The following is a 144,179-nucleotide window of genomic DNA, read 5'->3' on the forward strand; positions in this document are numbered from 1 at the left end:
CCAGCAAAAGCCAAAGGACCCAGGTTCAATTCCCCAGTACTTACATAAAGCCAGATACACAAAGTGGCTGAAAGCCCTGGCGTGTCTATTCTTCCTCCCTCCCTCCCTCCCTCTCCCTCTCTCTCTCTCTTCCTCTCCCTCTCTCAAATAATTTTTTTTGTAATCTGTCAAGTGTGTGTGTGACAGAGACAGGTTAGGATGTCTGTCTGATCAACCCCCATCCAGGACCTAAAAAAGGCTCTAAGTGGGCTTCACCCAGTTCCTCCCTGCTCATGGGCAGAAGCCCTCTGCACTGTCCTCCTTCCTTCTCTAGATGGGCTTCTCAACCCTCTCTTACCTCCTTGGGCAGGAGCCTGCATTTCTTCAAGTTCTGGGCTTCCCGTATGTAGGTATCCAGCTCAGGGCCCCTCTTGGGTGTAAGTTCTGTCTTCCTTCCCTTAAACTCTATGTATAAACTGATAAAAACCTGTAAACTTTACTCTCTGATCTGTCAGTTCTTTGAATTTAAGAGACAAGAATCCAGGGACACACCAAAATTCTCATCATATTGGTGCACTGACAGAGAATCCCAATTCCTTTATCATATTGTGCATTAGCAAGGAACCCTAATTCTGAAGGAGGCAGGAGAAAGCTAGCTTCTTTCAGGCACTTTACTCCTGGGCAGGAGCCCAAAGAGAGAACCAGAAGATGTTACCTGTTGGCTTTCCCAGAGCTGGAATTCAGCAGTTGAGCCAATCCATCCACAATGGCTGCAGTGCTACCTGCTGCTTCCCCAGTCTTGCACACCACCTAGGCAGTTTAGCCTTTGGGTTAGTCCCCTGAATCCACAGGCCATCCAGGTTTTCCCCTGCACACCTGAGTTTGAAGAAAGAAATCCATCCTAGTTAACTCTAAAGGCTTGTCCAAGCTAACTTCCTCTCTTCCCAGTGACTTTGCCTGCCTGAACACACATGCAGGTGGGTCTCTCGCCTTCCCTGCCAGGCTAAGGAGAGCACTGTTCTGGGCCTGGTATTTTCCTGTTTGCCTTCTAGCTGCGTCTCACTTTGGGGTGGCTTCTTACTTTGATCACAGGTATGATTTTTCTTTGATCTCTGAGTCCTTTGCTAGTTCTTATTCCTCTCTGATCTTTCATTTGAAGGGAAACGGGGTAATTGTGGTCTCTCTTTCCTCTCTTCCACCTGGGCTTTCATCTAAATACTGAGTAAGAGTCTCTCCCTTCTAGCCTGCTAGGGGAGGGCTGCTGTTACTTGTCTGAGAACTCTTCTGTTCGTTGCACACATGTATTCTGTTTCCAGATATCTTTTTTCATTTTGTTATGCTATTCCTCTAAACTCTGGCCCTACCACATGTGTAATTCCTCTAAATTTTGGGCCCACCACGTGTGGAATAACTCCTCTGACTTTCTTTACTACTCATTTTTCCAGTGTCTGAATTTCCTGATCTCTGTTTTGGTACTTTCCTTCTGTTATGTTCCTTAAGCTTTGAACCCATCACTATTTAATCTCTTAATTTTCTCCTGTGTGGAGCGACAGGGCTGATGCTTTTATGCTTTGCTCCCATGCCAGTGTGTGTTACTAGGTCCTGGTAACACACTACTCAAACCTTTTCCTAGATACAAATTCCTCTAAATAGGCCTCACAATTCATGATTTCTCACTAATTAAACTTAGAAATTCATAACTTACTCTTCTCAAGTATGTTTTTATCAATTCTTTGTTAAAATGGGACAAGGCCCCAAAATTGGGGTTCACAAGTGAGGGCTCACCCAAACTTCAAAATCCTGCATCAATTTCTGTGTCACACCCATGAGCACACCTGAAAATAAATAAAGGTTTTTTTTAAATAACACATAAGGTGTTTGGATATTTTTTCATGGTCCTTGTATGAAATTTTAAAATAATAAACCAGGCATGGTGGCACACATCTTTAATTCCAGCACCCTGGAGGCAGATGTAAGGAGGATTGCTGTGAGTTCAAGCAAGCCTGGGACTACAGGTCAGCCAGGGCTAGACTGAGACCCTACCTCAAAAAAAAAAAAAAGGGGGTAAAAGAAAAACCAAGCTGAGCATGTTGGCACACACCTTTAATCCCAGCACTTGGGAGGCAGAGTAGGAGGATCACCCCGAGTTCGAGTGCACCCCGACACTACCTAGTGAATTTCAGGCCAGCCTGATCTAGAGTGAGACCCTACCTTGGAAAAAAAAAAAAAAAAACTTGGGGAGAGGGAGGGCATTACCATGGGGTATTGTTTATAATCATGGAAGTTCTTAAAAAAAAAAAAAAAACTTTAAAAAAATCAAAAAAAAAAGAAGAAGAAGAAGAAAAAGAAAAAAGCGGGGCATGGTGGCACACGCCTTTAATCCCAGCACTCGGGAGGCAGAGGAAGGTGGATCGCCATGAGTTCGAGGCCACCCTGAGACTACCCAGTGAGTTCCAGGTCAGCCTGTACTAGAGTGAGACCCTACCTCGAAAAACCAAAAAAGAAAGAAAAAAAGGAAAACCTACCTAGCTAGCAATGATATTCAAAAACTAAGAATCGGCTGGGCGTGGTGGAACATGCATCTGGAGTTCTTGTGCAGTGGTTAGAGGCCCTGCGCATATCTGAGCTCTCTCTCTCTAAGCAAAAATATTTTAAAATAAAGGGGGTATATTAAAAAGAGGGGTTATAGGAAGGGTGCAGGTCAGGTAAATGGGGGCCCACTAGGAGTGAGTAGCTTGATGGGTACTCCCATGGCTGCCTAGGGAGGCCCCTGATGGCCAGCCGGAGGTGGGCCGGTGCCTCCACAGACATGTATGATGTGGTGGTGTTGGGTGGAGGCCTGGTGGGCGCCGCCATGGCTTGTGCCTTGGTTAAGCGCATCCCCAGAGGCCGTGCAGGTGGGGACCTGGACTGGGGACCCCGTGTGCTTGATCTAGCGAAGGTTCATTCATTACCCAACTAGAGGAGTCCCAAGGATGCACTTGTGCTTCTGTCCCTACCTTCAAAAGTCAAAAGGGGGTCGGGGGCTGGAGCCGGCTGTGGTAGTGCACACCTCTGATCCCACCACTCAGGAGGCAGAGGTAGGAGGATCACTGTCAGTTCGATGCCACCCTGAGACAACACAGTGAATTCCAGGTCAGCTTGGGCTAGAGCGAGACCTTACCTCGAAAAACAAAAAATCAAAAGTGGGGGACACTCAGGGTTTTTTAGTACACTCACATTTGGAAGGCACCAGGCGGTGTAGTATCTAGAGTTCAGCACTCAGGAAGGAAATGTAGGACTACCATGAGTTTGAGGCTAGCCTGAGACTACAGAGTGAGTTCCAGGTCAGCATGGGCTGGAATGAAACCTTACATCGAAAAACCAAAACAAAAGAGAGAGAGAATGGATAGAAGTAGCTTGTGGACATGGGCAATGGTGCACGTAGAAGCCACAGATTATTAGAAAAACTTCAGTGAGCTAGGCACGGGGCTACACACCTTTAATCCCAGCACTTGGGAGGCAGAGGTAGGAGGATTACTGTGAGTTCAAGATCAGATAGAAACTGCACAGTGAATTCCAGGTCAGCCTGAGCTAGAGTGAGACCATACCTTAAAAAAAAAAAAAAATACAGACTATGAGCTGGAGAGATGGGTTAGTGGTTAGGCGCTTCCCTATGAAGCCTAAGGACCCTGGTTTGAGGCTCCATTTCTCAGGACCCACGTTAGCCACATGCACAAGGGGGAACATGTGTCTGGAGTTCATTTGCAGTGGCTGGAAACCCTGGCGTGCCCATTCTCTCTCTCTCTCTCTGCCTTTTTCTCTCTCTCTGTTGCTGTCAAATAAATAAATAAAAATGAATAAAATTTTTTTAAAAGTCTATGGCTGAGGAGATCATAAGCCTTAGGTCTGTTGTTGTCTGGCTAAATGCATATCTTACATTTAAGTGCATGATGCATTTTGCATTCATTCACATATTCAACCTTTTGATATTATGACATGACATTGTAATCTAAGGTCACACATGAGAAACAAAAACAGCTTTAAAGTTTGCAGTTTTGTATTAAGCCTGGGGTTAGATGCACCTGTACATGTTCTTTTTATTACTTGGATCTATGGATATCCAATCACTACAGCTTTTTTTTTAAAAAAATATTTTTTTATTCATTTTTATTTATTTATTTGAGAGTGACAGACAGAGAGAGAAAAAGGCAGAGAGAGAGAGAGAGACAGGGAGAGAATGGGCACGCCAGGGCCTCCAGCCACTGCAAACGAACTCCAGACGCGTGCGCCCCCTTGTGCATCTGGCTAACGTGGGTCCTGGGGAATCGAGCCTCGAACCGGGGTCCTTAGGCTTCACAGGCAAGCGCTTAACTGCTAAGCCATCTCTCCAGCCCAATCAATCACTACAGCTTTGTTGAAACAAGTATCATTTCTCTATAGAATTGTATGACGTTCTACACTTGTGTGAGCATTATTATTTTTAAATTTTTTTTGAGGTGGGGTCTCACTCTAGCCCAGAGTGACCTGGACTATGTAGTTTCAGGGTGGCCTTGCACTCACTGTCACCCTCCTACTTCTGCCGCCCAAGTGCTGAGATTAAAGGTGTGTGCCACTATGCCCAGATTAAGCATTATTTTGTTTAGTTCACTTGTGTGTCTTTCTGTGAATTCCAATTTTTATTGCTGGTACCATTTAATAAATTTTGAAATATGATAAATTTCTTCCACTTTCTTCTTTCTCAATGTCATTTAAGCTATTTTTTTTTTTTTTGCCTTGCCATATAAATTTTAGAAGCATCAATGTTTAACATTGTCACTGGAGTTCTAATAGGAATTGCAGCAAATTAACATGTTACATGCTACATTGAGTTTTCTTAACCCATTTTCTGATATAGTAAAATAAAATTGAGGAAAAGGTTTTAAGGAAATTTGGCTTATGGTTGTAGAACTTGCAGGATTAGGGGTTGCATCTTGTGGTGGGTTTCTTGCTTGCAATTCTGAGGTGCTATAGGACTTCTTATAAAACCACCAAGATTCAGTTATGGTGTTGCACCCCAATTACCATGTTCAATCCTGACTACCTCCAAACATAGATCATTTGAATTCTCTTAACACCAAACAATTGGGTTTAAATTTTAACATGTGAACCTTGAGGGATTTATTCAAACCATATTCAATTCAAACAATGACTTCTGGATACCATTAATCATTGTTCATGGAACTTTGTAGTTTTACCTCCAAACCCTATAGATGTTTTAAGTTTATTCATTTTTAAGCAACTATAAATGTTATTTTATTTCCATTCACTAATTGCTAGTATATAAAATCCAATTAATTTTACATATACTTTAGTGTTATCTAGTACTTTAGCCCAAATTATTATTATATTATTTTTTAAGGTAGGGTCTCTCTCTAGCCCAGGCTTAAGCTGGAATTCACTACAGAGTCTCAGGGTGCCCTCAAACTCATGGTGATCCTACCTTTTCCTCCCAAGTGCTGGGATTAAAGGTGTATGCTCCACCTTATCTAGATAAAATTAATATGTTTTGTGCAATGCTTAATTACCCAAATGTTTACTGTCTGTCCCCTGTGGTGGTTGGAAACAAAAGTTCCCCATGCACTACGTGTTTTGAATTCTTGGTCTCCAGCTGGTGGCAATTTGGGAGGTAGAACCTTACTGGAAGTATATTGGGGACAGGATTAGGGGTATAATAACCAGCACTTCCATGTTAGAATTCAACTGTCTTCCTCCTGTTTTCTACCTGTTGTGGAAGAAGTAATGTCCTGCCTTTGCTCATGCCATGCTTTCCCCTGCCATCATGAACATTCTATCAAGACTGTAAGCCCAAATAAAAACTTTCCTCCTATTGGGTGCTTTTGGTTGGGTGTTTTATCCCAGCAATGAGAAAATGACTACAATACAAAATTGGTGCCAGTGGAGTGGGGTTGTTACTGCCAGAAATTCGTGTAGCTTTTGGCCTTTTGGAACTGATTTGTGGGAGAAATGTGAAGATTTGAAACCTTGGCATGTATGCGGGTTTGATTCAGGTGCCCTCTATAAACTTAGGTGTTGTAGGTCCCCAGCTGATGGCAATTTTGGGATTACAGTATCCTGGAGGCAGTGTATTGTCGGGGGGTGAGATTATGGGTGTTACTTCCAGCTTCCTCTTGCCAGTGTTTGACATACTCTCCTGTTGCTGTTGTCCACCACCTGATGTTGGCCAGGAGGTGATGTTCACCCTCTGCTCATACCATCATTTCCCCCACCAACATGGAACTTCCCCTCAAGTCTATAAGCCAAAATAAACTTTTTTTTTTTTTTCCCCCACAAGCTGCTCTTGGTCAGGTGTTTCCAGCCAGCAATGCAAACCTGACTGAAACAGTAAAGTTGGTACTGAGAAGTGGGACCACTGCTGCTAAAAACCTGACTGTGTGGCTTTTGGCCTTTTGGAGCTGATTTTCAAGAGGAATGCGGAAGAATTTGAAACCTTGTCTTGAGATGCCTTTAAGTGCCATAAATTCAGCTTGATGGACTATTCTGGTCAGAGGTGAAAGAACTGAATGCAGTAAGAACCATGGACTGAGAGGTTTGGTTTATGAGGGTGAGGAAGAGCTTTGTCTGAACTGGGCTGGAAGCAGTTTGTGTGACAGCCTTGCTGTTATGCCTGTGTCCTGAGAATATGTGCAGGATTGCATTATGTAGAAATGGACTGGTACAAGCAGAGGGATATGGCATAGAAATGAAACCTCTGGGATGAAACTTATGAAGTTCAGCTGAAATTGTAATGATAAATTATGTCCTTTGAGATTGGGTCAGCTGACCTGATTAAGACAACAGGAAGAATGCAGACTCTTTGGAAGGGGTCTGAATGCTGAAGGAGTGTCCTGTTCTTCAAAATCTGTTTTATTCCCCCCAGATTAACAAATTGGCAGCCCACCTGGTATTATGGAGTATAACAAATGCAGGAAAGTGGTCATTGGATTTGCAACACTTTTTTTTTTTTTTTTAAATGGCCATGGACAGTGTGAAGCAGACGTTGGATTACAAACTGCTATTGGTTTGGGTGTTTTCTGCCAGCAATGCAAACTTGAGTTGCAACAGTTGAATCACCTTGCAGTGCTGTAAGCAGAGTTTGATGGACTGTTTTGGTCAGAGTTGAAAGAACCTAAATGCAGAAAGAACTATGGACTGTGCATGCTTGGTTCATGAAGGGGAAGAAAGAACTTCATACAGTCTGGGCTAGAGACAATTATTTTGAGGCTAGCTGTGCTCCTGTTTTGTCCTGTGAACTTAAGCAGAGTTGAATATAATAGAAATGGGCTTGTCTGCACATAAGGATATTTCACAAAAAGAAATGCAAGTTTGAGCTGAAGACTAAGCCTGCTTGAGTTGCAACTTTGAGAAATTACCACCATTGAGATGGGGCAGCTATTCTGCATTGGGACAGCAGGAAAAAAATGCTGACTTTTCAATGTAGGGACTCTGAAGGCATTTTCCTGCTCTTCAAAGTCAGCTTTATTTCCCACTGGATTACCAAATTTGGTAGCCAACTTTGTACTATGCAAAATTAACAAATGCAAGAAAATTAAGTTTGTTGCAATACACTTTGTTTTTTTGGAAGTGGCCACTGGGCGAGGTGAGGCATGGTTGGAGTCCCTGACTGGAGAACCAATGGAGCCATGAGGATGAACTGTGGAGACTCCAAGACTCTTTTTTATTTTTATTTAAAATTTTCTCAATTTTTATTAATATTTTCCATGATTATAAAAAAATCCCAAGGTAATACCCTCCCTCCCTCCCCCAACTTTCCCCTTTGAAATTCCATTCTCCATCATATCCCCTCCCCATCTCAATTAGTCTCTCTTTTATTTTGATGTCATGATCTTTTCCTCCTCTTATGATGGTCTTGTGTAGGTAGTGTCAAGCACTATGAGGTCATAGATATCCATGCCACTTTATGCCAAGACTCTTTTTTAAAAATGATGCTAACATTTTATTTTTATTTACTTATTTATTTGACAGAGAAAGGAGGGGGGGAGAGAATGGGTGTGCCAGGGCCTCCAGCCACTGCAAACGAACTCCAGATGTGTGTGCCCCTTTGTGCTAACGTGGGTCCTGGGGATTCAAACTTCAGTCCTTTGGCTTTGCAGGCCATTGCCTTAACCTCTAAGCCATCCCTCCAGCCCCAAGACTTTTTTTTTTTTAATTTCTTTAAATTTATTTTGAGAGAGCAAGAAAGAGGAAGAGGGAATAGGAACATCAGGGCCTTCATCCACTGCAAAAAAATCCTCCAGACACATGTGCCACCCTGTGCATCTGGCTTATGTGAATCCTGGGGAATGAAACCTAGGTCCTTCAGCTTTGCAGGCAAGCATGTTAATCACTAAGCAATCTTTCCCGCCTTCCAAAACTTTTTCTTTTTTTTTTTTACTGACAACTTCTGTAATTATAGACAATAACCCACTCCCACCACTTTCCTCTTTGCAACCCCACTCTCCATAATTAAGTTCTCCACCTGTTTCTTTTAATGTCATCATCTTTTCCTTCTATTATGATGGTCTTGTGTAGGTAGTGTCAGGCACTGTGAGATCATGGATATCCAGGTCATTTTGTGTCTGGAGGAGCACGTTGTAAGGAGTCCTACCCTTCCTTTGGCTCTTACATTCTTCCCACCACCTCTTCCACAATGGACTCGGAGCCTTGGAAGGTGTGATAGAGATGTTTCAATGCTGAGCACTCCTCCATCACTCCATGGTGCCTTCTGAGTCATTGCAGAGGTCACCACCATCTGAAGAGAAACTTCTCTAACCCAAAAGTGAGAGTAGCATTAATATATGGGTATGAACATTAAAAGAAGTGCTTACTAGGCAGTTTGATGAGCATAACATATACATTTATCCAGACACCAGCAGATGTTATTCCCCTAGAGCTCATGACTACCCATCACAGGTTTTCAGTATCAGGCATGAACTCCCCCCGCCCCATGGAGCAGCCTTCCATTCCAATTAGCCAGCAGGTGGTTTCCCCTACAACAGACATGCCACTATGGAACCCTTTGGCTCATTTGACCTGGCTGGCCAAATTCAAGGCTTGCAGTGTCCACAGTTGATTTCTCTCTCCCCCATTGAACAGCACGCTTTTTCCAGCTTTCTGTCAGCTGGTCTACAAGGATGAGGTTTTCAGCTCAGCTCCAGCAAGATTTCTCAGTAACCTTGCAGCCCAGCTATGTGGAGTCTTCAGCAATATGGTCTTTCCCTCTATTCCTGGTGGGAAACCAAGAGCCTTGGCAATGGCCTGTAATATTTTGGGGGTGTCAGGGACCTTCCTGTGCAACAACTCACTGGAAGGTATCTCATTCCTGGCACTGAAAATTTTCTAATAACAATCCATGGCTTCTAGTTGTTCCATCGTCCAATAAAGTAAGTTTCCATATGACTTATTCATACCCTCTTAGATTCTGATTAACCCTCCTCCCACCTTTCCTTTACTCAATCTCTTCCCCTGACCTCACTTAGGCCTTTTCACCCCCATTAATCTGTTCTTCTACACACACACACACACACACACACACATATTGATATATATATATATATATCTATATATCATCCTATTAAGTCCCTGCTCCCTTTCTACCTTACTGACCTCTGCTACTGAGTTTTATTCCATCTCACATAGAAGTCTAATCATTTGTAGCTAGTATCCACATATGACAGAGAACATGTGATGTTTGGCTTTCTGTGCCTGTGTTACCTAAGTATAGTCTTTTCCAAATCTATCCATTTTCCTGCAAATTCCATAATTTCCTTTTTCTTTACTGCTGAGTAGAATTCCATTGTATAAATGTCTCCAAGACATTTTTTTTTTTTTTTGGCCTCCAAGACTTTTTAAGATGCAGACTAGATATATATTTATTTAATAAGTTTTCCCCTGTTCTGGTTGAAATTAAGATCTTTTTGCAGTGTTCTGTTATGACTCACCATAGTATGCTCAGTAGGCATTTCATGTATTTATTTTCTAAATCTGAGGCTTCTTACCTTTCTGTTTTGTTTTTGAGGTAGAGTCTCACTATAGCTCAGGCTGATCTGGAATTCACTATGTAGTCTCAAGTTGGCCTTGAATTCACAGCAATCTTCCTACCTCAGCCTCCCAAGCGCTGAGATGAAAAGCATATACCACCATGCCTGGCTTTCTAACCTGTTAAACCTGGAAAAAATTTTTAATCATTTGACCATCAAATGTTGCTTTTCTCCTGAAGCTTAAACTCACATTTATGTATTTTTTAATTTGTAATTTGTTATTATGAGACTACCAATGAGAATGGGTGCACCAGGGCCTGAGCCACTGCAAATGAACCCCAGATGCATGTGACACTGTGTCCATCTGGCTTACGTGGGTTCTGGAGAATGGAACCTGGGTCCTTAGGCTTCACAGGCAAGTGCCTTAATCACTAAGCCATCTCTCAAGACCTCCACTCACCTTTGTATCAGAATTTTTACTTCTGTAAAGTCTGGTACCTTCCCTTTTGCTTGTGAAGCTTTCTTCTAAGCAAATTCCTAAGCAAATATTCTATTACTGAGCTATATCCCCAGCCCCTGAGGAAATTGCTAATAGAAATGATAATCTCAGTTCTCTTGGGTTTAAATACAGTTGAACTGATCCACTCAAACTTTTTTTGCGGAGGGGGGGTGCTGTGCTACTGTGTTAGGAATTTTGGGTTTTAGCATGCTAGACAAGCACTGGGCCACATCTCCCTTTGAATGCAAGTCTGAAGAATGGATATAGCATTTCAGTTTATGAATATAACTTCTAGGGGTGGATACTGGTAGCAGTTACACAGCATTATGTACATAATACCACTGAATGGCACACAAACTGGTTAAAAGGGTTAATATGTACATTCTAACACAAAATATCTGTTTTAATATAATATATACCATGGGCAGGCTTGCTTTCTCCTATTCCATTCCTATCCTCACACATATTCCATAGATATTACTTGGTATCCTTTCAGTGTGTATTTGCAATGTAAAATCTTTTTAAAAATATATTTTATGTGGTACATTTATACAATGGGAGTTCTATCCAGCAGCTAAGAAAAATGAAACTATGAAATCTGCAGGGAAATAGATGGATCTGAAAAATATTATACTAAGTGAGAGGTAACCCAGGCCCAGAAAGCCAAATGTTGCATGTTCTCTCATATGTGTATCCTAGCTACAAATGTTTAAGACTTTTATGGGACTTGGGGTAAAAATCAGTAGCAGAGGCCAGTAAGCTAGAAAGGGACTATAAGGGAGGGAGGAGAGGAAAGGACTTAAGGGGATACTATTATATATATGTAAGTAGATGAACAGATTCCTGGGGGTGGAATGGCCTAAGTAAGGTCAGGGGAAGATACTGAGTAAAGGAAAGGTGAGGGGAGGGTTAATAAAAGTTTAAGAACAATGATTGAGATGGGGAGGTAATATGATGGAGAATGGAAAGTCAAAGGGGAAAGTGTGGGGGGGGGGAGGGTATTACCATAGGATTTTTTTCATAATCATGGAAAATGTTAATAAAAATTAAATTAAAAAAAAGTTTAAGAGTATGAACAAGCCACGCAAAAACCTATTTTTCTGGACAATGATACACCCAGAAGCCATAGATGGTTACTAAAAAAAATTTAGTGCCAGGGATGGGATACTTTCTAGTGAGTTGTTGGCCAGGGAGGTCCCTGGCATCCCTAAAACATTAAAGTCCATTGCCAAGGCTCTTGATTTCCCACCAGGAATAGAGGGTAAAACCCTGCTGCTGAAGACTCCACATACTTGGGCTGCAAGGTTGGTTACTGAGAAATTAAGCTGCAGCTGAGATGAAAACCTTGTCCTTGTAGACCAGCTGACCAAAAGCTGGAAAAAGCTAAACTGCATGCAGCCCTATGGGACAGAGAGGTCATCAGGGGAGAAAAACAACAGTGGACATTGCAAACCTTAAGTTTCACCAACCAGGCTAAATGGCCTAATGGGTACAGTAGTGGCACGTCTGTTATGGGGGAAAGCAACTGCTAACTGGACTGGAGGCCTGCTCCACAAAAGGGAATATGGTACTGAAAACCTATGATGGGGTTGGTTCTGAGCCCTAGCGGTATAGCACCTGATGGTGTTTGGCTAAATGTATATATTATGTTCACCAACCTGCCGAGTAAGACTTCCCTTAATGTTTATACCCATATATTAATGCTACTCTCACTTTTGGATTAGAGAAGCTTGTTTTCAGATGGTGGTGACTTCTAGGATGACTCAGAAGGCACCACAGTGCTAAGAAGTGACAGAGGAGTGTTCAACACTGAAACATCTCTATCACACCCTCCAATGCTCAGAGTAGATTGAGAAAGAGGCGGCAGAAAGAATGTAAGAACCAAAGGAAGGGTGGGACTGTTTACAATGCAGTCCTTTAGATACAAAAGGGCCTGGATATCCATGACCTCACAGTGCCTGGTACTACCTACACAGGACCCTCGTAAGAAAAAAAGATGACATCAAAATAAAAGAGAATAATTGAGAAGGGGAGGGAATATGATGGAGAGTGGATTTGTGAAGGGGAAAGTGGGCTAGGGTAGGGCATTGTCATGGTTTATTGTCTATATCTATAAAAGTTGTCAATAAAAGTTTAAATTTTTTCTCAAATAATAAATTTAAAAAATTACTTGTTCATTTGCGGGAGAGAGAATGGGCATGTCAGGACCTCAAGCTACTGCAAATGAAATCCAGATGCTTGCACTACCTTGTGCATCTTGATTTATGTGGGTACTGGGGAATTGAACCTAGGTCCTTTGCCTTGCAAGCAAGTGCCTTATCTGCTAAGCAATCTCTCCAGCCTAAGAAAGTTCTTTGACATTTAAGTTCTTTAAAATACTTTGATCCTTCATTAATAGTTTTCATTGGAGTGGCTAGTTTTTATTTCCAGATCTTTTCTTTTTAAAATCTGCATTTCAATGCTATTTTTCCTCTTAGTGTTTTTAACATTCTCATAAGCCATCTGAAGGTTTAAGTTCTTAGGAGACTAATTTTCCTTTGCTCTTTTGTCCCCCAGTGCACTTTTGTGGTAGGCAGACTATTCCCATATGGTTTATAATTTGGGGGTGAGCTCATTTCTAATAGGGCTAAATTTATACAGCCTCAAAACATAAATTATAAGGCCATACTCTCCATAAAGTATTTTCTTCTTCCAAATATCTGAGGCAGAGCTGGTCTAAGAAGGGTCTTAATGCTAATTTATATGTTTATGTGTCACTAGCCCATATAAGTAGCATAAACTTAACAACTAAATGCATGTGAAGACTAGTTTCTTTTAAAAACCCCAGGACCATCCTTTTCTCTTCTTATCTAATGTCCATGCCCAAACAGATACTCCAGATGCATGTGCCACCTTGTGCACCTGGCTATACATGGGTACTGGGTAAATGAACCCAGGTCCTTAGGCTTTGCAGGCAAGTGCCTTAACCATTAAACCATCTCTTATGCACATTTTCTACCATTATATGAAAAACCCTTCTGTGTGTGAAAACATTTTATTAACCTACTGAGACAGAGTAAGATGGTAAAGATACAAATTTAGGCAAATTAGTGTGAATCTTTTTTTAAAAAATACTTTATTGAATGGAATTTCAAAGGGGAAAGTGTAGGGGAGCGAGGAAGGGAATTACCATGGGATATTTTTTTATAATCATGGAAAATGCTAATAAAAATTTAAAAAAAAAACTTTATTTATTTGACAGAGAGAGAGGGAGAGAGAAAGAGAGAAAGTGAGAGAGAGAGAATGGGCACGCCAGGGCCTCCAGCCACTGCAAAAGAACTCCAGACACGTGCACCCCCTTGTGCATCTGGCTAATGTGGGTCCTGGGGAATAGAACCATGGTCCTATGGCTTTGCAGGCAAACATGCCTTAACCGCTAAGCCATCTCTCCAGCCCTAGTGTGAATCTTAACAGCACTATAGTCACCAGCATAGTTTTTAAATTTTTTTGTTAGCTTTTATTTATTTGAGTGACAGAGAGAGAGAAAGAGAGGGAGGGAGAGAGAGAGAATGGGTGCACCAGGGCTTCCAGCCACTGCAAACGAACTCCAGACGCATGCGCTCCCTTGTGCATCTGGCCAATGTGGGTCCTGGGGAATCGAGCCTCGAACTGGTGTCCTTAGGCTTCACAGCCAAGTACTTAACCCTAAGTCATCTCTCCAGCCCACCACCAGCATAGTTTTTATCTCCATCCATTCCCTCTTCTGTAAAACGGAGATAATGCTAATGAGAGTATATGAATAAAAGATATAAGATGCTTGCTCCAGTGCCTAGAACAGATAAAGCACTGAACAAGTTCACTCTGTAGGAGTGTCTACAAAATGAAACAATACTTGTCCAGAGGACGGCAAGTGCACCACATTCTTACTTTCAAAAAGTTGTCAGGCTGCAAATGAAGGCAAATTTTCCTATTATTTCTGACTACAACTAATTGTGAACACAACAGAAATGGTACGGCACTTGCCTAGTGCATGTACAATCCTGGTTTTGAGCCCCAGCACTAAAGAAAAAAGTGAAAATTTGAAAAATTAATAAAATAAAAAGAAAGTCACAGGAAATAAGGTGGTGCTGTGAAGGGTAAATCAATCTGTAAGAGTGAACACTGGAAACAGTATTTTTGATGTAAAATTTTTGCTACTAGGACTATGCCAAAACAAAACAAGCAGGATCACTGTGCCACTCACTATACATATTCAAAAGTAGAAACTGAAAGACTATTTATAAAAACAAAAAGAATGAGCCGGGCGTGGTGGCGCATGCCTTTAATCCAAGCACTCGGAAGGCAGAGGTAGGAGGATCACTGTGAGTTTGAGGCCACCCTGAGACTACATAGTGAATTCCAGGAGAGCCTGAGCTAGAGTGAAACCCTACCTCAAAAAAAAACAGAAAAAAAATATTCCCGTACTGGGGAAAGTTATAATAATGAATCCACGGAAAAAACTATTTGGACAATAGATCTATGGTAATAATTGAAAATTCTCAGTGACAACTATATAAAAGGAAAAGATGAAAGGAGAACACCAAACACAAATAAAGATATAAACTATGTAAGTAGGTAAAGGACACAAACAATGGTGTTCTTAGCAAATTAAAATGGAATAGGTTGGGCATGGTGGGACAACCTTAATCCCAGCACTAGAGAGGCAGAGGCAGGAGGATCTCTGTGAGCTGAGGACAGCCTGAGACTACATAGTGAATTCCAGGTCAGCCTGGGCTAGAGTGAGACCCTACCTTGAAAAACAAAAACAACAAAAAAATTTATATCCCAATGCATTTTCTCAGAAAGGCCTTTTTATTTTCCTCTTTTTCAACATAGATGACCATCCCAAGGTGAACCCAAATGCTAAAGTAATAATCAAAGATGGTTATGTTGGTACATACCTATAATTCTAGCACCTAGGCAGTAGAGGCAGGAACTTGTAAGAAAAAAAAGTCACAAAAGAGCCAGAATTAAATTTTATTTCACATTGACAGAAACCATGAAAAACATTTACATTTTCCCACATTGTAGCACAAGTCAACAGAATATTTCTTGCTATAAATAAGAACTTAATGATTTGCATAATTGAAATACGTTTATGTTCTTCAAGGTAAAGCAAAATGATATATTAAATGATTGTTTAAAAATTTAAAAATTAGACAAACATATGGCTTCATTATTAATATCCTATCTAGTCCATTATTAAATAATTTCCATTATCAGTTAGCACCCATTTATAAAGATGCATTCTTAACATTGTTTTGGTAAGTTGAAATACAGCAGGAAAATTAACACAGTTCAAAAATATCAACTGTGCATTTCTGCTACATATTAAATTGTGTAATAAGTATTATATTAAGGTTCTGATCTTTTTTTGTTTTGTTTTGTTTTGAGGCAGGGTCTCGCTCCAGCTTAGGCTAGCCCAGAATTTGCTATGTATTCTCAGGATGGTTGGGAACTCATAGCGATCCTCCTACCTCTGCCTTCTGAGTGCCGTGATTAAAGGCGTGCATCACAACACCCGGTTATGATTAATCTTTATTACCCATAAGTTTGTTTTAAATACTTCTAGCAGTAATCTGGACACTGACAACTGAAAAATCAATTAATTGCTATTTTATATCTGCACAAGACAACTTATCTTAAAAAAAATCATTTGTCTAAAGTGAAAATTTTAAATTAATTTTCCTAACAGAAAAAAATAAAGCAAAAATTTCTAATAGATTATTCTTCTACAATAAGTTGGCTTGAAATATCTTAAGTTTAAACTACAATATAGGTAGACCTAATCATTTTAGAAATTCATAGTATTTCTAAACATACCAGAACATGATCTAACCTTTCAGTTGTTTATAGAAAATAAAATTAATTATTATTATTACCTGTCTTGGAGATTCTAATAACTATAGAGGTCTGAATTTGGACTGAAGTGCAGTTATTTGAAATACATAAAGTAATGTTTGGTTTCTTTTAAAGTGTACTTAGATTTTAAATACCATATGTTTGTGATTGAGATACCATTGTGTTTGTGTCAAGTTATAGTATATACTGGCAGATTTCTATGGTAGGGAAACAGTATTTGATCTGCTATAGAAAATCTAGAAAGTAACATTTTTTTTTAAATGACAAGAGTATTAAATAGAAATATCAGAGAAAAGGAAAGCCTAGTCCGCCAATAAAAGGACTATTACTTGAAGAAAATATTACTCTTTTTTGACATTGAAAAGCATTATACCTAGTATAAAGAATAATGTCATGGCATCTAACTCTTATGTATTACAATCCTTACATACATATGAATGCATATACAAAAATACAGATACTGCATAGTGACTAAGCAACTGTGGTCTAACTCATAGTCTAGGCCACAGCATGAACAAGTCATTTATATCTGAACCACTTACGGTCTGAATAGATGTTCTTTAAGCATACTAGTAATTTTCAAATGATGAACTCTGATTACAGTATTCTGCTGAATTACATTGGGAAAAGGAAGCTAGCTGCTTCACCTACTTTAATACTAGTATGTTCTGGATATACAAATAAATGTATAGAAACTTAAAGATCATAAGTTTCCCATGAGGGGATATCATCTAGTCTGTATCATTGGCATGTAATTGCAAAACATTTTAACACTGCAAACATTAGGGAGTTTAAAGATCAGAAATGGGAAAAGGTGTATATTCTAGGCTAGTACAATGATGCTGGTGTAATCTACACAAGGCCTCTTAGTGACGTCAATCAATTGGAGGTAGGAGTTTATCAATGAAATGCTTGACATCCATCATTTCCTGTTTGAAAAAAGTGATTTAATAAGCAGGTATATTAAGTCAGAAATAACATCCCCATGAAAATACCAGTAACAAAATCCATGCAGTGCAAGGTAAAATGGGAGCACATTTTTACAACAATAAAAAGGCATAAAAGGGGCTGGAGGGATGGCTTAGCAGTTAAGGTGTTTGCCTGCAAAACCAAAGGACTCAGGTTTGATTCTCCAGGACCCAAGTTAGCCAGATGTACATGGGGGCACAAGCATCTGAACTTTGTTTTCAGTGGCTAGAGGCCCTGGTGCACCCATTCTCTCTCTCTCTCCTTTCTCTCTCTGCCTCTTTCTCTCTGTGTCTGTCACTTTCAAATAAAAAAATAAAAGGAAAACTTATAAAAAATTAAATAAAAATTTTAAAAAAGGCATAAAAGAAAAATGAAACCAGGCGTGGTGGCACATGCTTTTAATCCCAGCACTTGGGAGGCAGAGGTAGGAGGATCACCCTGAGTTCAAGGACACTCTGAGACTACATAGTGAATTCCAGATCAGTCTGGACTAGAGTGAAACCCTACCTCAAAAAACAAAACAAAAAAATGAAGCTCCATTAAAAATTTCTTTCCTTCCTTGCCATTTTTTAAAACTTAAGTTAGTTAATTTATTTGAAAAGATAAAGAGGCAGAGAGAGAAAAAGAGAGAGAGAAAGAGAGAGAGAGAGAGAGAGAGAGAGAGAGAGAGAGAGAGAGAGAGAGAGAACATGAGCATTCCAGGGCCTTTAGCCACTGCAAACAAACTCCAAATACATGTACCACCTTGTGCAACTGGCTTATGTGGGTCCTGGGGAATTGAACCTGGTCCTTAGGCTTTGCAGGCAAACACCTTTATCATTAAGCCATCTCTCCAGCCCATTTAAAAAAAATATTTTATCTTTTTATTTACTTTTTATGAGAGAGGAAGAGAATATAGGTACACCAGGGACTCTAGCCACTACAAACTCACTCTAGATGCATATGCCACTATGTGCATCTGGCTTATGTGGGTACTGGGAAATTGAAGCTGGGTCCTTAGGCTTTGTAGTCAAGTGCCTTAACTACTAAGCTACCTCTCTAGCCTCCTACCATTATTACTAGGCACTAAAATAAAAGCATATTATCTAGTTCCATGACAGTGGTCTGAGCTTTCTGACAAACAAAAGTCAACAAAATATGGAAACATCAGGAAGTTCTAAAGTGACAGTAAAAGGAGTTTCATTAAGTCTACAATTACTGAAAAACTAAGCCTCAGTTTAAAAAAAAAAAAAGCCTACCTTGCTGGGTTATCATGGCACACACCTTTAAACCCAGTATTTGGATTACCATGAGTATGAGGCCAGCCTAAACTAGATAGCATGAGACCCTACCTGGAAAAAAACAAAAAGTAAAATAAAAACTCTTCATCAAAAGAGCATAAATTATTGTACCTTTCATAAAGAACCATTTAAAAGAAGCATTAAAAAAAAACGCCAGTTGTGGTGATACAAACTTTAGTGCCAGCACTCAAAAGTCTAAAACTCAGAAGGCTGGGGTAGGAGGATCATCACGAGTTTGAGGGGACAGCCAGACTTGGGGTATAATGTGAGTTTCAGGCCAGTCTGGGGTGGAGTGAGACCCTGCCTCAAAACTAATATGCAAATAAAGAGAGAGTATGTACTTAAAATAGGCCTTGACAAATATGAACATGAATAAAAGAAACCTGTGTAGATGTACCAAGGATTTACTACAGAACAAAATTTTTCCTGTCTGGGCTAGTTTTCTTACCACCCTTCAACCCATTTTCTTTCTTTCTTTTTTTCTTTCTTTCTTTATTTAATTTTTATTAACATTTCCCATGATTATAAAAAAAATCCCATGGTAATACCCCCCCCCCACTTTCCCCTTTGACCTTCCATTCTCCATCATATTCCATTTTCTATTAGTACTTGGTTTCACCAGTCCACAAAGGAACTATACAGAGAACATTTGACCTAATAGTCCCTCAGAAAATAGCATGGTGGGCTGGAGAGATGGCTTAGCTATTAAGGCATTTGCCAGCAAAGCTGAAGGACACAGGTTCAATTCCCCAGTACCCACATAAAGTCAGATGCACCAGGAGGCACACTGTGTCTGGAGTTTGTTTGCAGTGGCTAGAGGCCCTGATGCACCCATTCTCGATTTTTCCCTCAAATAAACTTAAAAAATTAATAAAGAAAGAGCATAGAATGAAAGTGTTCTACCTTACGATACTATTAAACCCTAACAAATTCCTGTGATATCACGTCTCCTGTCTTACCACTCATTCTGGTAACTCATGAGCTAAGGCTGAACTTCTAATCCTCTTGTCTCCCCCTCCCAAGTCCTGGGATTCATGGCATGTACCATGCCAAGTTTATGCAGTGCTAGGGACCACACCCAGGACTTTGTGCATTCTAGGCAATACCAACTGAACTGTCTCCAGTCCAATACGAAGATTTCCCCCAAGGCCCTAGCTAAACTAGAAAATTTGTTTTTTCCTGTTCTAGAGGCCCTTTACCTGCATACTTGTAATCTAGTTCCTATCTGTCAAATTCTTGCTTTTTCATCATGATTTCAGTGCTTCCTAAACTTTATCCCAATATTATCCATTTGTCAGTATATTTTTCCAAACCTTCTAATACAATACACATCACATTTAGCTTTTTCTATAGTTACTTGGATAAACATTTTCCCCTATTAAATTAAAATGACACATTTACTATTATTATTTGAGGTAGGGTCTCGCTCTAGCCCAGGCTGAACCTGGAATTCATTATGTAGTCTCAGAGTGGCCTTGAACTCATGGCAATCTTCCCAAGAGCTGGGATTAAAGGTGTACGCTACCATGTCCAGCTTTTATTCATCTTTGAATTATGTGAACTGCTTTTACAGGCAATCACATCTTAAATTTAATTGAATAAAATGTTATTGAAAAATTAACGAACCTGATTCAATTATTCAATTTACTCCTCAAACAGTCGCATGTTATTTATGTTGAAAATATTCCATGGAACAAGCTGAAGTGTGCTGCTTCCAGATACCTACCTGTTGACACGAACTGTGCATCATGCCTTCATAGATTTTGAAGGTTATATTATCTGGGTTTACCAATGTTTTTAGTTTTTCAACAGTCAGAGAACCAAACATTAGGGGAACTAAAGGGTCACTGTCTCCATGACACTGAAGAATAGATATTTCTTTGTTGATGCCACTGATAGGACCCTGAAAAAGAAAATTAATGTTATTTATTCAAATATATAAAGCATATATGCATAGATACACACAATGAATAAGCTAATATATTTGAGATTATATTTGGATAAACAAAATTTCTTCCACTTCTATACTCCCCTAATACTCCTTTATGTAAACTTCAATGGGAAACATGATTACTTTACCTTATATACATGCATTCCTAATGATCAGTTTCTTGAAGCCAATATTTTAACTCATCTTGCATTTTCTTTCTTTCTTTCTTTTTTATTTATTTATTTATTTTTGTTTTTTTGAGGTAAGGTTTCACTTTAGTCCAGGCTAAGCTGGACTTCGCTATGTAATTGCAGGATAGCCTCGAATTCATGGCGATCCTCCTACCTCTGCCTCCCAAGTGGTGGGCTTAAAGGTGTGCACCATCATGCCCAACTCATCCTTATATTTTCATATGAACAATAGTCAATAACTATTAACACATTAGGTAGGCCATGCTCTCCTTACCTTTTAACTTGAGAGAATTAATAAATAATACCTGTTACATGTAATACACTGAAGAACTACTAAACAGTGCAAAGACAGACCGCAAGTTTTGCAAATAAATTTGGATCTGAGCATGTACACAGATAATCCTAGCACTTGGGAGGCTAAAGCAGGAGAATCACGGGTTTGCGGCTAGTTTGGGCTACATAGCAAAACCTGTACCAAAAGGAAAAAGAAAATAATTGGGGGACAGAGGGTATAGAGGTAGTGTGTTTGTCTAGTATATGTTCAAGGCCCTGGGTTTGAGACCCAGCACTTAAAAAGAAACTGAAAATACTTTCCACATCTCCCGTGTGTACTACTTACTACTTCACTGTTGACTATCTAGGGGTTATATCCAATGATAATGATACATCCAATGACTAATAATCCAATAGTATCCAATGACTTTTTGTTGTCAAATGACCATATTAAACACTGTGGTGGTTTGATTCAGGTGTCCCCCATAAACTTAGGAGTTCTGAATGCTAGGTTCCCAGCTGAAAGTCCTACAGAGACTGGGAATAGAAGGAACATATCTCAACATAATAAAAGCTATTTATGACAAGCCTACGGCTAACATATTACTAAATGGAGATAAACTTGAAGCTTCTCCACTAATATGAGGAACCAGACAAGGGTGTCCACTGTCCTCATTTTTATTTAATATAGTACTGGAAGTCTTAGCCATAGCAGTAAGGCAAGAGACACACATAAAAGGGATAAAATTGGAAATGAAGAGGTCATCATTACTGCAAATGACATGATTCTGTACATAAAGGACTCTACAGACTCTACCAGGAAACTGTTACAGCTGATAAAATACCTATAGCCATGTAGCAGGATATAAAATAAACAAATAGAAATCAGTAGCCTTCCTACATGCTAACAACAAACACACAGAGGATGAAATCAGAGAATCACTCCCATTCACAATTGCATCAAAAAATATAAATAAAGTACCTTGGAATAACCTAGCTAAGGAAGTGAAGGGTCTCTACAATGTAAACTTTAAAAAACTCAAGCAAGAAATTGCAGAAGACACTATGAAATGGAAAAACATCCCTTGTTCTTGGATTGGAAGAATCAATATTGTGAAAATGGCAAACTTAACATAGGCAATCTACACATTTAATGCAATCCCCATCAAAATTCCAATGGCATTATTCACAGAAATAGGAAAAACAATCCAAAAATTCGTTTGGAAGCACAAAACAGACATGTACATCAATGGAACAGAATAGAGGACTCAGATGTAAGCCTGGGTAGCTCTAGCCAACTGATATTAGACAAAAATGCCCAAAATACTCATTGGAGAAAGACAGCCTCTTCAGCAAATTGTGCTGGGAAAACTGGATATATATCTGTACAAGGATGAAAATAGATCCTTCTCTCTCTCTCCATGCATAAGAATTAAGTCCAAATGGATGAAATACCTTAATAGCAGACCTGAAACTGAAACTGCTAGAGGAGAAAGTAGGAGAAACCCTTCAACATATTGGTCTTGGCAAATACTTTCTGAATATAACACCAACTGCTCAGGCAACAGCGCCACAGTTTAACCACTAGGACCTCATGAAATTACAAAGCTTTTGTATGGCAAAGGACACTGAATAAAGCAAAGAGGCAACCTACAGAATGGGAGAAAATCTTTACCAGCTATACATCTGATAAGAGGATTAGTATCTAGGATATACAAAGAACTCAAAAAATTAAATAATAAGAAATCAAACAACCCAATTAAAAAATGGACTATGCATAGCCACAAGGCAAGAGACACACATAAAAGGGATACAAATCAGAAAGGAGGAGATCAAGTTATTATTTCCAGATGACATGATTCTATATATAAAGGACCCTAAAGACTCTACTAGCAAACTGTTAAAGCTGATAAAAACCTACAGCCTTGTAGCAGGATACAAAATAAATACACAGAAATCAGTAGCCTTCATATATGCTAACAACAAATACACAGAGGATGAAATCAGACAAACACTCCCATTCACAATTGCATCCAAAAAAATAAAGTACCTTGGAATAAACCTAACCAAGGAAGTAAAGAATCTCTACAATGAGAACTTTAAAACTCTCAAGCGAGAAATTGCAGAAGACACTCGGAAGTGGAAAAACATCCCTTGTTCCTGGATTGGAAGAATCAATACTGTGAAAATGGCAATCTTACCAAAAGCAACCTATACATTTAATGCAATCCCCATCAAAATTCCAAAGGCATTCTTCACGGAAATAGAAAAAAAAAATCCAAAAATTCATTTGGAACCACAAAAATCCTCAAATATCTAAAATAATACTGAGCAACAAAAATAAGGCTGGTATCACCATACCCGATTTTAACCTATACTACAGAGCCATAGTAACAAAAACAGCATGGTACTGGCAGAAAAGCAGATATGTAGATCAATGGAACAGAATAGAGGACCCAGATGTAAGTCCAGGTAGCTATAGCCACCTGATATTCGATAAAAATGCCAAAAATACTCATTGGAGAAAAGACAGCCTCTTCAGCAAATGGTGTTGGGAAACTGGATATGTATCTGTAGAAGGATGAAAATAGATCCTTCTCTCTGTCCATGCACAATAATTAAGTCCAAATGGATTAAAGACCTTAACATCAGACCTGAAACTGAAACTGCTAGAGGAAAAAGTAGGGGGAACTCTTCAACATATTGGTCGTGGCAAAGACTTTCTGAATACAACCCCAATTGCTCAGGCAGTAAAACCACAGATTAACCACTGGGACCTCATGAAATTACAAAGATTTTGCACTGCAAAGGACACAGTGAATAAAGCAAAGAGGCAACCTACCGAATGAGAAAAAATCTTCGTCAGCTATATATCTGATAGAGGATTAATATCTAGCATATACAAAGAACTAAAAAAGTTAAATAATAAGAAATCAAACCAGCCAATCAAAAAATGGGCTATGGAGCTAAATAGAGAGTTCTCAAAGGAAGAAATACGAATGGCATATAAGCATCTAAAAAAAATTTCTACGTCACTAGTCATCAGGGAAATGCAGATTAAAACTACATTGAGATTCCATCTCACTCCTGTCAGATTAGCTACCATCATGAAAACAAATGATCATAAATGGTGGCTTTCTACATTGTTGGTGGGAATGCAATCTGGTCCAGCCATTGTGAAAATCAGGGTGGAGGTTCCTAAAACAGCTAAAGATTGATCTACCATATGAACCAGCTATAGCACTCCTAGGCATATATCCTAAGGACTCATATCATTTCCTAGAAGTACGTGCTCAACCATGTTTATTGCTGCTCAATTTATAATAGCTGGGAAATGGAACCAGCCTAGATGTCCCTCAACTGATAAGTGGATAATGAAGCTATCCATGCATAAGAATTATGTCCAAATGGATCAAATACCTTAATATCAGACATCAACACAATGGAGTTCTACACAGCGGTAAAGAAAAATGAAATTATGAAATTTGCAAGAAAATGGATGAATCTGGAAAGGATTATACTAAATGAGGTAACCTGAGTCCAGAAAGCCAAATGTAGCATGTTCTTTATCATATGTGGATCCATAGATGATTGGACTTCTGTTTGAGTAGGAAGTAACCTCAGTAGCAGAGACTAGTAAGCTAGAAAACAGAGATAAAGGGAATAGAAAGGAAGGGAGAGGGTGACTTAATAGGATGATATTGTGTATTTGTAAGTAGAAGAATAGATTAATCAGGGTGAAAAGGCCTAACTGAGATCAGGAGAAGAGACTGAATAAAAGAAAGATTGAGGGAGACTATTCAAAACCTAAGAAGAGATAAATAAATCATATGGAAACCAACTTTTTTGGACAATGGAATACATAGGAGCCATACATTATGACTAGAAAATTTTCAGTACCAGGGATGGGATATCTTCCAGTGAGTTGTTGGCCAGGGAGGTCCCTAATGCCCCCAAAACATTACAGGCCATTGCCGAGGCCCTTGGTCTCCCACCAGGAAGAGACAGTAATACCTATTGCTGAAGATTGCATATCCTTGGGCTGCAAGATCACTGAAAAATCCTGCTGGAACTGAGCTGAAAACCTCCTCCATGTAGACCAGCTAACAGAAAGCTGGAAAAAGCCACACTGCATGCAGCTCAATAGGAGAGAGAAGTCACCAGTGAAGATACTCCACAGTGGATACTCCAAGCCTTATATTTGGCCAAAAAGGCCCAATGAGTCAATGGGTACAATAGTGGCACGTCTGTTTAGGGAAAACCAACTGCCCTCTATTTGACTAGAGGCCTGCTCCATGGGAGGAAATACATCCCTGATACTGAAAACCTACAACAGGGGTAGTCATGAGCCCTAGGGGTGTAACGTCTGCTGCTGTCTGGCTAAATGTGTATATTATGCTCATCAAACTGCCCAGTAAGCATGTCTCTTAATGTTCATACTCATATATTAATGCTACTCTCATTTTTCATTATAGAACTTTCTCTTTTCAGATGGCAGTGACCATGAAATGACTCAGAAGGCATCACAATGCTGAGAATAAGTGTCAGAGGAGTTCTCAGCACTGCAATATCTCTATCACACCTTCCAAGGCTCAGGGTCCATTGTGGAAGAGGTGGTAGAAAGAACGTAAGAGCTGAAGGAAGAGTCGGACTTCTTACAACATGTTCCTCCAGACACAAAATGGCTTCGGTATCCACGACCACACAGTGCCTGACACTACCTACACATGACCATCATAATAGGAGGAAAAGATGATGATATCAACATAAGAGAGAGACTGATTGAGAAGGGAAGGGGATATGATGGATAGTGGAGTTTCAAAGGGGAAAGTGGAGGGAGGGAAGGAATTACCATGGGATATTGTTTATAATCATGGAAATTGTTAATTATTAAAAAAAAAAACCAAAAATAGATAAATAATAAAAAAAGGAAAATCTAAAAATAGCATATGTATGTATGTATGTATGTATATATATATATATATATATATATATATATATATATATATATATACACATACACACACATACATACATACACATATATAATCTCCATCCTAAAATGTATGTGTGAATATATCAAATCTTTAAATAAAAGATCTACAACAATAAGGTTTCTTAATCCATTCTATGTAACCCATAGTAAAGAAACTGCTGCTTTGGACATATCACAAAAGTCTACAGAAATAGTTTTAAAATGGGATGACTGATATAAACCATGGACTCTGGATAATATGTGTCAGTACAGGTTCACCAACTGTAACAAAGGTACCACTGTGATGTGAAATGGACATAGTAAGGAAGATTGGTGGGGGGGGACGACAGGTAGGGTGCATAGGATATCTATACCTTCTAATCAATTTTGCCATAAACCCAAAATTCCCTAAACCAAGACAAAGCTCATTAGTTCTATAATGTCATTTACGTATATGTAGCAGGTTACCTGTGCAAAGGAAGATCGAAGTGGAAGCCAACAACTGAGTGCAGTGATGCCTGCCAGTTTCTGTTGTGTTGTGAGAGCAGTGTACAGAGATAATGCTCCTCCCTGGAAAGAAATAAACTTGTTATTAGAGCACTAGTCTGCCAACACACAAGAAACTTCTTCACATTACTTATGTGCATTAAAAAACAAACAAACAAACAACTAACTGGAGCCAGGCATGATGGCACACACCTTTAATCCCAGCACTTGGGAGGCAGAAGTAGGATCACCATGAGCGTAAGGCCACCTTGAAACTCCATATTGAATTCCAGGTAAGCCTGGGCTACAGCGAGACTCTACCTCAAAAAGAAAAATAAATAAATAAAATAAAATAAAATCCTAACAAACTGGGAGCTGAGGAGACGGCTCAGCAGATAAGAGTGCTTGCTGTGCAAACAGGAAGACCTAAGTTCAATCCCCATCACTTACACACAAAGCTGGGCAGGGCTATGCATGCCTGCAACCTCAGTGCTTAGGTAGACAGAAAAAGGGGAGCTCAAGGTTCAGTGATAGACACTGTCTCATGGAAATAAAGGTAGAAGAGCAATAAAGGCCACCCAACATCTTCCACTGGCTGGTACACATATCTGCATCCACATGTGCATACACCACATGCACATATACAACACACACAAAACAAAGAAAGGGTTGGAGAAATGGCTTAGTGGTTAAGGCATTTGCCTGCAAAGCCAACAGACCCAGGTTCAATTTCCCAGTACCCACATAAGCCAGATGCACAAGGTGGCGCATGCATCTGGAGTTCGTTTGCAGTAGCTTGAAGCCTGGCATGCCCATTCTTGCTCTATCTGCCTCTTCATCTCACACTTTCTTCCTTGCTCTTAAATAAATAAATAAATAAAATATACTTAGAAAAACCTTTTGTAGGTAACATTATGTCAAATAATGTAAGAGTGAAAATATGTGATCTACCCCAAAAAGAACATACCAATGACTAGATCAACTATGTCTTAAGAATATTCTTTATTCACAGATCTCATCTTCTCTGAAAAAGCTTAGACATAAATCCAATGTAGTCTTAAACTAGATTTAAGTTAATTCTTCCAAACAGGAATTCAAGGCAATAAAAAACATATTCTAGAGTATTCTGAGCACTTTAGAGTATTAGCCCACCTAGCTCAAAACAACGGAGTCCTAGGAACTTCATCTTTGTCAGCCAGATGTCAACATTCTGACCAGGCTTAAAATTACTGCATACTATATCACATGGGAGCATGAGTCTTTCTCCTTCCAGACATGCATGCTCTTTTTTCCAGGACTGTGGAATTCAGATTCAGTGACTTTTGGGCAATCTCTGTATAGCTAGTACTCCACTATATAAACTTAAAGCTGTAAGCTGGAAAAGCTGAGATGACTAGCATTTGATGGACAGACAAGGGGGGGGGGGAATGAAGATGAAGAGGAAAGTCCTAATGGTTTTATTCCTGAACCCTTGCTAAATTTTCATTCAGTTTCTTTAATAGGAAAATGCTACCAACTTAAAATTGACTTCTTAAAATATTAGAATTCTTTCTGATTTCTATACATGCATCTTTAAGTCAAGCATTAATTTTTGTTCTTATGCTTGTGTCAGAATCTACATTCTACTATTTCAAACACATCAGGAACACCTTTCTTTTCAGTAATACCTTTGTATGATATTATATTAACCACATATCTTTTTCTTGAATTTTACTATCTAAATGATTACAGAAACTAACATTTCCCATAGGTACTAAGGAGACTTATAGAATTTACAAGGAAACCAGTGAAAAGCTAAACTAAAGATATAAGATCACTAGAGTAGAGATGTAAGCAAGTGCCTTTAGCCACGGAGCCATCTACTCAGCCTGTAAGTAGAGGGGCAGCATACTGGGGGGTGAAATGGTCTAAATGGGGTCATGGAAGAGGATGAAGGAGATAAGAAGGTGGGAGGACTAATCAAAATTAATGATGCTGGGGCTGGAGAGATGGCTCAGCAATTAAGGCACTTTGCCTGCAAAGGCTAAGGACCCAGGTTTGATTCCCCAAGACCCACCTAAAGCCAGATAAATAAGGTAGCACATACATCTGAAGTTCATCTATAGTGGCTAGAGGCCCTGGCATACCCATTCCCCCTCCCTCCCTCCCTCCCTCCCCCCCCCCCTCTCTCTCTCTCTCTCTCATAAGTGAATAAAATATTATTTAAAAAAGTAAAGATGTTATAAGCAAGCCACCTGGAACATGTAAACCTAGTTCACTAGGTGAAATGCAAACATACATACGTACATGTTCAAAAAGAGAGTTTGAACAGAAGTGTCATGTGGAGGTGGATAATGTACCCACGAGCCACAAAATGTTACAAGAAAATTTTACTGTGACAGGTGAAATACCTTCCAGCAAGTTGCTGGTCAGGAGGCTCCTAATGTCCCCAAATATTATCATCTGTTGCCAAAGGTCTTGGTAGCTCATCAGAACTAGATAGTAAGACCCTATTGCTAAAGACACCACATACTTGGGCTCCAAGTCACTAAAAAACAAAGCTGAACAGAACTGGAAGCCTCCTCCCTGATGAATAGCTGTCAGGATTCTGGAAAGAGCTATGCAAACTGTTAGGTAGGAAAGGCATCAACAGGCTAGAAGATAGTCCACCACAACTAAGGTTATAAATACCTTTGCAAGGGGCGGGCATGCTCTCTGATCACTTGGGAACTTCCAGCTCTGGGTGAGTTTTTCCCTCAGCTGGTCCTGGGCTGGCCCAGCCATGAGGGTCTCAGCCTAGGCCCTAGCCAAGGCCTAGTCCTTACTGTCCACATGGGTTCTTTATCCAGCTTTCCACATGACAGGAGCTCTGTGAACTTTCTTTTCTCTTTTCTTTCCACGCTTTTTTTTTTTTAACCTGATCCGTATTTGGTCACATGGACTCCTGGGCTACACGTGGCCCACATGGGCTTTTGGACTCCAACTGATGTACTTCTCTTCTCCCCACTTTATCTCCTCTTACCTCCCAGCCTTTCCACACTTCTTTGTAAAATCTGAATAAAATGTGAAAAAAGAAAAGTCATCAACAGTCTTAACCAGCAGTGGATCCAGCCAGGTTAAATACCACTAAGTGGTATAATGGTGGCATGTCTATTATGGGTGAAACCAATTTTTCTCTGACTGGACTTAAGGCCCACTCCACTGATGAGAATTTGTGCCTGGTACTGAAAACCTAATCAAAAGCCTATGGCTGGGGAAGTCATAAGGTGACCCTCCCTCTGTTGTCTGTTTAAACGAATATATTATGATTACCAAACTGCCTGCTAAATTCTTAGGTTCATAGTATATGAACAAATGCTACTCTCACTTTTGGTTAAAGTTTGTCTTTTCAGAGAGCAGTGAACACTGGGAAGACTCAACTCACCCAAGTACTGAGAAGAAATGGCAATGGTGTGTTCAACATTACGGGAGACATCTCTACCACTCCATCCAAGGCTCAGAGACTATTGATGAAGAGGTGGCAGAAAGTAAGAGCCAAAAGAAGGGGAAGGAGTGCTTTGTAGTACTGTCTTCCAAAAACAAAGTGGCCAATGTTAGCTATATAAGACATGTATCACAGGAGGAGGAAAATGTTGATATCAAAATAGAAGAGAAACTAGTTGGAAAGAAGGGATTCAGTACAGGGGAATATGGGAAGTAGAGAAAGGAAGGTTGTGGGAGGGGAATATGATTTTGCCTATATGTATGGAGATTGTCAATAAAAAGTTTTAAAATAAAGATGTAAGGTCAATGTGGGGGATAAAGCTCAGTAATAAAGGGCTTGCCTAGTTTGTGCAAGGACTTAGGTGCAATCCCAGAACCATAAAATAAACAAGAGTGGGGAAAAAAACCCTACAACCTACAAATGTGAGCTCTAGATCTGCTGGGGCTAGTGAGACCCTACCTCAAAAAAAAAAAAAAAAAAAAAAAAAGAATGAATAGTGTTCATTTAAGCCTAAGGACCCAGGTTCAATTCCTCAGAACCCATGTAAGCTAAATGCACAAGGTGGTACATGTGTCTAGAGTTGGTTTATAGTGGCTGGAGGCCCTGATGCATCCATTCTCTATCTGCCTCTTCCTCTCTTTCTCTCTCAAATAAATAAGTAAAAATAAAGTTATAAAAAAATACATGCATACCTATTTACCTACTTAAGTAAATTTTTGTTGATTTTCCCCCTAGGAATCCCTCCCAGTTGGGCAAAGTACTCCACTTAGGTTGAGAGCTTTTTTGCTTTCCCTGTCTTAATTTTATGCTCTTAAAATAAACATTTTATAATTTACTCTTTTTTGTATCTGTGTTTGTCAATTCCTTGCAAATCTCAGACAAGAATTCAAGATACACCCACTGGCTTGAAAGTTTCTAAGTTAATCCAGGACCCAGAAGAGCTTCATAGGCGCTGAACCACACAACATATTTGGAGGTTTGATCAAGTTGGGGGGGGGGTAAGTTTCCAAGCTCTCATACTTGTAACCCCCATCACCTGCTCCCTAAAGTCACTCTGCTGGGAAAGGCTGAATGAATCCCCAGGGCACCTGACCATGGGAATGTTAATTCTAAACTGACCTAGTTTCCATTCACTCTGTTCCAATTCTTCAAGGTTATCTGTCACCTATAGTTCACCAGCTTAAAACAAAACCAAATGCTTGTAAGGTCTCTCTTTTTAAACTGCCTTCCATCACTGACTTCTCTTTATCTCCACTTTCTCTCAATGCCAGCCACCCATTGGGTAGTCTGCCTCAAGGGAACTAAGTTTACAATCCCATGAAAGGGAATTCACTAAGGGTGTACCTTCCCCCACCTCTGACACCCCAATGGGACCATATCCCCCATGTCTCACATACGTCTGCCATAGTGTGCATATATGGGATGCCATCACACCAGAGGATTATTTCTCTGTGTGGTGGTTTGAATCAGTTATTCCCTATAAAAATCTGTGTTTTTCCGGGCGTGGTGGCGCAGACCTTTAATTCCAGCACTTGGGAGGCAGAAGTAGGAGGATTGCCATGAGTTCGAGGCCACCCTGAGACTCCATAGTGAATTCCAGGTCAGCCTGGGCTAGAGTGAGACCCTACCTCAAACCCCCCCCCCCAAAAAAAAAGAAAGAAAAGAAAAAAAATCTGTGTTTTGAATGCTTGCTCCCTACCTGATGGCAATTTGGGAGGTGGAGCCTTGCTGAGGGAAGTACACGGCTAGAGATGGGTTTATTATCCCTGAATTTGCCAGTGTTAGTCTACTCACTCTCTACTGCTGTTTCCACCTGATTTTGGCAGAGGCAACATCCATCCTCTGCTCATACCATGCTGACCCCTGCCATCATGGAGCTTTCCCTCAAGACTATAAACCAAATAAACTTTCCTCCCATCAGCTGCTTTTGGTCAGGTGTTTTATCTCAGCAACATGAAGGTAACTCCAACACCCTGGGACACTCAATTATTGCCTTGCATGAAGAGTACCTATGACAGACTAAAGAGAAAGTAAACTGGTGATGGTGGAGGGGGGGCAAAGTGAAGAGAACTTGATAGTACAGCTCTTATGGGGTCACTAGCCAAGATCCTAGTGCTTTTTGGTGATCTGATATTTTTTTTCTTTTACTACTGATAACACTTACAGGTTCTGGAGGAGGACTTATTAAAATTGGCAATGGTTAGGAAACAGAAAATAAAATATCAGACTTCTGGGTAAGATGGCAGTAGAGGAGCCATGCCAAACCAGCCTACGGAGGGTTTTAAGCAAAAACCACAGCAAAATGTGCTCTTCTTTTGAAAAGTGAAGGAAGATAGGTTATTCTTAGACACAGCAGAAAAGCAGGAAAGACCAAGATCCACCAGAAAGGAGGAAAATGGCCAGAATCCTACTGAGGTGCTTGTGGCTAGCCTGCTGATCCTTGGTGGAAGCAGCAAAGACCAAACAAGGGGATTTTCCAACCTCATCAACCTCCTTGGAAAGTCAAGAAATCTGAAGAAAAGACAGCTGAGATCAACTAAGGAGCTACTGAAAGAGATACAGGTGGGACTGTGTGGTGGTTTGATTCAGGTATCCCCAAAAACTTAGGTGTTCTGAATGCTAGGTTCCCAGCTGATGGGAGATTTGGGAATTAATGCCTCCTGGAGGGAGTGTACTGTTGGGGGCCAGCTTATGAGTATTAAAGCCAGTTTCCCCTTGCCAGTGCTGGGCACACCCTCCTGTTGCTGTGGTCCACCTTATATTGGCCAGGGGGTGATGTCCACCCTCTGCTCATGCCATCATTTTCCCCTGCCATCGTGGAGCTTCCCCTTGAGCCTGTAAGCCAAAATAAATCTCTGTTTCCCAGAAGCTCCTCTTGGTTGGGTGATTTCTACCAGCAATGTGAACCTGGACTGCAACAGACTGAGTGAGCAACTCCAGGCTTTCTGAACTCTCCCGTGCTCCAACCATCAGAATGGCAAACCTCTAACATTCAGCCACCAGTGGCAGTGTATCCAGCACAGCTGATCAGAACTCCAGCTCCAAGCACAATATGGAGGGATAGAGGTAGGCACTCTGCATTGGTGAGATTGGAAGCCACCCCAAAAGTTAACAAGGCAGACAGACAAAAAAATAAAATAATAAAAAAATACAGGTATATAGGCCTGCATTGGAAGTGCTAATCTCTCTTTCCATGTCAGAGCAGGTTATGGGTTACATATTCTTGATTGGCATTACCATTTTCAAATAACCTGTATTTGGGAGTTCAATATCATTGCCTTTGATGCTTTCATATTTATAGGGCCTTTGTCTTTTGCTTCTGTCACTATTGGGGGCAGGATCTGATTCAGGTCCAGGCTGACCTGGAACCCAATTCAGAACAGAAATCTCTACCTCCTAGCTGACAGGACTAAGGGTGTAGAGGAAAACACACCCTTTGGGATTTTGGCTTTATAAGACTGTTTTAATACCCACAAGTACACATTCTGTGCTGGATTTTACTGAATATATATATTGCTCAACTGAAGTTTAGAATTTGCCAATAAACTGCACCATCCAGTCCACTAGAATACTTGCTTAGCAAGCAAACTCAACACCTAGGGTTACTTCTGTGGTTGGATTGGGGGACAAGAGCTACACTTTGGCACCTTAAACTCATCCTGAAAGTATATAAAGGTGGATTGCCACATCTAAGAACACTGCAGGTACAAAAAACCCAAGCATCAAATCAATTCAGGATGCAAAAGTTGCTATAACACAAGAAACACAAAGAATTAATATAATCCCACCAAAAATTATAAATCCATCAGAAATGACCACCAATGAGACTGTTTTAAATGAAATGTCTGGCAAAGATTTTAAAAAAATGATTGTATCTTTTTTGTTTGTTTGTTTTTGTTTTTGAGGTAGGGTCTCACTCTAGCTGAGGCTGACCTGGAACTCACTATGTAGTCTCAGGTTGGCCTTGAACTCTCGGCGATCCTCCAACCTCTGTCTCCTGAGTGCTGGAATTAAAGGCGTGTGCCACCATGCATGACTAAAAATGATTATATCTATACTCAAAGAAATCAAAAAAGCAATGAAAGGAATCAAAGAAGAAAACAAACTGCTGAAAGAGAGCACAGGAAACCAGCTTAATGACATAAGGACGTCATTACAAGACATGAGTAAGGAAATAGAAATATTGAAGAAAAACCAGGCTGAAATTCTAGCTCTGAAGAATACATTCAAATAAAAAACTCTGTGCAAAGGCTCACCAGTAGAATGGATGAAGGACAGAATAGAATTTCTAAACTAGAACACCAGGTGGCAGACCTAATACAGTCCAACAAAGAGAAAGACAAGCTAACAGCAAGGTATAAATGGGAATTTCAAGATATCCGGGACACTATGAAAAGATCAAACATAAGAATTCAGGGTATAGTAGGAGAAAAATTTCAATTCAGAGGCTTAGCAGGCATTTTCAACAAAATTACTGAAGAAAAATTTCCCCAAATTGGGAAAGAAATGCCAATGTACAGACAAGAAGCTTTTAGTACACCAGACAGACAAAACCAGGAAAGAACCTCTCCTCGCCATGTTATAATTAAACTACTAACCACGCAAACCAAAGAAAATATATTGAAAGCAGTTATAGAGAAAAAGCAAGTAACCTACATAGGCAAGCCCATCAACATAGCTGCAGATTACTCAAGATAAACTTTAAAAGCCAGAAGGGCTTGGAATGATTCCAAGTTCTGAAAGATAACAACTGTCAACAAAGATTACTTTATCCTGCAAAGCTATCTATCCAAATTGATTGAGAAATAAGGACATTCCACAACAGAAACAGGCTAAAGGAATTTATTACAACTAAACCAGCTCTACAGAAAATACTTGAAGGAATCTTTCACGCTGATGAGAAAGCAAAAATAGCACAGGAGGAAATAGGAAAAATAAACCATACTCAAGTAACAGTTAAAAAAAAAAACTGAGTAGTTGGAAAACAGAAAACACTACAAAATAAGAATGGTGAATATAAATACATACCTGTTAGCCAGGCTTGGTGGCACACACATTTAATCCCAGCACTCAGAAGGCAGAGTTAAGAGGATTGCCATGAGTTTGAAGCCACCCTGAGACTCCGCAGTGAATTCCAGGTTAGCCTGGTCAAGAGTAAAACCCTACGTTGAACAAACAAACAAACAAACAAACAAACAACAACAACAAAAATCCCCTTTCGATAGTAACTCTTAATATCAATGGCCTCAATGCCCCAACAAAGAGACAGGCTTGCAGAATGGATTAAAAGGCAGGATTCTGCCATTTGTTGCCTTCAGGAAACTCATCTGTCAGTAAGAGCTAGACACTGTCTTAAGGTGAAAGGATGGAAAACAGGATTTCAAGCAAAAATGCCTAGTAAACAAGCAGGGGGTGCTATCCTAATATCTGACAGGATAGACTTCAAACTAACATTAGTGAGGAAAGATAAAGAAGGTCATTTTTTTTTAATTTTTTTTAAACTTTTTTATTTATTTATTTGAAAGTGACAGAGAGAGAGAGGCAGAAAGAGAGAGAGAGAGAATGGGTGCGCCAGGGCCTCCAGCCACTGCAAACAAACTCCAGACGCATGCGCCCCCTTGTGCATCTGGCTAACTTGGGTCCTGGAGAATCAAGCCTTGAACCGGGGTCCTTAGGCTTCACAGGCAAGCGCTTAACCACTAAGCCATCTCTCCAGCCCCCAAGAAAGTCATTTTATACTGATTAAAGGAACACTTCAACAGGAGGACATTACAATCCTAAATATATTATATGTATCTAACATGGGGGCTCCCAATTTCATCAAACAAACACTATTAGACTTAAGGTCATCACAGATAACCTCAAACACAATTGTACTGTGTGACTTAATATCCCACTCTCATCAATTGACAGGTCATCCTGGCAAAAAATAAACAGAGACAAATCTGGATTAAATGATGTCATGGAACAAATTGATCTAATAGATATCTACAGAACATTCCATCCAAATGCTGCAGAATATACATTTTTCTCAGCAGCACATGGAACATTCTTTAAAATAGACCATATATTAGGACACAAAGCAAATCTCAACAAATATAGGAAAATCAAAATAATCCCTTGTACTGTATCTGACCACAATGGGATCAAACTGCAAATGAGGAACAAGAAAAACTACAGATCATACAGAAATTCATGGAGACTAAATAGTACACTATTGAATGATGAATGGGTCATTGAAGAAATCAATAAATTCATGCAATCAAATGATGATGAGAATACAATATACCAAAACCTTTAGACACAATGAAGGCAGTCCTAAGAGGGAAATTTATAGCTCTAAGTGCCTATATTAAGAAATTAGAAAGTTCACAAGGAAACAATTGAATGATTCACCTTAAGGCCTTGGAAAAAGAAGAAGGCAAACCAAAAATCAGTAGTCGGGAAGAAATAATAAAGATTAGGGCAGAAATTAATGAAATGGAAACAAACAAACAAAAAAAACAATCCAAAGAATCAAATGAAACAAAGAGTTGGGAGTTGGTTCTTTGAAAGGATAAACAAGATTGATAAACCCTCAGTAAATCTGGCCAGAAGAGAGAAGACACAAAAATTAACAAAATTAGAGATGAAAAAGGCACCATTACAACAGATATCAAAGAAATTCAGAAAACTCTAAGGACTTACTTTAAGAATATACATGCCTCTAAATTGGAAAATCTGACAGAAATGAATTGATTTTCTTCATTCATATGACCTACCAAAATTAAATCAAGATGAGATAAATCATTTAAACAGTCCTATAACAACAAGTAGAAAGATCCAAGCAGTTATGAAAAGTCTCCCAACTAGCCAGGCATGGCGGCACATATGCCTTTGATCCCAGCACTTGGGAGGCAGAGGTAGGAGGATCACAATGAGTTCAAGGCCACCTGAGACTACATAGTGAATTCTAGGTCAGCCTGGGCTAGAGCAAGACCCTACCTCAAAAAACCAAAAAGTCTCCCAACTGAAAAAAGTCCAGGCCCAGATGGATTCATGGGTGAACTTTGCCAGACCTTCATGGAAGAACTAACACCACTGCTTCTCAAACTTTTCCATAAAATAGAAAAGGAAGGAATTCTACCAAACTCCTTCTTTGAAACCAGCATCACTCTGATACCAAAATCAGACAAAGAAAGAACAAAAAAAGAGAAAATTACAGACTAATCTCCATCATGAACATAGATGGAAAAATTCCCAACAAAATATAGGCAAACAGAACACAAGGATGTATCAGCAAGATTATTCACCCTGACCAAGTTGGCTTTATCCCAAGGATGCAGGGATGGTTCAATATACACAAATCGATAAATGTAATACATCATATAAATGGTCTGAAGGACAAGGAACAGAATAGAGGACCCAGATGTTAATCCAGACAGCTATAGCCATCTGATTTTTGACAAAAATGCCAAAAATATTCACTGGAGAAAAGATAGCCTCGTCAACAAGTGGTGATGAGAAAACTGGATATCTATATGTAGAAGGATGAAAATAGACCCTTGTCTTTCTCCATGTACAAGAATCGAATCCAAGTGGATCAGGAACCTTAATATCAGACTTCAGACTCTCAAATTGTTAGAGGAAAAGGTTGGGAAAACTCTTCAACATATTGACATAGGTAATGAGTTTCTCAGGAAATAAAACCACTAATCAACCACTGGGATCTCATGAAATTATAAAGCTTTTGTACAGCAAAGGACATTATGAATAGAGCAAAGAGACATCCTACATAATGGGAGAAAATCTTTGCCAGCTACACATCTGATAGAAGATTAATATCCAAAATACACAATTCAAAAAACAGAACAATAATAAAACAACCCAATTAAAAAATGGACTATGGGGCTAAATAAAGAGTTCTTAAAGGAAGAAATACAGATGGCATATAAACATCTAAAAATGTGTTCTATGTCCTTAGCCATCTGGGAAATGCAAATTAAAACTTTGAGATTCCTTCCCTCTCCTGTCAGAAAACAAATGACAATAAATGTTGGTGAGGATGCAGAAAAAGGGGAACCCTTCTACACTGTTGGTGGGAATGGAATCTGGTACAGCAATTATGGAAATAAGGATAGAGGTTCTTGAGACAGCTAAAAATAGATTTATTGTATGATCCAGCTATCGCCCTCCTAGGCATATTATCCCAATGATTCTTCTCACTACCTTAGAGATACTTGCACAACCATGTTTATTGCTGCTCTATTCACAATATCTAGGAAATGGAACCAACCTAAATGTCCCTGAACTGATGAGTGGATAATGAAGATGTGGAACACTTACACAATGGAGTTCTATTCAGTGGTAAGAAAAAGATCCGGAAAGGATCATACTAAGTAAGGTAACCCAGGCTCAGAAAGCCAAACATTGCATGTTCTCTCATATGTAGATCCTAGCTATAAATGTTTAGACTTGTGTGTGAACTGGACCCAAAAATTGGTAGCAGAGGCCAGTGAGCTAGGAAAAGGCTATACAGGAGGGAGGAGAGGGAAGGACTTGAGAAGATGGTATTGTATATATGTAAGTAGAAGAAAGGATTACAGGGAGGGGAAAGACCTAAGTGAGGTTAGGAGAAGAGATTGCAGAAAAGAAGGGCAGGGGGTGGGGGAACCAAAATTCAAGATATTCTGAATAAGACATATGAAAGCCTACTTTTTTGAATGGCACATTCAGAAGATATAGATTGTTACTAGAAAATTTTCAGTGCCAGGGATAGGATATCTTCCAGTGATCTGTTGGCCAGGGAGACTCCTGTTGCTTCCCAAACATTACAGGCTACTGCCAAGGCCCTTGGTTTCCCTTGAGAAAGATAGTAAGACCCTATTGCTGAAGACTTCACATGCCTGAGTGGCAAAGTCACTGAGAAATCAAGCTACAGAAAACATTTTCCTTGTTGACTACCTAACTGAAAGCTGGAAAAAGCTGCATTGTATGCAGCCCTATGGGAGATAGAAGTAATCAGCTTGAAAACAGTGGACACTGGAAGCCTCAAGGTTTTCCAGATGGGTCAAATAGCCAAACAAGTGCAATAGTGGCATGTCTGCTCTGGGGGAAACCAACTGCTAATTGGACTGAAGAACCGCTCTATGGGAGCGAATACATGCCTGGTACTGCAAACCTAATCAAAAACCTATGTCAGCCAGGCATGGTGGCGTATGCTTTTAATCTCAACATTCAGGAGGCAGAAGTAGGAGGATCACCATGAGTTCAAGGCCACCCTGAGACTACATAGTTCATTCCAGGTCAGCCTGGACCAGATTGAGTCCCTACCTCCAAAAAACAAAAAAAAAGTTGTCAAGAAAAATATTTTTTAGCTGTTTAAGGTGGTGGTATAGGTACCATACCAAAGCAACCTAGGGGGGGAAAAGCCCCCCCCCCCAAAAAAATTTCAGCAAAATACACACTTTTACTAAAAAGGGAGGTGTATACGAAATTGAAAAGGCAGCGGAAAAATAGGAGAGATCCAGAGTATCCAGATCCCACACAGGCTGGCAGAAGCAGTTCCGGCAGGTCCAGCAACTGCAGTGCGCCAGAAAGCCACTAGGCTCAGTTTGAGCCTCAGGAAAAGCCACGTGAGGGGAGCTTCCACTCACACTGGAGCTCTCTGCAAACTCAAGAAACATGAAGGGAGAGCGGCAGTGAACAACGAATGAGCAGATCACAAGGTAGAAGAACACGTGGAACAGCAAGAGAACTACTGCAGCGTTGGCAGCCTCCCCTCCCACACTGCCAGTGCCCAGCTCCAGCGAACAGAGCAGCCGTCCAGGGACCTGGCCACGACAACTTGAACTGACAGCGGGACCCAAGTAGGAGCAGAGGAAGATGTGACACCTATAGTTCTGTTCCTGCCATGCTTTCCCCTGCCATGAAGGAACTTCCCTCAACTTGAAGCATTAGATAAAGCTGTTCCTTCCACAACTGCATCTTGACAGATGTTTCGTCCCAGCCACTAGAAGGTAACTGCTACACCAGACTCATACCTCATTTATCAGTATAGCAATGTATCTCATGCTGTATTATTTTACACACATCATCTTTTATGGATAATCAACAATGTTTACTTCAGTTCAATACACAAAATAACTTTACAGTTATTTATGCAACAAGACTATGTATAGGTTATAGAGGTCTTTTTGCTTTTTGTCCCCTAGCATTAATAGAAATTTCTAGGTATAACATACTCAAGTGAATAAAAATAGAGTATCTATGTATAACATACTAGAGTGATTTTTAAAATATGGCAGTTTGGGGAAAACATGATGAGGAAGGAAAAATCTTGTTGAGAGGAAAGGATTTTGAATATGGAGATCAGATCATGTGCCTAAGTATCACTCCCACATCCCACCCCATTGGATAGGACTGGGATAGGCAGGGCAGAACTCAGATTCAACTGGTAGGAGGCAAATATTTCCTGAGTAGGGACGTAGCAAGTGTTCTATGATTTATAGTAGAGTATAAAATGGATTTCTATTCTTCCAATTAGTTCACTCCCAAGAGCTGGCCAAGAAAAAGGCATCATGAATTTTGCAAAACAGGAAAAAAAAAAATCAGCTAAAATAGTGCAAAACAAAATCAGGACCAAGAATTGGCCACATCTCTATTCGCAAAAATATGAGCCTTGGCCTGCACATAACCAGCCAGAGAAATTCTTGTGCACCTAGCACAAGCAAATGTGAGGAAACATATACTGTTGTGAAAAAAGTATGCCTGGAAGATTTCCAGGAAGAAATTACTCCATCTTGTTAACTATATATGCATAGATTTAGTAATTGTAATACCCTTAACTGAAAAAAAATCACTACTCTCATGATCATTGTTATTTTTAAGACATTATTTTCATTTTTTTCTATCTTCATATGAAAGAAAATTGTAACTTTTGCCTTTCCAAGTCTGATGTCACTTAACATAATCTTTAGCTACATTTGCCTCCCTGAGTATGACATAATTTTATCCTTCAATTTAGTAAAATTGCATAAAGCTGGTAAGACTCTGTTGGTGAAGATATCACATGCCTGAGTGGCAAACTCACTGAGAAACCAAGGTAGTGCTGAGCAGAAAACCATTCCCTGTATCCCAGTCAACTGAAAGCTGGTAAAAGCTGCACTATATGCAGTCTTATGGGAGACAGAACTCATCAGTGGTGAAAACAATGGACACTGAAAACCGAAAGTTTGGCCAGACAGGCCAAATGTCTGAACAAGTGCAATAGTGACATATCTGCTCTGGGGGAAACCAACTCTCTAATTGTACTGAAGGCCCACTCTATGGGAGGGAATACATGCCTACTACTGAAAACCTAATCAAAACCCTGTGGCAGGATAGATCATGAGCCTTAGGGGTATAAAGCCTGCTCTTTCACACCTGCCAAGGTTCAGGGTCCATTGCAGAAGAGGTGGTGGAAAGAATGTAAGAGCCAAAAGAAGGGTACTACCCCCACATACAACTATCCAGACAGAATTTGGCCTCGATATCCAAGACCTCACAGTGTTTAGCAATACCCATACAAGACCCTCATAATAGGAGAAAGAAATGATGACATCAAATTAAAAGAGACTAATGGACAGAGGGAGGGGATATGACACAGCAGAGCTAAGAAGGAGAAAGTGGGGAAGGGGAGGGGAGAGAAATACCATGGTTTATTGTCTATAAGTATAGATGTTATCAATAAAAATATATTTTAAAAAACTGCATCAAGCATACACCACATTTTATTCATGTATTCATCTATTGATGGACATCTAAGCTAGTCCCATATCTTTTCTACTGTAAATTGTGAGGATATAAACATGGGTTTTCAAGTAAAAAAAAAAAAAAAAAAAAAAAAAAAAAACATTTAAGCTAAAAAAAATTATTTAGGGGCTAGAGAGTTGGCTTAGCAGATAAGATGTCTACCTGCAAAGCCAAAGGACCCAGGTTCGATTCCCCAGGACCCATGTAAACCAAATGCACAAGGTGGCACATGCATCTGGAGTTGTTTACAGCAGCTGGAGGGCCTGGCATGCCCATTCTTCTTCTATCTCTCTCTGCTTCTTTCTCAAATAAATAAATAAAAATAACATATTGAAAAAAATATTTAATTTGAGAGAAAGTGGCAGATAGAGGGCCTCTAGCCACTGCAAATGAACTCTAGACACCTGCAACACCTTGTGCATACCTGGGTCCTAAGGCTTGGTAGGCAAGTGCCTTAACTGCTGAGCCATTTCTCCAGCCCATTAGTGGCATCTTTATTTGGCTAAGGGCCACATGGGCCTCTGGAACATGTGAACTAAAGTTCCCAGAAAAGCACTGCATCTTCTCCCAACAAACCTGAATGGACTGATAAAACTCCTGTGATCAGAGAAATGGAATGCTGCAAGGCCAAAGCCAAATTATCTTGGGCTATCATAGGCCCTACAATAGCCATTTATTGTCTACCTCTATGTCTGACCGAATATCCACAAGCATCAGTTGATAAGGTGCCAATTTGTGCAATGTAATAGCCAACCACCAGTGTCTACCAACCCAAGGGCTAACAATGTCATCACATTGTATCTAAAATCTCTGGTGGAAATTTCCCCACTTTGCTATAACCCATCTACATGACTGTCAGCCAATGTGTTTGAAAGTGCCTTGTTTTTATGACTTTCCTCTGTTCCATACCTAAAAGAGCTTCATAAAATTGTTAACATGTTGTAACATGGAGTTGGAGTAATCTATGGTCCCCAGCCATGGTTACTCATATTTGGCTCCAGAATAAACTATGTCCTTTTTAAAATTAAAAAAGAAAAACAAAACAAAACAGAATGTGTAAAGTTTTTAAGAATAATGATTCAAAGTACAGACTTTATCAATATTTTCATTTATTTACAGAGAGAGAGACACACACAGAGAAATGGAGGAACACAGAGATAGCCCAAAAATACAGACTTTAGATTTAAAAACCCTACTTCAAAAAATTATAAAAAATAAAAAAGGAAGTTAGAAAACCTAGTTAGAGGGGCTGGAGAGATGGCTTAATGGTTAAAGCACTTGCCTTCAAAGCCTAAGGACCCAGGTTCAAATTCCTAGTAGCCACATAAGCCAGATGGACAAGGTGGTGCACGCATCTGGAGTTTGTTTGCAGAAGCTGGAGGCTCTAGTGCACCTATTCTATCTCCCCTCCCACTCAAATACATAGATACACTTTAAAAAAAAAAGTGAGAGAAGAGTTAAAAATATATATATGAATGTTTGGTTTGAAGAAAAGATTTTTACATGATATGATTTTTTTATTTTTATTTTTCAAGGAAGGGTCTCACTCTAGGGCAAGCTGACCTGGAAAATCACTATATAGATTCAAGCTGGCCTAGAACTCAGTGATCCTTCTATCTCTGCCTACCAACTGCCTGTATTAAAGACATGCACCACCATATAACCCCCCTTTTGTTTTGTTTTGTTTTTGAGTAGGGTCTCACTCTAGCCCAGGCTGAGCTGGAATTCACTATGTAGTCTCAGGGTGGCCTTGAACTCACATCGATCCTCCTACCTCCTCCTTTCAAATGCTGGGATTAAAAATGTGGGCCATCATACCTGGCTGGCTTGCCTTTTTTTAAAAAAAAAATATTTGTTTGTTTGTTTGAGAGACATGAGAGAGAGAGAGAGAAAAATAGAGAGAAAATGGGTATGCCAGGGTATTGACACTGCAAACAAACACCAAATATGTGTACCACTTAGTGCATGTGGCTTTACATGTGATCTGAATCCAAGCTATCCAGCATTGCAAGCAAGTTTCTTTAGCTGCTGGACCATCTTTCCAGCCCATCTGTCAATTTTTTTAAAAAATTTATTTGAGAGCGATACACAGATAGAGAGAAAGAGGCAGAAAGGGGAGATGGGGAGAGAATGGGTGCATCAGGGCCTTCAGCCACTGCAAATGAACTCCAGATGCATGTACCACGTTGTACATCTGGCTTACCTGGGTCCTGGGGAATCGAGCCTTGAACCAGGGTCCTTAGACTTCACAGGCAAGCGCTTAACCACTAAGCCATCTCTCCAGCCCCCATCTGTCAATCTTTTAACTAAAAAAGAAACTGACTTAACACAATCAAGATTTATTTATTAGTCACTGATTCTTCTTTTAAAGATGTCTTGTTCAAAGATGAGAACAGAAACTTAATAATGATAATTCTGCCAAATGGTCATTACTGGGTCTATCTTTAGGTTTTGTAAAAGAAATAATTTGATTTCATTCACTGTGACTTTTGTTTTTAAGTAAACAAGACGCCTCATGTTCCAAGGTAACTTCCGTGTTTCCTCAATTTAAAGCCATGCTGAGAGGGGCTTTATTCCCAATTCCAGGGTCAAAGTAAGTGACTCCCAAATTACAGCACTCCAATCTGTTAATTACAAACAATGTTGATACTATTTTAATGTAAAGAGTTGGATGTGAAATACAAGCTTTACTGATTTAATAGTTCTGGGTAACTAAAATAAGATATGAAATTGTTTTACGTTAATAAAACTACCTCTAAATAATATGTATCAGATTGACATAAATTTTTCTTTCAGGATCAAGTAAAAAAAAAAAAAATGCTTGTCTAGCTATGTTCTTTCTTCTCTTTCAAAACAAATTTATTGGAGCTGGAGAGATGGCTCTGTGGTTAAGGTACTGCCTACAAAGCCTAAGGACCCAGGTTTGATTCCCCAGTGCTCATGGTAAGCCAGATGCACAAAGTGGCTCATGCACCTGAAATTTGTTTGCAGTGGCTAGAGGCCCTGGCACACCCATTCTCTCTGTCTCTCTTCTATCTCTCTGTTCTTACAAATAAACACACACACACACACACACACACACACACAAATTTGGCTTTTCAAGGTAGTGTCTCACTCTAGTCTAGGCTGACCTGGAATTCACAATGTAGTCTCAGGGTGGTCTCAAACTCACAGCAATCCTCCCACTTCTGCCTCCCAAGTGCTAGGATTAAAGGGGTGGACTACCACGTCCTGCTAAAAATGTTTTTTAAAAACAGACAAATTTGAGGTCTGTATCTTGATCAGTTTAGATAGAAAGGGTTATTTTAATATCAATAAAATTAATGGCCAGAAACCAACTGCTAATAGGACTGGAGGCCCACTCCACAGGAAGGAATACATGCCTGATACTGAAAACCTATGACAGGGAAATCATGAGCCCTACTGGTGTAACGCCTGCTGGTGTCTGGCTGGATGCATATATCATGCTCACCAAACTGCCCAGTAAGTACTTTTCTTAATGTTCATACCCATATATTAATGCTACTCTTACTTTTGGTTACAGAACCTTCTCTTTTCGGATGGTGGTGACCTTGGGGATGACTCAGAAGGCACCATGGTGCTGAGAAGTGACAAAGGAGTGCTCAGCACTGAAACATCTCTATCTTACCTTCCAAGGCTCAGGGTCCATTGCAGAAGAGGTAGTGGAAAGAATGTAAGAGCCAAAGTAAGGGTAGGACTTGTTATAAGCACTCTTCTAGACACAAAATGGCCCGGATACCCATGACCTTGCAGTGCCTGGCACTACCTACACAAGAACAGTACAATAGAAGGAAAAGATGGTGACATCAAAATAAAAGAGACTAATTGAGAAGGGGAGGGCATATGATGGAGAGTGATGTTGTGGAGGGGAAAGTGAGGGAGGAGAGGGAATTATCATTATTTATTGTCTATAATTATGGAAGTTATCAATAATTAAAAAAAAATAGAGCTGGGCATGGTGGTGCACGCCTTTAATCCCAGCACTTGGAAGGCAGAGGTAGGAGAATCACCATGAGTTCGAGGCCACCCTGAGACTATACAGAGAATTCTAGTTTAGCCTGAGCCAATGTGAGACCCTACTTCGAAAACCAAAATTAAATTAAACTAAATTAAATTAATGGTCAGGTTCTGCTTTACATCTATTAATAATATATGTAATCAAACAGTCTTAGTTAAGACAATTTCTAGATGCTTATTAGGACTTTGTTAAATATACTAATTTAAATTTGTTGGTAAAAATATTGTTTCCAGGGCTGTAAACATGTTTTACCTGAACTTATAACTGCTAGTTATTTAAAGATAAGATATACATGCTTCCTATATTTTAGATGAGGCTTACAATGTCACCAAGCCACTAAAATTAAATGTTAGACAGACTTTGAGTTTTTATAGCAATCTTTAACAAGATCTGTTTTACTAAAAACAAATGTGACTAGATGTGCTTTATATCCAAAATTTTCTTCAAGACTGGCTGGCACAAAGCACTTGACCAAAAGCAGATTGTGAAAGGAAGCAGTTTATTTGGCCTACAGACTCAAGGGGAAACTCCATGATGGCAGGGAAAATGTAGAATGAACACAGGGTGGACATCACCTCTTGGCCAACAACAAATGGACAACAGTAGCAGGAGAGTGTGCCAAACATTGGCAAGGGGAAGCTGGCTGTAACACTCATAAGCCCACCCCCAAAAACATACCTCCAGCAAGGCTCCACTTCCCAAATTTTCATCCCTGTAGACCTAGCATTCATAACATATGAGTTTATAGAGGATACCTAATTCAAACCACTACAACTAGTTTAACTATCCTGGGTGTTTGATATGTAGAAGTCATAGCAATGAGGATAGCAGGGCTGCGATGGCAAACAATATTTGGTCCCTACTCCCAGGTCAAAGGGGCCACAGGACATGACAAGACACCTAACGTGTCCTAAAGATCTGGTAAACCACCTGTCTTGTTGAACAGAGAGGTCATAGAGGCCCAGCAACTGGACTCCGGTGAGTGAACAGTATGCAAGAAGGTCAGAACAGAGGAAAAAATGCTCAGTGCTTCCAAGAGAGACCATATCAGCAAGACCCAGACTTATTCCAGCAGATGACACAAATGCTGAGAGCCATAAAGCTCCTCCTAGGTCCCTAAGAATCATTCCTCAAGAGTCCAAATGACCTTAAAAATTACATACATAATTAAATATTGGCTACCTACTTGGTCTTAAACACCCAACAAGAGTATAACCAAAACCTATTATAACAAACATTCAGTTTTACAAGCTTTTTAATGTAACTGTAAATACAGATATCCACTTCTTTTGGTCAAATGCTTAGAGCTCACAATACTAACTTCTTACATAGACTCATGCCTACTTCCAACAGGATAAGATCCTCTCTGAATATCTTGGGAACAATCTCTTGGGAACAATGCTCTTACTATTTATCTTTTATAAATGTGACCTCAGGTTCAAAATAAACAGACTAAAGAAAAGGACCTATACTCAGATGGTTATACACTGAAACTTGGCAATGAGGCTCATCCCTATTGGATGTCTAAATTTATTAAAAGACCTAATCTAAGTTGTCACATGGATTTTCCCTCTAGGGAACACTCCCAGCTATGGGTAGTACCCCTCTTAGCTTGGGAGGCTCTCTGCTTTTATTATTTAATTAATTAATTTTATTTATTTGAGAGGTAAAGAGGCAGATAGAGAATGGGGGTGCCAAAACCTTCAGCCACTGCAAACAAACTCCAAATGTATGCACCATTTTGTGCATTTGGCTTATGTGGGTCCTTTGGAACCAAACCTAGGTCCTTTAGCTTTGTAGGCAAGTGCCTTAACCACTGAGCCATCTTTACAGCCTGGCTTTCTGCTTTTCTTCTTATTTTTACTCTCTCTTAAAATAAGTCTTTCATAATTAAAACATTAAAGTAATAGCTACAGGATATTATAACTGCTTTAAGAAAATACATCCCAACTTCTAACCAATCGTTTAATAAATTGACTTAGAAGGCAATCTAAAAGCTAAAGGCTACTATGGAGAGATTTTAAAAATTAAAACTAGGGGACTGGAGAAATGACTGAGCAGTTAAGGCATTTGCCTGCAAAGCCTAAGAACCTGGGTTTCCCAATATCCATGTAAAGCCAGATGCACAAAGTGGCACATGTGTCTTAAGTATGCCTGCAGTAGCTAGATGCCCTGGAGTGCCCATTCTCTTTCCTCTGCCTGCAAATAAATAAATATTTAAAAAATTAAAACTAGAAAAGGCTAGGGAAATAGCACAGTGGTTAAAGCTACCTGCTTGCAAAGCCTGACTATGCAGGTTTAATGCCCCAATGTCCTCATAACTTCAATAGCACATGCATCTGGAGTTCATTTACAGTGGCAAGAAACTTAGATGCACTCTTTCTCTGTCTCTCTCTGCAAATAAATAAACAAAAATTTTTTTAAAAAAAACTAGAAAAGGGGGTGGAGAGATGTCTAAGCAGTTAAAGTGTTTGCTTGCAAAGCTTGACAGCCTGGGTTGGATTCCGCATTAACCATGTAATGCCAGATGCACAAAATAGAGCATGCATCTGGAATTAATATGCAGTGGCAGGAGGCCCTGGCATGCCCATACTCACTCTTCTCTTCTTCTCTCTCTCTTTCTCCTTGCAAATAAATAAATAAAAATATTTTTGAAAACTAGAAAAGCAAAAGAGTGTATAAAGTTAGTTCCAATTCTATCAAACCTAATTCAGCAGTATTATCACTTAAGATTGTGTAATATTTTCTTAAAAGACACTCTTCCACAGAAAAACAATCGAAACTACAGACTACCAGATAAATATGGTGATGGTACTGACAATCCACCCAAACTTTCTTACCTGAGAAAATCCTCCCAAAATAATTCTGTTAGAAGGAATGCCATTCTTCACTTCTTGATCTATCAAGGCTTTTACTAAAAGTAAAAAAATTAACACAAATACTTTCAAAGTTAAGCCCACCAAGAAAACTTAATAAGGAAAAAATAGAATCAAAGTATATGCAATATAGAAATCAATAATAAACTTGAAACCCTCCATTAAACACAAACTTAGGATATATTTCTTATGAAATTTCTCAGAATTTCCAAGTGCTGCTTAATTTAATATTTCAGTAACTTTAAAAAAAATTTTATTAGCATTTTCCATGATTATAAAAAAAATCCCATGTTAATTCCCTCCCCCCCCACATTTTTTCCTTTGAAATTCCATTCTCCATCATATTCAGTAACTTCTTGTTACATACTTTGCAATTGCTCTTTGTTTTCATCAAACAATGTATATTTATTTATGGTTACTTCTAGAGTACGTTTTTTTCTTTTTCTTTTTTTTCCTGAGGTAGCATCTCACTCTTGACCCAGCTGACCTGGGGCTCACTCTGTAGCCCCCGGCTGGCCTCGAACTTATAGCAATCCTCCTACCTCTGTCTCTTCAGTGACTTCAAGGTATGTGGCACCACACCTAGTTTAGTGTACATTTTATTTCTCTTTTCACTTTAACACTCGTCATGTTTAAATAGTACATATTTAAGCATATCACATAATTTATGACTTATAGTGTTTTAAACAATTAATTCTGTAATTAAAATCACAGCACTAGCTTTTACTACAGTCTGTTATTAGAGTTGCTTATTTAAAAACAGTAAATGTGGGGGAAGAATTTATTGTTTTAAGAAAAACACATTGACACATGCCATATAAATATAACAATAACTCCTAGAATTTTCTTTTTCATTATTAGTCTTGTGTTTTTAAAACTGTATCTTTTATAAATTTGTCTCTTTAGGGGCTGGAGAGATGGCTTAGCAGTTAAGGCATTTGCCTGCAAAGCCAAAGGATACTGGTTCGATTCTCTAGTACCCACATAAACCAGGCACAAGGAGGCACATGTGTCTGGAGTTCAGTAGCTGGATGCCCTGGCACACCCATTCTCTCTCTCTCTCTCAAATAAATAAATAAAATATATTTTTAAAAATTGTCTCTTTAATTTCCTTTGGGTTTGATTTGGTTTTTCCTGGAACTCCCTATGCAGCCCAGGCTTGACTAAAACATTTGATTCTCCTGCCTCAGCCTCTCAAGTGCTAGGATTATGGGTATCTACCACTGCACCATCTCTTCATTACATATGTGCAAAGTTTCTGTTTTAGATTAATATTTTAAATTTTAGGTCATTTTGTTTATTAAAAAACAAGAAAAGTCACTTTTTTGTTTATTATTTTTATTTGTTTATTTGATAGCAACGAGAGAGAGAGAAAGAGGCAGATAGAGAATGGGTGCGCCAGGGCCTCCAGCCACTGCAAATGAACTCCAGATGCATGTGCCACCTTGTGCATCTGGCTTACATGGGTCCTGGGGAATCAAGCCTCGAACTGGGGTCTGTAGGCTTTGCAGGCAAGTGCTTAACCACTAATCCATCTCTCCAGCCCAAGAAAAGTCACTTTTATGAACATACGACAAAGCCAGGCATGGTGCTACACACCTATAATCTTAGTACTCAGAAGGCAGAGGCAGGATTGCAAGTTCAAGGCTGTCCTTGGCTGCATAGTAAGACCCTGTCTCAAACAAAGAAAAATACTAAAAATTTAATCTTTGTTTTATATAAAATTTAACTTTTACTTAGAATTTTTATGAAGTTGGGCGTGGTGGCTCACACCTTAAATTCTAGAACTCCAAAGGCTGAGGTAGAAGGATTGCCATGTGTTCAAGGAAAGCCTGGGCTATAGAGTGAGTCCCTGTCTCAAAAGACAAAATAATTTGTATAAAAAAAGAAAGGTAATCAAAGTGATTTAAGAAAACATGACATAATCTTTTAGACAGCAGAGAAAGAGGATTAAGAAATGAAAGAGGGCTGGAGAGATGGCTTAGCGGTTAAGTGCTTGCCTATGAAGCCTAAGGACCCCGGTTCGAGGCTCAGTTCCCCAGGTCCCACGTTAGCCAGATGCACAAGGGGGCGCACGCGTCTGGAGTTCGTTTGCAGAGGCTGGAAGCCCTGGCGCGCCCATTCTCTCTCTCTCCCTCTATCTGTCTTTCTCTCTGTGTCTGTCGCTTCCAAATAAATAAATAAATGAACAAAAAAAAAAAAAGAAAAAAAAAAAAAAAGAAATGAAAGAACCCAGGACAGAGAGATGGTTCAGTGGCCAAAGGTGCTTGCTTAGAAAATCTGTAGACCTGGGTTTCTTGGTACCCATATACAGCCAAATGTACAAAGTGGTGTATGTATTTAGAATTTGCAGTGTTAAAAGGTCCTTGTGTACCCATATTCTCCCCCCTACACTCTGTTTGCAAATAAATAAATAAAAAAGATTTTGCTGAGTGTGGTGGTGCATACCTTACATACCTTAATCTCAGCACTCCAGGAAGGCAGAGGTAGGAAGATCACTTTGAGTTTGAGGCCAGCCTCCAAGTGCAGAGTTCCAGGTCTGCCTGGGCTAGAGTAGTCTCTGCTTCCAATAAAAAACAAATGATGCCAGGCGTGGTGGTGCACACCTTTATTCCCAGCACTCAGGTATAAGGATTGCCATGAGTTCAAGGCCACCCTGAGGCTACATAGTGAATTCCAGGTCAGCCTGGACCAGAGTGAGACCCTACCTTGAAAAACCAAAAAGAAAAGAAAAGAATGGGGGCGGGTATGGTGGCGCACGCCTTTAATCCCAGCACTTGGGAGGCAGAGGTAGGTAGATCGCCGTTGAGTTGGAGGCCACCCTTAAACTACACAGTGAATTCCAGGTCAGCCTGGGCCAGAGTGAGACCCTGCCTTGAAAAACCAAAAAAAAAAAAAAAAAAAGAATGAAAGAAATGGGAGAACTAAGCCTGGTGGTGGCTCATACCTTTAGTCCCAACAATCAGAAGGCTGAGGTAGGAGGATCACTGTGAGTTCCAGGTCATCCTGGGCTAAAGTGAGTCCCTCAAAAATGCAGAAAAAAGGGAAGAAAAAAAAGAAAAAGAAATAGAAGAACCACTGGGAATGTTTCAAGGATTTGCTTAGGGGAAACAGCTGAAGAGAAAATAACACAGACCAGACAGAAATAGTCCAGCTGCCAGGAGGAAGGAGGGTGGCTGTGTGGGTCTACACAGAGCTACTCCATGTAGCCCAGGAGACTTTCAGACCATTTCCCTCAGTTTCACAAAGCTTTTCTCCCTAAAATATTATCAACTGGCAAAGCTAAAAATATTTTAACAAACTACAATGACAGCAGTAGTAGTGGGTTCTAATTGTAGTCTCCAGCTATCTAAAAGCATTGGTGTGACATACTTAGCAGTACCTGACTCAGTTCAGCCACACATCGTCTCTGTCTCTTCCTTCCAGCTCTGGGTCTGACTTTTACTACCTTCAATAGTTCATTATGCAGAGAGAAATGGCAAGTATTTCACAGGTCTCTCTATTGTTATAACAACTTTTCACTCCCAGACTCCATCTGTTCCATAAGGCCCAGTCTTTCCCTTTCTTCCAGTCTAGCACTTCTGTTCCTGAGTACGTACTTTCATAAGCCATTATTTTTAGATAAACACTTTGCTTTAGGTGTAATCTATGTTCTGATGATCCACGAAGTCAGTGATTATGATTTCATATTCCAAACAAGCAATGCTTTTAAATATACTCTATCTCAAAGATTTAAGATTCATTTTTATTTTACTCTGTTTTTTCTGAGGTAGAGTCTCACTGTAGGCCAGGCTGACTTTGAACTCACTCAGTAGTTCCAAACTGGCCTCGAACTCACAGCAATCCTCCTACCTATGTCTCCTGAATGCTGGGAGACGTTAAAGGTGTGAACCACCACACCCAGCGCAAGAGTCTTCTTAAAGAGAATAAAAGGATCTTGCCGAATCTTGGAAGAATTCAAATCAACAGAAAAGTATAAAGAGCAGCAAAGAGCAACTATTGCAGCTGTCAATTCTTAGCTAGGCTGGTTTTCCTGTGACCACATCCAGGATTTACTACCCAGATTATTCTAGAGTTAATCCTAAACTTTGCATTGTATAAAAAAACCAGAAGGGGCTGAAAAGATGGCTTAGCGGTTAAGTGCTTGCCTGTGAAGCCTAAGGACCATGGTTCAAGGCTCGATTCCCCAGGACCCAAGTTAACCAGATGCACAAGGGGTGCACGCGTCTGGAGTTCATTTGCAGTGGCTGGAAGCCCTGGCGCGCCCATTCTCTCTCTCTCCATCTGTCTCTTTCTTTATCACTTTCAAATAAATAAATAAAAATGAACAAAAAAAGCAGAGGTACACCAGCTAGTACATACGTGTAAGAGATAAGAATGTTTCTGTCCTTTGTTTTTTTTTAATTTTATTATTTATTTTTATTTATTTATTTGAGAGTGACAGGCATAGAAAGAGGCAGAGAGAGAGAGAGAGAGAGAGAGAGAGAGGGAGAGAGGGAGAGAATGGGCGCGCCAGGACCTCCAGCCACTGCAAACAAACTCCAGACGCGTGCACCCCCTTGTGCATCTGGCTAACATGGGTCCTGGGGAATCGAGCCTCGAACCAGGGTCCTTAGGTTTCACAGGCAAGAGCTTAACTGCTAAGCCATCTCCCCAACCCTCCTTTTTTTTTTTTTTTTTTAATACTATCACGTATTAAAGGAAAACAAAAAACAAAAAACTAGCCAGACGTGGTGGAGCAGGCCTTTAATCCCAGCACTAGGGAGGCTGAGGTAGAAGGAATGCTATGAGTTCAAGGCCAGACTGAGGCTACATAGTGAATTTCAGGGGTACAGCCAAGACCCTACCTTGGAAAAACAAACAAACAAAAAACCTGCAGTGTCTCAGTTCTTTATGTTTTCACTGCAAAACAAACCAAGTTATCTTGTGCTTAAAGAACAGAACACTGGCTGGGCATGGTGGCACATGCCTTTAATCCCAGCACTCGGGAGGTAGAGGGAGGACTGCTGTGAGTTCAAGGCCACCCTGAGACTACATAGTTAATTCCAAGTCGGCCTAGACCAGAGTGAGACCCTACCTCAAAAACAACAACAACAACAACAACAAAAAAAAAACCAGAATACCAACCAGAGAAAAGGCTTTGAAGATGCTTTGTTTTTATTCAGTTTTATTTATTTGAGATAGACAGGAAGAGGCAGATAGAAACAGAATGGGGGTGCCAGGGCATCCAACAATTGCAAATGAATTCCAGATGCATGTGCCACCTGTGTATCTGGCTTACAGGGTCCTGGAGAATCAAACCTAGGTCCTTAGGCTTCACTTGCAAGTGACTTAACTGCTAAGCTATCTCCCAACCCTCTTTTTTATTTCCAAGGTAGGGTCTTGCTCTAGCCCAAGCTGACCTGAAATTCACTATGTAGTCTCAGGGTGGCCTTGAACTCATGGTGATCCTCCTATCCCTGCCTCCCAAGTGCTGGGATTAAAGGCATATACCACCAGGTCTAGTGATTCTGAAGAGTCTGTAAATACTTCAGAGTTGTTCAATGAGCTAGTTTATTACAAATGATTAGCTGCTAAGAAATTAAATGATTAATCAGTGGTATCCATTGTTACCTCACTAAAATTACTACTTTTATTGTTTATTATTCTTTTATACCATTATCATTTCAAGTTTCCTTAATGAAGATAATGGCTCATAATTCTTAAATGCTATACTACTTTCTCCACTGGCCTACGTATTTGTTGTTTTGAAATAAGTTTGTTGTGTAGCTCTGGCTAGCCTGGTACTCATAATATAGCCCATGCTGACTCACTACAGTCTTCCTGCCTCAGCCTTCCAACAGGAGGGATTACAGGTATGTCCCACTATGCTTAGTGTGGTGGTTTTAATATAAAATGTCTCCCACAGCTTCAGGTGTTTGGGATTAAGGCTCACACTTAATCCCTGAAGGTGGAACCTTTCAAAGGTAGGAGTCTTGCTGGAGCAGGTGTCACTGGAGGTGGGTCTAGAGATTTATTAGAGTTCAGCCTAAACTGCTGAACTGCTAGTGAGCTACTCTTGCTGTTTCTGCTCTGCCAATGTGTGACAATGTGAGGCCTGGCTGGCTGTTCCTGTCCTGCTTTTCCTGCCATGATGAAACTTTTCCTTGAAACTGTAATTGAAATAAACTCTTTGCTTCCATTAACTGATTCTGGTCAGGTATTCTGTCCCAACAATGAGAAGATAACTGCTATACTTGGCACTATGTATGTCAAAATCTGTTTTCCTGACAGAGCTGAAGCTTGATAAATGCCATTCCTCTCCTGCCACCTTACCAGCACTGACTATAGATGAGTTTATGTGGATGTATGCAAATGAGACAGTAATCACAAAGTGGGGAAGGGCTGGGAGCATGGCTCAGTGGTAGAGCTCCAGCATTTATGAGACACTGGGTTCAATCTTCAGCATAATGGAGGAACAGAAGGAGGGAGGGAGTAGGAGGTAAGAAGGGACAAGTACTTCTGAGAACACATAATTGTGTCATATGTAGTATCATTTTGACTACTAAACCTACTAAAACCATGAGTGCCTTAATCTTTAAAAATACTTCCTGTACTTACCAGTTTCTGCTGCCTGTTTAATTCCAGATTCATCCTCCTGAGAATCTGGTGAAAGCCCAATAATATCAAACCTAGAAAATAAGGCCAAGTAAAAAGAACTATTTGATTCTAAAAATCTACTTTGGGTAAATGTTTTACTAAGTTCATGATGGTTTATGTAAAAAAAAAAAAAAAGCAGACATACTACTTAGATTTGACCTCTACTCATATTCCCCCAAACTTTATCATTACAGCCACCTCAAACCAGAAGGCCAGAAGGCAAGGGAAGCCTTCCTTCAGCCCTTTCTCCTCCTCTACCAGGTTTTATGAGCACATAATAGTCTTCCACATTAGGTGGAAATTTCTGCTCAAGGATGGGAATTTTGCTGGAGGTGATGGAAGAACCAAAGCAAAAGTTGCCAAAGAATCCAAAGTGAATGGAGAGGGAGGGGCAAAGAGCCAGGGGTCTTAGTAAAGTCTCACTGAGGAAACAAGAAGCAAACTCAAAGACTGTTTAGTCATTGAAACTTCCTTATCAGGTCTGAATTAAATTTCAAATGACAAGGAATAATGATGGATGACTAAACTAAGAGAAGAAAAAAGTCCCTGGGGAAGAAAGTAGAAAAAGTCAGTCAAGGTTGTGAATGCTCCATTTACATAGTATCTATGGCCACTGAAAGGGCAAAACAGTGGCAGAAACTATAGTGAAAAATGGAAATATGGGCTGGAAAAAGATGGCTCAGTGGTTAAAGGTGTGTGCTTGCAAACCCTGAAAGCTTGGGTTAGTCTATGTTCAATTCCTTAGTACCCAGGTAAAGCCAGATATACAAAGTGCCACATATATCTGGACTTCATTTGCAGTAGCAAAAGGCCCTGGCACACCCATCTCATTCATTCACTCACTCATTCTCTCCCTCCTTCCCTCCACCCCTCAAATAAATGCCAGGCTGGAGAGAGAGCTCAGTGGTTAAAGGCACTCTCTTGCAAAGCTTGGGTGTGATACTCCAGTACCCACATAAGCCAAATGCACAAAGTAGCTCATGTGGCTAGAGTTCATTTGCAATGGCAAGAGGCCCTGGTGCACCTATACTCATTCACTCTCTTTCTGCCTGCCTCTTTCTCTCTCAAATCAATAAATAAAAATATTTTCAAAAATGGAAATGCCGGGCTGGAGAAATGGCTTGGCAGGTAAGGCGCCTGCTTACAAAGCCAAAGGATCCGGGTTCAATTCTCCAGAACCCACGTAAGACAGATGCACAAGGGGGCACATGCATCTGGGGTTAGTTTGTAGTAGCTGGAGGCCCTGGAGGGCCCATTCATTCTCTCTTTCTCTCAAATAAATATTTTAAAAAATGGAAATACCTGGCTGGAGAGATGGCTTAGCAGTTAAGCGCTTGCCTGTGAAGCCTAAGGACCCTGGTTCAAGGATCAAGTCCCTAGGACCCACGTTAGCTAGATGCACAAGGGGGCGCACGCATCTGGAGTTTGTTTGCAGTGGCTGGAAGCCCTGGCGTGCCCATTCTCCCCCCCCCCCCTCTGCCTCTTTCTCTGTCTTCGCTCTCAAATAAAAATAAAAAAAAAAAAATGGCAATACCAACTAGGTGTCAAAGTTGTCACTTTTTTTGAGGTAAGGTCTCACTCTAGTCCAGGGTGACCTAGAATTCACTATGTAGTCTCAGGCTGGTCTCACACTTGTAGCGATCCTTCTACCTCTTCCTCCTGAGTACTAGGTCTAAAGGCATGTGCCACAATGCCTAGAAAAGTTGTCACTTTTTAAAACTTTATTTGTGTGTGTGTGTGTGTGTGTGTGAGAGAGAGAGAGAGAGAGAGAGAGACAGAGGGCGGGAGAGAGAGAGAGAGAGAGAGAGAGAGAGAGAGAGAGAGAGAGAGAGAGAGAGAGAGAGAGGGAGGGAGAGAGAGAGAGAGAGACACAGAGGGCGGGAGGATAGATATAGAGAATGGGTGCTCCAGAGGCTTCAGCCACTACAAATGAACTACAGATGCATGCACCACCTTGTAAATCTGGCTTACGTGGATCCTAAGGAATCGAATCTAGATCCTTTGGCTATGCAGACAAGCACCTTAACTGCTAAGCCATTTCTCCAGCCCCCAAAGTTGTCATTTTTTTTTTTTTATTAGAGACGGGGGTGGGGGGAAATAAAGGGCACACCAGGGCCTCTAGCCACTGCAAACGCCAGACACAAGCACCACCATGTGCATCTGGCTTACACAGGACCTGGAGAATCGAACCAGGATCCTTAGGCTTCACAGGTATGCACCTTAACCACTAAGCCATCTCTCTAGCCCCCAAAGTAAAAAGACTTGGTGGTAGGAGTCTTAACCGTTGATAGAAATAGATTGTACACAGCCCAGAGAAATTCTCACTAATCCTACTTCTTGTGTGTATCTCAAGGGCTGAATAGGAAATGGTTTCCTTAAAAGCCAGCCAGCCAGCTAGAAGGGCAAAGAGTTGGCAGAATGAAGAGGCTGTGACTTTGTGTGCATAGCACATGATATTATTCACATTTGGCTGCTAGACTCAATGGATTCACCAAGTCATAAGAGATCTTTTCCCACAATATTTCTATTCACCCATTTTCTCCTTTCACTACCTATTTGTATAACAATTTAAGTTTACCCAAATGAAAGCTTAAACAGGGCTGGAGAGATGGCATAGTGATTTAAGGACCTAGGTTCGCTTCCATATGTCTGAAATTGCAGTGGCTGGAGGTTCTGATGAGCCCATTCTCTCTCTGTGTCTGCCCGTCTCTTTTTCAAAATAAGCAAATAAATACTTTTTTTAGAAGAAGATTAAATTTAGCCAGGCATGGTGGTACATGCCTTTAATCCCACTCAGGAGGCAGAGGTAGGAAGATCGCCATGAGTTCAAGAACATCCTGAGACTACGTAGTGAATTTCAGGTCAGCCTGGGCTAGAGTTACAGTTAGACCCTATCTAGTTACAGTTAGACCCTATCTCGAAAAATCTAAATAAATAAATAAATGGGGGAAGGGAGAGTAAGGCTAGAAAAATGGCTCAGCAGTTAAGGCTCCTGCCTGCAAAGCCTAATGACCCTAGTTCAATTCCCCAGGACCGACACAGAGCCAGATGCACAAATTGGCACATGCATTTGGAGCTCATCTACAGTGGCTAGAGGTCTTGGCCTTCCTGTTCTCTCTCGGCTTACAAATAAATAAAAATATGTACAAAAAGCACTTCTGATAAAACTACAATGTTCTTAGCACATGAAGAAAACTGTACTTACCATGAAGGCATAGCCATGTTCATATTTAAGGTAACAGGCATAACTGGCCTAAATGGGGGGGAGGGACAGAAAAATAAGAATAATAAAGCAGATCACTGAGGCTCACAGAAAGCTTCCAGCCTAAGTTTTCACATATGAGCTCTGTTTACCCCTGCATAATTCTGTTCTTTTTGCCCTGCAGCTGTTTTCTAACAACAGTACTTGTGAAGAGCAAAACTTGACAACTAAAAAATATTTTCAAGGACGGACATGGTGGTGCACACCTTTAATCCCAGCACTTGGGAGGCAGAAGTAGGAGGATCACCATGAGTTCAAGGCCACCCTGAGACTAAATAATGAATTCCAGGTCAGTCTGGGCTAGAGTGAGACCCTACCTCAAAAAACCTAAAAAAAAAAAATTTTCCTACCCAGCGTGGTGGCTCATGCCTTTAATCCGAGCACTTGGGAAGCAGAATTAGGAAGACTGCCATAAATTCAACGTCACTCTGAGATAACATAGTGAGTTCCAGGTCAGTCACCCTACTTCGAAAAACAAAACAAAACAAAACAAAAATTTCTTTTTCCTTTCTATACCTTACTTAATACTTGGAACTTCTCAGATATGAGAAGGGAACTAGGGAACAAGACAGCTGAAAATATATCAACTGTAAGATTCTAGTTACATTAATTCCCATATGCTCAGATTACATTTTGCTTATATCTACTTTTTAGCTACACACCAGCTTGATCAAAAGACCTATAAATCAGCTAAGCATGATGGCACACATCTTTAATCCTAGCACTTGGGAGACTGAGATAGGAGAATTATTGTTAGTGTGAGACCAGCCTAGGGCCACAAAGTGAGTTCCAGATTAGCCTGGGCTAGAGTGAGACCCTACTTGGGGCGGGGGAAGGAAGAAGGAAAAGAAGGCTGAGCTCAGTTTCCAGTTTACAATTTAATTCCACCTCATCACCATCTTCCTGATTTATGCAGCAGGAGGCTACAAAGTCCTAACAAACTTTCCTGGAGAATACCAACATCCCAGATCTTCTCTTGCAAGATAAAGATATCCTCACACATTATCTTTTCCATGTACATGGACCTGTCTCAACTCTACTCTCACTTCTGGGGATGAATCACTAACTATGAACATGGACCCATTTGTTGCCTTCACTGTATCTGTTATTTTCTGGCAAACTTTTTACCTAAAATTAATCTAGCTTATTGATTTTTCTGAATTTGCTCAAAACTTGCAAGTTTTCTTTCTGACACCACATTTTCAGAGCCCGAAATTGAAATCAAATCTATCAGACTTCAAAGCTTATGTTCTGTCCACAGAGTATCCATTGCCTGCAATCAGTAACACTTGAGTATTTTCAACATAGGAATTCTCACAAATCTACCTAATGACTTTCCTTCACAAATAATCACCTTAACAGATATATATCTATCTAAAAGAACCCTTCTGGTTTTAAGTTCATCTAACCTCTAGGATGAGCAATATTTTGCATTTCTCAGAAAAGGAGAATTTTTCTTTCAATTTAATCAAGAGAATATTTTAGTTTTAAGGAATCCTACTAATCTTTACTTTAAAGCATTTAAAGGGCAAACAACTATATTTAAATGCTTTTCTTGGGAAGCTTTTTGTGAGGGGGGGAAAGGACACTTTTCCTGGGTCACAAAGCTAAAGTCTAGAAATACTCACGCGTGCGGGCAGATATATTTGATATGCGAGCTTCTGATACCTGCAAATGCTTCTGCCCATCCGTGCCTGGCAGAAGAACAACATTAAAACAATGCTATTAGATACTGTTTTAAATTCCAATGAATTGCTATCAGAACAGTACTTAAAATTTTGTGAGGATAAATGTTAACTCCTTAAAATATTCTAAGGGTGTAATCATCAATGCTAGTACATAACACCACTAACCTGGAAACAACAGCTGTTTTCCAAGGTTACCTGCAGGTAAGGGTGATCTGATCTCTCACTATCTCTAAACAGCAACATGCGCTACTTCACCTACTTCCGCTGAGCTTTACAGTTTGTTTTCTTTTTTGTTGTGTAGTATGTGCTATGTGTGCGCAGATATGCACACACATGTGGACACCAGAGGACTTTGGGTGCACTTCTCTATCATCCCACCTTATTTCCTTGAAACAGTCTTGCAACTGAACATGGAGCTGTTTTTCTGTTAAGAGTGGCTGACCAGCAAGAACTAGTAATCAATCCTCTTGTTTCTGCCTATATCAGGTATGGGGATGCAGCTTTCCACATGGGTGCTAGGAATCGAATTCAGGTTCCCATGTGTACACAGCAAGCACTCATGTCCACTGAGGCATCTTCCCAGCCTGGGCACTACAATTTTTTAAAATGTACATGTATATTATTTATTCTTTTACAACTTTACAACTATATGCTGATAAAGTAAGCAAGACAGAAAATATAGACTATGCATGAAAAAACCTTTAGAGGGAATAAACTAAATCAGATTAATAGAACCTCTGTGTGCATATATTATTTAAATTTAATTAGTATTATTTTATGTATGAAAAAATTATACATGCACAAAACAGACAGAAAAATTAATAAATGCAAAGTATTATAATCCTTTCCACCTGAAGTAAACAAGTAATCTTTTTTGTTGTTTGCTATTTTGTATTTTGAGACATTTTCACTATGTTTCTGAAGCTGGTCTAGAACTTATTGTGATCTTCCTGCCTCAGCTTTCCAAATGAGGAGGCCTAAACCACTATGCCCCAGGCTCAGTTAATCTTTTTTTAAAATTTTTATTTATTTATTTGAGAGCAACAGACAGAGAGAAAAAGAGGCAGATAGATAGAGAATGGGCATGCCAGGGCCTCCAGCCACTACAAACGAACTCCAGACACGTGCGCCCCCTTGTACATCTGGCTAACGTGGGTCCTGGGGAATTGAACCTCGAACCGGGTTCCTTAGGCTCCATAGGCAAGTGCTTCAACGCTAAGCCATCTCTCCAGCCCTCAGTTAATCTTTTTTCCTTCTGCTTTCTTTTTTTTCTTGATTTATATTATTTATTAGGGACAGAGAGGAGAAAGAAAGGGAGAAAGAGAGAGAGAGGGTGGGAGAAAGAGAATGGGAATTCCAGGGCCTCTAGCCACTACAAATGAACTCCAGATGCATGTGCCACCTTGTGCATCTGCCTTACGTGGGACCTGGAGAATTGAACCTGGATCCTTGGGCTTTGCAAGCAAGTGCATTAACGGCTAAGCCATCTCTCCAGCCCTCAGTTAATCTTTTGATACATTTTTAATTTTTTTCCATGTATATCTAATAGGGACTGCGGCTGTTTCTCAGTGGTACAGTGCATACACAGTATGTATAAATCCATTTTTTAATCCCAATATCCCCAAAATAAAAGTTTAACAGATTTGATAAAATGGGGTCCTTCATACAGTTTCCTGATTATTTATTCTTAACATTCTACCTGTTCATGTGGGTATGTGTGTTCTGCGTGTGTCTGTCTACTTGTGCTAAGATTTTCTTCCTGGGCTGTAGAGACTCCCTAGAACCCACATAAGCCAGACAAACAAAATGACACGTGCACAAAGTGGCATATGTGTTGGAGTTCAACTGCAGTGGCTAGAGGCCCTGGCATGCCAATTCTCTCTCTCATAAAATAATTTTTAAAAAACAGACACAGTAGCAAGCCCTCCTATGGTGAGATGGGAAGCCAAAACCGAAGAATCCCAGAAGCTCACAAGGAGCCCACCAGCTAGCTTGAGGTCACAGTGGTGAACAAGAGACCTTGCCTTAAATGAGATGGAAGATGAAGACTGACCCTTGGGGTTGTGTTGTGATTCAAAATTGATCTTTTAACTCACTCTGTACCTGCCTTGCTGGCATAGCGCTAATCCCCAGCAGTAGATATATTTTATTAAATTAATCTTATGTGAGTTTCCATATGCTACTGTTATTCTATTCTTATGAAAAGCTAACACAATAGCCACAATCTCTGTAACCTCCACATGTGGAATCAGCAACTCTAACTCCTCTCTGCTCTTTCCCTAGATAGGGTAAGTATATACTTTCTCTCAAGTATAAACTCCTTTTGGCCTTTATAAATAATCCCCAGAGTTGGTCTCTTAAGTTCTTTAAGTAGTTACCTACTACTGAAAGGCCCAAGAATTCAGAAGCCCAGAAATCCTATCACGCTCCAAAGGGAGCTGAAGCGGGCCCCTGCATACCTCAAACTCCAGGCTTTACTCTCTGTTGGAAGCAAGTAAAGAATCCCTCTTCTCATTATATCAGAGCCCGCTCCTAATATAAAACTAGGTAAAAAGGGCATGAGATAGCCCTCAAGGATGGGAAATGAGTAATGAAGTGAACCACTTACTTGGTTTCTGTAAATAGCCTGCACCATAAGCCTTAATAGCCCACACTGTAAGCCTTAGTAGCTTGCACCATAAGCTGTAGCAGCCTGCCTCAGACCACCAAGGGCATAGGAGGGTGATACTATACTCTGCTACCCCCACCTAAGGAACTGCGCAAATGCTGACCTCCGAGGTCATAGGAGACTGGTACCACACTCTGCTACTCCCACCCAAGGACCTGCGCAAATGCTGACCACCAAGGTCATAAGAGAATGATTGGTCCACGAGGGGCTTGAACAAATTAAACTAATTGGCTCAGAAACTATGGGGTGGCACAAACTGACTGGCTCGCACCCCAGGGCTCCTGATATTAAAAAATGATTGGTCTAATGCACAGGCTTTGTTAGAAACCCTATAAAAACTGTCCCGTTCCTGCATCTGGGGCTCTGCAGTCCTCTACCCCTGTGCGGTGTACGACTGTGGGCCCCAGCACGCTTGGAATAAAATCCTCTTGCAGTTTGCATCAAGACCGCTTCTCGTGAGTGATTTGGGGTGTCGCCATATCCGGGCAGAGCGTGGGGTCCCCCTCCTGGGGTTCCTTCACTACTTCAATTTTTTTTAATCCATAATCTCAACAGTAAACAAGATATGCTTTTTCTAATAAAAAGGCAAGCCCCAAAACAAAAAAGAAAAATCTGGCTGGAGAGATTGCTCAATTTAAAGGCACTTGCTTGCAAAGCTTGACAGCCTGGGTTCAAATCCCCAGTACCCATGTGTTGCAGCCATGTTCGTATCTCTCGCAGAAAACACCCAACCAAGAGCAGCATGTGGGAGAAAAGGGTTTATTTTGGTTTACAGACTCCAAAAGAAGCTCCATGATGGCAGGGGAAAACAATGAACAACAGAAACAGGAGAGTGTGCCAAACACTGGCAAGAGAAAGCTGGATATAACACCCATAAGCCCAACCCCAACAAACGCTGCAGGAGGATTAAATTCCCAAACAGCCACCAGCTGAGGACCTAGCATTCTGAACACTTGTGTTTATGGAGGACATCTGAATCAAACTACCACACTAAGAAAAGCCAGATGTACAAAGTGGGGCATGTGTCAGGAAGCCCTGGGACACCCATTCCCCCAACCCCTTCTCTCTCTCAACTCACTAAGTAACTAAATATTTTTGTTTTATTGTTTTTCAAGATAGGGTCTCCCTCTATACAAGGCTGACTTGCAATTCACTACGGAGTCTCAGGCTGGCCTCAAACTCACAGTGATCCTCCTACCTCAGGCACCCAAGTGCTGGGATTAAAGACACGTGCCACCACACCCAGCTAATAATTGTTTAAAAAGAAAAAGAAAGTATGCTTGATAGTCTAGTCATGAGGACCATTAGACACACTCAAGAATCATTCTTTGGGGCTGGAGAGATGGCTTAGCAGTTAAGGCATTTGCCTGTGAAGCCTAAGGACCCAGGTTCAGTTCTCCAGGTCCCAGGTAAGCCAAATGCACAAGGTAGCACATGCGTCTGGAGTTCATTTGCAGTGGCTGGAAGCCCTGGCATGCCTATTCTCACACTCTCTCCCTCTCCAACTCTAATAAATAAATAAAAATAAAATCTTTTTTAAAAAGAAAAAAGGTAACTACATTCAACCAGGCGTGGTGGTGCATGTCTTTAATCCCAGCACTCAGGAGGCAGAGGTAAGAACACTGCCAAGAGTTCGAGGCCACCCTGAGAGCACACAGTGAATTCCAGGTCAGCCTGGGCTAGCGTGAGAACCTACCTCGAAAATTGAACCCCCCCCCAAAAAAAAGGGTAACCATGGTCCTAGGAAGGATCCTGACTAGGAAGGAAGCAGATGCCAAGAGAACTGACGAAACATGAAGAAGGTCTGTGGCTGAACAGTGCTAATTTCCTAATGTGGAGTGTTGTATGCTGACTACATATAAATATTCCTGTGCATGGAGGATACACACTTACATATTTATGGATGTAACTAAAGATCATGTTTATAGGTTGATCTAAGGGTTAGACTCATAATTACCAGATATTGTATATGTGTGTGGGAGGAACACAAGACTGAGCACAATGGAGCATATGCAATAAAAGATTAGCAATTAGAGAAGCTCTGTAACAATGAGTGGGAATTTCCTTGCATAGAAACCTCATGTCTAGCCAGGTATGGTAGTATGTGCCTGTAATCCTAGCACTAGAGAGGCTGAGGAAGAAGCATCATGAGTTTGAGGCCAGCCTGGGCTACATAGAGATGTTCTCAAAGAACAAATGGGCTGGAGAGATGGCTCAGCGGTTAAGGCACTTGCCTGCAATGCCTAATGACCCAGTTCGATTCCCTAGAACCCACATAAAGCCAGTTGTACAAAGAATACATGCATCTAGTGTTTGTTTGCAGTGGCTAGAGGCCGTAGGGTACCCATTCTCTCTCTCCTTGCAAATAAATACATAAAATTAAAAAAGATTTAAATAAAGTAAGAAAAAGCAGCTGGAGATACAAATGATTCCATATATATGCAGGTCGAAAAAAAAAAAAAAAAGGAAACTGAGGTCAACTTCTGGTTAAGATGGCAACATAGGCACCACACCAAAGCAGCCTACAGAAGGAAAAGAAAAACCCAGCAAAATACACGCTTCTACTAGTAAGTGGGGTATATAAGAAATTACCAACTGTAGCAGAGAAGTAGGAGAGATCCAGAGCATCTAGAGCCCACATAGGCAGGCAGAAGTGATTCCAACAGTGGCAGCATCAAGTCCGCAGCAGCACCAGGTCCTTGGGACCACAGCTTTAAGACTCGGATTCAGACACAGGAAAATCCAGGTGAGGAGATTTTCAACTCACACCAGAGCTACTTGCAAACTCAAGAAATGTGAAGGGAAGACCGCAGCAACCAAAGGAGGACCAGATCACAACGTAGAGGATCACGTGGACCAGCGGCAAAACTAGAACTACCATCCACAGCCTTCCCTCCCCCACCTCCAGCTCAAGCACTAGCAAGCACCAGGGACCTGGGGATGGGAGCTCACAGCACCCAGCTCTGAAGACCAGAGCAGGAATCCAGTGACCCAGCCAGCCTACTTGAACCCACAGCACACCAAAGAGGAACGCAGGCAGAAGTGCAGCATAACTGAGATCAAAATCATCCCAAAAGGTAACTGGGATTATACGAGGTAACCACCCACCAAATAAGGCTGGTATATATATGCTTGAATTGGAACTGCTAATTGCACCTTCCATATCAGGATAAATTACATGTTAAATCTGATGGATGGTCAGATATGCTATTCTTCAATAAGCTATATTTTGGGCTTGTTATTTGTTGCTTCCTGATTTATAGTGACTTTGTCTCCTCTTCTGTTGTTCATTAGGTAAGGGTCACATTGGTTACAAACTGACTTGGAACCCTCAACAGACCAGAAATCTTAGCCTCCCAGTTGACAGGATTAAGGGTGTGGGGCAACACACACCCTAAGGGATCGCAACTTTGTTAGAGGATCTGGTTTGTCATAAAACCTACTCTTGCATAAATACTCTCAGCTGTTTTTCATTGAATGTGTACATTGTTTAGTTAAATTTTAGAACCTAACTGTATTTTGTTACACTCAGCGTACTTGAATACTCTCATAGCAGGCAAACCCAACATGTAGGGTCACTTTTGTAGATACTCTGAGAGGATTAAGAGCCACACCTAGCACACTAAGCTCCTACCGTGAAGATATATAACATCAGATTGATTGATAAATCTAATAATACTGCCGCGAAGTAGAAAATCCAAGCATTACATTAATCCAAGATGCTAAAATATGTACATTATAACACAAGAAACACCAAAAATCAAGACAATATAAATCCACCAAAAAGTATTAATGTATCAGAAATGACCTCCAGTGAGAATGAATTACAAAAAATGCCTGCAAAAGATTCCAAAAGAATGATTATAAAGAAGTCAAAGAGGAAATCAAAGGAATCAAAGAGGAATTCAAGGAATCAAAGAAGACACAAGAAACCAATTTAATGAAACAAAGAGGTCAATACAAGACATAAACAAGGAAATAGAAATGATAAAGAAATACCAGTCAGAATTACTAGCAATGAAGAACACAGTCAATGAAATAAAACACTCTATAAAAAAATCTCACCAGTAGAATGGATGAAGTAGAGGACAGAATACCTAAGCTAAAAGACCCGGTGGCAGATCTAATACAGTCCAACAAAGAGAAAAACAAACTAATAGGAAAGTATGAATGGGAATTTCAAGATATTCGGGACATTATGAAAAGATCAAACGTAAGAATTCAGGGTATAGTAGAAGAAGAATTCCACTCCAAAGGTATAGTAATCATTTTTCAACAAAATCATAGAAGAAAACTTCCCCCAAATTGGGAAAGAGATGCCAATGCAGATACAGGAATCCGTTAGAACACCAACCAGACAAAACCTGGAAATAACCTCTCCTCGCCATATTATAATTCAGCTACCAAACATACAAACTGAAGAAAATATATTGAAAGCAGTTAAGAGAGAAAAATCAAGTTACCTACAAAGGCAAGCCCATCAAGATTACAGCAGATTACTCAACACAAACTTTAAAAGCCAGAAAGGCATGGAGTGATGTATTCCAAGTTTTGAAGGATAACAACTGTCAACCAAGGTTACTTTATCCATCAAAGCTATCCATTCAAATAAGAAAGAACATTCCACAACAAAAGCAGACTAAAGGAATATTTGAAGACAAAACCAGCTCTACAGAAAATGCTTGAAAGAATCCTCCATGCTGAAGAGAAAGAAAAGCACACATATAAGGAACCTGGAAAAAACAAACCATGCTCAAATACTAGTTAATATAAGAGAGCAAAGGTAAAACCAGAAGAACTACAAAAACAATGGCAAAAATACACACCTTTCAATAAGATCTCTTAATATCAACGGCCTCAATGCCCCAACCAAAAGACATAGATTTGCAGACTGGGTTAAACAGTGGGATCCTCAATTTGTTGCCTCTAAGAAACTCACCTTTCTACAAAGGATGGATACTATCTTAGGGTGAAAGGTTGGAACATAGTATTTCAAGCAAGTGGGCCTAGAAAACAAGCAGGGGTTACTATCCTAATATCTGACAAGGTAGACTTCAGTCAAACATTAGTGAAGAAAGATAAGGAAGGTTACTTTATATTGATTAAAGGCACACTCCAACAGGAGGACATTACAATCCTGAACATATATGCACCTAACATGGGGGATCCCCACTTCATCAAACAAATGCTATTAGAACTAAGGTCAGATAACACCAAACACAGTGGTATTATGTGACTTCAATACTCCACTCTCATAAATTGGCAGGTCATCCCGGCATCTGCATTAAATGAGGTCATAGAACAAATGGACCTAACAGATAAAGGACATTTCATCCAAATGCTGCAGAATACACATTCTTTTCAGCAGCACATGGAACATTCTCTAAAACAGACCATGTATTAGGACACAAAACAAATCTTAACAAATACAGGAAAATTGAAAAAATTCCTTGCATTCTATCTGAACACAATAGAATCAAACTACAAATCAATAGCAAGAAAAGCTATAGAGCATACACAAAATCATGGAAACTTAATAATACAATACTAAATGATAAATGGGTCAATGAAGAAATCAAGAAAGAAATCAAAAAATTCATAGAGTCAAATGGTAATGACAACACAACATACCAAAACCTTTGGGATACAATAAAGACAGTCCTAAGAGGGAAATTTACAGCTTTAAGTCCCTATATTAAGAAATTAGAGCCGGGTGTGGTGGCGCACGCCTTTAATCCCAGCACTCAGGAGGCAGAGGTAGGAGGATCGCCGTGAGTTTGAGGCCACCCTGAGACTACATAGTGAATTCCAGGTTAGCATGAGCCAGAGTGAGACCCTACGTCAAAAAACCAAAAAAAAAAAAAAAAAAAAAAAGGGAATTAGAAAGGTCACAACTAAGCGACCTAATGTTTCACCTTAAATCCTTGGATAAAGAAGAATAAGGCAAACAACCATCTGTAAGATTATTCTTGTTGAAAGCTTTGTGAAAACTATTGGAGTGGGTTCTTGATTTTTTTTTATCATGTAAGATGGGGGACTCCATTGGGTTAGTGTTTATGTGTTTCCTTCTAGTATGCTGCCAAACCTTATTCTGTCCTATGTCATCCTAAAATGAATCAAGTCTGAAGTCATATATTCTTAAAAAAAAGATTAAGGCAGAAACTAATGAAATAGAAAAAACAAACAAACAAACAAAAAACAAAGAATTTACCAAAGAATCAATAAAACTAAGTTGGTTCCTTGAAAGGATAAACAAGATTGATCAACACTTAGCAGATCTGACCAAAAGAAAGAGAGAATAGACACAAATTAATAAAATTAGACATGAAAAAGGCAGCATCACAACAGATGGCAAAAATTCAAAAAATAATAGGGACATACTTTAAAAACATATATTCAACTAGGTATGAAAATCTGAAAGAAATGGATGATTTCCTTGACTTATATGACCTACCTAAATTAAATCAAGATGAGATTAATCACTGCAGAGGTAGGTGGATTGCCATGAGACCACCCTGAGATTACATAGTGAATTCCAGGTCAGCCTGGGCTAGAATGAGACCCTACCTCAAAAAAAAAAAAAAAAAAATTCAGGCCCAGATGGATTCATTGGTGAATTTTACCAGACCTTCAAGAAAGAACTAACACCAATGCTTCTTAAACTTTTCCATAAAATAGAAAAAGAAGGAGTCCTACCAAAATCATTCTACGAAGCCAGGATCACCCTGATACGAAAACCAGGCAAAGATAGAACAAAAAAAGAAAATTACAGACCAATCTCCCTCATGAACATAGATGCAAAAATTCTCAATACAATATTGGCAAACAGAATGCAAGAATCTATCTGAAAGCTCATTCACCCCAACCAAGTAGCCTTTATCCCAGAGATGCAGGGATGGTTCAACATACACAAATTGATAAATGTAATATATTATATAAATGGACTGAAGGACAAAAATCACATGATCAATTCATTAAATGCAGAGAAAGCATTTGACAAAATCCAACATCCCTTCATGATAAAGTCCTACACAGACTGGGAATAGAAGGAACATATCAACATAATAAAGGCTATTTATGACAAGCCTATAGCCAATATATTACTAAGTGGGGAAAACAGGAAGCTTTTCCAGTAAAATCAGGAACAAGACAAGGGTGTCCATTATCCCCACTTTTATTTAATATAGTATTCTAAGTCAGCCATAGCAATAAGGCAAGAGACACACATAAAAGGGATACAAATTGGAAAGGAAGAGATTAAGTTATCATTATTTGCAGATGACATAATTCTATACATCAAGGACCCTAGAGACTCTACCGGCAAACTGTTAGAGCTGATAAATACCTATAGCCATGTAGCAGGATACAAAATGAACAACAAAAAGCAGTAGCCTTCCTATATGGTAACAACAAACACAGAGGATGAAATCAGTGAATCACTCCCATTCACAGGGCATCAAAAAAATACCTTGGAATAAACCTAACTAAAGAAGTGAAGGATCTCTACAATGCAAAATTTAAAACACCCAAGTGAGAAAATGCAGAAGACACTAGGAAATAGAAAAACATCCCTTGTTCTTGGATCGGAAGCATCAATTTTCTGAAAATGGCAATCTTACCAAAAGCAATCTACACTTATAATGCAATCCCCATCCAAATTCAAATGGCATTATTCACAGAAATAGAAAACAATCCAATAATTCATTTGGAAGCACAAAAAAAAGTCAAATATCTAAAACAATTTTGAGCAACAAAAATAAAGCACCATACCTGATTTTAACCTATACTACAGAGCCATAGTAACAAAAACAGCATGGTACTGGCACAAAAGCAGACGTGTAGATCAATGGAACAGAATAGAAGACCCAGATATAAGTCCAGGTAGCTATAGCCATCTGATATTCGATAAAATTGCAAAAATACTCATTGGAGAAGAGACCGCCTCTTCAGCAAATGGTGCTGGGAAAACTGGATATGTATCTGTAGAAGGATAAAAGTGGATGCTTCTCTCTCTCCATGCCCAAGAATTAAGTCCAAATGGATTAAAGACCTTAATATTAGACCTGAAACTCTGAAACTACTAGAGGAAAAAGTAGGGGAAACCCTTCAACATATTGGTCTTGGCAAAGACTTTCTGAGTATAACCCCAATTGCTCAGGCAATAAAGCCACAGAGTAACGCTGGTACCTCATGAAATTACAAAGATTTTGTAAAGCAAAGGACACTGTGAATAAAGCAAAGAGACAACCTACAGAATGGGAAAAAAATCTTTGTCAGTTACAGATCTGATAGAGGATTAATATCTAGGATATACAAAGAACTCAAAAAATTAAATAAGAAATCAAACAACCCAATTAAAAAATAGGCTATGGAACTAAATACAGAGCTCTCAGGAGAAATACAGATGGCATATAAACATCCAAAAAAAAAAAATGTTCTACATCCCTAGTCATCAGGGAAATGCAGATTAAAACTATGTTGAGATTCCATCCCACTCCTGTCAGATTGACTACCATCATGAAAACAAATGACCATAAATGTTGGTGAGGAAATGCCTTAACGGCTAAGCCATTCCTCCAGCCCCATAAGTGGTGTTTTATAAAAATTTATCCAGGTGAATTTTCTTTTTCTAAGCAGAGTTATACTCTAGCTTACTATGCACTATTAGGCTTCACCTCACTGTGATCCTTCTACCTCTGCTGCCCAAATGCTAGGATTAAAGGCAGACATCACTATTCCCAGCCCAGCTGAATTTTTAAGCCTTGAATACAAGACTGTTATACCCCAATACACTTTTCAACAACAACAACAAAAAAAAAACTTTAAAAATAGCACATCTAAGTCAAATAGATTCCTACACTGAACCAACTTGAATTGAGAAGTGTGATAAATACCTGTCTTCCACCTGCCAGACTCAGGCACTCTACAGTGAAGTATTCAACCAAAGGTCACTGAAATAGTCTGCGTGTGCTGTTTTGCCCTCTGAGCTGTTCACTGCTGACACAGACTCTACTGCTGGTGGGGTAAGCAGTATAAAAGATGGGGGAAATGTGCTGGCTGCTTTGTGATTCCCGTGAAATCATTTGGGAAATTAAGATAAGATTAGATTCTGGGAGCTAGGGGTATAGCTTAGTGGTGGAGTACTTACCTAATATATATAAAGTCCTGGTTTCAATCCCAGAACTGCATGTGGAATCACTTTCTGAGAACATCAGAGGATAAAGTGCTTGCCGTCTAAGTGTGAGAATCAGAGTTCTAAACCCCAGCACTCATGCCAAGGCTGAGGGTTAGTGGTAGTTGCTCAGGAGGTGGAAGCAGAGCATCCCAATGGTATGCAGGCTAGACTAGTTGAATCAGAAAGGTCAGGGCTCAAGTGAGAGAACCTAATGTCGACCTCTGGTCTCCATGTGCACACACATCCATGTGTACACGCACCCATACACACACAAACAAGCATATACAAATGCATACACACCACACATACATACAAGAAGAAAAGGAAAATCAGACTGTCATCTGCTAAAGTTTAAAAACATGTGCTATACGGAATCAAGTACGTATTATAAATCTATGTAAATCCCTTTGACCCTCTCACTGTCTTTGTTTTTTACATTTCAATGTAGCATAGGCTGTTCATGTGACTATACTTTCAGTGTATTTAATTAACTGTGGTGCTAATGATCAATATTTTCTAACACAAGATGTGTTGTTAGCAAACTAATTAGGCAGGTATACAGACTAGTTATCTCCATTCTTGCCATTCCTGCTATAATGTACCATATTTGAAGCAGGTAGAACACTGATTTTTCATTGCCCTTTCTTCTACCTCCTCACCACAACATAGAAAGTTATTCATCTGATTTTGATGTTGCAAAAATATACGTTGTCTCCTGCCTGTTTGTTTTGGATGCCATGTGCTGAGCTATAAAAAAAAAAAAAATTGGGGCTGGAGAGATGGCTTAAAGGTTAAGGCGCTTGGCTATGAAGCCTAATGACCCATGTTTGAGTCTTCCAGAGCCCATATAAGCCAGATGCACACATGAGGCACACACAAGGTCACACATGCACACCAGGTGGGGCAAGTGCCTGGAGTTCAAGTGGAAATAAAATAAAATAAAAAGATGCTAAAAAATGTTGTTTTTTGTTATCCATATACAGTTGCTTGTTTTAATATATTCTGAAATAGATTTTCTTGCATGTCTAAAATAAAGCATTGCATGTACTTTGCAAAAATAATTTCCTGGGGCTGGAGGGATGGCTTAGTGGTTAAGTGCTGGCCTATGAAGCCTAAGGACCCCAGTTCAAGGCTCGATTCTCTCTCTACTTATCTGCCTCTTTCTTTGTCTGTCTGTCACTCTCAAATAAATTAAAATTTTAAAAAATTAATTTCCTAACATTTTCAGTAGAATATAGAATAAAGTACTCACAAAATGTAGATAGTTAGAATTACGAATCATATACTTTCATCAGTGCACAGTAGGCAATGTTCTTAAGTGTTGACAAATACCAGCCATTTCCAAATTATGGGCCGAGACCAGAGGTGTTTTGAAGTAGGGTCTTGCTCTAGCCCAGGCTGACCTAGAATTTACTCTGTAGTCTCAGGGTGGCCTTGAACTCACAGTGATCCTCCTATCTCTGCCTCCTGAGTGCTAGGATTAAAGGCGTCCACCACCATGCTGGCTCAGACCACAGATTCTTTTTTTTAATTTTAATTTTATTTATTTATTTGCAAGCAGAGAGAGAAACAGAGAGGAGATAGACAGACAGAATGAGCATGCCAGGGCCTCTAGCCACTGCAAACGAACTCCAGATGCATGTGCCCCCTTGTGCATCGGGCATACATGGATATTAGGGAATTGAACCTGAATCCTTTGGCTTTGCAGGCAAGTGCCTTAACCATTAAGCCATCTCTCCAGCCCCAGAGATTCTTTATTTTTAAATAGTTTATTTTTATTTATTTATTTGACAGAGAGAAAGAGGGAGGGGGTAGAGAGAGAGAGAATGGGCGCACCAGGGCCTCCAGCTGCTACAAATACTCCAGATGCATGTGCCCCCTTGTGCATCTGGCTTATGTGGGTCCTGGGGAATTGAACCTGAGTCCTTTGGCTTTGCAGACAAGCACCTTAACTGCTAAGCCATCCCTCTAGCCCCAGAGATTCTTTTTTTAAAAGACATTTTTATATTTTGTTTATTTATGATGGGGGGTGGAAGGAGAATGAGTGAGAATGAGTGTTCCAGGGCCTCTAGCCACTTCAAACAAACTCCAGATGCAACATCTGGCTACGTTGGATCTGGAGAATTGAACCTGGGTCCTTAGGCTTCCCAGGAAAACCCTTAACTACTAAGTCATCTCTCCAGCCTCAGACCAGAGATTCTTAAGCAGTCAAGGTACTCCTTGTCTCAGAATGAAGATCACTCAGCAAAGTGATCTAAGCAACATTTAAAACATAAAATTTGCTGGTGTGGTGGCTCATACCTATAGTTTCAACACCCAGGAAGCTAAGGTAGGTTGGGGTGGGGGGACTACGAGCCTGAGGTCAGTGTGGGATACACAGCGAGACATATATATACTCTCAAAAAAACAAAAACAAAGTAACAGCTGAGAGTGGTGGTGCACGTCTTTAGTCCTAACACTCAGGAAGCTAAGGTAAGAGGAGTGCTTTGAGTTTGAGGCCAGCCTGAGACTCATTTCAGGTCAGCCTGGAGTAAAGCAAGACTCTACCTCAAAAAACAAAAACAGGGCTAGAGAGATGGCTTAGGAGTTAAGGCACTTGTCTGTGAAGCCTAAGGACCCATATTCAATTCCCCAGGTCCTACATCCCACATAAGACAGACATACAAGATGATGCAAGCGCAAAGGCATACATGTGCACAAGGTGGCACAAGCATCTGAGTTCAACTTCAGTGTCTACAGACCCCGAACGTCAATTCTTTCTCATTCTCTCTCCTCATTTTCTCTCTCTCTCACACACACATACACTATCTGAACCTGAACTTTATGCCATAATAATCAACAAAAACAGCTATATCAGAAAAGTTCTTTCCAAGTTCACTACCAATGCTGATGTTATACATGCTGGTTCATTTTTTACCTTTTTCAGTTTTTCTTTTTTGTTCTTGATGGTTTTTGATTTTTTAAATTTTTTTGTTTATTTTTATTTATTTATTTGAGAGCAACAGAGAGAACGAGAGAGAGAGAGAGAGAGAGAGAGAGAGAGAGAGGAGAGAGAATGGGCACACTAGGGCTTCCAGCCACTAAATGAACTCCAGATGCATGCGCCCCCTTGTGCATCTGGCTAACATGGGTCCTGGGGAACTGAGCCTCGCACTGGGGTCCTCAGGCTTTACAGGCAAGCGCTTAACTGCTAAGCCATCTCTCCAGCCTGGTTTTTGATTTTTTGAAGGAGGGTTTCACTCTAGCCCAGGCTGAACTACAACTCATTCTGTAGGGCTCAGGCTGGCATCAAAGTCATGGCAATCCTCCTATCCTATCTCAGTCTCCCTAGTGCTAGGATTAAAGGAGTGTATCACCATACCTAGCTTAACTTTTTAAATTTGAATTTCCTTCTTTCTTTTTTTTTTGAGGTAGGGTCTCGCTCTAGCCCGGGCTGGCCTGTAATTCACTGTGTACCTTCAGGGTGGCCTCAAACTTACGGTGATCCTCCTACCTCTACCTCCAAGTGCTGAGATTAAATATGTGCACCACCACAACCTTTTGCAATTTCTAAGTGTGCCATTAGTGTATTCTGTGTTTCAGGATTTGTGCTAATGAGCTCAAGGATAACTACCTAAGCCCTAACCATCATAATACTAGTTCAGTTAATTATAGCTCTGGGAATGCCAACCATGAAAAACCATATTTGCAAAACAATTGTCTACCAATTTATTGAGTCCAAATGGAACACAGGTCCAATTATTTTCCTCAACACACTGAAGCTGGGCACGCATATATAACTACAGCATTTGGGTGACTGAGGCAGGAAGGTTGTGAGCTCAAAGCCAGCTGAGTCACACAGTGAATTCAAAGTCAGCCAAACAGATAGCAAGGAGCTATTTCAAAAGGGAGAAAAATTACAACATTTAATAAAAGCGTGACTTAATGTGGCCAGCTAGAGTGGATGACAGCCATTATTTCCTTGTGTTCTATAAAGTAAAGCAACTTCCTGAGTATAACTTAAATCTATGGTGAGCAGAGAAAGAGAATAAGCTAAAAATTTGAATTTAATGGCAATTTTAGAACTGTTTTTATTTTTGAGAGAAAGAAGAAAGCAGAGAGAGATAGATAATGGATGTACCAGGGCGTTTAGCCACTGAAATTAACTCCTGACACATGTCCACATTGTACATCTGGCTTTTGTGGGTCCTGGGGAATCAAACTTGGGTCCTTAGGCTTTGCAGGCAAGTGCTTTAACTGCTAAGCCATTTCTCTAGCCCTAGAATTTTTTTTTCAGTTGTAAATTTAAACATCATCCTTTTAATTTATAGATGTTTCCTCAGCTGAGGAACCACTAAAGGGCTGTACATAGACATTAGTATTAGTCAATCAATTAGTCAATTTGCTATCTTGGGGCCCAAATTAAGAGACTGTTACTGAATGGGAGATTTCTGCTCATGGCTGGGGGGCATGTCAGTGCTTCTAAAACTGGCTGATGGCCCAGCAGCCTGAAGTTTCCAACTTGAGTCAGCAGAGAAGAAGCCTGCTGTAGCAACGCTTCTTGTCGCTAAAGAACTAAAACACGTGACCAGAACCAACTTATGGAAGGAAATGGGTATTGTTTCAAATGGAAGTTTCAGCACTGTGGGGAAAGCATAGCAGGAGCAGACATCTGTGTGTCACACCTCCACAGCAGCACGAGGGAAGTACAGAGAATGATCTACCTAGAATTGTTCTTAATATTCTCCAAAATATATAAAGAATTATTTAAAACCAATAAAAAAAGCCTCTATTATAAAATTTTCATTATTTTATTTTATTTTTTTCAAGGTAGGGTCTCGTTCTAGCCAAGGTTGGCCTGGAATTAACTATGTAGTCTCAGGGTGGCCTCGAGCTCATGGCAACCTCCCAGCCCTGCCTCCCAAATGCTGGGATTAAAGGTGTGCGCCACCACCCCCAGCCCTATTGTAAATTTTTCAGAATAGCAAAAAGATCTGGACAGTTGTTTCTCCAGGAAAAAAAAAATTCAAATAACCAAGAAACACATAAAAAGTTGCCAAACTTCATTAGCCACTAGGATATGTAAATATCACGAGATACCACTTCACGCAACAGGATGGCTACAATCAAAAAGACAGATAATAGCAGGATGTGGTTGGTGGCCTTAAATCATAGCACTCAGAAATCAGAGGTAGAAGAACTGCTGAGAATTCAAGGCCAGCCTGGGACTATAGACTGAGTTCCAAGTTACCCTGGGCTACAGTGAGATCCTACCTTGAAACAAACAAACCAAAAAGATAACAGCTGAGGATGTAACTCAGTTGGTACAGTGCTCCCCTAGCATGTACAAAGCTCTCGGTTCAATCCCAAGCACCTTATAAAACCAGGTGTGTGGTACTTGCCTGAAATCAGAAGTTGTTCCAGGCCATCCTTGGCTACAGGCGACTATATCAAACAACAACTAACAACATACTGTTAATGAAGATGGGGAGAAATCAGAACCTTCCTAACATTTCTTATAGAAATGTGGAAGAAAAGAGGGTACTTAATAGGTTGGTATTGTATATATGGAAGTAGAAGAATAGATTAACAGGGGTGAAAAGGCCCAAAGGGAGGTCAGGGAAAGAGATTGAGTAAAGGAAAGGTGGAGGGAGGACTAATCAAAATCTAAGAGGATATAAATAAATCATATGGAATCCTCCAATTTTGGACAATGGAACACTCAGGAGCCATAGATCATTGCCAGAAAATTTTCGCTGCCAGGGATGGGATACCTTCCAGTGAGTTGTTGGCCAAGGAGGTCCCTGATGACCCCAAAACATTATAGGCCATTGCTAGAATTCAAGGTTAGAGTTTCTTGAACTCTACCACCATCTGTTTATATAGTTCATCGCCTGGTAGTTTTAGTTAGTGTGACTGTGATTCCCAGGCCTAAAGCATGAGTAACATTGGGAATTTGTTAGATATGTCAGCTCTGGACCCCATCCCAGACACAAAAAATCAGAACCTCACGCAGAGAGTCCTGCTAGAAGCGTTCAGATGATTCTTTCTGATGCTTATGCAGTCCTGTTTCCATCCACAGCCTGGGCTAGTTGTTCTAGATGATCTCAAAGCTCATCATGGATTATTGAAATCGTTTAACTCCAACCACAGCAATAAAAACGTATAGCTAACCTGTACTGAATTCTTTGAAAATTTTAAAGATTTAAAAAGTTTACACAAAGTTTCTGTTGAGCACAAACAAATATTCAGAGCCTAATCAGAATGTATGTCACTTTATTGTTGGATGGTTCAGTGGATAAATGGTTTATTTTAAAAGTGTTAATTTTTCTCAGCCGGGCGTGGTGGTGCACGCCTTTATCCCAGCACTTGGGAGGCAGAGGTTGGAGAATCACCCTGAGTTCAAGGCCACCCTGAGACTACATAGTGAATTCCAGGTCAACCTGGGCTAGAGCGAAATACTACCTTGAAAAACAAAACAAAACAAAACAAACAAAAAAAAAGTGTTACTCAAACTAGGAGAACTAGAGTCCCATGTAAAAATCTGCAAGCCACTGCAGGTTTCTGTAATCCCAGCATGCTGGGGATGATATGAAAGGCAGAGACAGGAAAATTTCATGTAAAGCTGCAGACCACAGCCATGCCAAGAACAGTGGCACAGCAACAATCCACAGCCTGTAACCCTGCCTCAAATGAAGTGTAAAGGCAAAGGGCTGACTGGGAGGTTGTCTTCTGACCTCTATGCATGCACTATAGCACATGCACCCTGATTCAAACAAACATGCATGAGTGTGCATGCGCACACACACAAATTAAAATTTTTTTTAAGTTTTAAAGTAATATATTTCACTCTATTACGGAAAAAAGGGAAAACACACAGGGCAGACATGCACAAGCAAGTTAGTTGGGTTTTGTTTGTTTGCCTGACAGGCTTGTTTCTTTTTGAGACAGGGTCTTGCTATGTAGCTCAGGCTGGCTTCAACTGGCTTCAAACTCACTATATAACATATGCCAGCTTCAAACTCCCAATCCTCATACCTCAGCCACCTAAGTGCCTGATTACAAGTGTGCACTTCTATGACCAGCTCACATACAAGATTTTATAAGAGCCCAAAGAGTCCAGAACAAAACTCAAAGATTACACATTCACTCCAACCTCCTTACACCTTTTAGAAAAGACTGCAGTGTAAAGGATTATTTCCATTATGTTCAATAATGGAAATAAATAAAGGGATGATGATGGTGTCCAAAGCAGTACAAAAAAATTCCTTCATTCCCATCCTCACAGCATACTACTCTTCATCTCTCTCTAAATTTTCATCAGTCTTTCCACTTAAAGTAGCCAACAGGAACATAAAATAGGCCAAAATCTTGACATGCCACTAGGGACAACACAGTCAGAGATAGGATGGTTCACTCTGGAATCGTGACATGGAAGTGTGAGGGCACAAACGAGGGTGAGTCCTACTCTAGCGTTTGCATACTCGAGGAGACAATACAGATCCACAGCAGGAAGAGCAGCTAAAAGGCAGAGACTCCAGTGACCAGGAGGAAGTGGAAGAGCCAAGAAAAGTTCCTCTCTCAAACCCTTTGGAGCAACCTGTAGCTCTGCTGGCATCTGAGTTTTGAACTTCTGGCCTGCTTAACTATGTGAATAAGTGTCTATCTGTAAGGGCTCTAGGGTTGGTGGTCATTTGTTATGGCAGACCTAGAAAACTGAAATACTTGGTGAATGATCCTCTTTTATGTCATGCCCTTTAATTACTCATTTCATTCATTAATTTGTGTAATAAATATTGTTATAAGACAGCCTAACACTGAATATACTATATGAGTTAAAAGAAAAATAATTGCTGAGGCAGGAGAAATGGCTTACAGTTATGGCACTTGCCTGCAAAGCCAAAGGACACAGGTTCAATTCCCCAGGACGCAAGTAAGCCAGATGCACAAGGTGGTGCATGTGTCAAGTTCATTTGCAGCAGCTTGAGGCTGTGGTGTGCCCATTCTCTCTCTCTCAAATAAATTAATAAATATTAAAAAATAATAATTGCCTGTGCTCAATGAGTTTTATATTATGTGAGTTATATATCAAAGAAAACAAGACTTAAAACAACCCTTGCCTTAATGGACTTTATATGCTGGGAAGCTATCTTTGTCCAAAAATTCTCCTGCTCCCTCCCCCTTTTTTTTTTGGCTTTTCAAGGTAGGGTCTCATTCTGGCCCAGGATAACCTGGAATTCACTCTGTACTCTCTGGGTAGCCTCAAACTCACGGCAATCCTCCTACCTCTGTCTCCTCAGTACTATGATTAAAGGCATGCATTACCATGCCCAGTGGCAAATTTCACATTTTGCTTAAACTAGTTAAAGGACTTCCTATTCTGTGTAATTAAGAAATCCCCAAATCATAGCTGGGTGTGGTGGTGCATGCCTTTAATCCCAGCACTTGGGAGGCAGAGGTAAGAGGGCTGCCATGAGTTCGAGGCCACCCTGAGACTACAGAGTTAATTCTAGGTCAGCCTGGACCAGAGTGAGACCCTACCTCAAAAAACAAAAAACAAAAAAACAAAAAACAAAAAGAAGAAGAAGAAGGAGGAGGAGGAGGAAGAAGAAGGAAGAAGAAGAAAGAAGAAAGAAGAAGAAGAAGAAGAAGAAAGAAGGAAGAAGAAGGAAGGAGGAAGAAGGAGGAAGAAGGATGAAGGAGGAAGAGGAATAAGAAAAGGAAGAAGAAGAAGAAGAAATCCCCAAATCAGGGGCTGGAGAGATGGCTTAGTGGTTAAGACACATGCCTATGAAACCTAAGGACCCAGGTTCAATTCTCCAGGTTCCACATAAGCCAGATGCACATGGTGGCACATGCATATGGAATTTGTTTGCAATAGCTAGAGGCCCTGGCATGCCCATTCTCTGTGTGTGTGTGTGTCTCTCATAAATAAATCAATAAATCTTAAAGAAAAAAGAGAGAGAGAGAAAGACATCAAAATAAAAGAGAGACCGATTGAGAGGGGAAGGGGATATAATGGAGAATGGAGTTTCAAAAGGGCAAGTGGGGGAGGGAGGGCATTACCATGGGATATTGTTTATCATGGAAGTTGTTAAGGAAAATAAATAAATTAATTAATTAATAAAAGAGAGAGAGGGTACACACGCCCCAAATCGCATTCTGCAACTCTTAGTTCTCAATTATGGAAAGACTAGCAATCTTATTAGTTACAAAACAAACTCATGTTTCTAATCCTATATTATTTTTAATCTTCATATTGTTTGATCTTCCAGGTAAATCTGAACCACTCAAATATTTCTTCATCCAGAAAAACTTTCTTTTTTATGCCTTTATAATCACTTCAAATTGAAATTTTCACAGAGGCTAGTTCTACAGACTAGTTAACTCCTAGAATACATCCAGGGGTAGGGCACAGTAGTGATTCCCAAGGCCCAAACCATGAACATCCCTTTCCTACTTCTCCATTCTCCCTCCAATGGACCCAAGTTTTCAGACATCATATTTGAAAGGTATACCAAGTATAGCTGCCAGCTCATGCAGATGGAAAGGCATCCCAGAACTGTACTGCTGATTAAAACTGCCAGGTGAGGAGCCTGGTGCCTCATAGACCTGTAAACATGGAAGGGGGTGGGCTACAACAAACCTTGTGGAGTAAGATTTATTATTATTATTATTATTATTATTATTATTATTATTTTGTTTTTTTCTGAGGTAGGGTCTCGCTGTAGCTCAAGCTGACCTGGAATTCACTATGCAGTCTCAGGGTGGCCTTGAACTCATGGTGATCTGCCTACCTCTGTCTCCCGAGTGCTGGGATTAAACGCATGCACCACCATGCCCAGCCTGTAAGATTTTCAATGTCTATAAATACCAAAACTGGGATGGAGACGTGGCTCAGCAGTTAAAGGCGCTTGCTAGCAAAGCCTGCTGGTCCAGATTTGATTCCCCCATATCCACGTAAAGCCAGATGCACAAACTGACACATGCATCTGGATTTCATTTGCAGTGGCAAAAGGTCTTGGCACACCCATTCTCTCTCTTTCTCTCTGATTGTAAATAAATAAAAGAGATAACTACTGTGATGATTTGATTCAAGTGTCCCCCCATAAACTTATGTGTTCTAAATGCTAGGTCCCCAGCTGATGACAATTCAGGAATTGACTCCACCAGGAGACTGTTGGGGGGCAGGCATAAGGATGTTATGGCTAGTTTCCCCTTGCTAGTGCTAGTGTTTGGCACACTCTCCTACTGCTGTTGTCCACCTGATTATGTCCACCCTCTGCTCATGCCCTAGTTTTACCCTGCCATCATGGAGCTTCCCCTCAAGTCTACAAGCCAAAATAAATCCCTTCCTCTCACAAGTTTCTCTTGGTCAGGTGTTTTCTGCCAGAAACATGAGGCTAACTTTAACAACTACCAAAACTGATAGAGACGTGTGTGTGTGTGTGTGTGTGTGTGTGTGTGTGTGTGTGTGTAAACATATTCCTTGCTCTGTCCACTGCAAAGGCCTACAGGAATAAGTGAAGCAATGAACACACAGAGCACCCAACCTGGGTTCCTAAATATCACTTCCAGCCAAAGCAATCAGAGTTCCTAGATAAACAGCTGTGTCAAGGGCTGGACCGGGTAAAATAGATGACCCTGGAAAAGACTTCCTCTGCTCTGGAAAGAATGCAAGCAATTATGAGGGCATGTCCAAAGACTAGGAGAGCCAGTGTGAAGGCAGTCCCACTTGCCAAGGATAAGACCATTTCACCATCAAAACACATAACATGGGCTGCACAAGTGGCTCAGTGATTACATGTCCTTCCCATACAAGCATGAAAGCCTGAGGGGGCCTGAGACTGTCCAAGTTCAAATCTCTAGATCACACATAATCAGCTGGGCCTGGCTACATGCACCTGTAATCCCAATTGCACAAAGGAGAATAGAGACAAGGAATCAACTGAGGTCTCAAAAACCAGCAAGCTCTGGTATTAGAAAAAGACCCCAGATCAAAATGAGAACAGGTAGAACAGCAACAGGGTGGGACACCTAAAATTCTTCTCTGGCCGCTGCAGGCAAGCACCCCGCCCCAACGCATGCCCATGAGGCTCTACAAGGGAACATATACTTGCATAAACTGCACCCATACCACACCATATAACCCATACACGAGCAAAAGAAAAAAGAAAAAGCAAGGGCTGCAGAGATGGCTTAGCAGTTAAGGCACTTGCTTGCAAAGCCAAAAGACCCAATTCCGATTCCCCAGAACCCACATACAACCAGAGGTGCAGAGTGGCACATATGCCTGGAATTTGTTTGCAATAGCTAAAGGCCCTGGTGAACCCATTCTCTCTCAAATAAAAACAAGATTTAACTGTAGATTGTAACTCTCAAAGTAAACATAAATCCAAGAGTTTGTAATGAAAAGAAAATTTTTTAATATTCTTTTTTTTTAAGTACATTCTTAATGAAATCCAAGACTCATGCTGATAACAACTTTCTTTTTAGAAATTTTTATTTATTTATTTATTTATTTATTTATTTATTTATTTATTTATTTGACAGAGAAAGAGGGAGGGAGGGAGGCAAAGAGAGAAAGAGAGAGAGAGAAAGAAAGAATGGGTGAGCCAGGGCCTCCAGCCACTGCAAATGAACTCCAGATGCATATGTCCCCTTGTGCATCTGGCTAATGTGGGTCTTGGGGAATCAAACCTGGGTCATTTGGCTTTGCAGGCAAAAGATTTAACTGCTAAGCCATCCCTCCAGCCCTGATAACGACTTTTTAATAGGGACTAGAGATTGCTCAATGGTTAAAGGGGCTTGCTTGAAAAGGCTGTCTGGGTTCGATTCCCCAGTACCCATGCAAAGTCAGATGCACAAAATAATGCAACCATCTGGAATTTTTTTTTTTTTTTTTGAGGTAGGGTCTTATTCTAACCCAGGCAGACCTGGATCTCACACTGTATGTAGTGTTAGGCTGGTCTTGGACCCATGGTGAGCCTCCTACCTCTGCCTCACAAGTACTGGGATTAAAGACATGCACCACCATGCCTCCCCCTGGAGTTCTTTGCAGTTGCAAAAGGCATTGGAGCACCTATTTTCTCCCTCTCCACCCCATCCACCTTGCTCAAATAAATGAATATTTTTAAAATTTAAATAGATAACATACATAACGAATAAGGGAGAAGAGAAAGTTCTACCCTACAGGAGACTACTACAATAGGAAAACACTAGAATGAATGGATTTTTTTTTTTTTTTTTTTTTTTTTTTTGGTTTTTTGAGGTAGGGTCTCTCTCTGGTCCAGGCTGACCTGGAATTAACTCTGTAGTCTCAGGGTGGCCTTGAACTCATGGCGATCCTCCTACCTCTGCCTCCCAAGTGCTGGGATTAAAGGCGTGCGCCACCACGCCCGGCTCTGAATGGATTTTTTAAAAGGCTGTATTTTATCTTTCTATATATATTTATTATATTTTTAAGATTTATTTATTTATTTTTATTTTTACTTATTTGAGACAGAGAGGAAAGGAGAGAGGGAGGGAGGGGGAGAGAGAGAATGAGAATGAATGAATGGGCAAGCCAGGGCCTCTAGCCACTGAAGACAAACTCCAGATGCATGTGGCACCATATGAATCTGGCTTATGTGGGACCTGGAGAATCAAATCTGGGTTCTTGTGCTTTGCAGGCAAGCGTCTTAACCGCTAAGCCATCTCTTCAGCCCTTTTTTTGCTTTTTTTGACGTAGAGTCTCACTCTGGTCCAGGCTGACCTGGAATTCACTATGTAGTCTCAGGATGGCCTCGAACTCACAGCAATACTACTTCTGACTCCAGAGAGCTAGGATTAGAGGTGCGCACCACCATGTCCAACTTCAATATTTATTTTTCTTTAAAAAGAAATAGTTTCAAGCTGGAGAGATGGCTTAGTGGTTAAGGTGCTTGCCTGCAAAGCCTAAGGACCCAGGTTCGATTCTCCAGGTCTCACATAAACACAGGCGGCACAAGTGTCTGGAGCTTATTTACAGTGGCTAGAGAGGCCCTGGCGTGCCCATTCATTCATTCTCATTCTCTCTCTCCCCCTCCCTCCCTCCCTCCTTTCCTCTCTGTCTCAAATAAATAAAAATAAAAATAAAACTTAAAAAAAAAAAAAGAAATAGTTTCACTTCCTTGATAGAGGGAGAGAGAGAGAGAGAGAAAGAACATGCATGCCAAGGCCTCTTGCCACTGCAAATGAACTTGAGACTCACGTACCATTTTGTGCATCTGGCATACATGGATACTAGAGAATCAAACTCAGGCCAGCAGACTTTGCAAGCAAGCATTTTTAACCACTGAAACAGCTCCTCAGCTCCTGCCTTTCAATGTTCAAATACCATAAGATATTTGGTAATTATAATAACAGATCCAGGCATGGGTGAAAATAAAGTGAGGAAAATATATCTTTAATTGATATCAATGAATCTTCCTGCAAAATACATTTTTAAAAAATTTTTTATTTATTTATTTGAGAGCGACAGACACAGAGAGAAAGACAGATAGAGGGAGAGAGAGAGAGAATGGGCGCACCAGGGCTTCCAGCCTCTGCAAACGAACTCCAGACGCGTGCACCCCCTTGTGCATCTGGCTAACGTGGGACCTGGGGAACCGAGCCTCGAACCGGGGTCCTTAGGCTTCACAGGCAAGCGCTAAACCGCTAAGCCATCTCTCCAGCCCTCAAAATACATTTTTATAAACTGAGACAAATAACATTTCTAGCCGGGCATGGTGGCACACGCCTTTAATCCCAGCACTCGGGAGGCAGAGGTAGGAGGATCTCCATGAGTTCGAGGCCACCCCGAGACTACATAGTGAATTCCAGGTCAGCCCAAGCCAGAGTGAGACCCTACCTCGAAAAACCAAAAAAAAAAAAAAAAAACATTTCTAGTTATTTTACCAGGAAGATATAAACCACCTAAGAAGTTCTCTGATAAAACCAAACGAATGGATATTCTACAAAATAACTAGTAGTCCCAAGCTTTCTTCCACTCACAGTAATCTTCCTACCTCCACCTCCTAAATGCTGAGATTAAAGATGTGTGCCACTATGCCTGGCTGCAACTTATTCTAAAACAGTCCAGGAACAATTGGGTAATGTGGGTGAAAGGTATATGGAACTATTAATGCTAGTTCTGTATTTTGTGTATATGTGAGATTATTGTAAAAGGAAAAATTAAACCAAAGCTGGGCATGGTAGTTCATGCCTTCTTTTCCAGTACCTAGAGGCTAAGGTAGGAGGAATACTATGAGCACAAGGTCAGCCTGGACTAGGGTGAAAAACCCTGCCTCAAAAGAAAAGGGGTGGGGAGGTGAGAGGGAGGAAAGAAAGAAAGAAGTTAAATCAATTTTAATCCTAACAATAGGGCTGGAGGGAGAGATAGCTTAGCAGTTAAGGCGCTTGCCTACAAAGCCAAAAGACCCTGGTTCAATTATCCAGGACTCACATAAAACAGATGCATAAGGTGGCACATGCATCTGGAGTTCATTTGCAGCTGCTGGAGACCCTGGAATGCCCATTCTCTTTCTATCTGCTGCCTGCCTCTCTCTCGTAAATAAATAAAGCCTAACAGTAGTGGAATATAATCCATTAAATAAATGAATCCACACACAAATGAGCAGAAGCAACCGAATAAGCACAAAAAAAGATTAAAAAATTATATCACAATAACAACTGGTTCAAGCAAAAATTACCAAAAGCTGTTAAAAATAGCTGATAAGAAAAAATAACTGATGAAAGTTTTCTGGTTGTTTTGTGTGTGTGTGTGTGTGTGTGTGTGTGTGTGTGTATTAAGTAACTAAAGGTGGCCTCCAACTCACACCCTGCAATTTTATAGGCATGCATACTATGCCAGGCCACACCTTATTTTTTAATTATGAGAAAACAACTGCAATAGAGACCACCTTAACAAGTGACTCAAGTTAATAATGCAGCAAAAGATATCACCACACACAAACACACAAAATTCTGTCAGATAAATGAGGCTAAAGATAAGAGATGTGACAACTAAGTATATGAGACTGTGAACTGGCCTGTAGGGGACGAGGGATGGTTCAAAGGACATTACTGAGACAAACTGGCAAAGTCTAAATATATAGTATCTTAGATATTATTAAATGTCCTGAATTCGATAACTCTTCTGTGGTTATGTAAGATACTCTCCTTATATAATCATATAGCATTCAATTTATATAGTTTACATGAATTACATAGCATGTAAGAAATACACAGAGTACAGAGAAGAGTCATATCTGCACCTTACCCTCACAAGGTTTACCAAGCATCATGTATATTCAGTACAGAAATTAGAACTGAATTTAGGAATGTGCTATTCTTGAAACTACCATAAAATTGAAAATATTCTGAAATAAAATGTCTTGTAGGGGGCTTGAGAGATGGCTTAGCAGTTATGGCACATGCCTGCGAAGCCTAAGGATCCAGGTATGATTCTCCAGGTCCCACATGAGCCAGATGCACTAGGTGGGGCATACATCTGGAGTTTGTCTGCAATGGCTAGAAGCCCTGGAGCACTCACTCACTCTCTCTCTCCCCCCTTCCCTCCCTCTCTCTGTCTCTAATAAATAAAATAAAACAAAATAATTTAAAAAAAAATTTTTTTTTTGAGAGCGACAGACACAGAGAGAAAGACAGACAGAGGGAGAGAGAGAGAATGAGTGCGCCAGGGCTTCCAGCCTCTGCAAATGAAAGCCAGACGCGTGCACCCCCTTGTGCATCTGGCTAACGTGGGACCTGGGGAACCGAGCCTCAAACTGGGGTCCTTAGGCTTCACAGGCAAGCGCTTAACCGCTAAGCCATCTCTCCAGCCCCAAAATAATTTTTTTAACTCTTGTAAATGCTATAAAAACAATGGGTTGTATCTGGGTTGTGGAATTTTAATCCATTTCATTCTATTTTTTGTCACTTTTTAAAAAAAATTGTTTTATTTATTTATTAGAGACAGAGAAAGGGAGAGACAGACAGAGTGAGTGAGAACGGGCGCACCAGGGCCTCTAAGCCACTGCAAATGAATGCCAGATAGATGCATGTGCTACCTTGTGCCTCTGGCTTACGTGGGACCTGGAGAATCGAGCCTGGGTCCTTAGGATTCGCAGGCAAATGCCTTAATCACTAAGCCATCTCTCCAGCCCATTTCATTATATTTTTAAACATTTTTTAAAAAAATTTTTTATTTATTTATTTGAGAGCAACAGACACAGAGAGAAAGACAGATAGAGGGAAAGAGAGAGAATGGGCGCGCCAGGGCTTCCAGCCTCTGCAAACAAACTCCAGACGCGTGCGCCCCCTTGTGCATCTGGCTAACGTGGGACCTGGGGAACCGAGCCTCGAACCGGGGTCCTTAGGCTTCATAGGTAAGCGCTTAACTGCTAAGCCATCTCTCCAGCCCTATTTTTAAACATTTTAACATGTCCAAAATCACAAGCTACTTTCATTTTGATCTTACATCATATAGTATAAACTGTTTTTCTTCATATTATTTTCACAGTTTGTTATACATGGTACCTTTTGATAGTTCAAGTTTTCTAAACCTATTTTAAACACTAAATTGCCACTTGTCAGACTGGCTGGTTCTCAGTTTCATTGTTCATGGAACCAATCCAATCAGCTTACATTTGGGGATATTTTACATGATATATTTTTTTTTTAGCATTGAAGACATTCAGTTTTTATACAAGCCTTAACTCTACATAATGAATAAAAAATAACTCTAAGCCAATGCTACTGATGCTCCTAATAACTTTCGCTATTTAAGCTGAATTCAATAAAGCGTGTCATTTTCATTGGACTTATTGACAGAGTCCTACAACCTTTTCTGTAACTCAGTACTAGAGTTAATAGGCATACAAAAACATGAAAAATCATGGCGAGACACAATGGTGCACACCTTTAATCCCATAATTCAGGAGGCTGAGGTAGGAGGATCACCATGAGTTTGAGGCTAACCTAGAGCTGCACAGTGAGTTGTAGGCCACCCTGATCTGCCAGCCTGAGCTAGTGTGAGAGACCCTACCTGGAATAAAACCAAAAAAAGGAAAAATCACTTTTTTTTTTACTTTTTTTTTGGTTTTTCGAGGTAGGGTGTCACTCTAGCCCAGACTGACCTGGAATTCACTATGTAGTCTCAGGATGGCATCAAACTCACCGCGATTCTCTTACCTGTCTGCCTCCCAAGTGCTGGGATAAAAGGCATGCGCCACCATGCCTGGCTGAAAAATCACTTTTATGAACTGATGATCCCTTTAAACTGGGCCTGGAAGTAAATGACTGCAATCTTAGTGTTTGGGAAAGAAAAAGGCAAGAAGATTACAAGTTCATGGAGAGAGCCTGCTCTACAAAGTGAGTTCCAGACCAGCCACAGCTACCTAGCAAGACCCTGTCTCAAAGAGCTGGATGTGTATTTCAAGGTTGTATCTGGCTACTGCCTGGCTACATCAGACCCTGTCTCTAGAGCCTTCCCTTTTAAAAGAGGGATGGCTTAGCAGTTGAGGTGTTTGCCTGCGAAGCCAAAGGACCTAGGTTTGATTCCTCAGGACCCAGGTTAGCCAGATGCACTGGGGGTTGCACGTATTTGGAGTTCATTTGCAGTGTCTGGAGGCCCTGGAGCACCCATTCTCTTTCTTTCTCTGTCAAATAAATAAAAAATAAAAGAACTTAAAAAAAAAACAGTTGGAGGTCAGAGGAGACAACACAAAGATTTGGAGGCTTCTGTGGTGCTAATAAACGTCCCCTGGGCTTGGTGTGTGCTAGATATGGTGGCTGGTCCCTGTAATCCTAGAACTTGAGGGTATGGAGACTGGGTGACTGCAGTCAAATAAAGGCCAGTTTGGGCTCAGAATGAAGACCCTTTCTCAAAATTCGTCCCACTCCTGCCAAGAAAAAGCTCTAGCTCATGTCTGAGGCGCATATCCACGTCTACTATCACAGCTCTAGCTCATGTCCACAATCACAGCACTCTCAGGACACCTCATCTACTCTGCAAAGTTAAGCAGGCTTGAGACCTGCTTAGTACCTGAAAGGGATGCCTACTATAGTACAGTGATTCATTTTATTCATTTACTCATATTGAGACAGGATCTCACTGCACTTCTCAAACTCCTGAGTTCAAACAAACCTCCTATCTTCAGCCTCCTGAGTAGTTGGAACTACAGCCCTCACCCAATGCTTCATTAAAAAAATAAAAAAAAAAACACAGTTGACCACACTTGACCTCTCTTACTCTTTCTCTCTCATAAGAAAAAATTAACAATGTCTTGGTTTCTTAATAAAAATTTATTTTCTGGGCTGGAAAGATGGCTCAGAGGTTAAGGTACTTGACTGCAAAGCCTAAGAACTTAACAACTGGGGTTCAATTCCCCAGTACCCATGTAAGGCCAGAGGGTTCATACATCTGGAGTCCACTGGCAGTGGCTGGAGGCACTGGAGAAAGTGTGTCCATTCCCTCTCTTAGTCTTTCTTCTCCCTCTCTCTCTCTCTGCTTGCAAATAAATAAATAAAAAGTAAAAAGTTATCTTGTTTTTCTCCAACTGCAATCTTTAACAATAATGTTATCTAAATTTCAAACCAATAACTACTGATGTAAACACAAAAGCAAGAACAACAACAACAACAAAAACTCTGAATGTGGAAAAAGCCTAAAAAAGATAAATCAACCAGCAGAACCTGGTAAAAGGCCAAGGATACAGCTCCCTAGTAAAGTAGTCTGCAAGCACCATGAAAACAAAACAAAATTTGTCTGATAAACCTCCAAATGATATATGAGTTGCCTCCTTGGTCTTTCAGTTGATTTTTTTTCTTGTTAGGGACTATCTAATGCCTTATTCAGACCTGTATGCTCTATGCTGCTGCTTTCTAAACCAAATCAACTAGCGTCAATCTGCTTTGAAATTTTAACCCCCGTGGAAAGCCCTCAGTTGCTTTCAGCCTCTAAACAATCCGCTCTGCTCAATCCCAACACCCAAACTAACAAAAGATTTTAACAAGTTCCAGAGACAGAAGTTGAAAGATGAATTCAAGATAAGGGGGAGATTCTGGAGGCTTTTGTAAGCAGAAAAGGTTGTCACCGTATCACAGCAGTGGGAGAAATACAACCAGCAATCCTTGTTTAACAATTGCAGCACTCTTAAACCTTTGACCAGTAAGCAGAGTTGCATGACCCCATTTCACCAGTGTTACTAATAATGGTACCTACCCAGTATCTCCCAATCCATGAAGGAAAATAACCTAAAAGGGGAGGGGGGGAAAAAAAAAACATAAGCAATGCCCACACTCATCTGTACACACTACAGCTTTGGTTAACGTGGAAAACGGAACAAACCTACCACACAACACTAGAACGCTGTTTTGGCAGGCTAATTAATTTCTATACCCGCCTTTTAAATGGAAAAGTAAGAATCAAGTTTTCTTCTAATTCCTAAGATAATCAATGTGAGGTTTAAAGCACTTAAGAGGCCCACTTAGAGATTCTCAGACGCAAATCACGTCCTTCCATCATAAAAAGGGAGTCTCCGGGAGCAAAAGTTTGAGCTTCTCGTGGGCTCCTTTTCTCAAAGCAGCACGTCCGGTCTTCTAAAACACTAAATCCCAAAACTTCTTGGATTCCGGGCAAGTGTCGGGCAGAGCGGCAACGCGGTCTCCTCCGGGACCGGCTGTGAGGCGGGCAGGGAGGGCGGGCGCATGTCCACGCGGGGCGGCCGGACTCCGCCCGCAATGCGGAGGCCCGGGACGGCTCGGTCCCCCCGCCACGCCGCCACCCGCGGGACCCCGTCCACCCGGCCGCCCGCCCGCGCGGGAGGCCGCCCCAGTGGGCCTCTGCGAGCCCAGCCCCGTCACTCACCGCAGCGGTGGCCTTGCGGGCGGCGGGCACGACGACAGGCAGCGGAGCAGACATGTTATTGCCGCACATCCACCGGCTCGGCGGACAGTGCGTCGGAAGCGGAAGGGACAGCGGGCGCCCGGCTGCCCAAGGGCGTGCTAGAGACGCGAGCAGCCCGAGTCCCGGCACGCCCCACCGGGCGCGCGCTCCGGCGCGTGCGCGCCAACGCCGCGCCGCCCTCCCGCCTGCTCGGCGGCTCGCGGCGCCCCCTCTCGGCCGTCCTCCGCGTCACAGTGCGGCTTTCTCCCTGAGGACCCGCGGCCGAGAGAACGTTAGCGCATGCTCCCCGCGGCTGCCCCGCCTACCCAGGCCGGCTTCGGGGCCGCCAGCGCTGCGCCTGGCGGGCGGAGTGGGAGCGGGAAGCTCATTGCTCCCAACCCCAGGCCAGGGTCCGCTCCTTTGTGAAAGGGGCTGGACTGGGAGGAACCCCATGAGCTTCCTTTGGAGCAACAAAGTATTTAGACTGGGGCTGGCTTCCCTTCTCTATTCACTTGAGTTGGAAAGGAAAACGCCCAGGGAGCTACAACTTTTCTCAAGCGACAGGCACCATGTATGGACCAGTATTGATTGAAACAGCAATGATTTATTGGTTTTTTAAAAATTTATTTATTATACACAGAGAAAGAGGCACATAGAATGGGCGTGCAAGGATCTTTAGCCATTGCAGAACTCCAGGCGCTTGCGCCACCTTGTGCAGCTGGCTTACATGGATACTGGGGAATCGAACCTGGGTTCTTGGACTTCACAGGCAAGCATCTTAAACGCTCAGCCCATGGACTAATTTAAACACGACACTACAAGACCACTTTTTTGCACAGGTGACTCAACGGTCTAAACTGATACATGCACGAGCTAATAAAAGTAAATATAGTTTGTTCAAAAATAGTGCGACTTACTCCATACATGTGTAAAGGGACACAACAGACCTGGTTAAACATTCTCCTGTGCAGCCCTTTCCTTTAGGCACACATAATGGAGGTCACTACCCAAGTTGATCTTCCTGACAGATAAAAGAGGAGTTTCAGGAATCATTATTACAGGTCTTATTACAAAATGCAGGTGACTCCTGTTATCTAAGGGAATGACCCCTCTGTGCAATGTACCATGACTTCTAGTTTCTAAATACCTTTGTGATTACGAAGCATAAAATATTTCTTGTCTTAGTTTTGCCTACATGACCTATGTAATGAATACCCTGTAACTTTTTTTTGTAATAATCCACTTGTTTAATGGTACCTTTGTTGTTTAACTCCCATCCTGTTTTCTCAACGAACATCATGTGGTTTTCTTCAATAAAAACTGATTCTCCAGCAGTTCGGGGCTGCATCCTGAGATCCTAACCTCTGGGATTTAGTCCTGATATATCAGTTTCTTTTTGTTGTTTTTGTTTTATACCCAATAAAACGTTTCCTCACATTCTGAGAGTCGATGGTCTTACTTGTGCAACACTGGACCCTATAACACATGGTATTGTTACTATTTTTCTGGGTCAAATTCTTCATCTGATCGCCATGAATGACCAATGAGGACAGCTGAAGAAAGGCAAGCAAATTTATTAAAGGAACATGAAAGAACAAAGCTCCCTGCTTACTGCATAGGCAGAGAGGGGACCTGAACAGCCTGCCACGATGGCTGGATGAAGAAAAAAAAAAAAAATTCAAGAATGAAGTCAGGGCCGGATATAGTGGCACACACCTTTAGGAGGATCATAGTGAGTCCAAGGCCAGCCTGAGAATACATGGTGAATTCCAGGTCAGCCTGGGCTAGAGTGAGATCCTACCTCAAAAAAAAAAAAAAAAAAAAAAAGTCAGGAGGGCTGGAGAGATGGCTCTGTTGTTAAGCACTTGCCTGTGAAGCCCAAGGACCCATGCTTGAGGCTTGATTCCCCAGTACTCACATAAGCCAGATGCACAAGGTAGCACATGCATCTAGAGTTTGTTTGCAGGGGCTGGAGACCCTGATGTGCCCATTCTCTCTGTCTGCCTCTTACTCTGTCACTTTCAAATTAATAAATAATTTTTTGTGAAGTCAGGCTGGGCGTGGTGGCACACGCCTTTAATCCCAGCACTCAGGAGGCAGAGGTAGGAGGATTACCATGAGTTCGAGGCCTCCCTGAGACTCCACAGTGAATTTCATGTCAGCCTGGGCTAGAGTGAGACCCTACCTTGAAAAAAAAAAAAAAAGCGAGTCAGGTTTGGGAGATGGCTTAGTGGTTAAGGCACTAGCTTTTGACTTTGAAGTCAAATGACCCAGGTTCAATTCCCTAGTACCCACATGAAGCCAGATATATAAAGTGGTGCATGCACCTGGAGTTCATTTGCAGGGGCTAGCAGCCTTGGCACATGCTCAATTGTGCTTGCTCGCTCACTCTCCCCAAATAAACAAATGATTTTTTTTAAAAAAAAGAATAAAGTCAAAGCATGGCTGAAGGAAATGGAAACTAGTCAACAATAACAATACATTCCTCAAAACATTTAAGAGAGCCAGGCGTAGTGACACACGCCTTTAGTCCCAGCACTCTGGAGGCAGAGACAGGAGGAGCTCCATGAGTACAAAGCCACCCTGAGATTACATAGTGAGTTCCAGGTCAGCCTGAGCTAGAGTGAGACCCTACCTCAAAAAAAAAAAAAAAAGAAAAAGAACTTCATAGAAGGATGAAGGAAATCGAGGAGAACCAACAACAACAACAAAAGGATCTCAATAGGGAGTAGAATAAAAACTCAATGAAGACATAATCAATCAAATGCAGGAATGAACTCCAACAAACAAGCAACTCTAGCCAAGACATGAAATTGGAATTCCACAAAGAGATGGAAATGCTGGGAAGCAAAAAATGTAATGGAAGCTGGGTGTGGTGGTGCATACCTTTAATCCCAAAACTTGGGAGGCAGAGGTAGGAAGATCGCTGTGAGTTTGAGCCACCCTGACATTACATAGTGAATTCCAGGTCAGCATGAACTACAGTGAGACCCTACTTCAAGAAACAAAACAAAACAAAAAGGATAAATATGAAAAAAAAAAACAAACCACATGAACAGTATATGGGAGAAATGTGGGACACCTTACAAAGACCAAATATTGAGATCATTGGCACAAAAGAAGGGAAAGAAATACAGGTCAAAGTCATAGAGAACGTCTTCAACAAATTGCCAAAGAAAACCTCCCTGACCTTACAAAAGAGAATCCCATCAAAGCATAAGAGGTGCTCAGAACACCAAACAGGCAGGACCAGAGAAGAAATTCCCCATGTCATACTATAGTTTAACTCTCAACATTGAAAACAAAGAAAAAAATCAGCAAGAGAAAAAACAGCTTGTTACATACAAAGGTAAACCCATCAGAATTACCTCTAATTTTTCAATGGGAACTATGAAGGCCAGAAGGGATTGGAATGGAGCATTTCAAATCCTAAAAGACCATGGCTACCAACCCAGAATACTATAGCCAGCAAAATTATCCCTCATAAGTAAAGGCAAAAGAAAAACTTTTCATGATAAAAGACATCTGTATGATTATATGAGGACTAAGCCAATCAGAGAAGTTTGCATTGAATAACATAACCAAACAGACAAACAATCACACCCACGAGGGAAAAATAGTAGGACAGAAATGAAAGCATATGGTGGGCTGGAGAAATTGATTAGTAGTTAAGGCACTTGCCTGTGAAGTGTAAGAACTCATCTTCGAATGTCCAGGTCTCACATAAGCCAGATGCACAGTGACACAAATGTGCAATGTTGCACATGCACACAAGGAAGCACAAGAGTCTGGAGTTCATTTGCAGTGGCTGAAGATCTGGGCATTCCCATTCTCTCTCTCTTTTTCTCTCTCTCTCTCAAAATAAATTTAAAAAAGAAATGAAGCTGGGCATGGTGGTGCCTGCCTCTAATCCCAGCATTCCGGAGTCAGAGGTGGGAGGATCACCGTGAGTTTGAGGCCACCCTGAGACTACATAGTGAATTCCAGGTCAGCCTGGGCTACATTGAGACCCTACCTCAGAAAACAAAAACAAAACAAAAAAAAATAGAAATGAAAGCATATAAAGTCCAAGAATATTTAAAACTCCAAAAAGACTGAAACTTGACAGAGATTAACTTGTACTTTACAGTTGTAACACTAAGCATCAATAGTCTCAATGCCCTAATCAAAAGACAGGCTGGAGCTGGAGAAATGGCTTAGCAGTTAAGGTGTTTGCCTGTGAAGCCAAAGGACCCAGGGTTGATGCCATAGTACCCACATGAGCCAGATGCACAATGGGGCGCATGCATCTAGAGTTCATTTGCAGTGGCTAGAGGCCCTGGCGTGCTCATTCTCTGTCTGTCTCCTCTCTCTCTCTCTCTCTCTCTCTCTCTGCTTGAAAATAAATAAATAAAGTCAAAAAATATTTTTAAAAAACAATAAAAAGATGAGTCAGAAAAAGTACTTAAAGAGCAGTTTGGAAGGCATAATATATGTATTTAGCCAGACAAAGCAGGGGCTACATACTTCTATCATGCACCTCAAAATCCTTCTAGCCTCCGTACCCAGTTTCAAAACCACTACAACATTTTTAGATTTGTTACAGTAACATCATCCTTCTTTTTTAAAAACTTTTTATTGACAATTTCCACAAATATAGACAATATACCATGATCATAATCCTTTCCCAATATCCTTTTCCCCTCTCTAAACTACCCCGACACTGAATTTCTTCTTCTTTCCAACTAAGCCCGCTTTTATTTTGATGCCATCATTCTTCCCTCCCATTATGCAGCTCGTGTATGTACCATCAGCCACTGTGTGTCTGGATGATAGCATTATAATCAGCCCTTCCCCTTCCTTTGGTTTTGACATTCTTTCCACCTCTTCTGAAATAGTCTCTGATTGTCTTACTGCTGAACACTACACAATCCACTGTTACTTCTTAGCATTATGACCATTTTAGTCACCCCAGTGGTCACTACCATCTGCAGAAAGAAGTTTAACCTACAGTGAGAGTAGCATTAGTATATGGGAATAAACATAAGTCTTTAGAGTGCAGCTTGATGGTCATAATATTTCCAGTTAGCCAGACAACAGTAGTAGTCATCCCATTAGAGTTTATAGTATTTTAAACCATATGCTTTTGACTAGATTTTCAGTATTAGGCATAAATTCTCTCATGTTGTAGGGAGCCAATGCAAATGCCATTACAAGATGGCACTGGCTTCCTGCCAGTCTTGAGGTAATCAATTCCTTATTTAGGCAGCGCCTTGGCACCAACCTCACTTGAGGTTGCGCATGCGCTTGACGCACCTTGTCCCGAGCCTATCCCGTGGCTCCGGTGGGCGGGTGAACCTGTGGCAGCCAACCAACAGGCGCCCCATAGTATTCTGCCCTATAAAAGCAGCTACACTCCTGCGCCCCTCGCCCCTCGCCATCAGCTTTCCTGTTAACCAAGAGGCTCTCCAATAAAGTGTGATCAAGAAGGATCTTCGTTTGGTGGTCGTTCTTCTCCTGCAGGACAGGGGGCTCGCCCCATCATGTGGGATAAGCCTTAAATCCAATCAGAGAGTAATGGTTTTCCCCCAAAACACATGTCACAATTGTACCAGTTGGTACATTTAGCCTGGCTGACCAAATGTAAAGCCTGCAGGGTCTACTGCTGGTTAAGACTGTTGATGACTTTTTTCTTCCAAAAAGCTGTGTATTGCATAGCTCTTTCCAGTATCCTGACAGCTTGTCCACAGGGATGAGGCTTGAAGCTCAGCTCCAGCTTGAATTCCCAGTGACCTGCAGCCCAAGCCAAACATCATACTTGATAGAAGAATGTGTATGTATTGGCTAAGGCTTTGTGATAGTTAATCACTAAGAGATGGAAATACCCCATTTTAAATGTGAACAGTGACATTTTATGGGCTGGGGTCCTAGACTGATTAAAAAGGAGAAAATGACTTGAGCATCAACATTCATCACTTGTGATGGTTAAGTTCTATTATTCGTGTAATCTGTATGGGAATCCACAGACATTCCTATTGGTTGGGTGTCTGAGGTTGCTTCTAGGAAGGAGTAGCTGAAGGAGGAAGTCCTTCCCCCAGTGTGAGGCCTTCCCACAGTGTGGGCGGGCCCTCTTGGAGGGGGGCTTTATCTAAGGAAGCTCTGGGAGAAACAGTCCCTTCCTCTCACCTGGCTGCAAGTGCTGCTTGCTGCTTTCCAGTGTAGATGAAGACCAGTGTGGACTGAAGACAGCAGCTCTCCAAGGAGGAAGCCTTCAAGCCTTCAGTGCTATATTGGGACTGCTGAGACATCCAGTCACATGGACTGAGCAGCTACTGGGTTCCTTGACTGTTGGGCCTGCAGACTACTATTGTTGGTTGGACTGACATAAATTAATCCAACAAGTTCCCTTTTTAATACAGTTCATTTTATTTGTTCTGTTCCTGTGGAGAACACTGACGAATACATCACTCTTTGCTTCCTGACTGTAGATTGAATGTGAACAGTTGTCACACATTCCTTTTGCCATGTTCTTCCTGCCATGATGGATTGTGTGGACTTCTTAAAATTTTTTTATTAACAACTTCCATGATTGTAAACAATAACCTATGGTAATTCCCTCCCCCCCCCCACTTTCCCCTTTGAAACTCCACTCTCCATCATATCCCCTCCCCCTCTCAATCAGTCTCTCTTTTATTTTGATATCATGATCTTTTCCTCCTATTATGATGGCCTTGTGTAGGTAGTGTAAGGCACTGTTAGGTAACAGATATCCAGGCCATTTTGTGTCAGAGGAGCACCTTGTAAGGAGTCCTATACTTCCTTTGGCCCTTACATTCTTCCCACCACCTCTTCCACAATGGACCCTAAGCCTTGGAAGGTGTGATAAAGATACTTCAGTGCTGAGCACTCCTCTCTCACTTCTCAGCACCATGGTGCCTTCTGAGTCATCCCAAGGTCATTGCCAATTGAAAAGGTTCTCTAACCAAAAGTGAGAGTAGCATTGATATATGGGTATGAACATTAAAAGAAGTGCCTACTGGCCAGTTTGATGATCATAGTATATTCATTTAGCCAGAAGCAGCAGATGTTATACCCCTAAGGCTCATAACTACCCCTGCCGTAGGTTTTCAGTATCAGGGATATATGAATTCCCTCCCATGGAGTGGGCCTCCAGTCAAATTAAGTTGGACTAAATATACTTTACATCAGGAGATTTCTATGAATGTATGGGGGCCAGGGATGAAATACTGTGGCCTCTCAAAGTGTAAACCAAAAAAACCCCCTTCTATCCTTACATTGGTTCTTGTCAAGTACTTAGTCATAGCAACAAGGAAAATAACTAATACAGCAATTGGGTCCAAAGAAATGGGACTGTTGCCACAATAAAGCAGACATAGGCTTTGGTTTGTGTTATTAGAAGGTATTTAATTTTTTTTGTTGTTGCTATTGAAAATGGGACAGCCTCACTGATTTCTTTCTCTGTATATTTGTCCTTTGCATATAGAATGGCTACTGATTTTTGTGCATTGATTTTGTTGTATCCTGCCACTTTACTGAAGGAATTAATCACCTTTAGAAGTTTTGAGATTGAGACTTTCAGGTCACTTATGTATAGGATCATGTCATCTGCAAATAGGTCTAACTTGACTTCTTCCTTTCCAATTTATATCCCTTTTTATTTCTTTCTCCTATCTTATTGCTTAGGCTAAGCCTTCTAGTACTATGTTGAAGAGCAGTGGTGAGAGTGGGCACCACTGTCTTGTTCTTGATCTCAATGAGAACTCCTTAAGATTTTTCCCTATTAAGTAGTATTTGGGCTTTACGAGCTTTATATGTAGCCTTTAATGTGTTGAGACATAAAACCATCCCATGCCTATTCTCTCCAGTGTTTTGAGCATGAAGTGATGCTGTATTTTGTCAAAGGCCTTCTCTGCATCAATTGAAATAATCATATGGTTCTTGTGATTAAGTTTATTTACTTGGTGTATTACATTGACTGAATTCTATATGTTGAACCATCCCTGCATCCCTGGAATGAAGCCTACTTGGTCAAGTGGATAATGTTTTTAATGTGTTGTTGAATTTGTTTTGCAAGGATTTTGTTCTGGATCTTTGCATCTAAGTACATAAGGAATATAGGACTATAGTTTTCTTTTTTTTTTATTTTTTATTTTTGGTTTTTTGTGGTAGGCTCTTACTCTAGCCCAGGCTGACCTGGAATTCACTATGGAGTCTCAGGGTGGCCTTGAACTTACGGCGCTCCTCCTACCTCTTCCTCCCAAATGCTAGGATTTAAGGCATGTGTCACCACACCCGGCTTAAAAAATATTTTTAACTATTAAATTATTATATTTATTGAGAGAATTACAGAAGCAAGGAAAGGCACCCACATGGCTAGAGATCCCATGTGGAGAGCGTAGGGGGAAAAACTGTGGAAAGAAAAGAGAGAAAAGAAAGTTCAAGGGCCTCTTGCCATGTGGCAAGCTGGAGGGGATAAAGAACCCATGTGGATGTTCTCCCTTATATGTGGATCCTAGGTGCAGATGATTGGGCTTCTGTGTGAGAAGGAAAAAACTCAGTAGCAGAGGAGAGTAAGTTAAAAAGGAGATATAAAGGGAAGAGAAAGGAAGGGAGGGGGGTACTTAATAGGTTGGTATTGTATATATGTAAGTAGAATGATTGAGATGGGGAGGGGATATGATGGAGAATGGAATTTCAAAGGGGAAAGTGGTGGGGGAGGGAGGTTATTATTATGGGATATTTTTTATTATCATGGAAAACGTTAATAAAAATTGAGAAAAAAGAATAAAAGTAGGGCTGGAGAGATGGCTTAGCGGTTAAGCGCTTGCCTGTGAAGCCTAAGGACCCCGGTTCGAGGCTCGGTTCCCCAGGTCCCACGTTAGCCAGATGCACAAGGGGGCGCACGCGTCTGGAGTTCGTTTGCAGAGGCTGGAAGCCCTGGCGCGCCCATTCTCTCTCTCTCCCTCTATCTGTCTTTCTCTCTGTGTCTGTCGCTCTCAAATAAATAAACAAATAATTTATTAAAAAAAAAAAGAATAAAAGTACATGCAATGTTAGCTATATATATATAAAAAAAAAAGAACCCATGTGGAGAGTAAGGGATAAGGGACTCTGTTGGCTGCCCAGGCTGAGCCAGCCAGGCCTAACTGAGGGAAAAACTCACCCACAGCAAGAAGTCTCCAAGTGGTCAGAGAGCCTACGTTTATAGTTTTCTTTTCTTGTTATGTATCTGTCTGTTTTTGGTATTAGGGTGATGCTAGCTTCATAAAAGGAGTTGGGGAACATTCTCTGTTCTCCAATTATATGCAACAGTGAGAAAAATTGGTTTCAGTTCTTCAATGAAGATTTGATAGAATTTGGATGAGAAGTTCTGGACTTTTCTTTTGGGGAAGTTTTTGATTACCTTTTCTTTTCTTTTCTTTTTCTTTTTTATTTATTTAAGAGAGAGGGGGAGAGAGAAAGGGACAGAAGGGGGGGGGGAATGGGCACACTAGGGCATCTAGCCACTGCAAATGAATTCCAGACACTGTAACACCTTGTACATCTGACTTACATGGGTCCTGGGGAATTGAACCTGGGTCCTTTGGCCTTGCAGGCATATGCCTTAAATGCTAAGTCATCTTGCCAGCCCTTGATTACCTTTTCAATTTTGATGGATATGATAGGTTTAAGAGATTAATCTGATCTCAGTTTAGTTTTAGTAGGTGGTATGTGTGTAGGAATCCATCCATTTTTTCTAGATTATCCAGTTTTTGTGGAGATTTTGGAAGTATGTCCTAATAATTCTTCCAATTCCATTAATATCTATTTTGACCTTTCATTTCTGATCTTGTTAATCTGAGACTTCACTTTTTTCACTTAATCAAATTAGCTAGGGGTTTATCAATCTTGTTTATTTTTCCAAAGAACCAGCTCTTCATTTCATCAATTTTCTTATTTTTTCTTTGTTTCCAGTTCATTAATTTCTGCTCTGGTCTCAATTCTTTCTTTCTTTTGGGAGCTTTCTCTTGGATTCTTCTTGTTTTTCCAATGCCTTTAGGTAGATGATTAGGTTATTAGTTTGAGGTCTCTTTATTTGTTATAAAGGCAGTTAGTGCTATGAATTTTCTGCTTAGGGCTTTCTTTATTGTGTCCCATAAGTTTTAGTAAGTTGTGTTCTCATTGTCATTCAATTCTAGAAATTTTATGATTTCTTTTTTCATTTCTTCCACTACCCACTACTCATTGTTTACAAGTGTGTCGTTCAAGCTCCAGGAGCTGGTGGAATTCCTTATGCCTCTCTTGTTAATTTCTAGCTTTAAAGCATTGTGATATGATATGATGCTGGAAATTATGTCAATTTGCCTGAATTTATTCAGGCATACTTTATAGCCCAATATACATTTTGGTGAAGATTCTATGGGCTGCTGTGTAGAATGTGCATTCTGTAGAATTGAGGTGTAAAGTGCAATAGATGTCTGTTAGGACTAGCTCATCTATGGTGTTGGTGAGCTCTATTATTTCCCTGTTGATTTTCTGCTTGGATGATCTGCCTATTATGATAGTGGAGTATGAAAGTCTCCAACTATGATGGTGTTGATTTCAGTTTTGTTGTCAAGTAGGTTTTGTTTTATAAATTGTGGTGCACCTGTGTTTGGTGCATATAATTGTGATGTTCACTTTTTGGATCATTCCTTTGATGAGTAAGAAGTGGCCTTCTTTGTCCTTTTCAATTAGTTTGAAGTCTATTTTATCAGATATTAAGATAGCAAAAACTGCTTCTTATTTCCATTTGCTTGGACTATTCATTTTCTATCCTTTCTCTGTGAGGAGGTGTTTGTCTTAGACTGGCCTTGAACTCACAATGACCCTCCTACCTCAGTCTCTGGGTGCTGGGATTAAAGGTGTGTGCCACCAATCCTGGCAGGAGGAGAATGGGCACACCAGGGCCTCTAGCTCCTGAAATGAACCTCAGATACATGTGCCACTTTGTGCTTCTGGCTTTATGTGGGTATTGGGGAACTGAAGCCAGTTCATCAGGCTTTCAAGCAAGTGCATTTAACCCCTGAGCTAGCTCTTCAGCCCAGTTTTTTCCTTTTATTCTTAATAGTCTGGCCCAAGATCAAACTCCTGATTTTTTGAAGTGATCTGCTTTCCATGTAATTATTTTTAAATTTTTTTTAGTTATTTTTATTTATGAAAGAGAGAGAGAGAGTGAGCATATGCCAGGGTCTTAGCCACTGTAAATGAACTCCAGATGCATGCACCACCTTGTGCATCTGGCTTATGTGGGCTCTGGAGAGTTGAACTTGGGTTCTTAGGTTTCACAGGGAAGCACCTTAAGAGCTAAGCCATCTCTCCAGCCTTACATGTAATTATTTTTATTGCCTTATTCCTTTTGTTGTTATTTATTTATTTATTTTGAAGTAGGGTCTCACTCTAGCCCAGGCTGATGTGGAACTTACTCTATAGTCTCAGGCTGGCCTGGAACTCACAATAATCTTCCTATCTCTGCCTCCTGAGTGCTGGGACTAAAGGTATGAGCCATTCATATCCTGCCTTCTTTTTATTATTTTTTATTTTCTTTTGAGTTTGATTTTCTTTGGCTGTTATTATTTTAGTTTTTGCCCTTTTCCTCTTGAAGTTTAGGTAATTGATTTGGGAAAATTCTTATTCTCCAATGTGTGTTTGGAAAGCATCTCTGCTCCCCACTATACCACCAACATCCAAGATACATTTAATGCTTTAAATTTCCCTCTGAGATGTGCATAATTACTACCCAAAAATTCTGTTGTATTATGCATTTTCATTCCATTCAAAATCTTAAATATTTTTCTTTTTAGTGCATGTATTACACTCACAACAATTGTCCTATCTCAGCCTTTTGAGTACTGGAATTAAATGTGTACACCACCATACCTGGACCCTTTTTAATTTTTTTTTTTTTTTTTTAGGGAGATCCAGGTGTGGTGGCTCACACCTTTAATCCCAGCACTTGGGAAGCAGATGTAGGAAGATCACCATGAGTTCAAGGCCACTGTGAGACTACAGAGTGAATTCCAGGTAGCCTGAACTAAAGTCAAAAAACTCCCCTCAGATTTTTGTTTTAGGGAGAGTTAAGAGAGAAAGAGAGAGAGTCAGACAGAGAAAGAATGGGCACACCAGAGCCTCCTACCACTTCAAACAAAGTGCTGGCACTTGTCCACTTTGCACATCTGCCTTTACCTGGTATTGGGGAATCAAACCCTGGCCATCAGGCTTTGCAAACAAAGTCCCTTTTATGAGTGAGCCATCTCTTCAGCTTAACCTTATTTGTCTTTTTTGTTTGTTTGTTTTTCGAGGTAGGTCTCACTCTAGCCCAGGCTGACCTGGAATTCACTATGTAGTCTCAGGGTGGCCTCAAACTCTCCACAATCCTCCTACCTCTGCCTCCTGAGTGCTGTGATTAAAGGCATGTGCAACCAGGCCTGGCTCCAGCTTTTTTATTTGTCTTTTAAAAACACATTATTTTGGTCCTGGGGAGATGGTTCTGCCATTAAAGGCACTTGCAAAGCCTGATAGCCTGGGTTTGATTCACTAGTACCTGTGTAAACTAAATGTATACAGTAACACATGCATCTGGAGTTCCTTTGCAGTGATAAATGGCCCCGGTGTGCACATTTCTCTCTCTCCCCCTGCAAATAAGTAAGTAAAATATTTAAAAAAATATTTTTCAAGACAGGTGCTCATTACTCTAGCCTAGGATGACCTGGAATTCACTTTGTATCCCAGACTGACCTCAAACTCATGGCAACCCTCCTACCTCAGCCTCCCAAGTGCTGGGATTAAAGACATGAACTACCATGCCCAGCCTGTTTTCTCTCTTAAGTCTCCATAAAATAAACTTCATAATTTACCCTTCTCTGAGTTCACATTTTCATTTATCTGAGACAATTACTGACCTTGAGTTATAGCCTGTTTTTATTCCTTTCCCAAACATTGCTGGGCCCTATACTGGTCATAGGGTTTCTTCTTTTCACAGCTACTATTATTATATATCCTATTCATCTTCCTGAAAGCAACCTATAGTATCACTTTTTAAAGATCATAATGATTCTAGTTATCCTGCTATTACTGTTCTGACAGCCACCTTCTCCCAGACAGCCAAACTCCTTAAACACCACTCAACCCTCACAGAGAACCACTGGCTTTGCCTTCCCTTAAATTCTAATTGAATTGACAAGTGCTTAACCAGCCACTGCATTCAAATACATCCAATTAACAATTTCCCTCCATACACATTTCCAATGGAATTCTATCTCATTGAACTTATTACCTTACATGCTCAATGTTTACATGCCATGTTCATGGCTGGATATAAACACAAATTTGACTTCCTCACATCTTCTTGCTTGAGGGTACAATATTTCATACGTTGGCCTCTTAAGCCAGGCTCTCATTGCCTTTTTTTTTTTTTTTTTTTTTGTTTTTTTGAGGTAGGGTTTCACTCTAGCTCAGGCTGACCTAGAATTCACTATGGAGTCTCAGGGTGGTCTTGAACTCATGGCGATCCTCCTACCTCTGCCTCCCAAGTGCTGGGATTAAAGGTGTGCGCCACCATGCCTGGCTAGGCTCTCATTTCTATTAAGGTTACTGACTGCAGAGAAAAATCAATTCTTGTGAGCACTCTCTTACTATGAAACCTTTCCTTCCTGTTAGATAGGACAAAGATTATCATGAGTCACAGACACTGGACATGGAGTTTCAGGATGTAGTATTTGCCTGCCTGGGGTTTGTTTTAGTCCAATCTTTTCTTGCTATGCCCCAGTTCCTCCCTTTTAGAATATATGAATATATATTCATATATTCATTATATATATATTCATATATATATTCATGTATTCATCTATTATTGCAAGTGGTGGGGCATGTGCATGTCACAGAGCACCTGTGGAGGTCAGGGGGAAGCTCTAGGTATCAATGCTCCTCTTCCATCCTCTTTTGAGAAAGGGTTCCTTGCTGCTGTAAATGAACACTGGCTTCAGTTCTGCATACAACACTTTGCATCTGGCTTTCTGTGAGCTCTGGAGAGGACTGAACTCTGGCCAGCAGGCTTGGAAAGCAAGCATCTTTAACCACTGAGCCTTCTCTGCAGCTCCATAATTTGTTTCGTTCCCCCCCAATTTTACAGTGTCATGTTTAAGAGATTGCCTTGAGTCTCTGAAGAAACATTTGACACTTTTTAAATTAATTTTATTTTTATTTATTTATTTGAGAGCAATGACAGACAGAGAGAGACAGAGAGAGCGAGCGAGAATGGGCGTACCAGGGCCTCCAGCCACTGCAAATGAACTCCAGACGCGTGAGCTCCCTTGTGCATCTGGCTAACGTGGGTCCTGGCGAATCAAGCCTCGAACTGGGGTCCTTAGGCTTCACAGGCAAGTGCTTAACTGCTAAGCCATCTCTCCAGCCCACATTTGACTTTTGAATGCTGTTGGTGCTACTAAATACTATGGGGAACTTTAGTGTTGGGTGGAGGTCATTTTAAATTTATTTATGTGTAGGGCTGGAGAAATGGCTTAGCGGTTAAGCGCTTGCCTATGAAGCCTAAGGATACCAGTTCAAGGCTCGATTCCCCATGTTAGCCAGATGCACAAGGGGCGCACGCGTCTGGAGTTCGTTTGCAGTGGCTGGAGGCCCTGGCACGCCCATTCCTCTCTCTCTCTCAATCTCCCTGTCTGTTGCTCTCAAATAAATAAAAAACAAATTAAAAATTTATGTGTACATGTGGGTGGGGGTGGGGTATACCAGGGCACCACTGTAAACAAATTTCAGACACCTGTACTACTTTTTGTGTCTGGCTTACATGGGTTCTTGGGAATTGAACCCAGGCCAGCAGGCTTTGCAAGCAACTTTAACCACTGAATAAGTTTTGCAGGCCCCCTGAATGCATTTTGCACCATGAGATGATCATGAGCCTATGTGGTCCAGGGGCAGAATATCATGATTTGAATATAAAATGTCCCTCATAGGCTCATGTGTTTAAAATTTGTCCCCCATGTGTTCTACTATTTGGGAAGGTTGTGAAACCTTTAGGAGGGTCACTGGGGGGTAGGCCTTGAGGTTTTGTAGCCATGCTATACTTCTTACCATTTCTTCTTTGCTTCTTGGCTGAAATGTGGCCAGCTAGCCTGTCATACATTCCCTGCCATCATAGAACAATATCCCCCTGAAACATAAACTGAATTAAACCCTTTCCTTCTGTAAGTTGCTTCTCATCCACTATGTGTTCACAACCATGAGAAAGTAACTAATAGAGGTAAGACCGGTAGAACAATCTAGTATAGTCTATAGAAAGGAATCTTCACATACACACCATTTATTGGCCTGTTTCTGCATATACACACCACTAATGGCTTGTTTGCTCTAACCTCCAAGCTGGTGGCACCTGGAGGGATACATAGAAACGCATGATCACCAAGGCAATATGAGAAGTACTGAAATCTAGATGCTTAGAAAGGTGACAATGAAGAAGGCACAGATCTCACAAATTACTGGAACAATCTTGAACGCAATGATTAAATATCTTTGCCTTACTCTATAAAATACCCAGTTTTAGATGACATGTTAGGTAGTATTGCAGTTACTTTTGATTTACTGGGGCAAAACACCTGAGCAAAAGAAGCTGATGGGATAAAAGCATTTATTTCAGCTTATAGTTTTGAGGGGAATTTCAGCATGACAGGGAAAGGTCGAAAGAGCAGAGGCGGGTCATCATTTCGTGCTGAAGCAGCTGGCAGAAAGCAGCACAAGAATGAGCTGAACTAACACTGGCAAACTAGAGAGTAATAAACCTCCAGGTCTGCGCCCAGTGACATATCTCCTCCAACAAGGATCCACTTGCCAAATTGTCACCAACTGGGCACCAGCATTCAAAACACACGAGTTAATGAGAGATGTCTGATTCAAACCACAGCAAGTGGATTGTTAGGGTATTAACTTGCCATTTTCTTTTTCTTTTTTTAAGTATTTATTTGAAAGAGAAGGAGGGAGGGAGGGAGAGAGGCGCCATGCCAGGGCCTTTGGCCACTGCAAACAAACTCTAGGCGTGTGTAACCCCTTGTGCATCTGGCTTATAGGGTCCTGGGGAATTGAACTAGGGTCCTTAGGCTTCCCAGGCAAATGACTTAACTGGTAAGCCATCTCTCAAGCCCTTAACTTGCCATTTTCTCAGACTGTTGCCTATCTGAACAAAGCACAATATAAGGATTGTATCTTTCTTTATCTTCTGTATCTACTCATCAACATTTGTGGTGATGGACAATATGAGTTCTGGTATCCTCCTTGTAAAAATGGATAATCAAAATCATGTGGTGTTATTCTGTTATTTTCAGTTCCTCATTCCCATTCACTTTGAGTCTTTTTTAAAATAATAAGCTAAATGGACCATTTCATTACTTAATCTTACTTTTGGGTACAGAAAAAATGTGCTTATCTCTATAGAATGAGGTACCATTTGTAATTACATGTTGCAATTTTCTTCCTAATGGAATGAAAACTCTAATAATCACATGGACACTATTGAATTAAAAATCATCAAGGAAACTTTTCTGGTTGTTCACCTCTCCTGCCTCTCCTGAACTTCCAGGTCCCTGCTCTGGTAAGCCTCCCTTGTCTCAGCCCTACTGGGGAGACCCCTATTCCCAAGTGGGCTCCCTTCCCCTTCCTGCTTTACATATGGTAGGAGTTCTCTGTAATTGTTTCTTTTTCAATCTCTCAATCTAATTAAGTCTAAGTCTTAAAAACAATCATCTAGGGCTGGAGAGATGGCTTAGCGGTTAAGCGCTTGCCTGTGAAGCCTAAGGACCCCAGTTCGAGGCTCGGTTCCCCAGGTCCCACGTTAGCCAGATGCACAAGGGGGCGCACGCGTCTGGAGTTCGTTTGCAGAGGCTGGAAGCCCTGGCGCGCCCATTCTCTCTCTCCCTCTATCTGTCTTTCTCTCTGTGTCTGTTGCTCTCAAATAAAAAAAAAAAAAACAAAAAAAAACAATCATCTAGTGCAGCTAGCTCTCACCTCCAGGTGAGGGCCCCTCTCCTGGCATAGGCAAGTACATGGGCACTGCAAGGATACATAACCCCTTGTGTGTACAAAACACACACACACACGATCAGTAAGGGCAGAAACTAGCTTCCATTTTTTACATATTCTATTTCTTTTTTACTCCTAATTAAGTCTGGACCTTACACATATATCATTTTTCAGAGCTCATCTAGGTATAGTTTTTCTAGTTTGGCTAATTATTCTATAAGAGCCTACATTAAAAAAAAAAAACAAAAAACTCTTGATGGACATGGTGGCACATGCCTTTAAAATCCAGTACTCAGGAGGCTGAGGTATGAGGACTGCTGTGAGTTTGAAGCTAGCCTGAGACTACATTGTGAATTTCAGATCAGCCTGGGCTAGAGCAAGACCCTACCTGGGAAATTTTTCTAAAAACCTACTTTTAACAGATACTTGATTTTGGAAACTCCTACTGTATTTCAAACAACTTTGGGAGCAAATTACAGATGAATTCTCTTCATATCTAAAAGCTCAGTTATTCATACTATTTAAATGAATGAACACAAATGTTTTACACTTTTTTTGGGGGGGGGGAGTTCAAGGTAGGGTCTCACTTCAGCTCAGGCTGACCTGGAATTCACTATGTAGTCTCAGGGTGGCCTTGAACTCATGGTGATCTTCCTACCTCTGCCTCCCAAGTGCTGGGATTAAAGGCATATGCCACCACACTCGGTGCTTGAACACAACTGTTTTATACATACAGTTAAATATAGAACCACTGAAAATGGTCTCATATTTACTATTTGTGATTGTTAGTTAAGAGCCAGTGGGAGCATTTGTCCTACAAGTCAGTGAAATGGCAAGAACATTCAAAAGGAAGACTTTTCTATAGTTCATTCACGTAAGTGTATTTTATTTTAACTCATAGATTTTGGAGTTACTAATGCCTTTTTTTTTGGTTTTTCAAGGTAGGGTCTCATCCTGGCCCAGGCTGACCTGGAATTCACTATGTAATCTCAGGGTGGCCTCGAACTCATGGTGATCCTCCTATCTCTGCCTCCTGAGTACTGGGATTAAAGATGTGCACCACCATGCCCGGCACTAATTTGTATTTTTGTGAGACAGGCACACAATTTTGTATTATAAAAATACAAGTTCTAGGCAGGGTATGGTGGTGCATGTCTTTAATCCCAACAACTCAGAAGGCAGAGGTAGGAGGATCACTGTGAGTTTGAGGTCAGCAGGGCTAGAGTGAGACTCTAAGCAAAAAAAAAAAAAAAAAAAAAAAAAAAGCCAAAAACAAAAACAAAAAACAAAACAAACAAACAAAAAAAAAAACACCCTCACAAGTTCTAGCCGAGAGTGAAGCACTCAGGAGGCAAAGGTAGAAAGGATTGCTGTGAGTTCCAGGTCAGCCTAGGATAGAGTGAGAGAACAAAACAAAACAATACGGAAGGAGAAAGAGTTAGCAAACAGACCCTGGGGGTCTTCAGAGGATTTGCCTGAAGATTGCAGACTTGCAGACGAACTCCCGCCACAGTCTGCCCAGAAATAACCAGCTGCACCCCCCCCCCCCATTTCAGGCCACAAGAAGCCACTTGCTGCTGACTTGCCACATTGGGTAACTAAAATAACTCCAGACAGCTTGCAGTTCAGACAGCTTGAAGCTACCACGTCCCTCTTCCTCATTTTGCAGCTAGAACATCCCTACTCTCAATCCCAAGGCTAAGAAAACCTCCGAACGCATGCCACCCAATGTGCTCTTCAGGGTCACAGGGCTGTTGGAACCTGAGGCGTCAACCTCTCCGGCCCTCCACTCTAAAGAAAGCTTTCCTATCAGTCTCTTCCTTCCAAACTCGCCTCCAGACTTTCCCCTTACAGTAAATCTAAGTTCGTTAGGCTTGAATCATGGATGTACTTTGTCTAGAGACCTTGTTCACTCTGACCGACGTAGCCAAACTTTCTTACCTTCTCTGGTAAAATGTGTTAACATCTACGTCGTGGTAATTTAACAGTTTTTGGCACACACCAGACGCACAGTGTAGTCGTCATCACTCATTGTATGTACAGGCAGTAACCCAGTGATTCTCCGAAAGTAATACATATGGAAAGCCAAATTCCAGGGTAAAGGGAGATGGAGAGAGGCGAAAAGAGAGTAACCTGTTATAATTAATATAAAAATTAAAAAAAAAAAGGAAGGCCAGGCACTGGCTCAAATCAGGTCCTCTATATGTGATGTACCATGTAGAGCGTTTCCAGTGCGTTTCAGGACGTAAGAGAAGGTTTTTCGTTTAGAATATCGAGTCCAGCCTGATGACAAAGCACGCACACGCCACTGTGTATGTGGGGGAAACTGCAAGGAAAACCTCGTCAGAATCCCACAAAAACGTGCACACTCCGAAGCCCCTAGGTATTGGAGGTTCCGGGTGCGGCTGCTGCGCGACAAGCGTCGCCACGCCGTAAAGCGAAGCTACGCCGTAAAGCGAAGCCGCCGATCCCATGCAGCTTCCGGTGGGCTCCGAGCGCCCTTGAAGTGCCGCTATCCGGTCATGGCTGGCGGCGCGCACCGCGGGGTCTTCGGCTCTCTAAACCTGCTCCATTCTTTGCCGCGAGTGAACCTAGCCAACTTGAAGCCCAATCCGGGCTCCAGGAAGCCGGTAAGCGGGTGGCGGTGGTGTGGGCGCGTTGGCACCGGGCGACGGCCGCGGCCTTCCACGCCTGTCACCGGGTTAAGCTGCTTTTCCGGCCGGTGCGGAGCCGAGCCCTCGCCCCACTCCACTGCCCGCGGCGGTTTCCGCGAGGGCTGCAGTATCCAGGAAGGATTAGACGGACAGCACAAAGGTGTAAATTGGATACGCAGAGTCACGGGAACTACACGATGAACTTAAGATGAAGTGCTTTTCTACAAAGTGCCTTTACAGTCATAAAGATCTGGTGTTTCAAGCACAACCCAGCAATACAGCTAGAAAAGCTGTCTGCGTACTGTACTTCTAACCGTTCATTGCGTTCGGGAAGCGATAGGAAGTAAATTAAGGAAAAGATTTTCTTTTTTTAAAAAAAAGTTTCAGTAGTGCATGTGACATGATTGCATAATTACAGTTAATTCAAATAAAATATTTGTAGTTGTTTTGAATATTGCTAAGCTTTTCTGTGGATGCTTGATTCTAGAATGTTTTTTTTCTTCCATTCTAGCTTTTTTTTTTTTAAAAAAAATATTTATTTGCAAGGAGAGAGAGAGAGAGAAGGAGAAAGAGAGAACGGCCATGCCAGGGCCTTTAGCCACTGCAAACAAACTTGGATGCATGTGCCACTGCGAGTATCTGGCTTCACATGGGTACTGGGGAATCCAGTCTGGGTCATTAAGCTTTGCAGACAAGTGCCTGAATCGCTGAGTCATTTCTCCTGCTCGGTTTTGAAGGCACCCCAGGAGGGGGACCCCACGCTCTGCCCGGGTATGGCGACACCCCAAATCACTCACGAGAAGTGGTCTTGATGCAAACTGCAAGAGGATTTTATTCCAAGCGCGCTGGGGCCCACAGTCGTACACCGCACAGGGGTAGAGGACTGCAGAGCCCCGAATGCAGGAACGGGACAGTTTTTATAGGGTTTCTAACAAAGCCTGTGCATTAGACCAATCATTTTTTTTTAATATCAGGAGCCCTGGGGTGCGAGCCAGTCAGTTTGTGCCACCCCATAGTTTCTAAGCCAATTAGTTTGTTTATGCCCCTCGTGGACCAATCATTCTCTTATGGCCTTGGTGGTCAGCATTTGCGCAGGTCCTTGGGTGGGAGTAGCAGAGTGTGGTATCAATCTCCTATGACCTTGGAGGTCTTGAGGCAGGCTGCTACAGCTTATGGTGCGAGCTACTAAGGCTTACAGTGTGGGCTATTAAGGCTTATGGTGAAGGCTATTTACAGAAACCAAGTAAGTGGTTCACTTCATTACTCATTTCCCATCCTTGAGGGCTATCTCATGCCCTTTTTACCTAGTTTTATATTAGGAGTGGGCTCTGATATAATGAGAAGAGGGATTCTTTACTTGCTTCCAACAGAGAGTAAAGCCTGGAGTTTGAGGTATGCAGGGGCCCACTTAAGCTCCCTTTGGAGCATGATAGTATTTCTGGGCTTCTGAATTCTTGGGCCTTTCAGTTTAAGCTTGTATATTGGCACGTGGGGTTGAACTTAGGTCCTTGTTCTTGCAAGTAAGTGCTCTACCAGGGAGCTCTATCCCCAATCTGTTTTTTAAAAAATTTATGCTGAGGCATAGTCTCATTAAGTTGCCATCACTGGCTTTGGATTTGGTAGTGCAGCCCTGCCGCGACCTCCCAAGTACCTGGCACTACTTGTCTGTGTACTAGCCTCTTAATGGAACTCTTTGTTTGCATCCCACCCCATCCTTGGAAGATTGCCTTTCAAATAGATCTTGTGTTTTGCTTACCAGAATTAGTTACATCCTCAGAGACAAAGATGCAAGGAGTGTGTGGATACTGACTGATGAGAGCACTTGCTACACAGTACCCTTAACTTGTCGTGGTGGGATGAATAAATGGCATAACAACAACAACCACACTTCCAAACATTCTGAAATTCCCTTTTTTCCTTGTAGGATAGACGTCCACGAGGTCAGAGGCGGGGTAGAAAATGTGGTAGAGGCCATAAAGGAGAAAGGCAGAGAGGAACTCGGCCCCGCCTGGGCTTTGAAGGAGGCCAGACTCCGTTTTACCTTCGAATCCCAAAATATGGGTTCAATGAAGGACATAGGTAAGGTACTTTCTCCCTCCCTCCTCCCCCCTCATTATATATGGTGTGTGTGTTTATATGCATATATGTATATTTTGCACGTATGGATGAATGGCCCAGTGTAATCACCTAGTACATGAGAACTACCACTCTTTATGCTCCATTACTGTATAAGTCAGATAGTGGGTGACATTTCCCATAAGTCTGTTTGTGTGCATGAGTGACATAAAGGCTTAGGCAATTTTTTTTTTTAGTGCAACAAAGGAAGTTTTTATTATATTCAGAAGAATTTTATTGTTATGTCACCTAAAATGATGGAGGAAGGGGCTGGAAAGATGGCTTACTAGTTAAAGGGACTTGCTTGCAAAGCCTGCCAGCCTGGGTTTGATTCTCCTATACCCGCATAAAGCCAGATGCACAAAGTGGCACATGCATCTGGCTAGAGGCCCTGGTGTGCCCATTCACTTTCTCCTCTTGCAGTACACACACGCACACACACACATACACACACACAAACTTAAATGACGGAGGAAGTCAGGTGTGATGGCACATGCCTTTAATCTCAGCATTCAAGAGGCAGAGGTAGGAGAGTATTCATGAATTTGAGGCCACCCTGAGACTATATAATGAATTCCAGGTCAACCTAGGCTAGAGTGAGACCCTATCTTGAAAAAAAAATGGAGAAGCTGGGAGTGGTGGCGCATGCCTTTAATCCCAGCACTCGGGAGGCAGAGGTAGGAGAATTGCCGTGAGTTCGAGGCCATCCTGAAACTCCATAGTGAATTCCAGGTCAGCCTGGGCTACAGTGAGACCCTACCTCAAAAAACCAGAAAAAAAAAAAAAAAAAAGAAAGAAAGAAAAGAAAAAAAAATGGAGGAAAACTCAGCACAAAGTTTTGCGGTGGTTTGAATAAATTACAGGTAGAGGGCTGGAGAGATGGCTTAGTGGTTAAGCACTCGCCTGTGAAGCCTATGGGCCCCGGTTCAAGGCTCGGTTCCCCAGGTCCCACGTTAGCCAGATGTACAAGGGGGCACACTCATCTGGAGTTCGTTTGCAGTGGCTGGAAGCCCTGGCGTGCCCATTCTCTCTCTCTCCTCCTCTGTCTTTCTCTCTGTGTCTGTCGCTTTCAAATAAATAAATTAAAAAAAAATTACAGGAAGATAAGTGTGCATGTTCTGGTTGGGGAGATCGCTCAGTGGTAGAAGGCATTTTCTTGCAAAGCCTGTTGGCTTGGGTTAGCCCAGGTTTGATTTCCTAGTACCCACATAGAGCCGATACACAAAGTGACACATGCATCCGGAGTTTGTTTGCAGTGGCTAGAGGCCCTGGTGTGCTCAATCATTTTCTCTGCTCGCAGTACATAAGAACACACACACACATTTTTTAATTTCTTTGTTTGCTAGCAGAGAAAGGTAGGTAGAAGAGAGACAGAATGAATGGGTGCACTAGGGCCTTTAGCCACCGCAAGCAAACTCCAGACACGTGCCACCCTGTGCATCTGGCAGTGGGGAATCAAACCCAAGTGGTTAGGCTTTGCAGGCAAGTGCCTTAACCATTAAACCATCTCTCCAGCCATAATAAGAATATTTTAAGGCAGGTGTGGCGGCATGTACATTTAGTTCTAGCACTTGGAGGTAGAGGTAGGAGGTTCACTGTGAGTTTAAAGCCAGCCTGTACTACAGAGTGAGTTCCAGGTCAGCCTTGGCTATAGTGAGACCCTTCTTCAAAAACAAAATAAAACAAGGTATTTTTAAAATTTTGTGTTGTCATTTTAAAAATTTATTTTTTGTGGGGGGGGGAGTTTGAAGCTGAACTGGAATTCACTCTGGAGCCTCAGGGTGGCCTCAAACTCACGGCAATCCTCCTACCTCTGCCTCCCAAGTTCTGGGATTAAAGGCGTGTGCCACTACGCCTGGCTTCTCAATTTATTTTTGTTTTATTTTTATTAATTTATTTGAAAGCAACAGAGAAAGAGAGAGGGAATGAGAGAGAATGGATTCATCAGGGCCTCCAGCCACTGCAAACAAACTCTAGATGCATGTTTCACCTTGTGCATCTGGCTTATGTAGGTCCTGGGGAATCAAGCCTTGAACGGGTGTCCTTAGGCTTCACAGGCAAGCACTTAACTGTTAAGCCATCTCTCCAGCCCAAATTTTGTGTTTTCTAACTGTAGCATTTTTGTTTCATAGCTTCAGGCGCCAGTATCAGCCTTTGAGTCTCAAGAGACTGCAATATCTCATTGATTTAGGTCGAATTGATCCAAGTCAACCTATTGATCTAACCCAGCTTGTCAGTGGGAGAGGAGTGACCATCCAGCCACTTAAAAGGGACTATGGGGTCCAATTGGTTGAAGAGGTAAGTCTGGATTAGTTGTTTTTGTATTATGTAGATATTTTTCTCTATGTAGTAGTCTCCTCTTATCTGTGGGGGTATGGTCCAAGTGGATAACTGAAACTAGCTATCACCAAACCCCATGTGACTATGTTTTTATTTATTTTAAAATTTTATTTATTTGCATCAGAGAGAGAGAATATGAATGAATAAATGAATGAATGAGAATGGGTGTGGGCATGCCAGGGCCTCTAGCCATTGCAAACGAATGTGCCACTTTGTACATCTGGCTTTACATGGGTACTGGGGAAACAAACCCAGGTTGTTAGGCTTTGCACACAAGCACCCTGCTGAGCCATCTCTCCAGCCTCCTTGTTTTGTTTTTTAGGTAGGGTATCGCTGTAGCCCAGGCTGACCTGGAGTTCACTATGTAGTCTCAGGCTGGCCTTGACCTCACAGAGAAAGAGGGAGGAGGGGAAGAGGAAGGGAAGAAAAAAGAAAAGAAAAAGAGTGGTGCACCTGGGCCTTTAGCTGCACGTGCCGCCTTGTGCATCTGGCCTTGAATAGAGCTCAGGTCATCAGACTTGCGGGCAAACATCTAAACCACTGAACCATTCTCTGCAGCCTATTACTGCTTTTTGTTTACAAACATATGATAAAGATTAATTTAGAAATTAGGCATAGTGGAGGGTATATCAATTACTTGCTGCAGACCTTAGCAACCTTAGTATATGATTTTTTTCCTTCCCTTATTTGGTGAACTTTCACCCTTCCACTTCAGGGAAGCACTCCATGGATGTTCTTTGTTCTATCTAAATTGTCAGCGTCAGTACTCTTGCATATTGGTGCCATTCTTAAGTAGAACACAGTATCATGATACTATAGCAGACTAATGGGTAGGGAGCATATGTGCTATGAATGTGGTGGAGAAACACATCGTTTGTGCTCTAGGAAGGATAGAGTGAGGCAGCATGTTGTTTCATCATGCTACTCAGCACACAATTTAAAACTTTATGGCTGGGGATTGATCTCAGTGGTAGAGTACTTTTCTTGCATGCAAAAGACCTAGGTTCTCTCCACAGCACTGCAAAAGAAGAATTATGAATTGTTTATTTTTGGAATTTTCCATTTGGTATTTTTGGACCATAGCTGATCTTGGGCAACTCAAATTGTGGAAAACATATTTGAGGACAAAGGGTGACTGACTACCGTGGACAGTATGAGCTGTTCTTAAGCATTCAGGTATCCAGCCTACAACCCAGGATCACTGTGAAGGCAGCCTAACATTAAATCCTAAATTGAAAACATCATGAGATTTTTAAATGTTTTTAGTGTTTTTGTTTTTGTTTTTAAAGGTAAGGTCTCCCTTTTGCTCAGGCTGACCTGAAATACACTGTGTAGTCTCAGATTGTCCTTGAACTCACAGCAGTCCTACCCTGACCTCCTAAATGCTGGGATTAAAGGTTTGTGCTACTACGGCTAGCCTTTTTTTTTTTTAAACAACTTGATTGTGTGTTTTTGAGTGTATTTTTGGTAGACAACAGTGTCTTGGGCTGGAGAGATGGCTTAGCGGTTAAGCGCTTGTCTGTGAAGCCTAAGGACCCTGGTTCGAGGCTCGGTTCCCCAGGTCCCACGTTAGCCAGATACACAAGGGGGCGCACGCGTCTGGAGTTCGTTTGCAGAGGCTGGAAGCCCTGGCGCGCCCATTCTCTCTCTCCCTCTATCTATCTTTCTCTCTGTGTCTGTCGCTCTCAAAAACAAAACAAAACAAAACAAAAACAAAAACCAGTGTCTTGCTGCAGTGTCAAAAGGTGCCTGCAAGTCACGATTCTTACCCCTGCTATGATTTTTGAAAGCTGATGTGGCCTGGGTTTATTCTCTGGTCCTAGGAATTTGCTTTTGTGAAGCTTGCTCCCTCATTTCTCTGGTTCTTGTTTGGCAACATATCAGGAAGGTCTTTTTTTTTTTGGAAGACCTTCCTCAGCTGGGTGTGGTGGCGCATGCCTTCAATCCCAGCACTCAGGAGGCAGAGGTAGGAAGAATGCTGTGAGTTCGAGGCATCCCTGAGACTACAGAGTGAATTCCAGGTCAGCCTGGACTAGATCGAGATCCTACCTCGAAAAACCAAAAAAAAATTTTTTTCATTTATTTGAGAGAGAGGGAGGGGGAGAGAGGAAGAGGAAGACTTACTCAGCATGTACAGGGCCCTGGACTTCATCCTCAGCATTGGGAAAAGAATCCTAACTCAAAGGCTATGACTAGATTTTCTGGATCAGAATCCTGGTATTGTGATTTTGGAGGAATTATTCAGCCACCGTGCTTCACTGTCCCTTATCTATCAGAATGGTTTAACAATAATCCTGTTACAGGATTACTATGAGAATTAAACATTTGCTGGTGATGAAGTACAGAAGATGGAAATAAGGTGGCCATTTGTACATGTAGTATTTGAGATTCAGTTAACCAGAAACTGTAGAAAAATTTTGATAAGACCCCAAAACAGAGATAACTAGAAATAGATTTATAGGGACTGAGATAACTAGAAATAGATTTATAGGGACTTGCAAGAGGAAAGCATATTTTAAAAAGGAAACATTCTTTCTTTACTTATTTTTTTGGTTTTTCTAGGTAGGGTCTCACTCTAGCTCAGGCTGACCTGGAATTCACTATGTAGTCTCAGGGTGTCCTCGAACTCACGGTGATCCTCCTACCTGTGCCTCCTGATTGATGGAATTAACGGTGTGTGCTATCACACCAGGCTAATTTACTTTTTATTTTAAAAAAATGTATATTCTATTTATTTATTTGAGAGAAAGAGGTAGAAAGAGAGAATGGGTGTTCCTTCAGCCACTGCAAGTGAACTCCAGATGAGTGTGCCACCTTATGCATCTGGCTTATGTTGGTCCTGGGGAATCGAACTGGGGTCCTTTGGCTTTGCAAGCAAAGGCTTTGACCACTAAGCCATCTTTTCCAGCCCTCTTAATTTACTTTTATCCGAGCTATCTATTAACAGCTTTCATTTTGACCAATGACAGGGTGCTGATACTTTCCAGGCGAAAATTAATATTGAAGTGCAGTTGGCTTCGGAACTAGCCATTGCAGCAATTGAAAAAAATGGTGGTGTTGTTACTACTGCCTTTTATGACCCAAGGAGTCTGGGTAAGTTTGTGTTGAGTGGCCATTTTCATTCCTTTCCCTTTCCCCTCTCCCCTCTTCCTCTCCCTTTCCTTGCCTTTCTTAAGTCCTAAGCTTCAATATTATTTATTTGAGAGAGATACACATTAAGAGTGTGTGAGGGCCTCCTGCCACTGCAAGTGAACACCAGACTCATGTGCCAGTTTACATGGGTACGGGGGAATTGAACCTGTGCTGGCAGGCTTTGTAAACAAGTGCCTTTAACTGCTGAGACATATGCCCAGCTTCCCCCATTCCACTTTTTAAAATATATTACCTGCTTATCAGAGAGGGTTGGGGGGGTGATAGTGAATGAATGGTCACACCAGGGCCTCTTGCTGCTGCAAACAAATTCCAGACATGTGTGCTACTTTGTGCATCTGGCTTTACATGGGTACTGGGGAATTGAACCTGGGCTGGCCAGCTTTGCAAGCAAGTGCCTTAACAGCTTAGCCATCTTCCTAGGCCCTGTCTGATTATTTTCTTCTTTCCCTCTCTGGTTAATAGTGCCTACTATTTATTTCTTTGCATGTGCACATGTAGTACGTGGTGTGTGTGTGGAGGTAAGTGCCCTGTGCATGTTGGTGGAGGCAAGGAGAGAATATTGGATGTTTCTCTCTTATTCTCATTTTGTGTATTTTCTTGAGATGGAGTCTCTGGACCCTGAGCACCATTGTTTGTGAGCCCTAGTAATTCTCTGGTCTTTGTTCCCCATAGGATTGGGGTTATAGGCATGCAACTGGGGTTATAATCATACGTTGACATACCTAAATGGGTGTGGGAGAATTGAACTTCTGGTGAATCAGGCCCTTCATGCTTGTGAGAGTCTAGCACTTTTACCCACTAAGCCATCTTGGTAGCCTGCTGCCTGTGGTTATTGTTTGTTTGTTGTATGTTCACTAGCTTTGTTTTACTGCTTCTGTGATGTTCAGGCCTTGACCTTGAACTTGTGCAAAGAGTTCAGTCATTTCTTCTGTTGCTGCTGCTTGCTTTTTAAGTTCTCGTGTTTGTTGTGGAGGTAGCATATTACTCATGCTTTCTTAGGCTACATGTTCAGGAACTTGCACTTCTTGCCCTTGGTGAGGTCTTCTGAATGTGGTTAGTGATGGTGGGAACATGGGCAGTGGATTTGGGGATGATGCAAAGCTTGGATGCAAACCTTGGTAGCTGGTCTATATGCATCATACAGATTATCATGTTACAAAGAGTAAAGCACGTATCTGACAGATACTCCAAAGGGTGAAAAGTCACTCAGCCTTTCACCTGAACTGCATTCCCATCTGCTTGCCTGGCATTTCCCTTTGAAGGTCTATTGAGTATCTCATTTCATTTTTCTTTTACCTCAGCCTATTATTCCTATAATTTCCCCCAAGAAAATGACAGTCTCATCTTTATACTTTTTTAGCCCAACGTTGAGAGTCCTGGACTGTCCTCTTTTACCTTCATAAACATTAGGAATTCTGTCTTTAAAGTGGGTTCACAATCCAGCCATTTCTTTGCCCACCCCCTGTCCTGTTGCTAAGGTGACTTTCTTTTTTATTTATTTTTTAAAGGTGACTTTCTAATGAGCTTCTCCCTTAGTACTGAATGGCTGTGGGCATTCTTCTCTCAGGTCTATGCTTGTTAGGAAGATCCTGCCTGCCTGTACTACGGAAAAGAGCATTCACTTGTAAATATACACAATCATGTATACACCCACTTAGGCACATGCATGTTTGCACGCACGCGCGCGCACACACATACACACACAAACATATTGTCCCTCTTGCCTGTGTTGGGTTTTCCCTTGTCTGTTATCACAAGCTAACAAGCATAATTTCAGTTCCCTTTCCCCTTCATTTTGTCTTTTGTCTCATAATAGGGACCTGCTGTGTCCTTTCAGCATATAGAATGGTGTCTGATGTCTGAAAATTCGTTTATTTATTGAGAGAGAACGAAAATGGGTGCTCTAGAGCTTCAAGCCCCTGCAACTGAACTCCAGAGGCATGTCCTACCATGTGCATCTCGCTTACATGGGTCCTGGGGAATCAAACTTGGGTATTTAGGCTTTGCAGGTGTTGCAGTCAGGTTCTCATTGCTGGTAGAAATCACCCAACCAAGAGCAGCTTTGGGAAAAAAGGGTTTATTTTGGCTTATAGGCTTGAGGGGGCACTCCATGATGGCAGGGAAAACGATAGCATGAGCAGAGAGTGACATCACCCCCTGGCCAACATCAGGTGGACAGTAGCAATAGGAGAGTGTGTCAAACACTGGCAAGGGGACACTGGCTATAATACCCATAAGCCCACCCCCAACAATACACTGCCTCCAGCAGGTGTTAATTCCCAAATCTCCATCAGCTGGGAACCTAGTATTCAGAACACCTAAGTTTATGGGGGACACCTGAATCAAACCCCCACAGCAGGCAAGCACCTTAACTGCTAAGCCATCTCTACAGCCCATGATTTTTTTTTTTAAGTTTTATTTATTTGAGACAGACAGAGAGAGAAAGAGAGACAGACACACACACACACACACCATGGGCATGTCAGGGCTTCCTGCCCCTGCAAACAAACTCCACACAAATGCTCCACTTTGTGCATCTGGTTTTACCTGGGTACTGGGAAATCAAACCTGGGATATCAGGTTTTGCAAGCAAGAACCTTTAACTACTGAGCCATCTCTCCAGCCCCTTGTTGTTCCCTATGTAGGCTGTCCCAGAACGTGCTGTATAGCTCAAGCTGGCCTGTACTTTTAATGAGAAAACTCCTATCAGTGAATAAGTCCACATTTATTCTGTACTTCAGTACCAATAGTTACCAGAACCATTACAACTTTGGAGGCTGTATGTAGTATGCTGTAGACCTTAACTGAATTAGGAATTAGGGTACATGCAGTTTACCTGGTGCCTATGGAAAAATAATCACAAGTGTGCTTAGCAATGTGACCAGACTTCTCAGACTTGGTACTGTCTATGTCTTTCTGTTTGCTCTAATTTTCTTAAAGAATCTTTTTCTCATCTATAAAGTGTTACATAGGGCTGGAGAGATGGCTCAGCAATTAAAGCACTTGCTTTCAGAGCCCAAGGACCTGAGTTCAGTTCCCCAGTACCCATGTGGAGCCAGGTGCCCAAAGTAGCACATGCATCTGGAGTCCGTTTGCAGGAGCTAGAGGTCCTAGCATGCCCTTTCTCTCTTTCTCTCTGCTTGCAAATAAATTAAAAAAAAAAATAAAGTGTTTTATAAACCTATCCATTCTCCCTTTCCTTTCTTCCTTCCTCAAATATTAAAACTGATGCACTTGAGTTCAATTGATTCAAATAAATTGTCTGAGCCAGGCATGGTGGCACATGTAGGCAGATTGCGAGTTCAAGGACAGGGCAGCTTGGACTAGAGTGAAACCCATCCTCAAAAAATCAAAATAAGACCAGGCATAATGGCACATGCCTTTAATCCTAGCACTTGGGAGGCAGAGGTAGGAGGACCACTGTGAGTTCCAGGCCAGCCTGAGACTACATAGTGAATTCCATGTCAGCCTGGGCTCGAATGAGACCCTACCTCAAAAAATCAAAAAAAGCCAGGCGTGGTGGTGCATGCCTTTAATGCCAGCACTTGGTTGGCAGAGGTAGGAGGATCACCATTAGTTCAAGGCCATCCTGAGACTACATAGTGAATTCTAGGACAGCCTGGGCTAGAGTGGGGAGGGGAGGGCCTAAGGAGATGGCTCAGCTATTAAAGATGCTTGTTTGCAAATGTGCTTGCCAGAATTCAATTTTCCACCACCTACATAAAGCCAGAAGCAAAGTGGCCCATGTGTCTGTAATCACTAGGCACCTATGAGAATGAGAGGCAAGAGCTGGTAGAATCCAGAAGCTTGTGGGCAGCTAGACTGGCATACATGAAGTAGCAAAGACAAAATGACAGGGGAGATCCTTACTCAAGCAATAATAAAAGGAGAGGAGAAACACCCTGAGGTTGTCTTCAGACCTCCACATGTGTGCTGTGGCATGTATGTGCCCACACATCATACACATTAAAAATTACTGCTATTTGTTTACTTCAGACAGTGCTATTTAAGTTCTCATCTTAAATTTAAAAATAAGGCTGGAGAGAGAGTTCAGTGGTTGAGTGCACTTGCTTACAAAGCCTGGTGGCACAGGTTTGATTCCCCAGTACCCATGTAAAGCCAGATGCACAAAATGATGCCTACCTCTGGAGTTTGTTTGCAGTAGCTAGAGGTTCTGGCATGTCTATTCTCGTTCTCCGTCTTTGTTTGCAAATAAAATATTTTAAAAATAAGTAAAGAGAGATACACAATCATATTTAGAGCCAGTATTTACATCTTTTTGGTTAAATTCTGTTTTAGAAATTCTGTGCAAGCCTATTCCATTTTTCCTGCGTGGGCAACCCATCCCCAAACGCATGCTCCCACCTGAAGCACTGGTGCCGTATTACACTGATGCAAAGAACCGCGGCTACCTGGCGGATCCTGCCAAATTTGCTGAAGCAAGACTTGAACTTGCAAAGAAGTATGGTTATGTTCTCCCTGATATCACTAAAGATGAACTGTTCAAAATGCTCCGCATGCGGAAGGATCCAAGGCAGATCTTCTTTGGTCTTGCTCCAGGATGGATTGTGAATATGGCAGATAAGAAAATTCTAAAACCTACAGATGAGAATCTTCTCCAGTATTACCATTCCTGATGTCCCTTTCAGAAAAGCAGAGTTGTTAAAGGTACCAGAAAAAGAACTGAAACATACAGGCTTCTCATTGCATTTCCCAAATATATATTCTTCTGTTATTTTGATGTTGTCACTGGAATCATCTCATTCATTTTTCACCTGAAATTAAACTGCAGGAAGCAAGAACTGCATAGATCAACAGAAAATGTGTGAATTGTGTCTCAAAAGTTCAAGCTGCTGGTCTATTGAATGTGATTCTAAATGTCTCATCTTTTCCTCTGGGAGTTGGCTTGTTATTGTTGCAAGTGGAAGAAAGAGCAAGCTGAGTGGGGTTGGTCTGCTTAGCTGAGATAATAGCAGGTGCTAATGAGCTGGTGGCTCCTTTATGAGGAAAGCACTTTTCCCACTTAGCCACCCCCCAGCTGCTTGGTGCTTCAGCTGGGATGGAGAGGGTCAGAATAAAGGGTTAAAGTTGGTGAATAGCTTCTCCAGAAGATTGATTGTATCCAAATCTTAAAAGTTTTATTCACATTGTGTGCAGTCAGGTACGTATTGCTGGTAGAAATCACCCAACCAAGAGCAGCTTTTGAGAAAAAGGTTTGTTTTGGCTTATAGGCTCGAGGGGAAGCTCCATCGTGGCAAGGAAAATGACATGAGCACAGGGTGGACATCATCCCGGCTCACATAAGGTGGACAACAGGATCAGGAGAGTCTGTCAAACACTGGCATGGGGAAACTGTCTATAACACCTGTAAGCCCATCCCAACAATGTACTGCCTCCAGGAGGCTTTAATTTTCATCAGCTGGGGAACCTGGCATCTAGACCATCTAAGTTTATGGGGACAGCTGAATCAAACCACCACACCTTGACTGATTACTTTTTTTTTTTTTGAGGCCAGATCTCATTGGCCTTGAACTGATCCCCCATTTCCCAGTTGCTGGGGTTACAGGCATGTGTCACCACACTCAGCTGAATGATTTTAAAAAATTGATCTTAAATGATTCCTACTTGGTTATCATTTTTAAATAAAAAAATTTTTAAACCTCATGCAGCATTTATTGCATTTTCTACTTCATGTATTGCTGATCTGGTTTTAGTTTATAAAGTGATATGTGTTGAGAGTGTGATTGGTATTAATACAGGATTGTGTAGTATGGCTTGGTATAACCTTATTTTAGATATTAGAAGAATCATTAGACCATCTTCTTTGAGAAGATGAAGTCCTTGGAATCACCTGGACAATCAAAAGTCAAGTGTTAGAGTTGTTGTGTTTGGTTAGTTTTGGCTTCCCTATTAAGAACTCCATAGTGCTTGAATGAAATACTGCTTACAGGTTGTGCTATGGAGTCCTGGAGTCCGTTGCTGCTTCCTGGTGAACTCTCTCCTCACAATGAGATCCTTATTTTCATGATCCAAATAGGACTTGGCAAGAGCAAGCCAGCTTTTCCTAAGGAAGATTTTAGAAACTGCCACATAAAACATCTGTTCATAGCCTTTGACCAAACCTTGAATATAGTAATATAGTACTGATCTGAAGAAGCTAGAAGTCTGGCAGCTGGTCCTAGCTGAAGATGCCTGTTAGACTGAATAAATAAGAGACTAAAGCCGGGTGTGGTGGCTCATGCCTTTAATCCCACCACTCAGGAGGCAGAGATAGGTGGATTGCTGTGAGTTCAAGGCCACCCTGAGACTACATAGTGAATTTCAGGTCAGCTTGGGCTAGAGTGAGATCTTACCTTTATAAAAAGGGGTGGGGGGCTGGAAAGATGGCTTAGTGGTTAAGCACTTGCCTGTGAAGCCCAAGAACCCCGGTTCAAGGCTTGACTCCCCACGTTAGCCAGATGCAGAAGGGGGCACAGGTGTCTGGAGTTCGTTTGCAGTGGCTGGAGGCCCTTGTGCGCCCATTCTGTATCTCTATCTGCCTCTTTCTCTCTGTCACTCTAAAATAAATAAGTAAATAAATAATGTTTAAAAAAAGATTGGATAGGGCTGGAGAGATGGCTTAGTGGTTAAGCGCTTGCCTGTGAAGCCTAAGGATCCCGGTTCGAGGCTTGGTTCCCCAGGTCCCACGTTAGCCAGATGCACAAGGGGGCGCGTGCGTCTGGAGTTCGTTTGCAGAGGCTGGAAGCCCTGGCACGCCCATTCTCTCTCTCCCTCTGTCTTTCTCTCTGTGTCTGTCACTCTCAAATAAATAAATAAAAAATTTAAAAAAAAATAAAAAAAAAGATTGGATTCATTGTCAACCAGCAATGGAATTGACGATTAAGGTACTGAAACGTGGGTTAATTGACTTAGACAAACACAGGAAAAGCACACAATTTTTTTTTTTTCAAGGTAGGATTTCACTCTGGCCTAGGCTGACCTGGAATTCACTATGTAGTCTCAGGATGGCCTTGAACTCATAGGGATTCTCCTACCTCTGCCTCCCAATTGCTGGTATTAAAGGTGTGTGGCACCACGTCCAGCTACGTAATTCTTTTATTCTGTTTTACCATTCTGAAATGTTCAGTAGCATATAACCATCAGTAAATGGGTTGATCCATCAGTCTTAGTATACAAAATATTTTTGAAGATTGATGGTTATAAGAGAAACCATCTAAAGAGGAAGCTACTCTTCTGTGTCCTTATAAAGTTTAGTTTTTTTTTAGTTTTAATTTTTATTTATTTGAGAGTGACAGAGAGAGAAAGAGGCAGATAGAGAGGGAGAGAGAATGGGCATGCCAGGGCCTTCAGCCACTGCAAACAAACTCAACATGCATGTGCCCTTGTGAATCTGGTTTATGTGGGTTCTAGGGAATCGAGCCTTGAACCGGCGTCCTTAGGCTTCACAGGCAAGCACTTAACTGCTAAGCCATTTCTCCAGCTCTAAAGTTTAGTTTTTGTGTGTTCATATGTTGGGGGGTGTTGCATGTGGAGGCCAGTGGTAAACACTGGGTATCTCTCAACCATTCCACCTTACTTTTCTTTTTTTCTTTTTTTTAATTTTTATTAGCATTTTCCATGAAACTTTCCTTATTTATATATTTGACAGAGAAAGAGGGAGAAGGAAAGAACGAGTATGCCAGGTCTTCCAGCTACTGCAAATGAACTCCACATGTGTGTGCCCCCTTGTGCATCTGGCTAACATTGGTCCTGGGGAATCAAACCAGGGTCCTTTGGCTTTGCAAGCAATAAGCCATTCCTCTAGCTTTTTTTTTTTTTTTTTTTTTTTGAGGTAGGGTTTCACTCAAGCCCAGGCTAACCTGGAATTTACCATGGAGTGTCAGGGTGGCCTCAAACTCACGGCGATCCTCCTACCTCTGCCTCCCAAGTGCTGGGATTAAAGGCATGCACTACCACACCCGGCTCCACCTTACTTTTCTTATTTATTTTCTTATTTATTTATTTTGAGGTAATGTCTCACTCTAGCTCAGGCTGACCTGGAATTCACTATGTAGTCTCAGGGTGGCCTCTAAGTCACCGTGATCCTCCTACCTCTGCCTCCTGAGGGCTGGGATTAAAGATGTGCGCCACCATGACCTGCTATTTATTTTTTTAATTTATGTGTGTGTATGTATGGACTCATGCCATGGTGTGTGAGATCAGAGGACAACTGAGGTGTGTGTGTACATCTTCCTAAAGACGGTGTCTCTTGCCAGTGTAGATGAAACTTCCAGATTGTAAAGTAACAAACGTCAGATTAGTTATCCTGTGAGCTTCCAGTTCTGTCTCCACTTCCCGTTTTCATTGATGATTCAGGACCCCAGATGCATGCATCACTTTGCATCCATCTATGTGGGTGCTAGGGAATTAAATTGGGGCTATAGGCTTTGCAAGCAAGAGCCTTTAATAGCCTTATTTTTGAGTCAGGGTCATTTACTAAACCTAGAGCTTCAGTTCTAGCATAGCTAGCCACCAAGCCCTTGGGGTCCAACTGTCTTCCTTCTTAGTACTGAGGTTACAGGTACATGCCTTTGTGGGTGCCCTCAAGCCGGCTTTTACATGAGTGCTAGGGATCTAGCAGTTATCTTCTTGTTGCTGGGTGTTGTAAATTCCTCCAAATTGAAATTGTCTCTTGGAGGGAGGAGGGAGTTAAGTCAGTAAATCTGGGAGAACTAAAACTTACAAAGACACAGGACCACTCCTCAAATAGAAGCAGTAAACAACTGGGACAGAGTCTGATCAATGTTGCACAGCAGTTTTCACCTGAAGGTAGAGGGAGTCAAGAGGTCAGTAAATCTGGGAAATGGAAACTGAAAAGATCACAGGACCACTCTCCAAGGTTTTATATAGGATCAGTAAAGTGTTGAGAGGCAGACTCATACATGTGGAGCAATTTTCTCTGAGTTGAAATATTCCCTCCTGAGGAGAGAGTTAAGAGGTCAAGAAGCCCGAGAGAGCCAAAAGACCCCCCTTTAAGGTCATAGGAGGGTTAACTGCTTAGGGGAGACTCCAACCAGCCAACCTGCATACAAGGGTTGTAGTGTGTTCCAGAGATGCACCTTTCATGAGTTGCCACCTATGCCAGGGTGGGCTTTTCTGTATGGATCATCCATTGCTTCTATCAGCAACCCCTCACCCTGCTCTGTAATAAATAAAGACAATAAATTCATTGTCTCACCAAACTGGTTTTGGTGCACTTGTACTTTGGACTATCATCCGAGCCCATCTGGGATGAGTAGACTGTGTTTGCATCTTACTTAGGAGGAAAAGTTCCCTGTGCTGCTGGGACAAAATACCTGTCCAAAAGTAGCTAATAGGGGCTGGAGGGATGGCTTAGTGGTTAGGGCACTTGCCTGTGAAGCCTAAGGACCCAATTCTGACTCCCCAGAACCCATGTAAGTCAGACACACAGGTGACGGATGTACAAAAGGTGGCACATGTGTCTAGAGTTCGACTGCAGTGGCTAGAGGCCCTGGTGTGTCAATTCTCCCCACCCCCACATTAAAAAAAGGAGCTTATGGAAGGAAAAGATTTCAACTTACAGTCCTGTGGGGACATTTCGTCATGACAGGGAAAGCATGGTAGAGCAGGCAACCAGGGCATCACATCATCCGGGTGGCAGTCTGAGTGAGCTAGCTGTGAATACCCAGTATGCTGGTCTAATAAACCTCAATGTCAGGCCCCAACGACAACTCCAGCAGCAAGGCTCCACCTCCCAAAAGCTCTACAAATTGCCACCAGCTGAGGAACAGGTAGTTTAAACACTTGAGACTAGGGGGGAAGGGGAGGGTAGGAATTTTAATATACAAAAAAAAAAAAAAAAAAACAAAACACAGGATACACACAGGTTTGCTTTGTTTGTTTGTTGAGGTAGAGTCTCACTCTGTAGTCCCAGGCTAGCCTTGAACTCACAGCAATCCTTCTACCTCTGTGTCCTGGGGGCTGCGATTAAAGGGATGTGACACGTCACCACACCAGCAGTTTACACATGCAGACTGCCCAGCCTCCTGTGTCTGTTTTTATTTTGACCATGCAGTAATTTTATACTTCCAATGTTAGATATGTAGAAAGTTATATTTGGCCAGGAGTGGTGGCGCACGCCTTTAATCCCAGCACTCTGGAGGCAGAGGTAGGAGGATTGCAGTGAGTTTGAGGCCACCCTGAGACTACATAGTGAATTCCAGGTCAGCCTGAGCTAGAGTGGGACCATACCTCGAAAAACCAAAATAAAAAGTTACATTTGAATATAAGGTGATTGCAATGAATGCCACACTACAAAGGAACAGTGTTATATTGACAGAAAATTGATTACATTTTATTCTCCTTATGTCACAGCTGAGAAAAGCCCCTCAAAACTTTAAGAACTAAAATTCATATTTGTTCTGAAATTTATGTAGTACTGAAGTTATGTGGTGTTTTGAGACTATCTCATGCAGCTCAGGCTGACCTCAAGCTTGCTACATAGCTGGGGATTACTTTGAACTGGTCTTCTACCTCCGGAAACTATGCCACCATGTTCAGCCACTCTTGAAGTTTTTTTTTTTTTTTTTAAATTTTTATTAGTATTTTCCATGATTATAAAAAAAAGCCCATGGAAATTCCTTCCCTCCCTCACTCTTGAAGTTTTAAGAGAACTACAATCCATATTTGGTCACTGTTGCCTGGCCCACTTCCTGGAGGTAACTAACCAGTTTTGTTTGTTTAAACCAAAAGGATAGATTTTGTATTGTTCACAGCTTACTTATTACCTCAGAATTATTTTATTTAATTTGGTGCTGGAGACTTAAGCCAAGGCCTTGGGAATGAGAAGCATGTACTTTGCTGCTGAGCTCCGCCCTAGAAAATACACTACACTTTCTGAGCACTTTATTATTAGGGTGTTTAAACTGAGCTCCTTTATTCTGAAATGATTTAAAATACAATGCATTCAACATTTTTTTTTTTTTTGAGGTAGGGTCTCGTGAGCCCCAGGCTAACTTGGAATTCATTCTGTAGTCTCAGGGTGGCTTTGAACTCATAGGGATCCTCCTACCTTTGCCTTCCAAGGGCTGGGATTAAAGGCAAATGCCACCATGTCAAGCCCCCCTTTTTTTTTCATGGTAGGGTCTCGCTGTAGCCCAGGTTAACCTGGGATTCACTCAGCAGTCCCAGGGTCTTGAACTCATGGCAATCCTCCAACCTCTGCCTCTGGAGTGCTGGGATTAAAGGCATGTGCCATCACATCAGGCTGTCCAGCCCCCCCCCCCCACTTTTTGTACATTTACACAATGGAATTCTACTTAGCATGAACAAAAATGATACAATGAAATTTGTAGGAAAATGGACAGACTTGTCACTCATACTCAGCAAACTCACACAATCACAGAAAAACAAATGCCACATAGTGTCACTTATCTATGGTTCCTAGCCAGGACCTACATGATCAAGTTGTTGACATACTTGGTAGGCAACTCAAGGCCCAGATCTTATGGATGGAAGGAGGTAAAACATGAAACTAAATCCAAAATGAACTAGTGCCAAATAAGCCTTTATCTTGGAGATAGACTAAAAGATGTAACCCTCAAAAGGAGTAAAGGGGGGAAATACCTGAAAACTAGGGCCCTGGAGAGGGTGGGATGAAGCCTAAGCTTAAAAGAAAAAAAAATTAAATTTTTTTTTGTCTCTGGCCTGCAACTCCCACTACCAGATATTGGCTGCTACCCACATTGAGCTGTTGATCAGAGACCTACAAGGTCCCCAAATCAAGACAGCTTTCGGTCAAAGCACTTGATTATCCACCTGAGACAAAAGGTAAGACCATATTGCTGAAGACACCATAAGCTGATGACACAGAGCTTGGAGAGACCTGGCTGGAATCAAAGAAAGCCAGTCCCCAGACAGTTAGCCTATCTAGTGCTGGAAAGCCCTACATGAGCTACTGGGGGAAATTGGCTAACAATGGTCTGAGCAACCAGAGGTCTAAGCTACTCAGAAGCAAACACCCTGACATGATGTACACTCCAGTGCAATAGTGGCACCCAGTCTTGGTGGGTAACCAATAGCTTTCTGATTGGGTAACAGATCTGCTCAGCATATCTGGAATTGGGAACCAGATCAGGATCCTATGGAGACAAAGTTTATGCTTTCCAGTGGCAAGCTCTCACTAATCTTGGCTAAAGGAGGGATTACATACGTCAAGTTCTCCCTAAATTAGTAATGCTTATCCCATTTAAACTATGCTAACTTCACTCTCCATTGGAGAATCTGTTCTTTTCCAGAAGGTAGGGAGACCAGAGGAGATAACCTACTCCTCGCACTTCAGCCAAGCCACAGCTGAAACCACAGCGGAACTGGGGAAACGAGCAAGAGTGCTGCTTCCATGCTGAACCTGATAATCAGCACCGAGGTGAAGGAGATAGACCCTGAGGATACTCAACACCTGTAGTATAAAGATTTAGGTTCGCTGAGATGAACTTCCAGACCAGGCACAGTTATGGAGGAAGGGATTTATTGAAGCTTACAGATCTAGGGGAAGTTCCATAATGGCAGAAGAAGCTGGCCTGCCTTCACAGGCCCAAGCAGAGAGAGAAGAAGCACAAGCCTAACAGGTCAAAAGCCACAGCACACTTCAGGAACTCCAGCTAGGCACAGTTTGCATATCTTTAGATTGAAATCAGAAACCCACCACCATGCCTTAAGATCACCCAGTGACATTGCCTCCAGCCAGGTAGCCAGCAGATGTAAACTACAAACAAGCAACTGAATATATTGGGGGCCTTCTATTCTATTCAAACCACCACAACACCTACCACAGCAGAGATCCAGAGGCTCCTAAAAGCTCATCACTGAAGTAGACTAGAAACTCACCCACCATGGCTCAGGGAATTTTGGAGACAAGGGGGCAAAATGATTGTTAAGAGCCACAGGTTGAGACATCATGCCCAGAGGTGTTCCCTCCCACTCCCAAATAACTGACTGCTGCTCCCACATGCATAACCCACAATCCCATAGGGAGTACCTGCAACTCCACTGAGGAGGGTCCCCAATGGAAGGGGGCAGGGTGAGGGAAAAAAAGGTACCAACACATGATGTATCCATAAGAAGTATGTTGTTAATAAAAAAAAAAAGTTTACTCACTTGAGAAAGAAGCAGAGATTGGGAGAGAGAGAGAGAGTTGGGGGTAGAGAATGGGCATGCCAGGGCCTCTAGCCATTGCAAGTGAACTCCAAATGCATTGTACCACCTTGTACATTTGGGTTACGTAGGTATTGGGGAATCAATCCTAGATCCTTGGGCTTTGTAGGCAAATGCTTTAACCACTAAACAATCTCTTCAACACCTTAAAAATACATTTTTTTTTAAAAAAAATGTATTTGCAAGGACAGAGAGGGAGAGACTGAGTGTGCCAGGGCTTTTAGCTACTGCAAACAAACTCCCGATGCATACACTCCTTTGTGTATCTGGCTTTATGTGGGTACTGGGAATCAAACCCAGGTTTTTATATTAGGCTTTTCAGGCAAGTGCCTTAACCACTGAACCATCTCTCCAGTCCTCAACACCTTTCTTAAACCTAAATGCAGTACCAATCTTTGTAAGACACAATGGTTGTATTGAACTCTTAACTACCCTTCTTGTGCAATGCTGGAGATTGAACCAGTGCCTTATACATGCTCAGCAAATCACAGGGCTAGCTCCAGTTGGAACTCCTTGGTGGTATAGAGGCTACCTGGGATTAAGGAGAACTTCTTTGTTTTTTTCCTATTTGCATAGAAATGAACAAACTTAAATTTAAACACAACATGTGCTACAACAGGGGATAAAGTGTGGAAATAAACCTATGAGATACCGTTTGGTGCTTTGGCCCTAGGTAAGCCACTGCCTTTCCTTACGATGCTGCAGGTTTTCCTCTCATCAGTTTTACAATTGTCCTTATGAAGGGGCTGGTTCCGCCTCCAGGAAAAGTTCTTCATAGGAAGTGGGGGAGGAAATTAGTCACCTATAGAGGGACTGTGAGGGTTTTCAGCCTTCCATTTCAGAATGTACTTTAAGAGTCCTTGGGTTGCTCGCCCCCATCCTTCCTAAAAGAATGACTAAACTGTCCTCACAGTCATAGGAGGAAAAGAGACAGTCAGACACACTTTATTAATTGTGGTGGAGCTTGGTAGCCAACAGGTGGAAGGAAATTAGGATAGAATGAGAAAGGGAATAATGAAAACAGGAACCAGATGTCTGGTGGTGTATAATGCTGGCTGATGCTAGGAGAATAAGGGCTTAGTCACAAACAGCTGTATCCTGGTTGTAATGTAATCCTGTAGGTCATATTTAGCCTAAACAGGGTGCACAAGATCCATCTGTTTAACAGGTAACCCTTAAACTGCTGTATAACAGAGAGACTCAAGTTTATGTAACAGCACTGGGCTCTGAAACTCTAGTATGCTGTGACCCTAGTGCCATTTGCAAGGGTAAAGGAGGAAGAGTCAGTTGGAACATGGTAGCTTTAAGAGTTCATATCACTTGGAAATCTAATTCAAACAAGACTTCAGCCATCTTAGTCCTTTCCTGTTTTTAGTACACATAGCTTTTGGGGTCCAAGACCAAAGAACCTTCAGTTAATTTGTATTTCAAAAGATTTCTAAACTCTTTAGAGAAAACAACTGCTATGAATTTTCTGCTTATTGAGTTCTCCATTTCTCAATATAATGTTATTCTCTGTTCTTTGGAAACGAAGAAGAGGGAAGAAGTCAAACAGGAGCAGTGTTGCTCGGTTTATTTTCAGTCAAAGGATGAAGCGTGCTTTCCAATGTTAATATGAATCCTGTAATGACTATTTCTGTGATGCCTTGCAGCGGACATTACCTGGCACAACACAGCTTTCCACAGCCCCAAACCTGAACCTGCAGAGCCACCTGGAACATTTCCTGGGGCTTAAAGCAGTACTGGCTGTGTGACTTTGGTATGTTACTGAATTTCTGTGCCTCAGCTTCACCATCTGAAAAAATGGAAACATATTTGGCTAGTGAGAGTTGAAAGAAGTTAGTGTTTGTAAAGCACATAGCACATTGCTTGGCTCATAAGGGCTTCTGTTTGTGTTGGTGAAATCATCCCCCACCCCTTTCTCTTTCTTCAGTGCTGAGACACGGGGACTTGTGGATGAATGCTGGGCAGGTATTATACCACTAAGTTACATTGTCAGTCTATTGACACTGTCTTTGGAAGTGGCACTTTTTATTTTGATATAGTTTAGTTTGTCAATTGTTTTCTTTTATAAATGATGATTTAAATTTTTAGTATTAGATCTAACATATCTAGCCCAAAGCTACAAAGACTTTTCTCCTGTTTCTTTCAAACATTTTTTGTTGTTGTTGTTGTTTTGAGGTAGTATCTCACTCTAGCTCCGGCTGACCTGGAATTCACTATGTATGTAGTCTCAGGGTTGCCTTGATCTCACAGTGATCCTCCTACCTCTGCCTCCTAAGTGCTGGAATTAAAGGCCACCATGCCCAGCTCAGACATTTTTAAATTGGGTTTACATTTATTTTATTTTTTATTATTTTATTTTATTTTTTTAAAATTATTTATTTATTTATTTGAGAGCGACAGACACAGAGAGAAAGACAGATAGAGGGAGAGAGAGAGAATGGGCGCGCCAGGGCTTCCAGCCTCTGCAAACGAACTCCAGACACGTGTGCCCCCTTGTGCATCTGGCTAACGTGGGACCTGGGGAATCGAGCCTCGAACCGGGGTCCTTAGGCTTCACAGGCAAGCGCTTAACCTCTAAGCCATCTCTCCAGCCCTGGGTTTACATTTAGATCTGTGATAATGATTTATTAGGGGGGGGAAATGTATGTGTGGTGTGCATGCATGCATGCATGCATGTTCACATGTATGTGTGCAAATGCATGTGTGTGCATGAAGGCCCCTGTCCACATTGGTGTCTTCCTCTTTCACTAGCTACCTTTTTTTTTTTTTTTTTACAATATTTTATTATTTATTTATTAGGGAGAGAGAGAATAGGCGTGCCAGGGACTGCAGCCACTGTATAGGAATTCCATATGCCTGTGCCATGTGCATCTGGCTTACATGGGTTCTGGGGAGTCAAACCTAGGTCCTTAGGCTTCATAGGCAAGCACCTTAATTGCTAAGCCATCTCTCCAGCTCCACCTTTTTTTTTTTTTTTCCAGGTAGTATCTTGCTTTAGCCCAGGCTGACCTGGAATTCACTATGTAGTTTCAGGGTAGCCTCGAACTCATGGTGATCCTCCTACCTCTGTCTCCCCAGTGCTGGGATCAAAGGTGTGTGCCACCACGCCTGGCTTACCTTTTCTTTTGAGACAGGGTTTCTTGCTGAAACTAGAACTTACAAATTCAGCTAGACTAGCTAGCCAGTAAGCCCTAGGGCCAGCACCAGGCCTAGCATTTTATATGGGAACCGGGTCTCTGAACTCAAGTCATCATTCTGATGTGGTAAGCATTTTATCCACTGAGTCATCTCCCTACCCACTAAACGTATTATGTTTTAAAAGTTAATGTTGGCTTAGGATGTGAAGTTTGGTTTCATTTAAAATTATCTTTGGGGCCCTGTGTTGGAGTTATGGTGGCTTAAGCCTATAATCCCAGTACTTGAGTGGTAAGGTATAGGCAAGAGATAAGGGTTGAAGGCCAGCCTGGGCTACATGAGACTCTCTTTAAAAATATGAAAGATGCTGAGCATGGTGGTGCACACCTTTAATTCCAGCACTCAGAAGGCAGAGGTAAGTGGATTGTCATGGGTTCAAGGCTACCCTGAGACTACATAGTGATTTCCAGGTCACTCTGAGCTAGAGTGAGACCTACCTTGCAAAAAAAAAAAAAAAAAAAAAAAAAAAATAGAAGGGAAAGAAAAAAAGAAGGGGGCTGGAGAGAGATGGCTCAGCAGTCAAAGAACACTTCCCATGCAAGTCTGAAGGACTAAGGGGGTCCAAGACTGCCATTCACCAGCACTGACAAAAATAGTTGGGTGTGACCTAGCATGCTTGTTAACCTCAGTCCTGTAGGTAGCAGAGACTGGAGAATTGCTGGGGATTGCAAAAATGGCAAGCTCCAGAACCAGTAAGAGACTCTGTCTCAAGGTAACAATGAACAATGGAAGAGGGAACATGTCATTATCCTCTGGCCTCTACATGTTCCATAGGGCATGCACATCTGAACACATATGTGCATACTGTATACATCTACCACCATATGCAACACTGTGACTATATACATGCAAAAAATAGATAAGGGATGATAGATAGTAGATGATAGATAGATAAATAGATAGATGATAGGAAAAAATAACATTTGGGCATAATGTTGGCCAATTATTTTAGCACCCTTCTTATAAAAGAATCTTTTTTTACCTTTGGCAAAATCAGTTGATCAAGAGCCAGGTGTGATTACCTTTTCTGCATCTATTGAGATGGACATTTGATTTTCTCCTTTAGTCCATTTATGTAATGTATTACATTTATTGATTTGTATATGTTGAACCATCCTTGCATCTCTGGGATAAAGTCTACTTGGTTGTGATGAATAATCTTTCTGGTATCTTCTTGTATTCTGTTTGTCAATATTTTGTTGAGAATTTTTGTATCTATGTTCATGAGGGAGATTGGTCTGAGTTTTCTTTTTTTGTTCTGTCTTTGTCTGGTTTTGGTATAAGGGTGATGCTGGATTCACAGAAGGAGTTCAGTGGAATTCCTTCCTTTTATATTTTATGGAGAAGTTTGAGAAGCAGTGGTGTTAGTTTTTCCATGAGGGTCTGGTAAAATTCACCAGTGAATCTATCTGAGTCTGGACTTTTTTTTAGTTAGGAGACTTTTTATAACTTCTTGGATCCCTATACTTGCTATAGGTCAATTTAAATGGTTTATCCCATCTTGATTTAATTTTGGTAGGTCATATGAATCAAGGAAATCATCAGTTACTGAGAGGTATATATATTATTAAAGTATGTCATTATGATTTTCTTAATTTCTTTGGTGTCTGCTATAATGGTGCTTTTTTCATCTCTAATTTTATAAATTTTTGTCTCTTTCTCTTTCTTCTGGTCAGATTTGCTAAGGGTTTATCAATCTTGTTTCTCATTTCAAAGAACCAATTCTTTGTTTCATTGATTCTTTGAATTTATTTTTTGTTGTTGTTTCTTTTTCATTAATTTTTGCTTTAATCTTTATTATTTCTTCCTACCTACTGATTTTTTTAATTATTTATTTATTTATTTGAGAGCGACAGACACAGAGAGAAAGACAGATAAAGGAAGAGAGAGAGAATGGGCGCGCCAGGGCCTCCAGCCTCTGCAAACGAACTCCAGACGTGTGCGCCCCCTTGTGCATCTGGCTAACGTGGGACCTGGGGAACCGAGCCACGAACTGGGGTCCTTAGGCTTCACAGGCAAGCGCTTAACCACTAAGCCATCTCTCCTGCCCTACCTACTGATTTTTGGTTTGCCTTGTTCTTCTTTTTCCAAGACCTTATGGTGAAGCATTAACTTGTTTACTTTTGAACTTTACAATTTCATTTTAGTTTTTTTAAAAAATGTTTTTTATTCATTTATTTGAGAGAGGGCCTCCAGCCACTCCAAATGAACTCCAGATGTTTGAGCACCCTTGTGTATCTGGCTTATGTGGCTCCTGGAGAATTGAGTTGGGATCCTTTGGCTTTGTAGGCAATCTCTCCACCCCCTCCAATTTCTTCATGTAGGCACTTTGAGCTATAAATTTTCCTCTTAGGATTGCCTTCATTTTGTCCCAAGGTTTTGGTATGTTGTATTCTCATCATCATTTGATTCTATGAATTTATTGATTTCTTTTTGATTTCTCCAATGACCCATTCATCATTCAATAGTGTACTGTTTAATCTCCATAAATTTTTGTATGCTCTGTAGTTTTTATTGTTGTTGATTTATAATTTATTCCCATTGTTGTCAGGTAGAGTATAAGGGATTATTTCAATTTTCCTGTATTTTTTAAGATTTGCTTTGTAGCTGGGTGTGTTGGTGTACGCCTTTAATTCCAGCACTCAGGAGGCAGATGTAAGAGGATCACCATGAGTTTGAGGCCACCCTGAAACTACATAGTACATTCCAGGTTAGCTTGGGCTTGAGTGAGATCCTACCTTGAAAAAGAAAAACAAACAAAAATGATTTGCTTTGTGTCCTAATATAGGGTCTATTTTGGAGAATGTTCCATGTGCTGGTGAGAAAAATGTATCTTCTGCAGCATCTGGATAGAATGTTCTGTAGACATCTGTTAGGTCCATTTGTTCCATTACATCATTTAACCCAGATATCTCTGTTTTTTTTTTGTTGTTGTTGTTTGTTTGTTTTTGGGGGGATGACCTGTCAATTGATGAGAGTGGGGTATTTAAGTCACCTACTACAATTTGTTTAGTATTATCTGTGACCTTAAATAGTGTTTGTTTGATGAAATTTGGAGCCCCATGTTAGATGCATGTATGTTTAGGATTGTAATGCCCTGTTGGAGTGTTCCTTTAATCAGTATAAAGTAATCTTCTTTATTTTTCTTCACTAATGTTGGTTTGAAGTCTATCCTGTCAGATATTAGGATAGCAACCCCTGCTTCTTTCCTAGGCCCATTTGCTTGAAATACTGTTTTCCATCCTTTCATACTAAAACAGTGTCTATCCTTTATTGAGAGATGAGTTTCCTAGAGGCAACAAACACCAGGAGACTGTCTTTTAATCCAGTCTGCAAGCTGGTGTCTTTTGGTTGGGGCATTGAGGCCACTGGTATTAAGAGTTATTATTGAAAGGCATTTGTTTATTGTTGCCATTCTTCTTATTTTGTAGTGTTTCCTGTTTCCCTTTACTCTCTTGTTTTAACTGTTATTTGAGTATGGTTTATTTTTTCCTGTTTCCTCATGTGTGTGCTTTGCTTTTTCTTCAGCATGAAGGATTTCTTTTAGCATTTTCTGGAGAGCTGGCATAGTTGTCATAAATACCTTTAGCCTGTTCCTCCCCCCCCCCCCCGTGGAATGTCTTCATTTCTCCTTCAATTTGGACATATAGCTTAGCAAGATAAAGTATTGTTGGTGACAGTTGTTATTTTTCAGAACTTGGAATACATCTTTCCAAGACCTTCTGGCTTTTAAAGTTTGTGTTGAGTAATCTGCTGTGATCCTGATGGGCTTGCCTATATAGGTGATTTGCTTTTACTCTGTAAGTGCTTTCAATGTATTTTCTTTACTTTGTGTGTTTAGTAGTTTAATTATAACATGGCAAGGAGAAGTTCTTTCCAGGTTTTGTCTGTTTGGTATTCTAAAAGCTTCTTGCATCTGCATTGGCATTTCTCTCCCAATTTGGGGAAATTTTTCTTCTATGGTATTGTTGAAAATGACTACTAAGCCTCTGGATTGAAATTCTTCTCTTTCTACTATACCCTGAATTCTTATGTTTGATAATAGTGTTCTGGATATCTTGAAATTCCCCTTCATACCTTCCTATCAACTTGTCTTTCTCTTTGTTAGACTCTAAGGTCTGCCACCTGGTCTTCTAGTTTATATTCTGTTCTCTTCTTCAACTATTCTACTGGTGAGACTTTCCACAGAGTTTTTTATTTGACTGACTGTGTTTTTCAGTGCTAGAATTTCTGCCTGGTTTTCCTTCAGTATTTCTTTTTCCTTAATCATGCCTTTTAATGACTTCCTTATTTCATTAAGCTGGTTTCCTGTGTTCTCTTGGAATTCCTTCAGAAGTTTGTTTTCTTCTTTTATTTCTTTGAGTGTAAATAAAATCATTTTTTTCCCTGAAATTCTTGTCAGGCATTTTATCTAAATCAGTCTCATTGGGGGCCATTTCTGATGGATTTATAATTTTGGTGGAATTGTATTGTCTTGATTCTTTGTGTTTCTTGTATTATAATGTTGCAATTTTTGCATCCTGAATTGATTTGATGCTTGGGTTTTCTAATAATCTGCAGTGCTTTTTGATTTGGAAATCCATATGTACCTTTAGAGTAGGAGTTTAAGGTGCCAAGTGTAGCTCTTGTACTCCAATCCATCCACAGAAGGAATCCTAAGTGTTGAGTTTGCCTGATATTCAAGTATTCTTGGCAATTTCTTGGCAAATTCTAAAATTAAACTGAGGAATATACACATTCAATAAAAACTGGTACAGAATATGCATGTGTGGGGATTGGAACAAACAGATAACCTTATAAAGCCAAAATTCCTAAGGGTGTGTGTTGCTCTACACACTTAATCCTGTCAGCAAGGAGGTTGGGAGGTTGAGATTTTTGTTCTAAATTGGGTTCCATGTCAGCCTGGATCTAAATCAGACCCTGCCCCCAGTAATGACAGAAGAAAAAGCAAAGGCTATCAAAGACAAGAGTGGCCAGCCCCCAAATATGGATTAATTGAGAATGGTAAAGCCAACCAAGAATATGTAACCCATAACTTGCTCTGACATGGAAAGAGAGATTAGCACGTCCAGTGCAGGCCTATGTCCCTGCTTTTTGTCAGTCAGCCTTGTTACCTTTTTGGGTGGCTTCCAGTCTCACCAATGCTGAGTGCCCACCTCAATCCCTCCATGTTGTGTTGTGAATCTGGTGCTCTAATCAGCTGTGCTGGATTACTGTCACCTGGAGCAGAATGTGTTCTCCGGAGGGTCACAGTGCTGTTGGTTGGCTGATGGTAGAGTGAAGGAAGCCTGGCGTTGGACTGGAATTTCTCAGCTTGTCCTGTCTGTGACCCCTTCAGCAGCTCCTTTGCTGTGTCCCCTTCAGGTTTCTTGACTTTGCAAGTAGGCTGATGAGGTTTGAAAATCCCCTTGTTTGGTCACTGCTACTGTAGCTGGGCACCAGGTGGGTTTGGGGCTGGATAAGAAGCCAAAACACCTAGGTGCAGAATCTGGAAGGGGCTGGGCTTGAACTCCATGTGCATCTGAGTAATTCCAGCTCTGTGGCAGCTGCCACAGACAGCAGGGCGAGTGTGTGACATAAGCAGCCGCATTTGTTTATGCTCCACTGGACAGTCAGGAGTTAAAATTAGTCATTCTCTTATAGGCCTTCCTGTCTAACTGCCTCTCCCTAATGCCGCCTGTTTCCCTCTCATGTTCTTGCCCTCTCTTCTCTTTCCTTCTCTTGATCTAATAAAATCTCTTTAAACCTTACCCTCTGGCCCATGAATTTCAATTCCTTGAACTGGGGGTACCCCAAAATTCTTTTATAAAATTCTTGCATTAGGGCTGGAGAGATGGCTTAGCGGTTAAGCGCTTTCCTGTGAAGACTAAGGACTCCGGTTCGAGGTTCGGTTCCCCAGGTCCCACGTTAGCCAGATGCACAAGGGGGTGCACGTGTCTGGAGTTCGTTTGCAGAGGCTGGAAACCCTGGCACGCCCATTCTCTCTCTCTCCCTCTATCTGTCTTTCTCTGTATCTGTCGCTCTCAAATAAAAAAAATTATATATATATAAATTCTTGCATTATTTTGGTGCATTGGCAAGGAACTCTGAAATTCTGGCATCATAACTAGGAACTCACTGTAGCTCAAGCTGGCCTTGAAGGCAGGAAAATCCTCCCACCACTTTCTCCTCCTTCCTGACCTGGGTGAATTGAACCCAGGTCACTTTTTGAGAATGCTGCACACTGATTTCCTATGTGGCTACATCAGTTTGCACCCCTATTAATAATGAATAAAAATTAAGCTTTCTCCACATCCTTGCCAGCCTTTTTTTGTTTTTGTTTTTTTTTTTTTTCAAGGTAGGGTCTCACTCTAGCCCAGGCTGACCTGGAATTCACTATGGAGTTTCAGGGTGACCTTGAACTCATGGCGATCCTCCTACCTCTGCCTCCGAGTGCTGAGATTAATGGTGTGCACCACCATGACCGGTCCTTGACAGCCTTTTAAACCTTTTTTCTTTTTCTCCTCCTCTTCCCCCTTCCCCCTCTCCTCCTCCTCCTCCTCTTTCTTCTTTTTTTCCAGATAGGGTTGCAGTCTGTAGCCCATTCTGTCCTGAACTCACTACCTAGATCAGGATAGCCGTGAACTCATGGTGATTTGCTTGCTTCAGCCTCCTGAGTGCTGGGATTATAGACATTAGCCACCATGTCTTGCTCATTTGTTTTCTTTTCTTTCTTTTTAAAAATATTTACTAATGTATTTGTAAGCAGAGAGAAGAAAGAAGGAGAAAGGGGAAGAGAGAAAAAGAGACAGAATATGTAAATAAGGCTGGTGGCATCACCATACCTGATTTTAACCTATACTACAGAGCCATAGTAACAAAAACAGCATGGTACTGGCACAAAAACAGACTTGTCGATCAGTGGAACAGAATAGAGGACCCAGATGTAAGTCCAGGTAGCTATAACCAACTGATATTCGATAAAAATGCCAAAAATACTCATTGGAGAAAAGACGGCCTCTTCAGCAAATGGTGTTGGGAAAACTGGATATATATCTGCAGAAGGGTGAAAATAGATTCTTCTCTCTCGCCATGCACAAGAATTAAGTCCAAATGGATTAAAGACCTTAACATCAGACCTCGAACTCTGAAACTGCTAGAGGAAAAAGTAGGAGAAACCCTTCAACATATTGGTCTTTGCAAAGACTTTTTGAATACAACCCCAATTGCTCAGGCAATAAAACCACAGATTAATCACTGGGACCTCATAAAATTACAAAGATTTTTGCACTGCAAAGGACACAGTTTATAAAGCAAAGAGGCAACCTACAGAATGGGAAAAAATCTTCTCCAGCTGTATATCTGATAGAGGATTAATATCTAGGATATGCAAAGAACTCAAAAAGTTAAATAATAAGGAATCAAACAAGCCAATCAAAAAATGGGCTATGGAGCTAAATAGAGCATTCTCAAAAGAAGAAATGCAAATGGCATATAAGCATCTAAAAAAGTGTTCTATGTCACTAGTCATCAGGGAAATGTGGATTAAAACCACATTGAGATTCCATCTCACTCCTGTCAGATTGGCCACCATCATGAAAACAAATGATCATAAATGTTGGCGGGGATGTGGAAAAAGAGGAACCCTTCTACACTGCTGGTGGGAATGCAATCTGGTCCAGCCATTGTGGAAAACAGTGTGGAGGTTCCTAAAACAGCTAAAGATTGATCTACCATATGACCCAGCTATAGCACTCCTAGGCATATATCCAAAGGACTCATCTCATTTCCTTAGAAGTATGTGCTCAACCACGTTTATTGTTGCTCAATTTATAATAGCTGGGAAATGGAACCAGCCTAGATGTCCCTCAACTGATGAGTGGATAATGAAGATGTGGCACATTTATACAATGGAGTCCTACTCAGCGGTAAAGAAAAATGAAGTTATGAAATTTGCAGAAAAATGGATGGAACTGGAAAGGATTATACTAAGTGAGGTAACCCCGGCCCAGAAATAAAGCACCACATGTTCTCTCTCATATGTGGATCCTAGCTACAGATGATTGGGCTTCTGCATGAGAAGGAAAATACTTAGCAGAGGCCAGTAAGTTAAAAAGGAGATATAAAGATATAATGGGAAGAGAAAGGAAGGGAGGAGGGTACTTAGTAGGTTGATATTGTATAGATGTAAGTACAATGATTGAGATGGGGAGGTAATATGATGGAGAATGGAATTTCAAAGGGGAAAGTGTTGGGGGGAGAGGGAGGGAATTCCCATGGGATTTTAAAAAAATTTTTATTAACATTTTCCATGATTATAAAATATATCCCATGGTAATTCCCTCCCTACCCACCCCCACACTTTCCCATTTGAAATTCCATTCTCCATCATATTACCTCCCCATTACAATCATTGTAATTACATATATACAATATCAACCTATTAAGTATCCTCCTCTCTTCCTTTCTCCACCCTTTATGTCTCCTTTTCAACTTACTGGCCTCTGCTACTAAGTATTTTCATTCTCACCCAGAAGCCCAGTGGGATTTTTTTTTTTATAATCATGGAA

General features: G+C 41.2%; 2 protein-coding genes across 2 annotated transcripts; one reads left to right on the top strand and one right to left on the bottom strand.

Moving 5' to 3' along the window:
• Positions 1-15,457: 15,457 nt before the first annotated feature.
• On the bottom strand, positions 15,458-92,069 carry Lypla1 (lysophospholipase 1). The gene is made up of 9 exons (XM_045144582.1): positions 91,892-92,069; positions 91,247-91,278; positions 60,140-60,205; positions 58,455-58,502; positions 55,211-55,281; positions 48,575-48,648; positions 26,443-26,544; positions 20,332-20,508; positions 15,458-17,285 (listed from the first exon to the last, which is right to left on the bottom strand). The coding sequence occupies exons 1-9, from the start codon at positions 91,958-91,960 to the stop codon at positions 17,232-17,234; spliced, it is 693 nt and encodes a 230-aa protein (XP_045000517.1). The 5' UTR covers positions 91,961-92,069; the 3' UTR covers positions 15,458-17,231.
• A 19,354-nt stretch (positions 92,070-111,423) lies between these two features.
• On the top strand, positions 111,424-124,507 carry Mrpl15 (mitochondrial ribosomal protein L15). Its single transcript, XM_004653354.2, has 5 exons — positions 111,424-111,585; positions 113,534-113,688; positions 115,857-116,022; positions 119,034-119,157; positions 123,517-124,507. Exons 1-5 carry the CDS (start codon positions 111,478-111,480, stop codon positions 123,852-123,854), a joined length of 891 nt encoding a protein of 296 aa, XP_004653411.2. The 5' UTR covers positions 111,424-111,477; the 3' UTR covers positions 123,855-124,507.
• Positions 124,508-144,179: the final 19,672 nt, after the last annotated feature.

The sequence above is a fragment of the Jaculus jaculus genome, chromosome 2, assembly GCF_020740685.1.
Source record: "Jaculus jaculus isolate mJacJac1 chromosome 2, mJacJac1.mat.Y.cur, whole genome shotgun sequence".
In the NCBI taxonomy this organism is placed as follows: Eukaryota; Metazoa; Chordata; class Mammalia; order Rodentia; family Dipodidae; genus Jaculus; species Jaculus jaculus.

Coding starts and splice junctions, on each gene's coding strand:
- Lypla1 (XM_045144582.1), bottom strand. CDS start 91,960: ATGTGCGGCAATAACATGTCTGCTCCGCTGCCTGTCGTCGTGCCCGCC. Junction 60,206..91,246: donor CATGGATTGGGAGATACTGG/GTAGGTACCATT, acceptor TTCTTCTGCCAG/GCACGGATGGGCAGAAGCAT. Junction 26,545..48,574: donor TTTTGGGAGGATTTTCTCAG/GTAAGAAAGTTT, acceptor ATTTCTTTCCAG/GGAGGAGCATTATCTCTGTA.
- Mrpl15 (XM_004653354.2), top strand. CDS start 111,478: ATGGCTGGCGGCGCGCACCGCGGGGTCTTCGGCTCTCTAAACCTGCTC. Junction 113,689..115,856: donor GGGTTCAATGAAGGACATAG/GTAAGGTACTTT, acceptor TTTGTTTCATAG/CTTCAGGCGCCAGTATCAGC. Junction 116,023..119,033: donor GGGTCCAATTGGTTGAAGAG/GTAAGTCTGGAT, acceptor GACCAATGACAG/GGTGCTGATACTTTCCAGGC.